This window comes from Eumetopias jubatus, unplaced genomic scaffold, assembly GCF_037043125.1.
Source record: "Eumetopias jubatus isolate StellerSeaLion01/CBP00866 unplaced genomic scaffold, mEumJub1_p1.0 scaffold_14, whole genome shotgun sequence".
NCBI lineage: Eukaryota > Metazoa > Chordata > Mammalia > Carnivora > Otariidae > Eumetopias > Eumetopias jubatus.
In genome coordinates this window covers 101,990,439-102,099,051 of record NW_028274820.1, presented here as the reverse complement: position 1 = coordinate 102,099,051, position 108,613 = coordinate 101,990,439, and the positions used below count along the sequence as shown (strand labels likewise).

General features: G+C 53.3%; 6 protein-coding genes across 27 annotated transcripts; 1 reads left to right on the top strand and 5 right to left on the bottom strand.

The window, feature by feature from the left end:
- Nucleotides 1-1,424: 1,424 nt before the first annotated feature.
- On the bottom strand, nucleotides 1,425-20,265 carry ZNF775 (zinc finger protein 775). Its single transcript, XM_028106176.2, has 3 exons — nucleotides 20,184-20,265; nucleotides 9,466-9,534; nucleotides 1,425-3,833 (listed from the first exon to the last, which is right to left on the bottom strand). Exons 2-3 carry the CDS (start codon nucleotides 9,494-9,496, stop codon nucleotides 2,248-2,250), a joined length of 1,617 nt encoding a protein of 538 aa, XP_027961977.2. The 5' UTR covers nucleotides 9,497-9,534; nucleotides 20,184-20,265; the 3' UTR covers nucleotides 1,425-2,247.
- A 3,216-nt stretch (nucleotides 20,266-23,481) lies between these two features.
- On the bottom strand, nucleotides 23,482-29,449 carry REPIN1 (replication initiator 1). 12 transcript variants are annotated; one of them, XM_028106313.2, is made up of 3 exons: nucleotides 29,259-29,449; nucleotides 27,691-27,817; nucleotides 23,482-26,266 (listed from the first exon to the last, which is right to left on the bottom strand). In XM_028106313.2, the coding sequence occupies exons 1-3, from the start codon at nucleotides 29,331-29,333 to the stop codon at nucleotides 24,540-24,542; spliced, it is 1,929 nt and encodes a 642-aa protein (XP_027962114.2). In that variant the 5' UTR covers nucleotides 29,334-29,449; the 3' UTR covers nucleotides 23,482-24,539. The 12 variants fall into 12 exon arrangements, with proteins under 12 accessions (XP_027962114.2, XP_027962126.2, XP_027962115.2 ...); XM_028106325.2 differs by having other exon boundaries at nucleotides 27,691-27,888; nucleotides 29,259-29,335; XM_028106314.2 differs by lacking the exon at nucleotides 29,259-29,449 and adding an exon at nucleotides 28,574-28,683.
- Nucleotides 29,450-40,202: 10,753 nt separating this feature from the next.
- Nucleotides 40,203-42,607, top strand: RARRES2 (retinoic acid receptor responder 2). The gene is made up of 5 exons (XM_088018266.1): nucleotides 40,203-40,376; nucleotides 40,615-40,719; nucleotides 41,687-41,782; nucleotides 42,218-42,343; nucleotides 42,522-42,607. Exons 1-4 carry the CDS (start codon nucleotides 40,203-40,205, stop codon nucleotides 42,332-42,334), a joined length of 492 nt encoding a protein of 163 aa, XP_087874392.1. The 3' UTR covers nucleotides 42,335-42,343; nucleotides 42,522-42,607.
- Nucleotides 42,608-43,121: 514 nt separating this feature from the next.
- On the bottom strand, nucleotides 43,122-58,075 carry LRRC61 (leucine rich repeat containing 61). Of its 8 annotated transcripts, XM_088018258.1 has the most exons (5): nucleotides 56,933-57,185; nucleotides 56,688-56,810; nucleotides 55,011-55,392; nucleotides 54,671-54,845; nucleotides 48,085-52,726 (listed from the first exon to the last, which is right to left on the bottom strand). In XM_088018258.1, the coding sequence occupies exon 5, from the start codon at nucleotides 52,685-52,687 to the stop codon at nucleotides 49,487-49,489; it is 3,201 nt and encodes a 1,066-aa protein (XP_087874384.1). In that variant the 5' UTR covers nucleotides 52,688-52,726; nucleotides 54,671-54,845; nucleotides 55,011-55,392; nucleotides 56,688-56,810; nucleotides 56,933-57,185; the 3' UTR covers nucleotides 48,085-49,486. The 8 variants fall into 8 exon arrangements, with proteins under 8 accessions (XP_027962139.1, XP_027962140.1, XP_087874384.1 ...); XM_028106338.2 differs by lacking the exons at nucleotides 48,085-52,726; nucleotides 56,688-56,810 and adding an exon at nucleotides 43,122-44,432; XM_088018261.1 differs by lacking the exons at nucleotides 56,688-56,810; nucleotides 56,933-57,185 and adding an exon at nucleotides 57,985-58,075.
- A 6,467-nt stretch (nucleotides 58,076-64,542) lies between these two features.
- On the bottom strand, nucleotides 64,543-70,016 carry ATP6V0E2 (ATPase H+ transporting V0 subunit e2). Of its 2 annotated transcripts, none has more exons than XM_028106343.2 (4): nucleotides 69,824-70,016; nucleotides 68,362-68,409; nucleotides 65,741-65,855; nucleotides 64,543-65,113 (listed from the first exon to the last, which is right to left on the bottom strand). In XM_028106343.2, exons 1-3 carry the CDS (start codon nucleotides 69,925-69,927, stop codon nucleotides 65,762-65,764), a joined length of 246 nt encoding a protein of 81 aa, XP_027962144.1. In that variant the 5' UTR covers nucleotides 69,928-70,016; the 3' UTR covers nucleotides 64,543-65,113; nucleotides 65,741-65,761. The 2 variants fall into 2 exon arrangements, with proteins under 2 accessions (XP_027962144.1, XP_087874393.1); XM_088018267.1 differs by having other exon boundaries at nucleotides 65,787-65,855.
- Nucleotides 70,017-70,202: 186 nt separating this feature from the next.
- ZNF862 (zinc finger protein 862) lies at nucleotides 70,203-106,016 on the bottom strand. 3 transcript variants are annotated; one of them, XM_028106301.2, is made up of 9 exons: nucleotides 105,812-106,016; nucleotides 103,233-103,428; nucleotides 95,595-95,706; nucleotides 93,684-93,788; nucleotides 91,289-91,980; nucleotides 89,408-89,585; nucleotides 77,862-77,966; nucleotides 74,898-77,012; nucleotides 70,203-73,301 (listed from the first exon to the last, which is right to left on the bottom strand). In XM_028106301.2, exons 3-9 carry the CDS (start codon nucleotides 95,653-95,655, stop codon nucleotides 73,126-73,128), a joined length of 3,432 nt encoding a protein of 1,143 aa, XP_027962102.1. In that variant the 5' UTR covers nucleotides 95,656-95,706; nucleotides 103,233-103,428; nucleotides 105,812-106,016; the 3' UTR covers nucleotides 70,203-73,125. The 3 variants fall into 3 exon arrangements, with proteins under 3 accessions (XP_027962102.1, XP_027962101.1, XP_027962103.1); XM_028106300.2 differs by lacking the exon at nucleotides 103,233-103,428; XM_028106302.2 differs by lacking the exons at nucleotides 103,233-103,428; nucleotides 105,812-106,016 and adding an exon at nucleotides 95,321-95,394 and having other exon boundaries at nucleotides 95,595-95,676.
- Nucleotides 106,017-108,613: the final 2,597 nt, after the last annotated feature.

The following is a 108,613-nucleotide window of genomic DNA, read 5'->3' as shown; positions in this document are numbered from 1 at the left end:
GTCTGTTGCCCCAGCCCCCAGTCTGTGGTACTTTGTTATGGCTGCCCAAGTGCCTGGCACACAGTAAGCTTGTTACTGAATCAGTGAATGCCATCCCCTGATCTAGCCAATGGGGTGTACATCTCAACAATTCTTCGCTCTAATGGATGTGGCCCTGTCCCCCCCCCCCCCCGTGACCCAAAGCACCCATCTGTGAGGATCAGTCACCTTGGGTTAGTGAACAAATCTCATGAATTTGCATGGGTAAGAAAGCTGTGCTTAGGCCTCATTAACCCCAAGTCCTACCAACACAGCTGTTGGATTGGCCTGATCATTAAACAGAGGCCATGTGTGGATGAGGACACCTTGGATCGTACAGAAAGTCCCACCTGACTGAGATCTTCAGTGGCTGCCTGCACTGCCCCTCAGGCGCCTGATTCCATGGGGCTCCAGGGTCTGGCAGGTCCAGCCTTGCAGACAGCAGCTTTCCAACGCAGGAGTGGTACTCTGGGATGCCTTCCTGGAGGAAGCGGGCTTGCTTGACTGGGTCTCAGGATTTGCTAAGTGGCAAAGTGGAAGAAGCAAATGGTCCATGTGTAAAGTAGGTTTTGCTGAGATCCAGGGCACTGGGCCTCCCTGAGCAGGGCAGGCTGGGAGAGGAGTTGCATGAGGGGGCGGGCATTCCGGGAAGGTAGGAGAGCACCTAGGGCCTAGAAAAACCCTGCTGGGCTGAAAGCCCAGCTCTCACATGGGCGGCAACCACCAGGCACAGCTCGCCCAGTGGGAGAGTTCACACAGCAGGGTTTGTGATGCAAGCAAGACCTGGCCCAGGAGTGGGCGGCCCAGCTGAGCGCTGACCATATTCCTGGCTCTGTGTTCCCTGGGCACACTGGATCACCTCCCCAGGTCTTTCTGTGATGCTACAATTACAGCCCCTGCCAGATGAAAGAAATTCAACAGAATCTGAGAAAGTGGTGACGGACCAACCGGAAGCCAGGTGAAATCCAGCATTTCCCTGAGTTCAGAGAAGCTGGCAGGCCCCTGGGACGCAGGCAGACAAGGTCCCCCCTTTTACCTCCCACCTCCCGGCCATCCAACCCTACAGCTCTCTCTCTGCAATTCCCTCCCCTCCTACAGGAGGACACCATCCAAGGCCACAGGCCCAGACTGGAGCCCTGGGTCCTCCTGTCAGTGCCAGGGCCCCAGCACCTTACTTTGGAAGGGACCTCTGGGGAGCAGAGGTTGAGGAGGGTATGTGGGAAGATACCAGATTGGTTTGGAGAGGGCAAAAGAATACTGCCCTCCACCCCCAGCAAGAACCTGACATGGGGAATTGCTAGGCTCATGGCCAAAGGTCCCCGTCCTGGTCCTGGGGGCAAATGGATACCCCAGAGCACACACAGACTTAGAGTTCCAAAAGGGAGGCTTACAAAGGACAAGACCACTTGAGACAGTCAATCCTTCATTTTTCTCTTCGGCAACACTGGCATTGATAAAGACCCAAGTCAATGACAGCCATCGGGAGCACCCCTGGGCTGCTAAGTAGGGGCAGCACACGCGGTTCTTTCCTGCTGCAGGTCCCTCCCCAAGCTACCAAACCGCAGCTGCCACCACCCCTCTTACACCCCGGTCTGACCACCACACACATACCAGGCCTAAGGTCCCGCCCACCACGACAGCACCTTGTGCTTTGGGGCACTCATGGTTGAGAAGGACCAGGGAACCATTCACTCCTTCCAAAGATATGCACTGAATGGCCATTAAGTGCCAGGCACTGCCTTAGCACTGGGACCATGCTTGCCCCTCCTCAGCCACCACAGCTGGCTTCCATCCTTGCTATCAGTAAGTCTGTTGAAACTCCCCCAATAGACTGGCCTCTGGCCATCCGGCAGCCTGCATGTGACAGGCTGCTGCTACAGCTCATCAGTCCAGCCCTGGGCCATTTCACACTGGGGAGCCTCTCCCAGAGCCCTGACACCCCCTCACTGGGGCCTGAGGCCTGCGGTCCCCCGTCTGAGGCACCAACAGACACATCCAGGCTCTGGAGTGAGATCTGTTTCATCCTACCTCCTCCCTCAGCCCACCCTGGGACTGTCCCCTTTGGGATGCTTCTGGAATTCTGTTCTCTAGCCTTCGGAGCCTTGAGGAAATCACCCTTTCACAGGGTTCTACCCCCAGGGGTCGTAAAAACCACCATTCCTGGCCGCGCACCCCCCCTACAAACATCCCCTCCCACCCCCACCACGCGTCTGCTTGGGTCCGGGCGCACTAAAGAGCCTGGTCCTTGGCGCTGGAGGTGGGCGCCAGGGCCCCCCGGTGCACACGCTGGTGCTTAAGCAGGTGCTGCTTCTGGCTGAAGCCACGGCCACACGCGGAGCACAGGTAGGGCCGCTCGCCCGTGTGGTTGCGCCGGTGCCGCGTCAGGTTGGGCTTCTGGCTGAAGCGGCGGCCGCACTCGGGGCACGGGTAGGGCCGCTCGCCGGTGTGGATGCGCTGGTGGATGGTGAGCGCCGACCACCACGAGAAGCTCTTGCCGCACTCGTTGCAGATGAACTGGCGGGACTCGGCCGGCGCGCTCAGGCCGGCCCGCGCCCGGCCCCACGGCACGCCCCCCAGGCCCCGGGCTGGCTGGGGGTCGCGCCCCGGCGGCGGCAGCGCCGACAGGCCCGGGGGCGCCTCGGCCTGCGGCTCGGAGCGCGGCGCCGCGTCCCGCACGGCGGGCCCGGGGCGCGGCGGCTCGGCGGCGGGGACGGCGTGCGCGCGCTGGTGGGCCCGCAGCGCCGCGCGGCTCGGGCAGCTCTGGCCGCAGCTAGGGCAGCGCGCCGCCTGGGCGCCTGGCAGGTGCGTGCGCTGGTGCTTGAGCAGGTGCTGCTTCTGGCGGAAGCTGCGGCCGCAGTGCAGGCAGGGGTGCGGCCGCTCGCCCGTGTGGTTGCGCAGGTGCCGCGTCAGGTTGGGCTTCTGGCTGAAGCGGCGGCCGCACTCGGGACACGGGTAGGGCCGCTCGCCCGTGTGGATGCGCTGGTGGATGTTCAGGGACGACCACCACGTGAAGCTCTTGCCGCACTCGTTGCAGATGAACTGGCGCTGCTCACCCGGCCCCGCGGCGGCGGCGACTGCGGCCCGGGCCCCCGCCTGGCGCCACCAGCCCTGGCAGAGCCCCAGCCAGGCCCACTCGGGGCGGCCCCGCGGCGGCCCGGGCCGCAGGCGACAGCCCCGGCGGGCGGCGGCGTCCCGCAGCAACTCCTGCAGCCCGGCGCGGGCGCCCTGGCGGTCCCGGGCGTGCGCGCGCTGGTGGATGCGGAGGCCCACCTGGTGGCGGAAGCAGCGCGCGCACTCGGGGCACGAGTGGGTGGCGGGCCGCGAGTGGGTCTTCTGGTGCTTGAGCAGGTGCTGCTTCTGGCTAAAGCGCCTCGCGCACTCGGGGCAGCAGAAGGGCCGCTCGCCCGTGTGGTGCCGCTGGTGGCGCGCCAGGTTGGGCTTCTGGCTGAAGCTCTTGCCGCACTTGCCGCACAGGTACGGCTTCTCCCCGGTGTGGGTGCGCTGGTGGATCTTCAAGGATGACCACCAGCTGAACCTCTTCCCGCAGTCCAGGCACACAAAGTGACCCTCGCCGGCAGAAAGAGCCCGGCCTGCCAGCCCCGCCGCCTGCTCAGTGGGAGGGGCCCACCTTGGACCCCCTGTCTCCTCCTGTCCCCCCAAGGCCCGAGGCTTCCCCATGGTCTGGCATGGCGGGAGGCTCCGATGCTGCTGGAAGATGTTTTCCTTATCCTTCTCGGAAAGCTCGGCCTGCGGCACCAGCGTCTGCAGCATCCACTCTGGCTTCTCTGGCTTGATCTTCATCACCAGCCCATCTCCTGCCAGAGGCAAAGGGAGAGAGAGGACGGGGAGAGTCATTCACTGCCCGGTGGGCAGGCGGGAAGGAAGTGCCGGGTGGGCGGAGCACAGAAAACGCGGCGGGAGGAAAGGATGCTGAAGAGAGCACGCAAGAGGACACGAGGGGAGAAGGGAGCGAGGACAGTCAGAGAAAGGCAGCTTGGGATGTGCAGAAGGAAAAGTACAAGAAAGGAAGAGACGCTGCAGTTCCAAGTCCACACCCACTGCCCCGCCTTCTCCACCCGGAGGCCCCAGGAGGCAAGGAAGATCTGGGTTCCCACCCAGGGAAGCAAGCAGAAAATGGCCACGCTTCAAAGCTTCTCACTCTTTTGCTAAGAGGACCCATGCGCTGGGAGCTTGCTAAGTGAGTGCATGCCCAGTCCCCCAGTAGTGGGGTGACCAAGCTCCATTTCACAGGCAGGCTCTCCATGGCAGGAGCCACGCGGCCAGAGTGCCTCACCTTCTTCCACCTTGGCTGTTTGGCAACTTCCCTTTCTTCAACAAAACCAAGAACGAGAAAGGAGGCTGGAAAGGTCTGAGCACCCAGAAGAGGTGTTGTCCTGCCCTTCCTAGGCCCCTCTCTACTTCAGTCTCAGGAGTCCCCCCCCCACACACACACACAGCAAGCTCAGGTCTTCAGGGCTGCCTTGTCCCCCTCGCTCATGGACCCACGCCGCGATGGAAGAGGCCTGCCACAGACACTACATACAGCCTGTGGGATTCCACTTACAGGAAGGTCAAAGGCTGGCAAAACTAACTTACAAGTTCGAAGTCAGCAAAACTGCCACCTAGGGACGGTGCGCTGTGGCTGGAAAGGGGGCCTGAGGGGGCCTGGCAATGTTTTGGTTTTGTTTTTGTTTTTGTTTTTGTTTTTGTTTTAAGCAAGAGAGCCCAAGCAGGGGAGAGTGGGGGCCGAGGGAGAGGGAGAGAACCTTAAGCAGGCTCCATGGAGCTGGACACAGGGCTCGCTCTCATGACCCTGAGATCAGGACCTGAGCCGAAATCGAGAGTCAGAAGCTTAATGGACGGAGCCACCCAGGGGCCCCATTGTTCCCTCTCTCGATCTAGGTGCTGGTTTCATGCACACGTTCACTTTATAAGAGAATGTATAGAGCTTGTGATCGGTACACTTTTCTGTGTTACACTTCAACAAAAAGTTTACATTTAGTAAAAAGTAGGTGAAATAAAAGAGTTGGCAACAAAAAAAGAGAAACTCTAAATAAGTTCTGATATTTAAAAAACAACAAAATAAACCCGAGGGAAGTAGGAGGAAGGAATTAGTAGATAAAAGCAGAAACTACAGGGTAAGGGAACACAGAGATATAAAAACGATTCTGAAAATCCTAAAATACTAAGGCAGAAATGTTGTATCAATTTGAAAAAAATCTATATAAAAGGGATGATTCTGTGAGACCATATAAATTAACAAAAATAACTCAAGAAGAGGGGGGAAAAAGAAAAAAAAAAAAACATGTCCTAAAAGAGACAGAAAAGACAGCTAACATTCTACCTCAAAAATGGCAAAGAGGCCCCTTAACTGTAAAAACAGTTTCTACTAAAATTTCAAGGGAAGGGTTATCCAAAGCTTATATAAATGCTGACAGTGACAAGGGGGGTAGGGAGCCCACAGGCTAGCATGATCCAGTGTCAACAAGACAAGGGCAGAGCAGGCAAGAAATTATAGGGTTAGCATTTGAAAGCAGACACCAAAAACAAACAAGCAAAACCATTGGCAAAGCAAGTTCAGCAGCATTAAAAAAAACAACATATCATGACCTTGCTGGATCTTCCCTGGGAAAGCAAAGATGGCTCAATATAGTTCGTGACACTGACTTTCTAAACAGGCAAAACCTGACAATCTCAATCCATGTAAAAATGTCATATGATCAAGTCCAATTATCATTTCTGGAGGGAGAGAAGGAAGAAGGGATGGAGGGAGGAGGCAGGAAGCTCTCAGCAAACCAGGCCTATGAGGAAACTTTCCTAGGCTGACAAAGAAGCTGTACTAGAAACTGCAGCAAATGTTATAACCAAAGGCAAGGGATTAGAAGCCCATTCAGGTGAGGAACAAGATGATGCTCAGGGTCACTGCCACTCTTCAACATTGTCCTTGAGGAACTAGCCAAAGCATGGGGGAGAAAAGAAAAATATGTGTAAATATTGGAAGGGAAAAGAGAAGTGTCATTTGCAGATAATTATTAATATAGAATGTACAAGAGAATCTACTGACAATATATTAGAAATAAGAGTTTCAGCGGGGTGGTGCCTGGGTGGCTCAGTGGGTTAAGCGGCGGACTCTTGATTTTGGCTCAGGTCGTGATCTCAGGGTCCTGGGATCAAGCACTGTGTCGGGCTCCACACTCAGCCGGGAGTCTGCTTCAGGATTCTCTCTCTCCCTCTGCTGCTCCCCCCTGCCCTCTCTTTCTCTCTCTAAAATAAATAAATCTTAAAAAAAAAAAAAAAAAAAAGAGTTTCACGGGATGCCTGAGTGGCTGAGTCGGTTAAGCGTCTGCCTTTGGCTCAGGTCATGATCCCAAAGTCCTGGGATCAAGTCCCGCATCAGGCTCCTTGCTCAGCAGGGAGCCTGCCTTTTCCCTCTGCCTCTGCCTGCCGCTCCCCCTGCTTGTGCTTCCTCTGTCTCTCCCTGACAAATAAATAAGAGTTTCGGCAAGCTTGCCAGACACAAAAACATATAAAAATTCATAAATTTTAAAAATGGCAATAAAAGCTATAAAATAACTGGGATGAGATCTAACATACATACACTTATATCAAGGAAGCTATTAAATGTTACTGAAAGGATAAAGAAAATGTAACTAAAAGGACAGATACATCATATTCCTAGATGAGAAGGAAGTTCTTCACTCCAAAACCATGTTTAAATTCAGTGTAACCCTAATTAAGTGAATTACAAAATTTCTGATGTACACAAACCATGCAGAAAACTCTAAAAATGAGCAAGGAAGAATTTGGCTTATACAACTTCGAAAGCTAAAATACTACCAACCACACACCCATGGGGATGGGCAAAACCCAGAACATTGCCAACACCGGATGCTGGCGGGGATGTGGAGACACAGGGACCGTCATTCTCTGCTGCTGGGGATGCTGCACAATGCAGCCACTTTGGAAAACAGTTTGGCAGTTTCTGACAAAACAAAACATACTCTTTCCACATAAGCAATCCCTCCCCTGGTTATTTTCCCCAAGGAGCTGAAAACTTCTGTCTACACAGAAACCTGCACACAGATGTTTCTAGCACCCAGAAACTACTGAGGAGAACGAGTGTATATCTTTAAAAAAAAAAAGAAAAAAAGAATCTGGGGTTTCCAGGGCCAAAGAGCCTGGCCCCCCTCCACAGCCTCACTGGCCACCATGAGGACAAGGAAGCAGATGTGGTGACTGTGGGGATGGGGTGGGAGGGTGGGGGCCCAGATAGTACCTGTGAGGGGCCACTTTCCCTCCTGGCAACATGACCCTGGAAGGCCTCCCCAGGTGCTTGGTTGTGAGAAATCATTTTAGCAGGAGTCATACTTTGAAGATGAAAGTGGTGATTTAAGCTGCACACGGGCAGGAATTGAATACCCGACTCTAGTAAGTTTACTTGACTATAAGAGGATTTCTTTAGATGTCCTGAAATGTTGGCCAGCAGAAGTATTTAAGGCGATAGGTGTCCAAATTGGTGGTCGGGTAGTGAATCCAAAATATACTCAGGTGAGCGGGGCATTGCTGTCCCCAAGTAACGGGGTCCCAATTAATGCCCCAGAGCCCCACAGAAGTCACTGCCTTGCTCTGATTAAACCTGGCCTTGATGTTATCATGGCGGCTGATGGCTGGGGAGGCAAGCCCTCTCCGGCCAAAAAGATGGGCCTGGCCTGGAAGCCCAGAGAACATTCCTGACCGCTGCTTTCAGGCCCAGAGCAGACACAAGTGAGTGGGCTGTGCGAGCATAGGCCCCTCTGAAGTGTGTGCACAGGGACTTCGGTCATCAGGCACACCTTCCCTCGGGGCTCAGGTATTAACACAAAGAAAACAGGCCCTGGCCTGTCTGTGGAAGGAGTCCTAAAACAAAGGTTCAGCTCCTCTGTCATCATAAAAAGGATAATTAAAAAAAAAAAAAATTCTAAATGGTTCAGATAAAATACAAAGGTGCTATATGGGGAGCTGTTGCTCAATGGGGACAGAGTTTCTGGGGCGATGAAAATGTTCTGGAGATGGTGGTGCTTGCACAACCATGTGAGTGTACCTAATACCATGGGCTCGGATGCTTAAACATGGTTGAAACGGTAAATTTCACATTGTGTATATTTGATCACAATAAGAAAAAAACACAGAAAATAAATAGAAAAAAAAAATTTAAAAAAAGAGGTAAGCTCGTAATTAACTGAAAACTTTGGCCATCCAGAAAGAGTCCCTCCCTCCCTAAGCCTGGCCAGCAGGTGACCAACCCCCCAGTGCCTCCAACCTCCAGGGTCAAAGCTGGTGTTCTCCCACCTCTTCCCTAAGACCCCAGGGCACCTCAGAAGCAGCCAGAGGTGAGGGAGAGGGCCCTGGCCGACACATCTCTCATGCCTGAACTAGGAGTTACTTGTAAGTTTCCCTGGGAAAAGGTTCCTTCTGCTAAAACGTCTGGAACCACCTGTCCTCGGTTTTACCGTAATTATGATAACATCAGCATCTCTCATGCTCTCACACATGCACACCCCGGGGGCTCCCAGCCTTCGAAGTGACATGGGAGTGGTGGGGAGCTGGCCTGGGAAGTGGGGTGACTGTGCTCCTGAAGTCTGCGTCAGGAGCCAGCCCCAGGATGTGCGGTATCCGTGTAGACACCCCGCCCCCTCTGAGCTGGAAGCTTCATTCCTTCATTGCCCTACTGCCTGATTTTTGTCTCCATCTTAGGTTCATTGTGATGATTATCCTGGAAGGCTGGGGCTCTGGGGACTGTGGGGCAAGGCCCTGGAGGGGAGGGGAGGTAAAGAAACCAGAGTCACTGAGCCAAGGGGCGGCGTTCCCAGGGACGGCCCCTGCCCCCTCCCCCAGGACCAGAGCCATTGGGCAGCAGGGTGGTGAGGAGGCCAGGGATGCTGGGGGCTTGGGGGCCTTGTGCCCAGAGCGCAGGACTCTCCGCTCACAGCAGCACCTGCCTGGCAGACACCAAAACTGCCTGCCTGTTTTCCTCTCCGCAGCCCGTGAACTCTGAGCAACCCCAGGAAGCTTTCATGGACCAAACCAAAGGCACTTTTCTGATCAAATCCCAACAGGGATCATCTTAACCCAGAGCGCTGGTTTTCAATGTTAGATCAGCGTGACCACCAGCAGTTAGCAAACGCCTCACTCGCCCTCCCACCCGGCTTTCTGCACGGGTGTGTGCGCGTCCCCTTGCCTAGCGAGGAAGGGTGGCCTTTTGTCATTTTCTTAGCTCCCGAAGTCGGTCTTCTTTGCCTTCTTTGATGTGACCTTCCACCTCCTGGTCCCGCTCTGCAATTCTACAGCCCACAGGCTCCTAGTGAGGGCAGCACCTCACACACAGGGGCAGGACAGGGGCCAGGGCGGGGAAGCTGGGCCTGGCGGAGGAGGCCGCAGGGGGCTCCCACGGGCCCTGCGCTCCCTTACCTGTGCTCACGCCAGCCAGGCCACACTCCATCGGCGGAGGCTCCCGGGCACCAGCGCTTGCCCTGCCGTCTGTGGGTGAGAAGGGGGCAGAGGAAGGAGAGCTGGCCAGTGGGACAAGGACCAAATGGGCCCCCCCCGCCCTCCTGCCACCTCACAGAATGTGTTCCCTCTTTTTCAAGAGCTTCTCTGTCCCTGACCTCAGTCATAAGTGCAGGGCTTTTGTAAAATTGCACACATACCTGCTAGGCAGGTAAAACAGGCATTATTCCCATTTTATGAGGAGGAAACTGAGGCCAGGGAGGGCCCCTGACATGCCCCGAGTCACAGAACCAGCTGAATGGTGGCACTGGGGGAGGCCCCAGCTCTTCTAACTCCCAGACCAGAGCCTCACACCCATGGGCTCAATATCAGCAGGGTGGGGGGGTGAGAGATGCCACCCTAGGAAACTCAGCAAAGCCCGGAGACCCACCTGAGTGGTCGTGGAGTCACCCTGGAACACACCCTCATCGGCCCCTCTCCTTCAAAGTCCCCTCCCGTCCCTATTGCATGCAAGATCACACCCAAGCCATCTGGGAGGGGAGACCCGTGAAAGAGTTCACCCATCTGGGGCTCATGTTTTTTCCTTGTTTTAATGCTCAAGGTTTTGGGCACGTCCTGACTGGCTCATTGTCAGGGACAGGTCAGCTGGGGGGCCCCAAGCTCCACTGGCCGCCCCTGTACGTGGGGCGTTCTCCCCCAGATCCCTGCATGCCACTCGCCTTTCAGTCTCTGCCTCAATGCCCCCTCCTCCAAGTAGCCTTCCCTATCACAACCCTAACCCCACTTCACATTCCTCCTTGACACTTTTCGCCACCTGACCTGGTATTTACTTGTCTGCATATACCGTCATCTTTCAAGAAGATGGGACTTTTCCGTGCTCACTGCTGAACGCCTGGCCTGGGAGAGAGCCCCAAGCCCGAGGGCACTTCCGGTGGTGTGTGGCCTGACCGGATGGCCGGCTGACCTGCACTCAGCGGGGGGTGGTTCATTTTCTGCACACAGTGCCATGCGCGGCCTCTCCTAAGGTTGTTTCACACACCTGTACCCGCCTTGCGCTCACACTTGCCAAGGCCCGAGTGAGGATCTGTGGCACCTGCCCCACACAGCCCAGGTGCCCTGCTCCCCCTGCTGCTACAAAGGGCCTTCTCCAGGTCCCGGTCAGGGCTTTCTTCCCGGCACCTCACCTCAGCCACCTCACAAAAAGCCATCTCCTCTTGCTCTCCACCTTGGGCCCTCAAGAAACCTCATCCCAAGGGAGTCCCCCCTCCCCTCTGCCAGGTCCCCTTCCAACAGCCACTGGGGGGGGGGGGGTAGGCGGGCAGGGACCCCTGGGCCCTGCCAAGAGAGGTGGGGGCAGGGGCATAAGGGCAAATATGAATTTAAAAAAGAAATCATTTTCCTTAGGGCAAAAGGGGAAAAAAACTCTGGCCCTTTCTTTTAGAGCATTTACTTAAGAAAAGTTGTCATTGTGAATGTCTCTCTGCCCCTTTGAGAGGCATGTAAATCTTTCCAAAAGTTACACAAGCCTCTTGTGAGCTTTACAAACCCCCGCCCCCACCTCCCTCCAAGCCCTGGGAGCCAACTCCTTGAAATGTAAACACCAAGGGAGACGGTGACCCACAGGAGGGTGGGTGGGGGCCTGACTTCCGGGGGTGCCCGGCTCCAGGCTGCAGAACTACCCCCTTCATAAAGATAGGAGACACACCCTGTTCCTTGGGAGAAAGGCAGTTAGCAAACACAGGTGGCCACCCCAATGGCCAGCTGAATTTAGGATGAACTCTGGGTGACAAACGGCGCCATTGGGGAAGTCCTCTTGCTGAGGACGAGTTACACTTTTATCTGGAGACCGTGTGCAGCAGGCTGCGTCAGCTGGGCTGTGTAAGGGGGGGGAATCTCCTTCAGTTTCCTAATCTCTTAGCGGATTGCCTGTGATGTGCATCTCTTTCTGCTTTCATGCTTATTCGATTAAAAAAAAAAAAAACTTCTCTTTTTCTCCTCCTTCTGTGGGGAGCTTTTCTGAGTTGGCTGGAGATTTTGTTTTTAATTCTCTTTCCCCAACAGGGGTATGCTATGCACCCCTACTGTGGTTTCTTACAGATGCTAAAACTGTCTGTGGTGCAGAGAAAAAGCAGGCAGGGAGAAGACGGTAGGGAAAGGCCTAGCGGGAAGCCCCAATGGACGGATGGATGGGTGGATGGATGGACGCATGGATGGATGCATGGATGGGTGGGTGGGTGGGTGGATGGATGGATGGATGGATGGGTGGGTGGGTGGATGGATGGATGGATGGATGGGTGGATGGATGGACGCATGGATGGGTGGATGGGTGGGTGGGTGGGTGGATGGATGGATGGATGGATGGGTGGGTGGATGGATGGATGGGTGGGTGGATGGATGGATGGATGGACGCATGGATGGATGCATGGATGGGTGGATGGGTGGGTGGATGGATGGATGCATGGATGGGTGGATGGGTGGATGGGTGGGTGGATGGATGCATGGATGGGTGGATGGGTGGATGGGTGGGTGGATGGATGCGTGGATGGGTGGATGGGTGGATGGGTGGATGGGTGGGTGGATGGATGGATGGATGGATGGGTGGATGGGTGGGTGGGTGGATGGATGGATGGGTGGGTGGGTGGATGGATGGATGGATGGATGGATGGATGGATGGATGGATGGATGGGTGGATGGGTGGGTGGGTGGGTGGATGGATGGATGGGTGGGTGGATGGATGGATGGATGGATGGATGGATGGGTGGATGGGTGGATGGGTGGGTGGATGGATGGACACGGATGCTCCTGCCTTGGCGCCACCTCTTTCCTCCAGGTTACTGTGTGTCCCAAGCCTTGGGGAAGCCTCTCACGCACCGCAGATAAGCCTCCTAAAGAGGCTCAGAGGACTGGTGAAGGCGGAGGCACCTTAATTCAGGAAAACTCAGACAGAGGGGCCAAAGGCCAGGGCAATTCAAGACAGAGGGTAGGACCTTGGCCTTATTCACAGAACCCCTACATGACACAACGACGGGCCTCTTGAGCCCAATCAAATAGGTCCTACTTGATCCATTCTGTCTTCCAAGGAGTATTGGGACCTACAGATCAGCTCAGGTGGCAGAAAGGCTTCAATTCTTGATGAATAATTCACAGCAAGCTACAGAGCAGCTCCCTGCGTCCCTGGGTATTCGGTCCCAGCCACACCAGGGCTCGGAGTGGTCCCAGTAAGCACAGGAGGGAAGGGGACCCCCGTGGACCCAAGGGGAAGAAGTAAGAAATGAGAGGGCAGGGGACAGGAGAGGCACAGAGGACAGGAATGGGGGGCAGGCCCCCGTGTCTTGAGGACCCGCCTCCAACTGTGTGCTCAGGTGGGATGTGTCTAGAAAACAGGCCAGCAGGTGATCTGCAGGTAAAACCCTGAGAAAGCCAAACAGAGGGAAGTGTCTGCGTGTAGCCACGTGTCTGCAGGTCAGCCAGGCCCCCCCCCAAGCTGCATCTTTTCTAACCTTCCCTCTTCTTCTGCTTCCACCCTGCTACGCTGCCCTACAGGCCCCTTCTTAGCCGCCACCCACCCACCCTCCCTGACCCATGGCTCCCCTCACCTGGCCTGGCATGCAGGCTGCCCAGCAAAATGCCCCTGCCAGACACAGAAGGCAACAGGGCCGATCCAACACCGCTGCCAGTGCCCGCACTGAGTCTCCAAAGGCCGCTTGGCCTATCACACAGGGCCCTCACCCCAGTCTCCAGTGACCTCTCCCCTCCTGGCCGAGCAAGTTCTGTGGAGTGTGGGACACATGCAGGGATGGGTCTCGGGACAAGGCCCTGGCCACTTCCGCCTTCCCAGCACCTGGCTCTGGGCCTGGCCCTCCCACACTGGGTCAGGCTGCCTTGGGATGGGAGCCCCCTCCATGAGAAGCCTCCAGGGGGGGCAGCTGCACGACAACTGCCAGACCACACAAAGCGAGGATTGTGCCCAGCAGCAGGTGGTGAGGTCTGGGGGCAGGGGAAGGGCTTTGCTCTCAGCAGAATCCTGGGGGCAGGGAGGGGAGTAGACAGCAGCTGGGGGAAGAGAAAGGCCACAGATGGGAGGGGCAGTTCAGGGACATGGCCACGGCTCCCCACATCCTCCCAACCTCAGGCCCCTGGAACTTTTCCACCAGACAAGCACAGCCTTCTTCACAGATCAGGCCTCAGGCGGGGCAGGGGAAGTGGATGGCAACTCAGGTGTCCTTGGTCAGTGGTGGCGCGGGGATTGGCCGCATGCACCCACCAGGAGCTGAGGCTTGGAGGGGTGGCATTTCCCCAAACCATGGCCAAAAGGCCCAGCTTCCAGGTCCTTCTCAGCCATGAGCTCCCACCGGGCTCACACCCAGGTCCTCCACCAGCCACCACTGCTCCCCTACACCAACAGCCCCTTGCCCCCACAGGAAAACCCGGGCAGGGGGTCCTCTTCCCAAAGTGCCCCCTCCACATCAAGCTGACCCCCTTTGCCACACCAGCAAGGTTGCCGTGCTTCCCAAATGGCCTCCCTTTCCGTTAACCACATCTTTCCCACCCCTCAGCTGGTCTGAGCCCACATGGTCCACCGGGCATGGCCCACCCCCCCAGTCTCCCACCCTCACCCCCCCATGCTCCAATCTGCCAGGCCCGCTCCCTGCTTTCTTTCCTAGGGAGTTCCTGGTTCCCTGCAGGCAGGCCCCACTTTCTGTCTCCTTGCCCTGACCCACCATGCTTGCTCACAGGGAACCAGACTCAAGACTGTGGCTCAGGACAGCATTTGTAAGGGGGTGGCCCCACTCAGGCTCCAGCCAGCCTTCACCCTGGAGGGATGCTCTCAGAGTGCTCCCTAGGGGCCGACGTTCTGCCTCTCCTAACCTCATTTATTGAGGGGCATGGAGGACATCCCTGAAATCCTGATATTGATCTGGCCGTGGAAAGAAGGGGTGCTCAGCCAAGACTCCGGTATGGACCGGGAGAGAGCCACTGGCTGTTGAGCACCACTGCGCACCGAACGCTGAGCAGGCATCGCCCATGTCATCCTTCACGACCAATTACGGCTGAGGACCCATGGCTCCAAGAAGTTAAGTCATTTCCTCAAGGTCACAGAGCTAGTAAGAAATAGAGCCAGAACCAAACTGGGGTCAACCTGCCTCCCCCAAAGCTCCTACTCGGGGGCCATGTCACCTCCTAGAAGAAAGTCCAGGACTTAGCAAACCTTAAACGACCCATCCCTCCTTTTCAGGAGTCTGGCTTCTATACCAACATATGATTATTCAAGTTTACATAAATTAAATTTTAAATTCAGTTTCTCAATCACACTGGCCACATTTCAAGCGCTCAAGAGCCTCATGGAGCCCGAGCTCCTGTAAGGACAGCAGAGGACATTCCTATGTTCCCGAAGCTCCACCAGATGGCGCTGCACTAGGACTGGAAGCTCCTGGAGGGCAGCGGCCTTGCTCTGTTTACAGGCACACCTCGCTTTCTTGTACTTCGCACATGTTGCATTGTTTTACAAACTGAAGGTTTTTGGCCAATCTGCGCTGAGCAAGTCTACTGGCACAATTTTTCCCGACAGCATTTGCTTACTTCCTGTCTCTGTGTCACATTTTGGTAATTCTCATAATATTTCAAACTTGTTCATTATTACTGTATTTGTGAGGGGGAATCTGTGATCAGTGATTATGACCTGCGGAAAGCCCAGACGATGGTCAGCACGTTTTGGCAATAAAGTATTTTTTAATGAAGGTGTGCACGTTGTCACTGTAGACATAAGGCTGTTGCATACGTAGCAGATACTGTATTGTGTAAACATAACACGTATGCATTGAGAAACCAAAAAATTCACTTGATTTGCTTTATCACAATATTTGCTTTACTGCAGGGGTCTGGAAACGAGCCTGCAATATCTCTGAGGTGTGCCTGTATACTGAATGAATGAATAAATGAGTGGAGGAGTGAAGAGGGGGCTCCTCTGGCCCCAGTCCTTGGTCACTGATGACAATCATCTAGGGACAAGGTGATGGGGTTTTCTGCCTGGGAATCCACTTGCAATTACTGTCAGTGGATGTTTTCATCTACAATATGCAATTACAGGCACCTGAGAAGAAACTGATGTACACGCTAACTGCACACACCATCACATCCAGAAACCACCGTATCTAACATTGAACACAGCTAAGTAAACCGGATGCAAACATACAGAGGTGCAAACATACGGAGACGCTTGTACATAAGAGAACAGCTGCAAAACTGTATGTAAAGCACGAAGAAACTGAGAAACCCACAGATACACCTGCAGACGCACAGAAAGCAGGGCGCGGGCGCGAACCACAGCAGCACCAACACTACACAGCGCGCTCGTGAGCGCAGACATGTGCGCCTCTGCGTCACACAGTTACACTCCCAGCTGCCCACTGCTCCAAGAAAGGGAACTCAGGGAGACGGAAGCGAGGCAGTATGATGGGGGACGGTCACCTGTTAGGTCCCCTGTGCTGGGGGTGGGGGATGGCACGGGGCAGCCAGGGCTGCGGCTGGCTGGGCAGAAGCTGGCCCAGCACAGAAAGCCATAGACAGAGAACTGGGCTCTGCTGGGCAAGCCCAGGGCAGCAAGAGACCCCTCCCGGGGCCGGCCTGCAGGGGGTCTAGCCCCAGAGGAAGCAGCAGACCCTTTCCCCTGGGAAAGGGTCTGCTGACCTTTGCTGACCCTGACTCAGCCGAGTCTGCTCCCAAAGGCTGCCCTCTCCTCAGGACCCTCACATCAGGCCCCTGTCAGGCCTAGACTGGGAATCAGGGCCCTGAGTTCTAAGCCACCAGTGGTTGACAAGTCACTTTACCTCTGGGCCTTGGGCTCCTAAGGTGAAGGTGACTGAAAAGGCCTGCCCACAGGTTTGTCTCAAGCACTGGACAGGACCAATCTGCAGCACACTGCGCTCCCCACAGCCTACAAACCAGCCGTGTCTCTCTCACCCACTCCCCATTTCCTAAGCCCCCCCGCAAAGGACCACTGCTGCTCACTCTTCCTAAACTTTCACTCCTCCAGCTGCTTCAGAATCTTCAGAGGCCCCCAGCACCCACCCAGTCACCCCAAACTCTGCTCCCCAATGTGAGCAGGCCTGGCAGGAGGAAGAGGTGTGCACAGATTTTCCTGTCGGGACCATTTCAAGGCCGTGCACAGCTCCTTGTATAGGTCACTGGACCCTCAACAGCCCTGGGGTAGGCTCTGGGCTGGGTGCGGGTACCTCACGGGGTAGGAGCGGAGGCGGCTATGTGGACGGTGGTAAGGAAAGCAGGGCTGGAGGCTGGGGGGCCTGAGCGCCAGGCAGGGGGGCTGGGCTACAAGCTTTGGATGCTTCTGCTGGCCTATGGCTCAAAGCCTCAGCTTCACTGAGGGGAAGGAGGCAGTGTCTCCTGTCTCCCAGGACCTGTTCCAAAGCCACCAGGCCCTCCCCCAAGGACGTCCTACAAATGCCACTCCTGTACAAGGCCTGTCCCCTGGGGTTGTGTCCTGGCTGTCCTCTGGACAGTCCACTGGACATATCAGACCTCCCACCTTCCTCTCATCCAGAGTTCATGACCAACGAGGACACACAAACCAGTGGCTTTAAAATGCTATCAGAAACACAGCGCAGCTGCTGCCAGAGCCCCAGGAGACCTGCTTCCCATCTTATATGGCCCCCGGGCCCACAGACAGACAAGCAGGCCCAGAGGTCCTGGCTCAGCCCAGGCAAGTGTCACGGCCACCGCCTAAAGGCCCACCTCCATCCCTCACCCCAGCATGAGCACGCCCAAGGTCCTTCTATGACTCCAAGAGTCCCCAGCCCCTCCAGGGCCTCCACCCCACCTTCTTCTCCCCTCCCCCGCCCTGCTCCTCCAGAAGGCCTCCCTCCTCTCCAGCTTCCCCAGACCCGCACTCAGCACTGGATCAAGTGTCCCGTGCACCTCCCACGGCTGCCCTTCTTCCAAGCCCTGCCCCTTCCCCCTCTTCTGCTCCAGCACCTCCAGACCTCGATCTCCCAAACACTGTGGTCCTCAGTCCTAAGAGAGGGGTCAGAGGAGCAAAGGGAAAGGGCGGGCCATCCTTCCACAGAAATTATCAAATGATTATTTGGAAAATAATAACACTTACTCCTATGGATAGACTTGTCCTATCAAGCAAGGGGGGGAGGGGAACAGTGGGAAACATTCACAAAGTGCAAGACAAATTATTTTTAGGTCACCACATTGCCGTCACCCCCTCTTTGCCTCCCACATTATAATAACTGTAACTCAGGGTTGCCCTGGTAAGAAGAGCCCAGTTTAATGACCTCAGCCTGCTTCCACCAGCGTCCCCTGGGAACCTAGTCCATGGAGAGCGGGGGCAGCTGCCTTATCCTATCATGCCTGCCCCCACTCCCGGAGGTCCAAGATGTAACCCCAGGCCAGTCTCAGAGGTACCTCCTTCCAGGACTTCTGCCTCCACCTACCCAGCATTCACCCCTTTGCTGGGACTGCCCCACCCCACCTCCCTGCCTCTATGCCTGTCCCTCACCTGTGGCCTCCACATCCCCAGGCTCTGCTAACCCGTCTCCCTTTAGAGGAGAGAGCAGCACCCACATTCCTCGCCCAAGGTCCAAGACTCAGGAGCCCGCCAAGGCCTGCCGACCCCCATGACCCGATCTGAAGGCAAGACATGAAACTGACTGCCAACAACACTTTGAACAGATGTCACATTTTCATTTATAAACACTTTCCAACCCCTTGCTTCATTCAAAAGAGCTTGGAAAGGGTAAGAGTAAGGAGTGTTTCTCCCCCCGACCCCCCGCTTGCCAGATGAGGAAAGTAAAGCCCAGAGGTGACATCCATTGCCTCATAGACAGTAAGACCTAAGGTCTCCTGCACGCTCTGAACACATTCTTCCCTCCCAGCCAACACTGCACTAGGAAATCTGGGATTCCTCAGCTTAACCCTCACCAAGGGGGCAGGTGCATGGGTCACCCCACCTCCACCAAGCTCTGCACTTTGTCCCGGGTAGCCCTTGCCTCTTCAGGGGAGACAGTGGTCTTCATCAGGCCTCTCAAAACCACCACCACCCTTCACTACCCCAGAGTACAACTGTCACAACACATACATCGTTAAGTTGTACCAGTGCTGTTTTTAATACCTCCAAGATCTCCTACTGCCCCACCTCAGGTCAGGCCTGTTTCTTGCCCAAAGACTGTACTAGTTTTATAGCTTATCTTGCCCCTCCAATCCATTCATCACCCAGAACTCAAAGCAATTTCCCTAAAATTAAAATGAGGACATGTTACTACTTTGCTCAAAATACTTCCCAATGGGTCCCCAGCACTTTCAGGTTCAGCTACAAATTTCTCGGCAAGACCATTTAGAACCTGGCCTCTGCTTGCTTCTCCTGCCTCCCAGCTCCCCACTGTCCCAACATGTGACTCCCTGACCTTGCAGCATCTTGGCTGGCCTGTGACCAGTCTTGGAACACTCTTGCCCAGCTCTTCTCTGCCCAGCTAGATCAGGGATCACTCTGAGCGGGAAACCTTTTTGGATATGCCAGGCTCAGTTAGGGGCCCTTCTGTTTGACCTGTGTACCCACGCAGCCCGCTACCATATAGATGGTATAATAATTTATCTGTCTCCACAACAAAACTACAAACATCTTAACATGAAGTATTTCTCTGTCCCCAACATCCAGCCCAAGGTCCCATGTGCTGTAAACCATCAACAAAAATTTTAATAAAGAAACACTTACAATACAGAAATTTAAATCCAACACGGATTAGAAGCACAGACTCATGGAACCTTAGGGTTGAAAGGAGACTAATATCCTCTAATCTCTTCATTTTACAGATGAATACAGGGACCCAAAAAGAACAGTGGAGGCTGGACATCAGCCAGTGTCAAGCTCCTGGGCTCTGACCACACCCAACCCCAGGTCCAGCTGACCAGGCCACGCTCCAGGCTCCACCCGCCCAAAGGACGGATTCTCCTCCGCCCTTACAGGGGAAAGGAGCCCCCAGCTCCTACCCCCACCCCCACTGAGGTCTTGACTCCTGTGCCCATTTTCCTGGAATGGAGCCCCACCCCCCAACACACACACACACACGCGCGCGCACACGCGCGCACACACGCACACACACGCACGCACGCACTTCCAATTTCTGTGGTGCTTCCCTGTCATTGTTCGCACTCCCAATCTTTATGCCCGCTCATTTAATCATTTATTAAGCACCTACTCTGTGTCACTGTGCGGCAAGCACTGGGGTTCCTGCCCTCCAAAAGCTCGGTCTTTCCGACACAGCTGACACAGCCCCGAACACAGGGCCAGCGCTTGGGCAGAACGCGCCCGGAGGGACCGGGGGTCAGCAACGCCCCCCCCCCCCCGGCCCCGCTCACCATCCCGTCCCTCCCGCTCTCACGGCCCCCCTCCTGCTCTCTGCCCCGGCCTGCAGCCCCCTCCCACGCACGACCCGGGCCCCTTTCCCCAGGGGCTGTGTGGGGGCGGGGAAAGTTCGGAGCCGCAGCGCCGGGGGCTCAGGGGGCCCCGAGACCCCCGAGGCCGCCGCCAGCCCGAGGCTGGGTGGAGGCAGCGCGCGAGGAGCGGGCCGGGCGCTGGCCCCACAGCACGGTCCGTTCCTCCGCACGCCCCTCCCGCCCGGATTCGGAGGGACTCGGAGGGAGGGGACGGGAATAAATACCTTGACTTTGTGGTTAAGGTTAACGGGAACTGCCACCCCGGGGCGACTTGGGCACTGGGCTCCCCGGCCCCGCCAGTCCCGGGACAGGCGGGGGCGGGCGCCTCCCCCTGATTGGCTAACGGGCCGGCCATCCCCGGGGCCGTCCCGCCGCCTGATTGGCTGCGCCGCTCAGATGACCAGCTTCTCCCTATCGGAGAAGCCCGCGGGGCGGCCCCTTTGTTCTCCCGAGCCAATAGCCCTGGTGGGCGGGCTGACCTCGCCGCCCGCTGGGCCTCGCGGGCCCCCGCGCGGCTTTAACGCTTTGGCCGCTGGCTCGGGACCCTTGTTCAGGGCTCCGAGGGGAGGAGGAGCGGGGGCGAGGCCGGGTGCTGGTGACCGGACGGCGCCGCGGCACCATGTTCTTCCCCTCCGCCGGGCTCTCCCTCCGGCTCTGGCCCCGCGGACGCGCTCTCAAATCGATCCCGTCATTCCGCAGCTCTCCGTCCGACTTAGGGACGAGCCCGCACCGCTCTTAGTGCCGGGGCCCGGGAGCACAGGACGCACGAGCCCCACCCTGACGCGCACACTCGAGTGTGCACGTGACATGGTGGCACCTGGCACAACAGTACGCCAAGTGTTAGGCTGAGAAGCTGTACTTGCCTCGCGCGACCCGAGAGAAACCGCCATCCGCACCCCGCGCGGCGCTAGGCACGTCGTGGGCGCCCGGTAAACGATCCTGGGGTCTCCACGAGAGAGAGAGACCTCATTAAATGCACCCCCTCGCTTTCTCGTCAGGAAACAGCGGTCTGAAGAGGTCACGTTCCTAGGTGGAGTGTCACTGCTGATTTAGAGGCAGGGTTCAGGCGGCCTGGAAATCTTCAGAAAAGAGAATTTTCTCTTCTACCCACACTAATTGGAAGGAATGCTCCTTTATGCCAATAAGATTCCACACACTGCTACCTCAAGCTAGCTAGGTCAACTCCCACTGGCCGTATTCTCTCCGGAGCTGCTTAGAAACTGCCTTTAGGACTCGAGGTTGATAAAAACAGAAGCTGGCCTCTGTCTCTCTCTCAGACTTCCTACAAACCTACCGTGAGGCTGGTGGACCTCATTCTAACGAATCAGTAGCCACCTACTAAGCATTTGCTGTGGGCCCAGCTATTGTTTGGCCTCAGGACAATAGACACTGGCCGACTGAGATTCTATCGGTCTTGCCACTAACTTCTGTGCAGCTTTTCTGTCTCTGGACTTTGACTTATCTGTAAAAGAGTAATTTCCTAGTTACATACCTACCTTTCCAGACTTTTGCAGGACCCAAATTGGTTCTGTTGTCTATAGAAACATTTGTAAAGTATGAAACCCTACACAGAGGCCAGATAGGACTAGACCATCAACTTTTAAAAGAATCCCATTCATCTCTTTATTTTCTGGAGTACCTTCTGGAGGGGGTTTACCAAAAGCTTGTGGAATTCCCAGTATTCTAGGTCCAGATCTGCCACTGGTTATGAGTGAGAAAACCCACTTCTCTCTGGGGCATGTTTCCTCCTCTACAGAGTGAAAGTCTTCCTCCAGATTGGCGTTTCATGACCAAGTGTATTTCAAGGGCGGAAAGAATGAAGCACATCTGGGATCCTATTTACATTAAGAGAAAAGAGAGAAAAGACAGAACGGGGGGAGGGGAGAATGAAAGACTTCCATATTTAGAAAATATATGTCTGCATTATTAAATGTTGACAAGCTAATTGAGTACTTTTATAATTGTAGAAGAAAAGGGGGGGGAACCCTGGCCACCTCAGAACAGCAGAGTAGCTCCTGTCAGCAGAACTGTGACCCCTCCAACCTGAGCAGTTCCTCCCTTGAGACTGCTGTCTGCATGTGCCATGCTGAGCAATGACGTGGGAACCACCAGGTCCTCTGAGGGACCCAGGAAGGACCCATGGACAAGTTCACTCTGTCCCAGCTTGACCAGCACCCTCAAGGCCACTTCTGTGGCTTTCCCTGAACTTCGGACCTCTCCTCAACCATCTCTACCCCGAAGTAGGTGCAGCACAGCATTAGTGGACACCCAGTGCCGGCCTTCCCCACCCCCAAGCATTTCCTTTAAAGGTGCTCTTTCAAAGTCAGGAGCCCTGGTCGGATTCCCTCGCCCTCATCCTTTTCCCCAACCCCCAAGTACAAACCTGAGGTGCCTGAGGACCTGGTTCCTGCTCCCTGCCCATCATCCCTAGACGACCTAATTTCCTGCCCCCCAAAAAGCATTGCTCCCCTTCCCTTGAAGCCCTGGGGTCCCTTAAAGAGACATGTTGAAGGGTGGCATTCTTGAGTCAATGCTTCTAGTCTCTGAAAGATAATTTGCCATTAACTATACAGGTTTTTAAGGGGCTCCATGAAGGCATGAAGTGGCTTCAGCCAGTACGAGACTTGGAAGCTATCTGCTTCCATCCTGCACACTTGGGAGTCTCACTCATCGCCATCCATCTCCCTCTGCTCATTATGTGTGTACACATATACGTCCTCCCCAGACTTGGGCCTCTCAGAGGTAAGGACAAGGTCTTACCTTGGTAAAACCCCCGGTTGCCACCACAACCTCAAGCATGGTAGGCACTGGATAACCATCTTCACCAAAGCAGCAGCATACGCCATTCACCCAACAAATATGTGGCAGTAGTCAAGAGCACATGTTCCAGGAGTCAGAGACCTGGGTTTAAATCGCCTCTGGTGACTGCCAGTTATGTGACCTTGAGCAAATGGTTTCATCTGTAAAAGAAGAGTACCTACCACCCGGGGATTATGTTGAGATCATTTAGGTAAACTTCTTTGCGAGGTGCCACTCCCATTAACAAATTGTGGTGGTTATTATGCACGGTGTGCCTGGTGCTGGATCTATGCAGAAATTACTCAAACTGGCAGGAAAAGGGCCTACTGACACCTGACAAGAATAGGCACTCAAATGTGTATGAAACGGCCAGTACAGGGAAGCATCAGGGGGCCAGCCAGGAAGGCATTGCAGAACATTCAAATCAGACCTTGTCCTCCTAATTACTGGCCCCTGACAGGTCTCACTTGACCCCACAGAAAGCTAAGTCCCTGCAGAACTAGCCCCACCTGCTGGGTGTGCCTGGCCTCCCCTGGGGAAGAACTGGGAGCAAGGTGCAAAGGAGCTCAGGTGGGGGCACTTGCCCTGTTACCAACACCCCTCCTGCCCCGAGGCCCCCTGCCTCGCCCCCTCCCCCCGCCGTCCCCCAGCCCAGAGCAGAGCATGCTGCTCCTCTTTCAAACTACACAGCTCACCGGGAGAAAGGAACACTCGGCCACCAGCTCTAAAACCAAATCTTTATTCTCTAGTTTGAAAAGGAGGGTAAGTGGTTGTTCTGTTTCATTCCAGAGAATAGAACAAGGCCCAATAGGTAGAAATCACAGGAAAGCAGATTCCATTCATCATAAGGAAGAATTTCTAACAATTAGAATTATCCTACAATAGAACCAGGGCCTCAGGAGGTGGGGAGACTCCCTGTCACCTAAGTGTTCAAGCAGAGGCTGGGCATCCATAACCTAGAAATGTAGAAGAGGAGACTCGCCCCTTTCTGCCTGTCAGCCGACCCTCCGTGATCAGTGGGGCAGTCCTTTCCACCATGCTGAGTTCTGGAATGAGTGGAGGGTTGGGGTGTTCAGACAAAAGCCTGGACACGGGGCTGCTGACAGCCAGGGGATGCTCTAAGCGCTGGGAGGGTGGTGCACTGATCTCGGGGAGGGGGAGTGGGGCTGAGCGCTGACAGTAGATGGGCCTGAGTCCCGGCGCCTACGCAGGGGCAGGAGGAAGGGGACGGGGTAGGACAGGTTAGAGCAACGCGGCCTCACCTCTCGGTGCTGGAAAAGGCCCAGGCGCGCGCTAACAAGGCCAGCAGGTTCTCCCAGGTGTATCCAGCTGGTCCACTTTTCCTCCCAAGTGCTCATTTACTAAGGACTGTACCACACCTACTTCCAAAAACTGAGCTGAAGAAACTCATAATAAAAGACAGGGACATTAAGGCGTTAACACCAGAGGGGAAGGGTCTTCCTGGCCCCTGGTGGCCCCTCCAGCAGGAGGGCTCTAAGGGGTAGGTGGAGCTGCTATTGCTACTTTTCCGGGGCCCAGGGCAGTCGGGGCAGAACCTTAGCAAACACCAGCTGGAGGCCAGAGTCCCATGCTCTGCGAGTGGTTTCCCTGGCGCCCGGGGCCGGCCCTCCCTCCCTAACAGGGCCCAGCTCCCCGGCCGCTCTCCCATCCCTTGCCTACACCAGCAGCAACACAGGCCCCCCACAGCCTAGGCCCACAGCAACACTCTCGTGTAAATGACGCCTAGCCCTGCCCCCTCGGCCTCCGCAGCCCCTGCCCGCTCAGACGTCATGCTTCTTCTGATGGGCCAGGAGCTTCTCCTCGTCGTCAAAGGTCTGGCCACAGATGGCGCAGCAGAAGGCGCCGTCCCGGATGTGGCTCTTCCGGTGGGTGATGAGATTGGACTTCTGGCTGAAGCTCCGGTCGCAATCGGGGCAGGCATAGGGGCGCTCGCCCGTGTGGATGCGCCGATGGGACACCAGGTTGGACTTCTGGCTGAAGGCTTTGCCGCAGTCTGGGCAGACGTAGGGCTTCTCGCCGGTGTGGATGCGCCGATGGGCCGCCAGGTAGGGCTTGTGGCGGAAAGCCTTGCCGCAGTCCGGGCAGACGAAGGGCCGCTCGGGGGCGTGGTCGCGCCGGTGGGCCGCCAGGTGGCTGCCCTGGGAGAAGCGGCGCCCACACTCCTCGCAGGCAAAGGGCCGCTCGCCCGAGTGCACCCGGGAGTGCGCCACCAGGTGGGTCTTCTTGCCGAAGTTCTTCCCGCACTCGGCGCAGGTGAAGGGCCGCTCCCCCGTGTGCTGCCGCTGGTGGGCCCGCAGGAAGCGCTCCAGCCGGAAGCTCCGGCCACAGTCCTCGCAGCTGAAGAGGGAGGGGGGCGCGGCGGCCGGCTCGGGCGGGGGCGCTCCCGGGGCCTCCAGCGGAGGCTCGGGCGCCCGCTCCCGGGCAGGTTTCAGCGGGGCCTCGGCGCGGGGCTCGGACGAGGCCTCCAGGGAGCCGGCCGGAAGCTGGGGGCTCCCCGAGCCGGGGACGCCCTGTGCAGACCCTTCGGACCGCTTGTGGATCTTGCTGTGGGACAGCAGGTTGGGTTTGTGGCGGAAGCGGCGCCCGCACTCCGTGCACGGGTAGGGCTTCTCGCCGGTGTGGATGCGCCGGTGTGAGGTCAGGTAGGGCTTATTGGTGAAGCGCTTCCCGCATTCGGGGCACTGGTGGGGCCGCTCGCCCGTGTGCACACGGCGGTGGGCGATCAAGTTGGGCTTGTGCCGAAAGCGCTTGCCGCAGCAGGCACACTGGAACGGGCGGTCGACCGCGTCTCCACCAGGCCGGGGGGCGGTCACAGCCGGGCGGCCCCTAGGCCGAGGCCCGAGAGCCTTGGCTGCTGCCTCCTCCAGGGCCTCGGCTACGTGAACCCGCTTGTGAGCGACTAGCTGGTCCCACTGGGCAAAGCTCCGGCCACAGTTGCCACATATAAAGGGCCGGGCCTCCGGGGCCGGGGGGTGGCACCTCCGCACATGAGCTTGAAGCTGCTTTCGTCGCCAGAAGCGTCTCTCACATTCAGGACAGGCGATGGGCCGCTTTGCAGCCGAGTGGGCCCGTAGATGCAGAACCAGGGGAACCCAGCCTCGGAAGGTCTGCCTGCAGAGGTGGCAGGCAAAGCCCAGATCTGGGGTGGCAGCGGCATGGACCTGGCAGTGCAGTGCCAAGAAGGGGGCGTGTCGGAAGCGACGGCCGCATTCAGGACAGGGCAGGGGCAGCCGGGCCTGGCAGTGCCGGGTGTGAAGCCACAGGGCCACCCAGCCCGGGAAATGCCTTCGACAGTGGGCACAGCGATGGGCCCTACTGGGGGCTTGGCTGCCCGACTGGGCCACGGAAGTGCCTTGTAACCTCAGCCCGTGGGGCTCCTTCTCCAGGGTCTGGGGCAACTTCTGGGAGGGCCCAGAGACCTTGGGCTGGGCCGGGCCCATGGCCAGGGGGCCCTTGCAGCGACGTTCCAGCATGGGTTCCTCCTCTGCTGAGGGTGGAAAAGCAGTGTCACTTCTGGAGATCAATTCATCCTGCCCCAGTTCCTCCCTGGCCGACCCCTCCTCTCCAGGCCTGAGAGGAGCTCGTCCCTCTGAACTCCTAGAGCCCTCGAATCTGGCCTATTCTTCTATTTCCTTGTCTGTCCTACATCATTTCAATCTTGCGCTTCTAGATACCATTTCAAGTGTATTTAAGTATTTACTCAGTATTTACTAACCCTGGAAACTACCAGAAGGGAGGAACTCTGACACTTCTTGGAATCCCCCCTCATGCTAGTCACCCTGTGTCTGGCATGTAGTAAACACTCCAGCGTTGGCTGCACAAACATTCCTGCCTTCAGACTCACCAGAGAACGTGGTCACCTCTCCCTATGGTGCTTTAGGCTTTTTACAGGCGCTTCCCTGCTGCCCCCTGCTCGTTTCTATTATTTCCTGCCGCTACATTTGAGCTTCACAGCAACAGTGAGGTGGGACAAGCAGACATGAAGCTCCCAGCTTGACAGATGAAGCAACTCTGAGGCATAAAAAGGAGAGGGGGGGTTTGCCCGAGGGGACACAATAAACCAAGAGCAGAACCAAGACCGGGCGACAGGTCTTCTAAACTCCCAGGCCAGTGTTCTTGCTTCTAAAACGCCTGGGTTTGTGAAGTTCCCACAGAAAGAAACTCCCACAGCCTTTACCCTATTTATCCTCTCCTGGGTTCTAATCACATCACAGGGGAGCGTTTTTGGCCTCCCCAACCTCAGTCGCTCAGGGTAGAAGCCTGGAGAGCAGGAGACAGCGCTTCTGGGGAACAGGAGGGGAGTGCTAGATGCTACTTGCAGCGCTCTGTAAGGCCAGGCCACTGCCTGTCCAGACTGCCCACACTCTGCCTGCCGGCCCTCCTCTACCCACACACACGATTAGCACATCGCAGGAAGGAGAGCTCTCCTGAATCCAAGGAACACCCACAGCCGGCTACCCTCCCCAGGGGTGGTCGGAATTACTACCGGGGCAAGAGAAGGGGAGGAAAGACAAGACTGTAATCCCTGTCCTCTGCCAGGTCATGCCCCAACCCCACCAGGAACTGCCCCACATTGCACTCCTCACTCCTCCACGGTGCCGAGGAGCCCAGATTCCTCAAGGACAGCTTCCTGCAGCCACTGAGGGGTGGGTGGTGGTTAGCCTCCTAATAGACCTCCACTGCCGGCTTGCAAGCTCCAGACACATCCTCCTAAATTCCCTAGAGCCAAACTCCTCTCGAAGAGCTCAGACATGACTCATTCCCCATGGCCAGACTGAGCACAGGGAAGACGCTGGTATGGGAAGGTCATCCTTCCCCCCTACAGGTGACCGCCTTCCTCCAGGATGAGGAGATCTGAGCACTGGGGCTGTGGAACGATTTGGGAACCCAACAAAGAAGGCCAGACTCTACCCTGGAGACCGTGGAGCTGGAGATGAGGCTTTTTCCAGCTCCTCCCGGGGATGTTCCTGGGGATACTTCTGTGGCTGTAGCGCCTGCTTCGGCCCACACTCTGGTAGCCCCCAGATGTCAGAGAAAACTGCAGCAGTAAAGACACCCCTACCCCCATGGCAGAGCTCAGACCTCTGAGTGCAGAGAGGCCAGCCTTACCTGCGGGGAGGGGAGAGAAAACACGCATGAGGCTCTGAGCTCCTCCAGGGCAGTCATCTTTGTGTCCTCGCCAGCCACAACCCCCTCCCCCCACCCAAGCCCCACACCCCGAGCGGCCGAGGAACCTTAACGGATACTGAATTAATAGATGAATGTGCCCCCTTCACCAAGGAAGTACTCGACAGCGTCTGGGGGTCATTTCCTCCACGGGTAAGGTCACAGCATGAATTCTCCATGCTGATGGCCAAAGGCCGGGCCGATGGCAGAAACTCTGGAATCCCTGCTGGCTCCCCTTCCCCCACCCTCCTCCCAAACAGGAATTCCAGGCTCGGTTCCCAAGGGGCTGCGTAGGGCGAGCTAGTGTGGCCAGGTCTCGGTCACAATCCCCTTGCACCTCTGGATGGCAAAAGGTCGTGGAGATTCCCACACCCCCCCTTTTGTTTTCGCGAGTGTCCCCCGTCCACGTCGCGGACACACGGCTGCGCGCACCCCGAGTGGGCCCTTTCGGGTGCCCACGCAGAGCGCACCTCGCGGAGCCTGTGCGCAGGTGCGCGGGCTCGCCCCCCCCCCCCATTCGGTCCAGCACTGTCCCCCCCACACAGCGCACACACAGTCACGCGCCCCCGGCAGGTAGGGCCGCCCGCCTCGGGCCCGCGTGGAACCCCGCGCCCTGCCCGGGACGAACCTCTCCGGCGGGGTGCGCGGAGGCGCGTCGCGCGTCCATGAGGCCGGAACGCCGGCGCCGGCGGCCGCGCTCCTTAGCCCGCGCGGCGACAGCGGCAGGTTCGAGTTCACAACTGCCAGGCCCGGGCCCAGCCCCCCCGCCGGTTCCCAGCGCCACGTGACTACAGGAGCTGCCGAGGGTCAGTCGCGGGCTGGGGCCGGCGGCCGCGGCCGGAGGGCGGGGCGGCCGGGGGCGGGCGGCCGGGGCCCGTCCCCTCCGCGCCCCCCTCCCAGCGCCCCCTCGCGGGCTGGGCCGGGGGCGGCAGCCCGGAGCTCGGCTCCGTAGCCATGGCGACCGGAGCCCGGATTTTCCGGGACAGGCCCGGCTCAAGTTTCCCGACCCTTTGTCCCTACGGAGGACACGCGTCCCTGCGCGACCGCGTGGCCGGACCGCGGTCCCTCGGCTAGACCCGGCCTCGGCTGGCTTCCTCCGAGAGGGCGCTCGCCGCCCCCGGGCCACCCCTTCACTGCTTCGGCCGCCGCCGGCCACCTCGACCTCTGGCCGCGCTGCAGCCCCGAAGTGCCCCTGGCTGGGGGCGGCGCGGCTGACCCGAAAGTCTGGCTTCTGGTTTGTTCACAGTGGAGAAAGGAAAGGCCCGACCGCGTGAACTTTAAAGAAGGAGAATACCACCTATTTCAGAAATTACCACGAGCAGGCGTTCCCGGCTTCCCGTGGCCGAGGGCGCGGGGCCTGGCCCAGTGGTCGCTCTGGCCCCGGGCATTTCGCTTGGAACCGCGCAGCAGCCGGTCGGCGAGCCGGGGAGGCAGGCGCGAGCCTGCGCCCGTGACTCACCGCCGAGCAGGTGGCCGTGGCTTTACGAACCAAACACTTCCTGGGTTTTCCAGGCTAGTACAGTGTCATGTACTTTTACGCTTTTCAACAAAGTCGATGTTAATTGCGCAATCATTTTTAAAACACTTAAATCTGTTGCATCAGTTCTATCGGAAATAGAATATATAAAAATCTCTCATACTTTTAGCTCTTAGAGTCAATTACATTTCAAATTTTGGTATGTCTCCTCCGGTGTTTTTTTCTATACTTAACCTATGCACGTTTGACGTAATAGGGATAATGCGTTGCAAAAATGTATTCTGCCCTTTTCACTAACAATATTGTGAGTTTTCTCCCATTTTATTAGATACTCTCTTATGGCGTGATTCTTAATGGCAGCATAAATGTACAAGTAAACTTTCTTGGTTTTCTATATCATTAGAGATTGATCTTTTATCACACATGGCTGATTTTTAAAATTCAAGGAGTGGGGAACTGACGGATCAAAGGCAAAGTATATTTTTAAAATGCTTTCTAAAATGTCTTCCAGGAACATCTATTAGCTTTCCCTTGAGAAATGCCCATTTTTTCCATATCCTTGAAGACGCTGGCTATTTTTTCAAATTTAAAGTCATTATTTCTCATTGTTTTGAATTTCATTTCCTAGATTACTAGTGAGCTGGTTTGTTTTTTCACATATTTATTGCCTGTTTGTATTTTCTTTTTTGCGAATTTGCTTATGTCCCTTTGCTCACTTTATTTGTCCATTTTTTAAAGTTGGGAAATTGGTTTTATTTCACATTGTTTGGGGGTTCATATCTTATAAAGTAAAAGGCTTTTATAGTTTCTGCCTTTGGTGCACATAAAGAGCAGCCACCGCACCCGAAATTAAATTTTATGTGTGTATTTTTATCACAGAAAATAAGTTTTAATATCTAATAGTGTAAGTACTCCCCCTACACACAGATTCCTTTTTTCCCCCAAAAAATATTTCTTGGCTACAATCACTCATTTATTCTTCCAAATAAACTTTAGAGTTTGTCAAATATTTAAAAATTTTTCTTGTCAATATTTTAAAATCCATTTGAAGAGATTTAAGATTCATGTCCCCCCCCCCCATTTGTTCAGGGCTTATTTTATCTCTCACAGTCAAGGTTTCTATTTATAGGTTCGATGTATAAGTTTATACTTTTTATGTAATAAAAATTCACAAACATGAAAAGAAAAACTTGTCAGAGCATGAGTTTTGGAGTTCAGAAAATATGTTCATAGCTTAAAGCATACTGTACAATGTATGTTAAGTTTGATGATTACAGAAGAATGGATTTGTCTATCAGCGCATTCAGATGATACTCTTGTTTGTTTGTTTGTTTGTTTAAGTAGCTTCCACCCAGCATGGAGCCCAGTCAGGGGGCCTGAACTCAGGACGCTGAGATCAAGACCTGAGCTGAGATCAAGAGTCACACACTTAACCAACTGAGGCACACAGGTGCCCCTAAGATATTCTAGTTTTTACCTAAGTACTTATTAAGGATAGTTAATATGTAGGGAGTCCTTATGTTGTGTCAGACATGGTGATAAACTCCTCACATACACATTTCAATTAATCCTCTCAACAACCCAGAAAACATACTCTTCTAGTCTTCATTCTACAAATGAGTCTCAGAGAGGTGGAGGAATTTGCCCAGGGCCACACAGCTAGATAGGGGTTGATAGGAAACCAGCCCTACTCCTCACCCCTAAAATTTTATGTGTGGGAAAAGCACGAAGTGTTGGGCCCAGTACAGAATAATTGTGAGTTACCTATCAGTTCATGAGTAAATGTGGCACATCCAACACTTACTTCCCGCAAGCACCCTCAAAAGGAAATTCCTTCATGGACCCCCAGAGTATCTTCACCTCTGGGTAACCAGTCTCTCTTAGCCAAAAGGCCCTTCACTTAGGTCCGTAAACTATTCCCTCACTCCCTGGCCCCCACTAGAAGAAGTGTCTTCCTACCCAGTCAGGAGTTAGCCATCTGCTGTACCTTCCTCTTTTGGCATAGCCAGAGGAAACGGCGGGGCCTTCACTCTGCAGAAGGGTAAGGAACACAGGAGTTGTGAGGGATTCCCAAGCCTTCTGCCAGCCAGGAATTCCAGGCCTTGGTATTTGGGACTCTGCCCCTCAATATGCCTTAGAGGAGGATGTAGGGGGGGATGGTACAGCAACAAGCCAAACGGCCTAACCCAATGGAGACTGTCTCAGCTCTGACATGCTTGCCAGAGAATGATAGGGCGGTACAGGGTAGAGGACCCAACAGACAGCAAAAATTGACAGGAGCTCTGGGAGGATCCTCTCTCCCTCTAACAGAGCCTGGCCCCCACTACTGGATTAGATGGCAAAGGAGGCGGGCATGCCAGGGGATGAGGGGAGCAATGTCTCCAGAATCCTCTATGAAGAGGACCGAGTATAGCTTAGAGGCAGTCCCGTAACTGCAAGAGGGCAAACTGCATGCGCCCCCGGCAGATACACTGCCCCAGTGCCCCCCACGGGACTCGCTGCACATCCAACAGACACTGCGTCAGGGCCCGCCCTCGGCCACCGGCCCACGCGCTGGGCCTCCTCATGAGCCACACAGAAATGGTCCGGCTGTTTCCCCACAACGGTAAAGGATATCGAGAGGACTTCTCAGCCCAGTTTAGCGATGGAAATCTTTCTTGGGGTAGTACTTAATATGAAATAAAACCAAGTGCTTGGTGGGTTGTTTGTTTGTTTGTTTAAGATTTTGTTTATTTATTGGACAGAGAGAGCACAAGCAGCAGGAGTGAGAGAGGGAGAAACAGACTCCCGCTGAGCAGGGAGCCCAACATGGGGCTCGATCCCAGGACCCTGGAATCATGACCTGAGCCGAAGGCAGACGCTCAACCAACTGAGCCACCCAGGCACCCCCAAACCAAGTAGTTGTTGATAAACTTCGAATGGATGACTGTTGAAAAGCTGGAGGAGAGTAGGAAGCCAGAGAGAAGAGAGAACTTGACTCTATTGCAGCTAACAATTTTTAAGTCCAGCTTCAGACAGCATCCAGAAGGTGGATGGGAAACCTCACAGAGCTCCTTCTGGGAGCTCGTGGACAGTGTGGGAGGAGGCAGAAAGGTCCCACGTTGAGCTGGGTGGAGGCCACGCCTGCTGACCCCTTGCAGGTGCTCAGGCAGCCCTCCATGGGGCGGGGGAAGCAGCCACCGCCCGCCGCCCCCCTCACCGCTGAGGAAGGCCCTGAGTGTCCCAGGCCAGCACCTCCGGCGAAGGGATCTTGCTAGGTGGCATGGAAACTCCCCAGGAAAAGATCACAGCGTTCCTCCTTATGCATGGCAAGGACCCCCCTGTAAGAGCAGGGCCAGAGGGAATGTCACCCCGAGCTGGCTGCACCTCTGCTATTGCATACTAGTTCCAGGAGTCTGTTTCTCTTTTTCTTTTCTTTCTTTTTTTAAGATTTTATTTATTTATTTGACAGAGAGACACAGCGCGAGAGGGAACACAAGCAGGGAGAGTGGGAGAGGGAGAAGCAGGCTTCCCGCTGAGCAGGGAGCCCAATGCGGGGCTCGATCCCAGGACCCCGGGGATCATGACCTGAGCCGAAGGCAGACGCTTAACGACTGAGCCACCCAGGTGCCCCAGGGAGTCTGTTTTTCTAGAAGGAAAAGCACAGGGTTGGTTAAAAGGAAGCCAGGTAGCGATCTGATTTGCTGCGGTGAGGCCCGCGCCTGGGCGCCTCCCAGCTGCGCGCCCCTGCCCACCCCACCCCACCCCCGCCCTGTGCAGCCCCTCCGGCCGCCCCCAGGCCCGTGTGTACCCCCCCACCCCACCACCCTGGTCAGCGTGGCCCTCTGAAACACAGCATAGTTCGAGAACCTCGCAGACGAGACGGCTGCCGGGGCCTCTAAGGTTCCACCTGGTCTGAGCGCACCCGTCTCTGTACTGGGAGTATCCGAGGTCTGGCCGGTCGCTGCGCGGCCCCAGTAGCCGACCCCCCCCCCCCCCCCCGCCCCGCGCCGAGGCCTTTGCGCTGGCTGTTCTCTCTGCCTAGAAAGGTCTTCCTGCAGATCTTTACAGGGTTCACTCAACACTTTCTTCAGATTCGGGCTCAGGTATCCTCTCCTCAAAACACGCTTCCCAGCGCGCCTCTCTCCTCTCCGCACCCCCCACCTGTAGGAGTTTCCTGTGGCTGCTGTGACAAACGACCACAAATCCAGTGGCTTAAGACTACACGCATCCGTGCTCTTCCTGATCTGGAGGCCGGAAGTCCAAAATCAGTTTGGGCAGAAACAGAGGTGTTGGCCAGGCTTCTGTTCCCTCTGGAGGCTCTAAGGGAAAATCTGGTCCCTTCACATTTTACAGTTTTAGAGCTATATTCTGTGCACCCGGGCTCACGGCCCCTTCCTCCGTCTTCGAGGCCAGCATGTCCCTTCAGTCGTTTCCTCTGTCCCAGCTGGAGTCAGAGCTACCCCCCCCCCCCACCTCCCTCTCGTGAGGACACTTGTGATCGCATGTCGGGGAGCCCAGACAATCCAGGCTAACTCTGAGGGCCAACATAAATTAAAACTAAGACAAATGTTTTCATTCTCCCTAGGGCAAAAAGGGAGTCTCTCTCTCTCTCTCTCCCACCTCTTCCTTAGAGCATTTACTTGAGAAAAGTTGTCATTGTGAATGTCTCTGCCCCTTTGAGAGGCATGTAAATCTTCCCAAAAGTTACACAAGCCTCTTGTGAGCTTTACAACCGCCCCCCCCCACCTCCCTCCAAGCCCTGGGAGCCACCTCCTTGAAATGTAAACACCAAGGGAGATGGTGACCCACAGGAGGGTGGGTGGGGGCCTGACTTCCGGGGGTGCCCGGCTCCAGGCTGCAGAACTATCCCGTCATAAAGATAGGAGACGCGCCCTGTTCCTTGGGAGAAAGGCAGTTAGCAAACAGGTGGCCACCCCAATGGCCAGCTGAATTTAGGATGAACTCTGGGTGACAAACGGCGCCATTGGGGAAGTCCTCTTGCTGAGGACGAGTTACACTTTTATCTGGAGACCGTGTGCAGCAGGCTGCGTCAGCTGGGCTGTGTAAGGGGGGGGATCTCCTTCAGTTTCCTAATCTCTTAGCGGATTGCCTGTGATGTGCATCTCTTTCTGCTTTCGTGCTTTTTGGATAATAAAACTTTTCTTCCTCTTCTGCCTCTGCAGAGAGGTTTTCTGAGTTGGTAGGAGATTTTGTTTTTAATTATAGTTCCCCAACATGATCTCCCCATCTCAAAGTTCTTAGCCAACTCACATCTGCAGTCCCCTCTGCCACGTAAGGTAACATTCACGACTCCAACCATTCGGACCTGAGCAGGGATTAGGATCCTCATCAGCCCACCACCCACTCCGACGCCATCCCTTCCCAGCTCCCCTACTCGGCTTTACTGTTGTGCGAAGCTCATGTCGCCGGAAAGCAGGGATCTGGCCTTTTCTCCTACAGCCAGCCTCTAGAAGGGCCTCAGGTCCACGGCTAAGCACCTGGGGGCCAAATGAATGAGGAAATGGGAGAGCTCGAGCCCACGGGGAGCGAACTGGATTAGACCACACAGGTCTGGACCATCATTAACCTGCAAACTTCAAACCCTCTTCCCTGCTTGTTAAGCAGATGATGGGAGTCTGACAGAACTTCAGGTGAGAGAAAAATACTTTTCCTCATAGGAACATTCCAGTCCGTATGTGAGTGAGGCAAAGAAGACGACATTTAGAAGAAAACTTGAGTCTGTAACTCTCTCCCTTGAAGGACTCTGATTGTAGGGAGCAGTGCCTTCGACATATTCTTTTATCTGGAACATTATTCTAGAATGACAGGAATGCAAGAACCTTTGAGGAACCTCTGGCTCTGAGGGGGACCGTTGCTCGGGGGAGGAGGGCGCCCGACGCTCCGGAGACCAGGTTTACCACTGCTTGGTGGTTTGCTCTCGGGACCATACACCGCCAGGAAGCCCGGCAAGGAACCATTGCGGTGTCTCAGCCAAGACAGAAGGTAATTGACTTTACCTAGAGATCTCCATTTTTACCTTTTCGAGGTCCAATCTCATCTGTTATTTTTTTTAAAGATTTTATTTATTTTTTCGACGGAGAGAGACACAGCGAGAGGAGGAACACAAGCAGGGGGAGTGGGAGAGGGAGAAGCAGGCTTCCCGCGGAGCAGGGAGCCCGATGCAGGGCTCGATCCCAGGACCCTGGGATCATGACCTGAGCCAAAGGCAGACGCCTAACAACTGAGCCACCCAGGCGCCCCGCAATCTCATCTATTATTATGATGCTATGTCTTTTTCTACTCCAGACTGGCTTCAGGTTGTGTCTTCTTCAACTGAATTCAAAAGATGGATTTAGAAGCCTTGTGTGTATCCATTCTTGGTTTAAAATCTACTAAAAGCCAAGCTTGATTTGGAAACGCCAAGGAAATTCTCAACAGAATCTCCGTGACGTCTTCACAGTTTCGCAGAAGCGGGTGTGTTTGCTCGTGTTCTGTTCCTGCTGGTGGCACGAGCTGTTGTGCACAGACACGTGTGCGCCAGATAACAGACGCACTACCTCCAGCCATAGCTCATTCCTACCCAGACCCTTCTCAGATAACCTCAGGCGGTGAGTCAGAATAGAAACTTGGTTTCAACTCAGAGCCTCCTCATGGGCTCCAAGACCAAATCTGGGTCACGGTTAAATTTGGTGCCTTCCGAGTTGGCCGGTGAGGTCTCAGATGTTCTCAGAAGTGGTTTGCCTCAGCTGTCTTAAAAACACGAGAAGAGAGTTTCCTCTTAACATGATTTAAGAAGGCTTATTTGGGGGACGTTATTAGACATGACAACAATAGAGCATGTTTGACTACTACACGGTAACATTCTATTAAATTACTACATCTGACAAATAACATACAAAATAAAATTAATTCTGAAAAGAACATTTGGAAAGTATTTAATTTCAGAGCGTCTACACTGCTCTAAGTGCCTTCCACTAGCGGAGATTGCTTAACTATCCGTGCCTGCCCTGGTGTGCAGTTCTAATAAATGTGGGTATGGTAGATAAAATCATTGCAACAAGTTAGCATGATTTATGGGTCAGATGGAGTTAAAACAAGTTCTTACGGTTAAACCAGGAACCAAAAAGCGACCACAGGCTACCACAAGTATGTAAGAAAAATAATTCCTGAGGTGTCTGGGTGGCTTAGTCAGTTAAAGCCCCCGACTCTGATTTCAGCTCAGGTCATGAACTCAGGGGTGTGAGACTGAGTCCTGCACCGGGCTCTGTGCTGGGTGTGGAGCCTGCTTAGGATTCTCTCTCTCCCCCTCCCTTTGTCCCTCCCTGCTTGCTCTCTCTCTCTCTCTCTCTCTTTCTCCCACAATAATAATTCCACAGCCTGTTACTTGAAAAAACGGGCTGAGAACGGGCAGCGTGAAGGACCTCGCTTGTGCTCACCATCTCCATCTAGTGGTGGATCCCGGAGGGAGGCTGAATGGACTCCATGAGATTTCATGAACCTTCAGCCTGGGATATTATCTATCTGCCTTCCCACCACTTTGAGTTAGGAAAACATTTTTGCACCCGTGAAGCTGACTCTTTAAGTGTACTTCATAAAGATGCAAATTCCTTTTATAAGTCTGCTGAATTTTCTTGAAAGAGTTATTATAAATTTCCAAACGTTAATGGTATGGGGCGCCTGGGTGGCTCAGTTGGTTAAACGACTGCCTTCGGCTCGGGTCATGATCCCAGGGTCCTGGGATCGAGCCCCGCATTGGGGTCCCTGCTCGGCGGAGCCTGCTTCTCCCTCTCCCTCTGTCTGCCACTCTGCCTACTTAAGCTCTCTCTCTATCTCTGTTAAATAAACAAATAAAATCTTAAAAAAAAAAGTTAATGGTATGTTAAGATACCTCCACTGATTAAAATCCAAGTTTCATTTCCTGCCACGTTAAAACATCCTGATTTCTTATATATTTTTTTTCCAGATAAAATACAGGATTCGTATGTTTGGATTTTTTTCAGCTTAGTATTAGCCATTCTAGCTTCGTTCTTTTGATCACAAAACACCTGATTAGTCTTAGGAAAGGATTTCCTCTGTGTGTGTGTGTGTGTGTAGGTTTGCTAGGACTGTCCACACACTGGGTAGTTTAGACAATAAAAACTCATTCTCCCAATTCCTGAGACCAAAAGCCCACGATCAAGGCGTCTGCAGGGCTGGTTCTTCTGAAGATTCTCTCCTTGGCTTGTAGGTGGCTGTCTTTTCTCTGTGTCTTCACATGGTCCTCCCTCTGTGTCCTAATCTCTTCTTAAAAGGACACTAGTCATATTGGATCGGTCCTGCCTCCCTCCCCCACCATATGACTTCATTTTCCCTTAATTACCTCTTTAAAGTTCAAACCTCCAAATACACATTCTGGAGGTACTTGGGGTTATGACCTCAACATATGAATTTTAGGGGCACAAAATATATATATATATATAGTAGTGAGATAGTGATTTTTCTTCTTTAGTAACTCATAGACTCTGACTAAACATGGCGGATCACACACATGTGTTTATCCCTACTCCCTCCCAAAACTCCATCAGAACAATGGTAAATGAATAAGAAGGTATAAATTCACAAGGAGAAGCAAAATGGGAGAGCAGACAACCACGGACGAGACACAGGACGCGTTCCACAAGACGGCAGGGAAGGAACATCATAGCTACCTGAGCTAACTACAGCCAAGGGTCTTTCTGGGGCCCCCAGAGCACATTGCAAAGGAAGCTGTCAGCTCCATGTGGAGATCCATGGCAGGGGTGAATAGGGACGGGGAGAAAAATCTGTGCCAAACACTGGGCCATCAGTCACTAGGGATTTGGGAAGGTAAATGAGACCCTGTTTGGGGCAATTAGCTTAGGGCCTGGAGCCAGAGAAATGGCGGGGCTGGTTCCTGGCCCACCGAGTCCCTGAGCTTGTTCATATTTGCTCAGGATGCATGGGAGTTGAGCAATATTTGGACAGTTTTTCCCCCATCCCACACTAGCCTTGTGAATTCCATCACCCCCTTCTGCCGTGCCTGCAGGCTCCCAAGAGCCCACGTGAGACCCCTGAATTTCTCACCACCAAGGACGGGACCCGCAGGATCAAGACCGAACAGGTGTGCTGGTTATAGAGGCTGGTGGACCCCAGACTCATCTCTGACAGAGATGCCTTCCTTCTCGGTGTGGCTTTAGGGCTTGGGAGGCAGGGGAAAGGGTCAAATGACTCCTCAAGGTCTCATTGGGTTTGAAGATGTCTGTATTTCTGGGAAGAATTTCCTGAAATGTGTGTCTGAGGTTGCTGGGGACTGGTCACCCAGGAGGGGCCAAAGAAGAGGGCAGCCCTACATGAGGCAGGACTGGGCGGGGCGGGGGGCAGGCAGGGCAGCCCCATATCCCATGGAGGAGAGGCTGCGCCAAGACCAGACAGATGCTTGGGCTCCTTGGCCAGCGGACCGGGAGGGGAGGGCGGCTCGGCCAGGGTTGGCCAGGGTTGGGGTCAAGGTCTGGCAGCAAGATCCTGGCCGGGAGGCCTGTGGGTGGACGGGAGGGAGGTCTCAGAGGGCTGGCTGCCAGGAGGCCAGTCCTAATGGGATGGGGAGGAGCCTTGGGCAGGCTGGGAGCTGGAGGGGCCCAGGGGGTGTGAGTGGGAGGAGATGGGGGCCGTCCGGGGGGGGGGGGGAGGAGGAGGCTGACAGCCTGGCCTAGAGTCAGCCACGGGAAGCAGAGACCCCAAGGCACAGGAGAGGAGGTGAGGAGGGGAGAGTGGGCCAGGGAGGCAGCTGGGTGGAAGAAGACGAGCCAAAAGGAGCAGCTCCAAGGGTGAGATCTGTCAATCCCTCCGTAAACCCTTGTTGTAAGGCAACACTCCAGTGTCTCTCCCTGAGGAGAGGCCTCGGTTTGCACATCCGTAGCTTTCTGGTCCTAAGACCACCAGGACACACAGAGTTCTTGGGGTGAGTGCGTGCCTCGGGCAACCCCAGTCACCGGTTAGGGGACAGGATCAGAAGGGCTGGGAGAGGGGTGGTGGGGAAGGCCCCAGAAAAGAAGTTAAGGGAGGGAGGAGCTGCCTAAGAAGAAGGCCGTGTGGGGCTGAGGTGAGACGCCGGTGTCTGGGGTCACGGGTAGGGCCAGTGATCAGGAGCAGCCCCAGCACAGGGAGGGTTAAGCATCCTCCCGGTTCCCACCCCGCTCTGGGCCCCTCCCATGTGTTTACGTCCTCCCAAAAATATTCGGCCTCCAGCTGGCCTCCATTCTCTATCCTGCCCCTCCCCCTTGAGTTCGCCTTGGGGGACGAAGGGGGTTCCCAGGGCCCGGAGGGAGCCCGCAGGCTCAGAGTGCTGGGGGAGAAGCAGACCTGGAGAGGCTGAGGTGGGGGAAGCCGAGGGGGGCTCTGAGGGCAGAGGGCAGGAAAGGGGATCAGAGACGCAGTGGGAGAGAAAGAACGGGCCAGAAAAGGGTGAGGGGGAAGGGTGAGCGTGGGCAACAGGAGGGCTTCCCGGGCTGTTGGCCTGAGGACAACAGCCAACTCAGCACCTACCCGGGACAAGGCCGAACATGGGCTGAGCTGGGCCCAGGGAGCAGTGGGGGGCAGGGTAGGGAGGAATGCAAGGACCAGGGGAATGCCAGGGGGGTCTCCGACTGCAGGGCCACTTCCTGTCCCTCCAACCTCAGCCCAGAGCTCTGTCAGGCACCCGCCCCCCCAGCTGCAGGGCCAGGGAGTTGGTGGCTCCACTGGCTGGCATGAAGAGCTGAGGCCTGAACACTCTCGGCAGGGCCCGGGTGACCGAGGTGACGCCATGTGGCAGCTGCTGATGTCTCTGGCCCTGTGGCTGGGCGCGGTGGGCTTGGGCAGAGCCGAGCTCACGGTGGCGCAGCAGCGGGGCCTGCAGGTGGCCCTGGAAGAATTTCACAAGCACCCGCCCGTTCAGTGGGCCTTCAAGAAGACCAGCATGGACAATGCCACGGAAACGGTTAGCGGCGTCGCCTGGGGAAGGAAGGGCGTTAGGGCCACAAGCACATTCCCAGGAAGCAGGTGCAATAGCGCTTGGGCTCGAAGAGCACCCAGTTCTCCAGGGAGAGGCCAACACCGCAGCCCCCTTTTCAGATGTGCTGTTTCATGGGTGGGGGGGTGGGGAGGAGGGACAGGTCACATCCAGGAATTGCTCTGCCCACTCAGCTGGCTGCTGGCCTTTCGCTGTCCGTGTGCAGCCCTTCCCTGCAGGGACCTTTGTGAGGCTGGAATTTAAGCTCCAGCAGACGAGCTGCCGGAAGAAGGACTGGAAAAAAGCGGAGTGCAAAATCAAGCCCAACGGGGTGAGTGAAGGCCTGTGTGTGTGTGTGTGAGAGAGAGAGAGAGAGAGAGAGAAAGAGATGGGGCATTTATTTGCTCAGTGCGAGGGTATGTAGTTGGGGTTCAGGAAAAGAGCCAGCAAGAAGCCCCGAGGTTGGGCCACCGGTCCCACTGTGGAGCAGCCTCTCTGGAAGCGGACCTGGCTCAGTCTGAGCCTGGGCTTGTGATGCTGTGGGCAGCCAGGGCTGGGACAGGCGACAGCGGGGAGCGCTGGGCTACTCTGAGGATGTATGTTCTTCAGAGAGAGTCGTTTTCCCACCCGGACCCCTCTCCCAGGCTTCAGGTCAGTGGTGGAGGAAGCCCACGGCATGGGGTTTGGCTGGCTCCCGCCCCAGGCCTGGTGAATTGCCCCCTTTCTGTGAGTCTTCGAGTACAGATGGCCCAGCCTGGGCTGACTCATAACAGGGCTTGACTGTAATCGGCCCCCTTGGGGGCATAACCGCGGCTGTGGGGGAGCCCCCAGTCCCAGCTGTTCCAAGCACCAACCTGTGACTCAATAGGTTCTTTGAAGGCCTGTTCCCTCCATCTGCTAAGGGAGGGACTGGATCATAGCAGTGATTTTCCAGACTTTTATGTCAGGACCCTTGTGTTCATACCATATCTTTTAAGGACATGCAAATAAATATAACAGACCAGCAGAGTGACTCGAGGTGAAAGTCAGGTGGGGAGAACCCATCTGGGGAAGGAGTCCTGCCTACACACTCGTTCTATAGTTTGAGAACTGCAGGACGGGCTGACGTCTGAAGCGTCCCAGTCCCCGGGTGGGCTGCGCCAGAAGCCAGTTGGCCCACACGACCCCTCGCCTCTCTGCTCTAGGGCCTGCCAGGGGAGCCGGTCCCCATTGCAGGCAGCCCCCAGCTTCCACCCTGCTGGGGCCGCATGCCTGCCCTGACCTCTCTCCTCCCCCGGGCCCCGTGCTCCCCTCCCCAGAGGAAGCGGAAATGCCTGGCCTGCATCAAACTGAACGCTGCAGATAAGGTCCTCGGCCGGATGGTCCACTGCCCCATACACACACAGGCTCACCGGGTAAGAGCGGGCACAGGAGGAGGCGGGGAGGCTGGGGGAGAGGCTGGGAAGGTGGAGAAGCTGGGCCTGGAGGAGAGGTCAGAGGTGGAGCATGGACTGAGGTGTGCAGAGGCTGAGGAGGGGCAAGGGGGTATGAGAAAAGAGGGGAGGAAAGAGGAGGAGGTGAGGGGTGAGGAGGGGTGAGGAGGGGTGAGGAGGGGTGAGGAGGGGTGAGGAGGGGTGAGGAGGGGTGAGGAGGGGTGAGGAGCGGCAAGGAAGCTGGGAGGGCCGAGGAGGGGTGAGGACGGGTTCTGGGCCCGGCCCCGCTGTTCCCTAAGGGGTGCGGAGGTGCGTGCCAAAGAGAATGCAGGCACCCTCCCCGGGGACACCCTCCCGGGGGACCCCCTCCCCGGGCCCTGCTGGCCCCTGGGCCTGAGCAGCCGCTGGCTCTGGCAGGAGGCTGAGGAGCAGGAGGAGACTCAGTGTGACAGGGTGGCGCGTGCCGGCGAGGACCCCCACAGCTACTACTTCCCAGGACAGTTTGCCTTCTTCAAGGCCCTGCCCCCCAGCTGAGGCCTGATGGTAGGCACCCCGGCCAGGGGCGGGGGACGGAGCTGGCGCGTTTGGGGAGGGAAGCTGGGCCAGTGTGGGGCTGAGGGCGGCGGTGGGGGAAGGATTCAGAGCCTGGGAAAAGAGTCCGGACTGACCCAAACAGCCTCCCTCACACCCAAATCTTAGGTTTCTTTTTCCTTTCCTCCAGAATTTTGTCCCGCTTCCCGGACAGCTGCAGGAGGTAACCAGTGACAGACCGACCTGCCGTCCCTGAGCCCAGGGAGGACAATCCCATTATCCCCGAGCTAATAAACCGCTCTCCCAGACTCGCTCTCTCCCCCTCTTGCGTGCCCCCCTCTCCTCAGCCCCGCTGCAGGAGTGCAGTCTGGCAGGAGGCGCGGGAGGCTTCCTGCCCACCGCCCAGGAAGCAGGAGACCAGGCACCGCAGAGACCTCGTCTTGCCTTCAGGCGCTCATGCTTGGGAAAACAAAGCTCACCCACGGAAAATGATAGGCAATGATGCTTATTAGAACAGAAAGATTTAATAGGGATCAGCATGCGTGAGAATGGGCAGCGAGGGCTCCAGGGTGACACAGGACGAGGCCACCAGAGCAGAGGGTTACTGGGACAGGCAACTTTGGAAGGTGGGCGAACACCAGCTTCCGGGCTCCACCCCCTCTTCTCCCAGGACCGCTGGGCCAGCGCCCACCCCATCCCTGCCTTTCTCACCTCTAGCCTTAGGAAGAAGCAACTCTCTTCCCCCTGAGCCTTGGACCCAGCGGCTGGGGCGGCTGGGGGGGGGGGGCGGGGCGGGCAGGGCAGCGGCTGTGGACTTGGCTGCACACAGGGCCTCCCTCCCAGGCTCACAGCGGAGGTGGCGGGCCGGCCTCACGCTCTGACGCTCTGCCTGCTGCTTGAGCAGGGCCTTTACCCCTGCTAGAGGCCACTGGGGAGGCATGTCCTTGAACCATGTGCAGGGAGATGTGGAATTTTCCCGAAGGAGCGGCGGGGGTAAGGGGGGGCGCACTGCTCTTAGCAACACGGAGAAAACAAAGCCGGGTCTGCAGGCCCCGTGGCCAGCATGATGAAACCGAAGATACGCACCAAAGCCCGGCAGCAGATGCGGGCAGCCAGGCCACAGTGTGCCCGGCTGTCACAGGCCACGGGCATACTCAAAACACAAAGGACGAGGTGGTGCCGGCAGGGCTGAGTGCTCGCTCAGCCTGGGCCAGGCTGTCGTTGGCCTGGCGGTCCAGGTCGTGGCACTCCTGCAGGGTGTGCTCGAACTGCCGGCAGGCCTCCTCCAGGATGGAGCTGCTCCGGGTGGGCCACGACTCCCAGTAGCCCGGCTCTACCCAGGGCTGGGCCTCCGTGGCGCCGGGGCCGGGGCTGGAGCCGGGGCGCAGGGAGCTGTCCAGGTCGCGGCACAGCTGGTAGAACTCACTGCCCCGCCCGCTCACGCGCTCACCGTCGATGACCTTCAGGCCGGGGAGCAGCTCTCGGACGGCTGCCCAGTAGGAGGGGCTGGCGCACAGTGGGTTGCTGAGCCGGGCCAAGGGGTCCCGGAGCCGCAGGTACTCGAGGCCGGGCAGGCCGGCCAGACACTGCAGCTGGCCAGGGGTGGCCAGCAGGTTGCCCGCGGCGTTGAGGCTCTGCAGGCTCTCGCAGGCGCCCAGCGGCTCCAGCCCCGTGAGCCGGTTGTCGGCCACGTTGAGCACCGCCAGCTGGCGCAAGCAGGCCAGTGGGCCCAGCTGGGTGAGCGCGTTGCCCGACAGGTCCAGCCACTCGAGCCCCAGGCACTCCCCCAGGCAGCCCAGGTCCACCAGCCCCAGGCCCCGGAGCTTCAGCAGCAGGATGGACTCCAGGGCAAACTCACCCGAGCGCGACTTGAGCAACTGGGGCGTGACACGCACCCCGTCTGCCTCTGCCGGCTTCTCACCCTGGGGCTCCATCGGATGAAGTCCGTCCGGGAGGCCGGGGCCCTGGCGGTTCTGGCTCGGGGATGCGGGCACCACTGGGGGTCGGCTGACGGCTCGCCCCGAAAAAGGCACCATCCCCTCTGCCTGGGCCGGCGCCGGAGGCCCGTTTCCGACACCCCTGCTCGCGGGCCAGTGGGCTCCTACGGAGAGAAAATCACCCAGTAAGCGGGCCTCTCCTGAGCCCCGCCTGAGCCCACAGCAGATGACAGCACGAGGTGTCTCCCAGCCTCTCCCACCGGGCCAGCCCGGCCAGACCTGAGGACACAGAGCCCTCCTGAGGGAGGGGGACCAGGCCCCGGCCCCCACCTAAAGGAACCCCTGACAGGCTCCAGCAGTTACGCTGTACTGAATGGAATTCGGGTGCCATGGGACTGATCCTTCCCATTTTCCGTATCAGCACCCGGAGGCAAAATCTCTTCATTTTCCTTTTTTGGCACCCGCTCATGATCTCTCATTAATTCTGAGGTGTTTCTTTTTAACCATTTCAATTAATTCCTGAGTAACTAACAGGTCACCACCATGAACCACCTCTTCTGTTTCCTTCCACAAGCAGACACAGAAGACAGCATGCTGGGCCTCACTTCGTTCTCTCAAAAATGTCCTCGGCTCAGTGCTTTCTTTTAACATGAGCAATGAATTCAAAATGGTTTCCAGATTGCGTGGGCCAACTTGTAACCTCTGCTTGTGGTCGTGGGGCCTGGAGGCTCAGCTCTCCGCCCAAGATGGGGAGACTGAGGTCAAGGGAAGGAAGGGCCAGCGAAGGCCCCCAGAGGAGGTGGCAGCACGGGCAGTCCCGAGGCCGCCACCGCCTGCCCTCAGCCCCAGCGCCTGCTGCACACTAGCTCTTTATTCTGGTGCCGACATAAGGGCATCAATCCCTGTCTGCCAGGCAGCACGGGCGAGGGTTGGCCAGAGAAGGTGAGCGGGGCAGAAGGCCAGGCAAAGAAGCCATGCCGGAGGGAAGGACCTGGCTAGCACCTGGGTTCCAGAAAGGCAGGGGAGGGAGGGCCTTTCCAGGCGCCAGTGGCTGTGGGGCGGCATGAGGCCAGGTGCGAGCGCGAGGGAGGAGGTCTGGGGGAAGGATAGCAGCAATGCCGCCCACAGAGGGGTCAAGGTTTCAGCAGAGAGGAAAACAAGAAGGGATCTCTGCTCCAAGTGGCAGCCTCCCAACCCTGCAGCCTCGGGCCAGGCCTGGGCCAGGCAGGGTGACGCCTGCAAAGAAGCATAGGATTATTCACTCCTGCTATTTATAAAGCCTGGGCTCCAGGGTAACAAGGAGTCCCAAGTCTGTGTTTACATAATCCACACCACTTTTTATTTCCCTCTCCGAGGGAGATTTCCCTCACCGGGCCTCCTCCCAGAGCTCCTCCCCCCATCTCTGAGCAGGGGGTCCCCTCATCTTAACCTAGCTCCCCTCTATTCTGCAACACTCCTTCATTTCTACTTCATTTCTTTCCAAAAGCGATTCATTCGAGGCATCCACTAAGAAGTCCAGGTCACTATTCGAACGGGACCTGCTAGAGCTTGTAAGCAGCGAGAGGGGGTTAAAACTGCTGCCCGTGGCGGGGAGGGGTGCAGGGGCACCAGGTACTAGAAGGCTGCCGTAAACACCAGGGAGACAAGGCCTTCGCCGAAGGTAGTGAGCGCTGGAAAGGAGCGCTCTCCGGAGTCCAGGACAACTTCCAAGGGTCTAGCCCGTTACTGGATGCCTGTGGGCACACAGGACAGGCGGGGAGGCAAGAAGCTGTCCAGTCACCTGTGTGCGTCGGGCCTAGGAGGCAGCTGGAGCTCTAGGCTGAAGGGATCCAAGCATTACCTGCAGAGGTGCCCAGTGGGAATGTGCAGCTCCCTGGGCCAGCCTTTCCGGGGGACACAGCCCTCTTTAGGTATTTGCAGGCCTCTCTCCAGGATGACGCAGAGCCTCCCTAGCCACACACTATTTTGGGGGTGAAAGTGGTCAGGAGGCCCTGGCGTCTAGTGAAAAGGAGCAGTCATGGGCCGCCGTCGAGAGAACACCAGGTTTATGAGGCTGAATGGAGGGCACTGACAAGCAGCCAGAGGGAGGCGGGTAACGACACAGCAAGGGACACTGTGTGAAAATGCCCACTGGACTGAGGAGGCTGCTGGGTAGAGCAGGGTCAGGCGGAGGCAAGCCCACAGCCCAAGCATGATGGTCAGGGAGTGATGCCCCGAGGAACGAACGGGCTCAGTGACCCCAGGGACCGTATGGATGGAGGTGGCTGCTGTGGCAGGAAAGGACAAGGGGACCAGAACGGGGGGAGGGACACTACGTGCCCCCACATTAAAGCTGGGAGGAACACTTTTGCAGAAGAGGAAACAGAGGAGCCAAGAGCACATTCACTGGAAATCAGGACTTCCGTGCCCCCAAAGCCCTGCCTGGCAGGTGACCACAGCCCTCCGGCCCACGGCTCTGTGCCTCCCACCCTGGGCCCCAGGCCCTCGCCAGTGACAACAATGCACAGTCACCAAGGTAAAACACGGGTTCTCCAGCCGATGGACCTCTGCTCTGCTCCCGGTCCCACCTTACCTGACATCTGCACACCTCAACCAGGCAGATGTGGGCACGACTGAGCCCCACCCCTCCCCGCCCCGAGCCGTGCAAACCCAGCTCCCACAGAGGCTGGCAGCACAGAGCAGGCCCCGCAGGATGGAATGGCTCCTCCACACCCAGCTGCTTCAGCGTTCCTCTCTAAAGAACCAGAGTCCTCCTATCCTGGCCCTGCCGTGGAAAGGAGCGCACAGAAACTCCCGGGCCCACGTGTGTCTGCCAACAGGGCTTGGTTACGTGGATGAGACTGTGACGAAGGCACAGCCACTGCTCGGCTTTCCTGCGGGACGCCTGTCTTTCCTTGTTCAGAACTGCCTTTGCCGAGTCTCAGTTACCTACCTAGGGAGCGGGCCGGAAAAGAACGCCCACGAGCCGGCCAGGGCAGGCCAGAGCTCTGTCCCGGGGAGAGGTGGTCAACGCAGAGCAGCCTCAAGTGCGGTCACCTCCTGCTGCAGGGAGCCTGGAGACCCTTCCTCAGGCCCGTCCCTCCCGCCCCCATTCACAGTGCAGATCTGGGCTCTTTACCTCCATACTACCACCACTCAAAGCAGGTACGTTATCCTGTGCCTTGGAGGATGTTCGGCAGCATCCCTGTTTGCCACCCACGAGAGGAGAGGAGCAATCCCACCAACAAGCCGTGACAAATGTCTCCAAACATTGACAAATGTCCCCTGAGGGACAAAACTGCATCCCCCACCCCCACCCCAAGCGCTACTGCTTGGGACCAGCAAGCTTCTCTGTCACCCTCTTCCACTCCCCGACTCCCACATGCTCCCGCCCCTGCTGCCTAGCCCTTCTCGCCTGCCAACACTGCAAAGCCAGCTCAGTGACACCACACAGCAGGGACAGCTCAGGGGACCGCAGTGCAGGGCAACATGACCCCCCCCCCCCACGGAGACTTTAGGGCACCTCACATTCCTGTCTCCCACCCCACGTACTGAGTCATTAATCTGGGAGGGAGGTACAGGACGCCGCATAGCTGAGAGCAGCAGGGAGAGGCCCAGGGCCACGCTCTGACCTTACCACCCAACCGCACTTGATTTGGAGTTAGGGACGTCAGACGTGCAGCCATCATCCAGGCCCCTCCCCCAGACAAGCCTCCCCTCCAGTCCCAGGGGAGCCTAGAACAGCTTGGGGTGGGGCGGGGGGGGGGTGGGCAGGGAGATGTGACCTAAGCAATCTGGAGGCCAGACTTTAAATCATGCCACTCCGACCATTAAATATGATCTTTACAAACCTTTATTTAAGAAAGGAGATAATTATGAAAATACAACATACTCAACAGGACAGAGAATATGATCCCAAGGTTAAAAAAACGAAGTATGTCCAAGTATTAACAAGGCTATCTGAGTGCAAGGATTATAGTTAATTTTTCCTGCTTCCTTTCATCATCAGTAACTTCCAGATGTCCTACAGTGAATTACTCATAGCAACACATGACTGCCAACCCTTCCAAGGGGGGCCAGGGGACAAGCGTCCCAGGCTCACCCCCACAGCCAGGGCCCAAGCCCAAGTTAGACCTCGAGTGCCTTGCCCCACCTCCGCCTACCAGCCTTCGCTCTCAGAGCCACCCTTCAGGCACCCAAGCACCTCAGGAGAGCCGGGTGTGCGTCGTACGCGGGGTGACAGGCCTGCCGCCGATCCTCCGGGCTCTCCCTTTCCTTCTTTCCTCACCCGATCCCACCAGCTCCTGGGGCTTGCGCGCTCAGCTCTGGATCCTGCCCTGAAGGCACTCTGGGCAGTCTGGCACCAGTGGGCCTGATACACATCCTTTCGTGCTTCCAGGGAGGGGATTTGCACTTTGCAAGTGACCAGGGAGAAGGGGAGGTGTGGGCGTTGCAGGTGGGATATACATGTAGCTACCTAGAGCTTGGATAGCCATGAAGTGCTTTCGGAGACTGCTTCCACTGTAGAAAGGAAGGAACCCCAGGGTCTCCAGCAGTCTGGAAACAAACCACAGGTAAGAAGGCCGTTCGGAGGACCGGGTCCATCGGCGGTCCGTAACTCACACCTCCTCACCGGCTGGGCAGTCCCATCAACTGGGGTGCTCTGGCCACTCTGGAATCCATAAGAAAGTACCGACCCCAAGAAGACTGGCGTGTGCGTGTGTGCACACACTTCCCTCTTAACACGGCTACTCTACCTCAGCGCTTCTTTCTTCTACAGTGAAAGCAACTGGGGCAAAAGCTTCCATAGCTTACCAGGCCCTAGCTGGCTGAGCAGATTTCCCACCTGCCAACACCCACGCCTCTTCTTGTCCCTGGTCACTTTTTGAGAAAGCAGAGCTCTTAAGGGCGTGAGACGTACACGGACAAGTTGCACGGGCCCTTACTACCCACCAACACTGCGAAAGGGCGCTGCAGCTTAGAGAAGTGTGTAGTACAACTTCCAGTCACTTCTGGACAGTTACCCTTTCCTATGCACAAACTGCTAGAAATAAATGAAGCAATGGGTGGATGGAAAAACAACATCTCCCTGGGGGGAAAAGGCAACCTGTCAAGAATTGAGAAACTGTCCTAATTCCTTCCAAACGGTTTTAGGACTCCGGCCGTCCCTGTCTAACGCCCTAGAGTGCACATTCTGCTCTCCCCTCTGAGCCCGGGCAGAGTTCCCACAGGCAGACTTTCAGGGAGTCAGAGGGAGGTCCGCCTCGCTGGTCTGCTCCCCCTCGGCCAGGTCTCCACAGGGGAAGAGGAGGGGAGGGGCAGTGTAGTTGGGGAAATTCTCCAGGTTGGTCTTCAAGAAGAGGAGACGCTCAACGGTCTCCACTGGGAGAGGGGCGCTGGGCTGCACAAAGGCAGGGCTGTCCAGGGAGGCACAGACACGTCCAGAGAAGGCCCCTGTCGGGGGACAGGACAGATAGACAGTGGCCAGTCTTGCCAGAGCTGGCCAGACCTCCTGCCTCTTCTCCCAGTAAACCAGCGGGTCCTCCTGGGCACCGACTGTCTCATTCTCACGCAGGTACTTCTTGACGATGATGCTGGCCAGGTGGCTCTCAGTGGACAGGGAGGCCCCGCTTCTCTCGGACGCCAGCAGCCCCACACTTTCCAGCTGCTCCAGCAAGCTCCTCTCCCTCTGGCCGAGCAGCAGAGACCCAGAGCCGTTTCTGTGTGCGGGCTCTTTCTGGCCCTTTCCCTCGGCCCCAAGGCTCCTGGCGCCTGCATGCATGCTCTTCGGGCTGTGCGGGGAGGGGGAGGGAGGCAAGGAGTATTCAGACACCATGATCTCCTTCACCTTGTACACGAGAACTTGCTTCCAGTGGTCAATGTCGGCCCCCGTGGGCAGGATGGCCTCGATCTTGCCCTTGAAGCGGGGGTCAAGCAGCGTTGCCAGCACGAACTCCTTGCGGTGGAAGAGCTCGTTGAGCTGGCAGTCTGTGGCGAGCTGCAGGGCCAAGCCCTTGGCCAGCCGGACGGCGGCACCCACCTCCGCACCGCCCTGCTCCTCAAAGTGCCGGTGCACCTGCTCCAGGAAGATATGCAGGTAGCGGAGCTGCGGCAGCACCTGGCTCAAGGACGCCTGCGCGGCGCTCGCCTCCCGGACCACCATCTGGAAGGGCTGCAGGAGCGTGACCAGACTGTCCGTCAGGCTCCAGAACACCGCCGACAGGGCCGCGCCGGCCTTGCCCAGCTGGTGCTTCTCTTCGTACTCCCGCAGCGGCCGCTGCTGCACCACCAGCCACTCCATCAAGCGGTAGGCGGACCCCCAGTGGTCTGAGAGCTCCCAAAAAGGCTGGTGGGCCGGGAGGCCGCACTGCCGCTGCAGCTGGGTCAGGAGCCGCCGGGCCCCTGCAGAGCCTTGGAAATGGCTGCAGATGGCCCTGACCGTACCCAGGATGACCTGGACGCTCTGATGGTGACACAGGAAGTTTGTCACCAGGGAGTCGAGGCAGTGGGCAAAGCAGGGGAGGTGGGTGTAGCCCTCCGTCCTCACTGCCTGCTCCAGGCTGAGGCAGCTGCCCGATACCAGGAAGCCTGGTCGCAGGGAGCTTCGGCTGAGCCACAGGCTGACCTGCTGCCGCAGCTCCCGCTGCCTCTCCTCTGCAGTGCTCTCCTGGGGCAGGCCTCGAACCCAGAGCACGGCGTGCTTTCTCGGGCTCTCTGCCGCCGCCAGCCGACCGCCCGGCCGTATCGCTGCCCAGTGGGCTGTGACGGCCACATAGTCCACATCTGCGTCCTGGGCAGCAGTGGACACGGTGAGGTGGACACAGCTGCCCTCGGCCCACCGCATCTCCTGACACACCTGCTCCCCGACCGCTTCACGGAGCAGAGGCAAAGCTTTATCGGAGAAGAAGGCCGGAGGTGGCACGCGGTAGCAAGGGTCGGCCTGGGCCATAAACCTCCTGAAAGGCAGGGACGAAACAAAGGAGAGCGGCAACGCCAGGCCACAGAGCAACTCCGCGATGCCGTGGTTCCAGGCCTGCGCTCGGGGCGGGCAGGGGGCGGCGGCGCCACCTTGGCCCTCCGTGACCGCCAGCGGGAGCGCGGCAGGTTCATCTTTGGTGGAAGCGGGCAAGAGTGGTGGAGCCGGGAACAGCTGCTCGGGGGAGGCACTGGGGCAGCATCCTGGCGAGCGGAACCCCTTGGGGGCAAGGCTAGCAGCGCTGGCGGGCAGGCCCTTGTGCTTTTTGTCCCCGGTCCCTCCCCTCTTCTCCCCTGGGCGGGCTGCAGTCGGCCTTCTCTCTCTCTCCAGCCCGTGCTTACTCACCAAGTGGTGGACCAGGCCTGAGGCCTGGAAATGCCCCTTCAATTTGCCGTACCTGACACTGGCATGACACAGAGTGCAAGTGACATGGCAGACGTTCTTGCAGTCAGTGGTAAAGAGCTGTCTGATATCGGATGCGGGCTTCGGACCCACGGCGTCCAGAGCGCCGGGGCAATGCCTGGGGAAGGCCCAGCCCTTGGTCTCTGCCTTCAGAGTTCGGACCAGCTTCTTCAGGCAGGGCGGCTTCTGGAGGCTCACCAGGGATGATGTCTCCCCGACAGCAGCAAGCAAATGCCTCTTCTTCCACTTCTTGAGGCGCCGCACCTCCCTGGCCAGATGGGCTATGAGGATGTCAGCCTGCTTTACCTTCTCGCTCTCACTGGGCTGGCCCACCTTGGACCTGTCCGGACTGGCCGCCTGGACCGGTGCTGGGGTCGAGGGGGACTGGCCAGAGCTGAGCGCTGGGTCTCTCGACTTCTTCAGTGTCGGCTCTCCCTCCTCTCTCTGTCCACGTGCCTTCTGTTTGGACACCTTCTTCTCGGGCTGCCCAGGGGGCTCCGGCCCAAGCACAGATTTGAGGCTACAGCCGCCAGAGTCTCCCTTTGGCTTATTCTGCCCAGGGCTGGCCAGGCACTTTGTATGGGAGGCAGCCGGGTGAAGATCAGGGCTCCCCAGGGAGCAGGCTTTTCTCTTCTTGCTGTAGACAGGGAGGTCCAGGGTGCCTTCTTCCTGCTCCTCCAGGAAAACTTGGCCAGGTGAAGGGACCGACGAGGAACTGGGGAGGGGGTAAGGTCTCTTCCTCGGTAGGGGCAGATCCCTCTCACTCCCCTTTGGGGATACAGAGGATCTGATTTTCCTGTGACCACTGACAGCCCTCTCTTCTATGTCTACAAACTCTAGTTTAACCTCAGTCTCCAGCAGGCGCCCCCCAGCACCCCAGCCAAGTCCGTGAGAGGTATTGGTAGCTCTGGTGTGAAACTTGGAGCTAGGAGTAGCCAGGGGAGCAGCCGGGCTCCTGGGTCTGGTCACGGAGGAGTCAGCACACACAGGCGGCTCCAGGGCCACTGACCCTGAAGGTGTATGTCTCTTGGGGGGCTTCCTGAGTGTTTCTACTTCCAACATGCTTGGGAACTTTGGGGGAAATGAGAAGATGGACCCAGGCTGCAAAGCAAGATGAAAAGAATGGCTCTCAGCTGCCCTACTCAACTTTGGGGACCATGAGGGGGAAGGCAAGGCTGGAGGGGAGGGGAGAGGAGCGAGCAGAAGATGCAGGCATAGTGAGATCCTAGGAAATCAGCCCCAGGACAAAACTCTCAAGACCACAACCTCCTTGGTGAGGGCTGGCATTCACTCCTGCAGACTGGATGGAGCGGCCCTCAAGAGGAATCCCCACAGCCCTCTGTACCTTAGCGGGCTCAACATCCCTCTGTGCCAAGCTAACTGGGGAGATTTCTCTCTTTCCTTTCCATGTTTACTGAGAATCTAGCAGGCACGTGGCAAGTTTCCTTTGTTGCGGATCCACCAGAAGATAGGCAAAGCCCCCGTGTGACCATGGCTTCCAGGCTGCCCGGCGAGACAGACATGCATAAAAGACTCGTGCTCACATCATGGAAAGCTAGAGCCGCCGCACAGGTGTGAAGGAGCGACACTTGCAGTTGTGAGACCCCAGGAGGGGACCGACCTCGCCAAGATGTCAGGCAGGTTTCCCTGGAAGAGGTGCAGGTGCCGGGTGCTGTAAGCTCAGGCCAGGAGGGAGTGGAGCCTGGGTCTCTGCAGCCCGCACACCTGGGCTGTACCTGTCACCCAGCAGGGCACCAGAAATAGGTCATGATACTAGGTACTAGGCAGCGATGCCACAGTGGCCTCGCTAGATCTTTTGAAGTTTTTTCTCAAAGTCAGCCTGCACTCGGAAACACAGGGCAGGCGCACAGAACAGGACAGCCCCTAATGCCAGAGACTCGTGCCCCCTGGTGTCCTGCCACTCCCTCTCCCTGTCCCAGAGAGACTCCCGAGGGCTGCTTACAATTCCTCACCTCCCGCTCCCCTCGAAGCCTGCTCCTCTGAGTCTGGCCCCCGCCACTCCCTGACACTGCTTTTGCCAAGGTCACCAGCGTCCCCCTTGGCACCTCCTCCAATGGACGTCTCTGCAAGCGCTGAGCTGCCGGCCCACATCCTCCGTTTGGAACGCCACCTTCCTGTGGCCCTGGGGCACCCCACGTTCTTGGTTTTCCTCTCACCTGCAACTCCTTTGCAGTCTCTGGTCTGGTCCCTCTTTCTCCCGCCTGTTCCTTCCTGCTGTTGCCCATGGTTCCTGCCCAAGCCCCGTATCTCATTCTCACACCCTCTCCAACCGGGGCTGCGTTCACACACTGACACATGGGCCTCTGTCTGGCTCAGAGACCTCTCTTCAGCTTCCCCTCTTCCGCCTGCTCTTCCTACGGTCACCGCAATCTCGTCAGCGGGAAAGCTGTTCGCCCAGATGCTCCGACCCCAAGCCGAGGCACAATCCTGAACTCCCTTCCCTTGCTCGTTCTCCTAGAGATTAGGTCACATTCAGATTCAGGCACAACAGAAAAAAGACACGAAGAAGTCAGAAAAAAAGTATGCGGAAAGGGAAGGAAAGGAAAGGAAAAGCCCAGCACTAGAATGCGTTTCTCTGGACAAAGGGAGAGTCATAGGAAGGTGACCTACCAGCCCCACCACACACACCGATAAGCAAATGGGCTTTGTCTTCTCACATCAGAATGACATACAGGCTCAATGAGATTTAAAACGAGTACATTCTGACACTGAGTGATGTTAAACATTAAGAAGAATCACCAGCGATGGCAGGGATGGACCGCCTTTACAGGTGACAAGCCCACTGAGGCAGCTCCAGGAAGATTCTGCCCATGGAGGGTGGGCAATGTGATGCTCGTGCTGAGCCCCCATCTCAGAAGGACCAGAGCACCACCCTGGGCCCACTGCCCAGGAACTCAGCCACCACACCAAATGTCTGACCTCCACGGGGCACTGTGGATGGGCTGGACGAGGTCTCCGATGAGATGGGAGACACCGTCCTGGTCCCAGAAGTGCCCTGAGATGTCAGAACTGGAGCGGGCTTACCTCAGCTCTGATTTTATGATTGAAGAACTGGAAATCCAGAGTGGGAGCGTGATGATCAGTGGCAGAGTGGAAGAGCAGAGCTGGCTGCGGGCCTCCAGAAGCAGTTTGTAGGCATCATCCCCACTGAGAACTCAGAGCAGGCTACTGAAACCAGGCCCGTGCCAGACCTGCCTCACTGGTGACGGCCAAGGAAAGGGAAAAACCTGTGTGTTAGGACTGCAGCCGGGGCCACACCAATCCCGTTCTGTTCTCCAATTAGCCTTGTCCCATCCGCACATCTGTTTTCTATAGATACTCTCCACCCACTCGACTATGTAACAAGAATTCATCAGATACCTACCATCAGCCAGCACTGTGCCCTAAAGACACAAATACAGGAGAGGAAGCGCCCGGCTGGTGCTCAGGGCTCAGGACAAGAAGACAACTTGGAAGTGGGTCCATGGCGCCAGAGCGAGGCAAGGGGTATGTGTGCCGAGGCCAGGCCTCAGGCTGACCTAAGGATAAAATGAACTTATGACATTTGACTTTAGATTCTGTCTTATGACAGAATCACTTACCTTAGGCTATGCTTCGGGATCCTCAACTCCTAACGGGCTCCCTGGGTAGATCTGGGGTCTTGTGTGATCACTGGAAGCGACAGTCATACCACTGCTCTCCCTTCCACTGAAGCACAGCGGGATGATGACTACGAGGCTGATGCCATGGAGAGCCTCTACGTGAATCTAAAATGTAAAATTTGAAAAGGGAATCATTCCAAGACTCCAATACTTTGATTATTAGTAAGAAGCTACTGGTGATGTTTCTCGCCATAGATGACATACGCACATCTGAGGACAGCTACAAGATGGAGACCCCTGGGGTACCCAGCAGGCGGCAGTCAGGAGAGCCGCTGGGGGACAGTTTGGAGAGCTAATTTGGAGGCAGACTACGCTTGAGTTCAGACGCAGAGGAGAACCAGGGGATAGAGAAGGACTCCCTCGTGATCCCATTTACTAACGCAGTTCACTTTTGAATATATCAACTTGAGGTTCTTCTGGAACAAGCCTTTACAAGGACATGTGACAGATACAGGGTCAGGGATGCAGGGCAAAGGCGGTGAGCGGGTTTATCTCTGGAAACGAGAAAGAATCTATTTTTTCTGAGAGCAAAAAAGGCAGGCAGGCTGTGGTGCCAGGCAAGCCCCTGAGTGCGGGTGGGGGAAGAAGTGCGGCAGTTCATGCCCGGAGCCTACAGATTTCCAAGGGGAAGGTATGCATCTCCAGAGGGAGCAGCCTGCTGGCTTAGCCCGAGATGGGAGGTGCCTCAGCACTTACATGTGTGCCGGCTGCATGGATCAGGGGCTTCCTTCCAACCACTCTTAGCAGCCCTTTTCCCATGTGCGCGCCCAGAAGGAAAGGAGCCACTTCTCTAGTGCTCTCGTGCCTGCCTCACCCCAGGGGCTTGTGCAGAGCTCTGCCCACCCAGGGCATCCCGTAACTATGCCACACCTTTCCCTGAGTTTCCACTGCCCAGTCCCCCTCCTGTCTCAGCTCCTGCACTGTCTATCCATCCCAGACCCCAGGAGATCGCCAAGCGCTTGCTGGGCCCTCAAGTCCTGGGCTTCTCATCCCCCCACCCACTCACCTGTGAGGAGAGGAAAGGTGGTGAGGAGAATGGGAGGAAAGGCACATGTGGAAGGAAAAGAGTAGAGCAAACTACTATATATTTTTGGGGTTTGGCTCCCGCGCAAACTCTTGACATGTAAATAATCGTGCATCACTGGATTTCACATTATGCGAAAGTGACAAAATGAGACCTGCTTTAAAGTACACACCAGGAGACCCTTTGCTCTTTTCTGTGAGGCTGCTTTCCAAAACGGACTGAGAGCATGAAGTCCACGGCCGGTGTACGTGGGCTGAAGTCCTGGCTGCCACCCAACAGCTCTGGTCCTGCACTAGCCGGCCTCGGCTTTTTCATCTACACCACAGGGATCACAGCACCCACCCCCTGCGCTTGTTAAGTGAGCTAAAACACGTACAGGAGTGTTCCGCGGCAGTCCTTGGCACAGAGCGCGGTGCTGGACACGAACCCCTGTCCAGTACAGGCCACCTCACTGGGCGTGTTTTAGGCGCGGGGCACTGGGAACCGGCGGGCGGCTAGCCTGGAAAGGGACCCAGCCGGGCCGTCCGAGGGGCGGGGCGGGACAGGCCGGGGCGCCCCGACCCCTGAGCCTCGGCGTCCCGGTCCGTCAAGCGGCACCGAAACGCCCCCTCCGCGGCTTACCTTGGCCCGCTGAGAGCACGCACGCGAAGCCGCGAAGCCAGGTGCGACTCCCGCCACAGCGGACAGCCCCGAGGCAGCCGGCAGTGCCCAGCCACCACCCCGCCGGCCACCGCGTTTCCCCCGCTAGCCACCGCGGGAGCCTCCGGAGCCCGGGGACGGGGGGCGCGGGTTCCGGAAGCGCAAGGGCTACTTCCGGGAGCGACCCTCACCCACCCCCGGCCTTCGGATGGTACGCTCCTCCCGCCGGCAGCCAGCCCCCAGTGCGCAGGCGCGGGCGGCCACGGCCGGAAGCGATGGGGTTGCACCGACTGCCCGCCGGAAGTCGCGCGTTATCTTCCACCGTCCCTGGGACTCCTCTATACTAATTTTTTTTTAACTTTATTTTGTTAGTCACCATTCATTACATCATTAGTTTTTTTGATGTAGTGTTCCACGATTCATTGTTTGCATATAACACCCAGTGCTCCATTCAATACGTGCCCTCCTTAATACCCATCACCGGGCTAACCCATCCCCCCACCCCCCTCCCCTCTAGAACGCTCAGTTTGTTTCTCGCAGTCCATAGTCGCTCATGGTTCGTCCCTCCGTACTAAGTTAATAGCGCTGGTTAAGCGGCGTCAGTCTTTCTCCACTAACCGGTCTCCAGGGTCCCGACCCACCGGCTCCCTGCGCCAGAGCCCAGGGAATCTGTCGGAGTGCGACCAGCGTCTGGCGTGCACGCGCAGACAGAAGACCCCCGCCCCCGCCCAACAACGGTAATGGTCCTCCCGTCAGAGTCTCTTCCAGCCAGGAAGGCTCACCCGGCCTTTCAGGAAGCCCTCCCAAGGTGTCTCCCGGGGCAGTTTCCCGCTGCTTGCCGATGCCGCGAAGGCCTCGCCCACGAGCCAGGGGACGTCCCTGCCCGCGTCCCCTGGGGCGCTGTCACCTCCCCAAACTGAACTGTTCAGGGGCCACAAAGGCCGCGTTCCCTGCGCTGAGCAGAGACGGACCCTTCCCCACCCCCGACCCCCCACGCCCACACCAACGTGCCCACGTCTTGTCTCGCAGGTTACCTTGCGCTTCTTTCCACCTCTGGCGTCAGACGCATGGAAGGACCGAGCCTGGGGTCACTATCGGCCCCGGGCGGTCCTACCTATTCATCTTCCCAGGGGTGGTCTCGTTTTCTCCCTCTCCTTCCGGCGCCCCTCCCCTGGCCGCAAGCAAATCAACTCCAGGCTGGGTCAGTCCTCCATTTGGGGCTAAAACCAGGACCTCTGCGTCAAGAACATACATCTTTTTCGAGTCATTTTTAAATCTTTCTTGATTCTCTCCATGCCTCAGAGATGTCTCTGTGCCAGCACCGTTGTTTTCTTTTCTGGGGCTTTGCAAATCGTGACTATCATACTTCCAAATTCCTGGGAGTATCCCTCTTAATACTATTTTTTTCAGTAATTTTCCTGGTTATTTCTTGCCATGTTTATTTTTTCCTGAGAACTTGCGAATAAGCATGTGTATTCTAGTAACCTCCTCCCCTCCCCCAAATCTTTAGTGTTTTCATTGGTACTGCATGTGTAAGTTATGTCATGGACATTTGACAGGAAACATAGAAACACAGATACATAAACAGGCCCCGGGTATCTTTCATGGCCCTCAATCCCAGGTCCTATCGGAATGCGCACAGTGCTTGCCGCTTCCTTTTCCACAAAGTGGATCCGCATGCTGTCCGTGATGGGAACAAAAACAGGCAAAGGCAGCTGAGATCCTGGCAGAGTAAAGAGTGGCATGGAACTAACATATATAAAAATTAATGTGATTAAGGGCTCCCACTTATTGGTGAGCCAGTCACTTTCATCCATTCTCTTGGCTCATATTCACAATCTCTGTGAGGCAGGCACTATTAGGACTGCACCAACTGAGCAATAAAACCGAAGATCATAAAGATTCAGTAACTTTCACTCAACCAACAGTCGGTGGAATAAGCATTTGAACCCAGGCAGCCCAGTTCTTGCTTGTGCACTCTCAACCTTGACACTGAGCTGAGCTGCTCAGGCAAGGTAAAGGGCTTCTGGGAGGCTGGGCAGAAAGAACAGAGAGAAAAATATGCTTGCTGAATCAAATTCTGCAGACCAAGGACACAGTTGTTGCACCTGGTATCACAACTGATCAAGGTCACAGCACCTGCATTTATCTTTTCCAGGCCCACTGTTCTTGCTGTGTGAGCCACAGAATGTGCCGGTACAGAGATTGACCACCGCAGTGTCTCCCAAGTCTTTGTCAGGGCTGACCTCGACCTGAAAGACTGACCTTTTCAGATGAAGGGAAGAGCCTTGCTGCCATCACAACCCTTAAAGCCGAGGTTAGGGGGCCAAGGTGGTAGCTCCCGTGAGCTTCCGGTAATACCCATTCTAACCATCCCACCTACGATTTTCGGCGGAAGATGGTGACAGGGTGAGCCCAAGGTTCCACTGGACTCAGTGCAACACCAGAGCTCCCTCCCTCACTCGGCCTCCTATGAGCCCCCAGCCTGTTGCTGGACTGCATAGCACTGGGACTAGGGTCTGCTCAGATTCCCAATAATCCCCTAAAGCTTGGGTGCTTCCTTCTCCCCAGGGTGTGGTCTGCAGGTCAGGAGCTCCGGATCCTGCTGGGAAAGGCACACAGGGCACCTGAGGCTCAGGGCATCAGCTGCACTCAAGCTTTCCAACCCCCTTTCGCAGGAGCTCTGGGTTGATAAACTGATTAAAATGTATCAGTCACCTGAGTGGTTGATTCTAGAGCAGGGGTTCCCAATATAGGAGTGGGGAGGGCTTTGCCCCCATTTCAAAATGGCTAGAGACATAGATGGTTGTCAACCAGGAGCTGGGAGAAGGGATCTACTGGCATCTGGTGAGTAGAGGTCTGGGGTGCTGCTAAACATCCTCAACACAGGGCAGTAGCCCTGGCCCCCAACAAAGAGTTATCTAGCCCAAACTATGGATAGGGCCGAGGTTGGGAAACCCTCTCTAGAGGGTTTCAGCTAGCACAAGAACCCTTGGGAGGCTTGTTTAAAATGCAAAACCCTGAGTCTCATCTGTGACATTCGAATCCAGCAGGCTTTGGAAGGGGACCCAGGAATCCGCATTTTCAAGCACAGCAGGTAATTCTCCTATTACGTGGACCGTATCCCATCCTGATTCCAAAACTCTGGTCCCTAGACCTGTGTGGGCCTGACTAAGAACCACCCGGAGTGCACATTACAAGTCTGGGATCTTCACTCCATCCCTGGAGATTCTGTTGTACGCTACGTAATTGGGTCCTAGCATTCAATGGGCTTGTTTTGTTCTGAGTGATGCCTACACAGGTTCATTAACACAGGAAGTGGTCTGAGTTAGGCTAGACTTGGGTCATCTGCCCTCACTTTTCTGGTGCTACATGTGAAGCAAAACTCTGGTGGCTGCCAATTGACTTTGTTCCGGGAAACCCCAAGGTTTATAAACAAAGGTCACTTCCAAGCACACAGACGTGGAGCTTATAACCCCTCCCACTGGCTTTCACCTCTGCTCCTCACATTCCCATTGTTACTAACTAACCTAATTCTGTTCCAAGCAACTGAAACTCACCGAGGGGCATTAGGGTCTTCAGCAAGGAGGGGTAACTCTGTGGCCTGCAGTAAGGGTACCCTTCTGTTTGTATCTCCTCTCCCGCGTTCCGAATCTGGGCTGATGGTGTTCCTTCTATAGACTGGAATATGCCACATCCCGAAGGGATGCTGAGGTGGGAAAAAGGCACACAAGATGGCCTGCAAGGTTGGCATCAGAACAGCAAGTTGGCAAGTTTCCTTAGCTCCTTGCCCTTTGGTTTTCCCAAGCAGTGCCTGGCACCTACAACTGCTCAGTAAACATTAGCCATGGGCATTCGTACATATCCTTGAAGGACATTTCACCCAGGCTGTGGTCTCTTCTGGAGAATTGTCCCTGCCCCCCCCCCGCCCCCCCGCAACAGCCATGTTCTAAGGCCACCACCTCTAACATCGCTGGAGGCATGGGGAGGGGGGGTGGCATAAATGGGTCTCTGGAGGTGTAGATCCTTCGTTGGAGCACTGCCCTCTGTCGGCCACCCTCTGTGTGTGCAGCTTAGATTACCTTGGCTGCCTTAGGTCTTCTCTCTGGGCTTGTGGGATCCCAGGGTGGTCTCCGAGGCTGTTTCCCCGCTAGGTATGGTGCAGGGGTATCCTACTCTGCCACCGCCCATCCGTACCGATCGTTGGCCTCCCACGTGGCGGGCGGTGGATGCTTGAAACTAACTGCAAAAGAACTGATATCAGCACCTAATGCTTCAATCCAGACCCCCCACCAAGAGACTCAACCAACCTAGCGAGGCTTCAGACAGCCTAAGGCTGGATCCCTGCGACAGCCTAGCCCCGTTGAGTTCTCGTCTGAAAAAGTTCTAGAATGTCAGAACTTACCGTCTGTTCTAGCCAATACCTGACCACAGACCTCTGACCTTCTGCCCTCTGCCTTTTCTTAGAGCATTTACTAAAAAGAACTGCTTCCAATCATGAATCCTTCCTCTGTCCCTGTGAGACATATGTGTATGGATCTCCTGCAACCCAGTAATGTCTTTCTCAAGGACCTGAGCCCCGTTCCTCCAAAAGGAAATCAGGAAGGATCGGGCCTCAGTCCCAGTCCCTGTGGGGAGACACAGCCGGCCTAGTGGCACTTCCACTGACCAACCTTTTGTGATTTCTCACTTCCCTGACTCTACCTGAGCCCCCGCGTGCCCCCTCTCCCTCCTCACCTCAGCACAGATGGGATGGAGCTCAGATTTCCCTTGCCGTCAGTACTTACAGAATAAAACCTGCTTTCACCGCTTTAACTGATGCCCAGCTGTGTTTATGTTGGACAAATCCCGCTCACCTTGCGCTTTCCGCCTGGGGTGTGGGCGTGAGAGCTTTGATAGGAACGCAATCCTCACCGAGTGGTGGTGGTGGGGCAGCATGGGATCCTGGGAGGGAGCGTGCGCCCATGCTGTCGGCTGCTCTCCTCTGTCCCTGAACGGCCGTGCAGGCAGAACGGTGGGAATCGGTGGGAAAGTCACTGAGCCGGGGAAGGAGCTGCCGGCCCTGAGCTGCTCAGAGGTGGCCAGGAGAGCAGGGGACGCTCCCCAGGACTCCACCTGACCAGAGGGACACACACACATCCTGGGAGAGTCTGAGAGGAGCTGCAGCAGTCCAACACCAGGGAAACTGAGAAGCCAGGGTAAGCAACCATATGTCACCCCCCTCACCCCCAACCCTGGGCCCGGGCCCATGATCTTCAGCATCCCTGAGCCGCTGCGGGAGCAGGGGTCCCAGGGCGATGGGCCTAGCTTAAGTTACAACAGCAGGGATGGAGATGCCGCGCAGCCTTACGGGGCATGTCCCCAGGCCCAGGGCCTGACCCGCAGGGACCCAGGAGAAGCGAGCCAAGGTACCCTCCTCGTAGCATTCCCTTTATCTCCCAAGGTCTTTCAGAGGGTCCCACTGTCACTTGTCTTTCTCCCCTCCCCCTTGACTTCTTGGGAGGGGCCCTCTGGCATGCTGGACCTTCCCTCCTCTTGAATCACTTGCAGGAACTCGGTGACAGTTACGGGCACCCAGCTCCCCTCCTGCCTCCTTGAGAACCTCTTGTATCTGTATCTGCCCACCCCGCGATCACTGGCATTCCTGAACGTTCTTTCCCAGCCTTACCTCACACTGCAATCCACCCCATGGCCTCAGGGACCATCCGTTATCTTATGCCGAAGGCCCTCAACTCTTCAAACCCCTGATCTAACCGCTCACCGGACATCTCCGTGCGGATGCCCTGGACGCACCCGACTCGCCAGGAAACAGAGGAAACCACGGGCCACCCTTTCCCCTCTGAGACCTGCTCCTCTGTGGCCTCTCACGGAGCCCGGCTAGCCACCGGGACCAGCGGCCTCCTGATTATTGCTCACCACAGGGTCCCCCGCCCAGAGCAGCCCACACCCATCCCTGCCTCCCCCCCTCCCACAGCCCACAGGCTGGTCACCTTCAGCCCTAACTGGACCTTCCGTCGGCCCACTCGCCTCCGCCCTCACCACCTCTCTCATCCGGTGCCCTATCGACAGGCTCCTGTCCGTGAAACACCCTACAGAAATCATTCTAGAAATCAAATAGGGTCATGTCACTCCCCTTTCGTGCCTTGCACTGCCCTTTGGATCGATGCAAGCTCCTCAGATGGTGTCCAGGCCCCTGATGGTCTGGTCCCTCATTTGTCCCAGCGCCTCCTCCAGGTGCCTCCCCACCCCTAAACCTCTTAAACTGCCACCCATGACCTTCACTGCCTGGCCCTGGAGGGCCAGTCCCTTCTGCTCATTCTGTTCCAGCCCCCTGCAGGAAGCTGGTCACTGACCCGGGGCCGGGGAGCAGGCAGACGGGCGTGCTCAGGTATTTAGGAATGAGGCAGGCCACGCTCTGGAGATCTGGGGGACCTGCTTTATTGCTCAGCCTCAGGAGCCCTGCACCCTGTATCCGGGGTACAGACGAGTGGTGGTCAGAGTTCCGCTTGAACAATCCCATGTCTTCCTTCTGCCAGGACTGCTTCTGGGCAGAACCCGGGACGGCTGTACCTTCTCCTTCAGGTCTCAGGAGAATATCATTTTCAGTGTCCACGATCCAGAGCTGCAGCTCCAAGCCTCCATCCCCACGCCCCTCTCCTGTGCCCCCCAACCCACCCACTGAGCATGTGGGAATTGGGTGGACAGAGGACCGGCAGCCAGCGAACTCGGCCTCAGCCAGGACTTGGCCACCACTCATGAGCCACTGGACGTGGATCAGGTTTTCAGGACAACCCATACTTGACATCCCAAGGAAAGGAGTCTGAAAGGGGGGGTGAGGTGGGATGTCAAAGGGAGGCCCAAATCAGAGCTCTGACCGACAGGCCAAGCCCAGAACCAAGAAATCTACATGGTAAGTATCGCAATTGACCACTGTTCCAAAGATAATGCCCACTAAATGGAATGTGAATCACATAAATACACTCAATAAATATTCAGGATTGGCGTCTTACCCCGGGGAGGCAATGTGGTGGGGGTGGGAGGGCCGGGGGGGGGGGGGGGCGGTGCCTGAGGTCTCAGCCTCAACTCCTCTGGGAGGAGGGCACGGGTGGGGGTCCTAGGTTCCTTCTGGTCTGGTGCCTGCACATTCTGCCTTCCAGGCCTTGTCAGGCTAGGTGCTCCTCTACCCTCACCATCCGAGCGCAGAGCCCAGGCCACTCCAGGGCAGGCGGGTCTGGTACTGGCCTCAGGGGCCAGGATGGGCCCAGAGGGCCACAGTGCCACCCAAACCTCACCCACACCTGTCTCTCTTCATCCTAACTCCAGGCGACCTAGCGGCTGCTACTGGGGGGGGGGCGGGGGGGGGGGACTCTGAAATCCACCCCACTGCTGTCAAATGAAGGAATCCAGGCCTGGGGCTGTGCTCACCTTGAGCCTCCAGGCAGCAGGGAGCTCACCCACAGAGGAGGGACCAAGACAGGGGAGGAAGCTGGCACAGCATATTCTAAGGAGACACAGTTTTCTGAGCAAGCCCATTTAAGTGACTATAAAGAATCCTAAATGTACTGGCTTCAATCCCGACCCAGATCACTATGTTGCTTTTTGTGGGTGAATGTTTTTCCATTACTTCGACTTTTACAGAAATTTCACATCTATATGCGTCCAAAAATTAAAGAATCCCAGGAGAGGACTTTGTGACACCCCGATCGGGTCTCTCCATCTCACAGATGAGGAGGCCCACGGAGGCAGGGATGCTCCCCAGGGCCGCACAGCAGGACAGTGGCAGGGCTGGTGGGAACCAGCGGACTCCCCATCCAGGGCTTTTCTCCCTGGTCCAGCCCGCCCCAGGCTTGGAGCATCCCAGGCTGGACACCCCTTGTCCCCAGGACACGCTGCCTCATTTGTAAAAGGCAAGTCCCACCCGTGTCAGCTCCCGGCCGGGGTCTACCTGGGAGAGGCAGGGGGAGTTTGAGGGCTGGTATCTCCTGTTCCAGCCTGACTCAGCTGCAGGCTTCCCGAGGCCCGGACCGGATGGAGAAGGCAGGAGCTGCCAGAGCCAGGCAGATCCTGGGGAAGCCATGCAGGGACCCAGATACAGCTGTGAGGGTGGGAACAAAGGGCTCATCAGGGAAAGGACAGCCAAAGTCACCCAGAGAGCTGGGGCACCTGAAAAACACATCACACGAAAGGGTCACCTCCTTGCTGTGGAGCCCCCCCCCACCACCCCTTCTCACACCCTCCCTGGGGAACTTCCTCGTCCCTGTCTCTACCCTGGCCTCTCAGCTCACGTCCGCTGTCTCACGGCCCCGTGCCCCAGTGCCCCCTCCCTCAGAAAAGATGCTGCACCCCCGGCCACCGCCTCTGCAGCCCGCGAACCCGCCGCCGTGGCTCGGCCTGACCTGCTTCCCCTGAGCACCCGGGTCTTCCCTCAATCCCTGCTGCCTTGCATGGCACCAGGCAGGAAGAATATTAGGAGCTCTGCAACTTTTTCTTTTTTCCTTTTTTTGCCAAATAAATGAGTGCCTGAACCTAAACATGAACTCTTGGGGCGCCTGGGTGGCTCAGTCAGTCAAGCATTGGCCTTCCCAGAGTCCTGGGGTCGAGTCCCACATTGGGTTCCCTGCTTCTTCTCCCTCTGCCTCTTCCCCACCCCCTGCCCCCCAGCTTGTGCTCTCTCTCTCAAATAAAAAACAGGATGAAATAAAATAAACATGAACTCCCATGACTGCCCTGCCTGGTCTCTTGCTACACAGCAGTCCCCTTTCCCACCCGCAGGGCCTGGGCCCTCAGTACCTGGGGCCGAAGTGCCAGTGGTTACTCCCACAGGAAGCGCACGTACCAGATGGTCTCGTTCTTCAGCTGCGGCCCGAAAAGGGGGTTCAGCTGAGCCAGGATCGTGATGAGCCAGCTGCCAGGGACAGCACAGTTGAGGGTGAGCCAGGACACATGAGGAACCCCACCCTCCACACCCCCGCACACTACCTCTGATCACACGGCCAACCCAGCAGATGGAGGGCCTGTGTGTGGGAGCAAAAGGCCCCGGGAAGCCACCCACACCCTAGCCAGCGCGCGAGCTTGGCCTGGGGGCTTGTGGGTTTGGGCTTATGTTTCGTTTGATGTTTTGTCGACAGATAAGACCCGAGTTGGGGCTGGGCTCTGAGATGAGAGAAGTAAGACAGCCTCCAGAGGTTATGCTGAAAGCGACTCCTGGCGGTGCCCTAGTACGTCTCTGGTCTAGGCCTCCCCCAGCCTGCACCTGGGAGCAGACAGGACAGATCCGACGGGAAGCACGTCAGAATCACCTACGTTTAGGAGCAAGATGAAGGAACCACCTCCTGTGGAAGGCTGACGACCAGAGAGCCCCACTCTGAGGCCTGCTGGGGCCAGGACAGGAGCTGGTCAGGTCCGTGAGCTTTCCAGGGACCGTCGGCGGGCTGCACATCTGGGGGTGGGGGGTCGGGCCCCACTGGCATGACTGTGGGTGCCCACGGGAGCAGGCCCCCAAAGACTCTAGAGGGGCACGGCTTCACATGCCTGACAGGTCCCAGAGGTGCTCTACCTGGTGCCCTATCAGGAAGGCTCTAGCTGTTTCCCCTGCGTGCCCCCAAGGAGGCTGTCAGAAACCACAGCCTGCTTACCATCCGCATGGTCCCCGAGCTGATATTTTGTAAACATAATTTCTAGGCCTAGCATTCTCTTAAGCTGCCCCGCCTTGCCGCCTGCGTGCACCTGCTCTGCAGCCAGCCTCCCTTTCCCAGATGTCCAGACAGGTGTCTGCAATTACGCACAGGCTGAGCATATGCCTGTTCCCAGCCACCACCCGCTCTGTCCCAGTCTCTGAGCCAGCAAACCCCGGCCCCTCCACGGCCCTCCCTGGGACCGATGAGGACATTCTACCAAGCCCTGAAGGACCAAGAAACAGCCTAACAGGCCTTAGAGACGCTCTGTGTGGGGAGAATTCTGAAAAACCATACACACTCATATATGTAAGCGGACATCTAAGAGTCATCATTATTTTTAACAAGTTTTATTTTTTTGTTGTTAATAGGAGGTAGAAAATCTTTAACATTAGATAAAGTGAAAGGAGAGAACCGGCTAACAGGAATAAATAGTTGGTGATCCAATTAGATAAAACAGGTTTTAACTACAAAACATACCCCAAATCTGAAAGCGATCACGTAAAAAATTCTTTAAGTGCGGGCCTTATGCTATGTATTTTGAAAAATTTGAGTCTTGAGAAATATTCCAGTCACTGTTATTTCTCAATTTATTATTCCAGTTACTTTTAAAACAACCCATTACCTTTTAAAGAATCAGTAGCTCATCACCGTTACCTGTCCTATTTTTCTTTTTAATTTTCCTGGATTATCGGTCTTCTCTTTTGTTTTTTTTAAAGATTTTATTTATTTATTTGTCAGAGAGAAAGAGAGAGAGGGAACACAAGCAGGGGGAGCGGGAGAGGGAGAAGCCGGCTTCCCGCCGAGCAGGGAGCCCGACGCGGGGCTCGATCCCGGGACCCTGGGATCACGGCCTGAGCCGAAGGCAGACGCCCAACGACTGAGCCACCCAGGCGCCCCTCACCTGTCCTATTTTGACTGTTCTGAATTCAGAACACCCCAACTGTGCCAAGCCTACCTCATAAAAAGAGTGTATGGGACCCAGGATGATGGGAAGCCATACAGGCTTCCCGAGGCTTGACTGATCACCAGAGAGCCTTCCCTAAGAACCAGAACTTGGGACTTATTCCCTGGTTTGGCAGGTAGGATGATTTAAACATGGAGCAAGGTGACATAAAAGGACTCGGGGTGGAAGGAGGGGTGTCTTTTTCCCTAACGGGGGAGGTGCTATGGTGAATGGCCGTTTTAGGAAGAGAACATCTGGGCATTCGGGACCTGGAGGCTGACTCCCTCACCCGGCCCAGGTCCTTGGATCCCTTGGAACTCCTCTTCGCTATCCCCAGGGCCCCCTTCCCAAGTCTGAAGACTCCCGCCCATCTGGTGGTTCAAAACCGGCTGCATCACAGATGCCCGGGGCATGTATTAAAAAGATGAACTCCTAAGTGCAGACTTGAAAACTGTGATTGAGTGGGCCTAGGGCGTGGCCCTGAAAGCTGTGTTTTGCAGTCTCTCCAGGAGAGCCTGACGCCCAGACTGAGCTGGCTCACTGCATTCACTTCACTGCAGCCTATGGACGGGACAAAGCCCGTTCAGGTGGCACATTTGGAAGCAGACCCCAAAGTCCAGGATTTCCAGCCCACGGCTTTCTCTGCCGTCTGAAACTGCAGACTAGGCTGCAAACTCTCCTAGGCTTTAGAGACTCAGCCTTTCAAAAGTGGAATCTGTCACCACCAGGACAGAGGGGAGAGCAGGGCTGGGGAGAGGAGGGAAGATCTTGAGCCGGGGAGCAGTACTTACAAGAGGTAACAGCAGACTGCGGTGGCTACCAGCATGGTGATGATCACTCTGCAATGGAAGAGGCTGTCAGATCAGGATGGGTGGAACCAGCACCCTCGGAAGGCCTGGCCAGGGCCAGAGCTAAAGAGCTCCCGGTGTCGGCCCCTTTCCTGCTGGCCTTCCTGATGCCACCTGAACACAGGAGGCTGAGTTCTATTCAGGGTGAGAATTGTAAGATGGAAGATAAAAACTCTAAGGGTCACCTTAGGGGGAAGCCCACCTTGTCCACATCCAAGTTGTGTTACGAACTCCCTTCATCTCCCTTGTCCACACCCACTCTTTCCCCATCTTAATGCAGCACCACCACCAGCCCCAGCAGCATCTGCAGCAACCCACCATGGAGTGGTCTCTGGAATGCAAACTTCACTGGGCAAAGGGATGGAAAACAGAAGCTGGCAAGAGGCAAGGAGACCGTGAGCCACTTCTGAGGTGCGTGAGTCGTTAAAAAGGGAGCAAGGACTAGCTACCTGTGTCCACACGAAGTGGACTGGAGACAGAAGCTTAAAATGCAGCAGGAGAGACTTCAGTTAGACAGAACTCACCAGGGTTTGCAGAAGAGGTGAGACACTAAAATGGTTCACAAAGTAATGCCGTGGGACCCCCGCCCTACAGATCTTGAAGAGCAGAGACCGCACCATCCATCCAAGCAGCCTCCAGCCAAAGCTAAACCTAATCCAAACCAGGCCCCCCAGGGCCCCTGGCCTAAAGCACCTGAAAGTCAGTGCCAGAAAAATTACACTTGATCCATTCTTTGAACATTACTAAGCTTCCTGGGCTAGTCCCGTGCTGGGCACTGGGGTCTACAGTGGTGAAGGAGACAATCTTCCACCCAGAGGAACTTGTAATCAAGAGGAGAGAGCACTTCGTAACTGAGGATAATAAGATGCAGACACTGCTAAATGGTGCAACAGATACAGAAATCTGCTAGGGGCCCTTCAAAGAACAGTAACACCGGCTAAAAATTATTCAATACATAATACGTGCCATGCGCTATAAGAGTCTTACAAGCATAAACCTCGGGTAGCCCTCACAGCAGCCTTAAAAGGCAGGTATCAGCCTCATCCACATTTTACCTATGAAGAAAGTGAGGCCTGAAGGGGTAGCATTCGCTCAAGGTCACTGCTGGTGAGGGGTGGACAAACCGCATCAGGCGCGGCTCACGGCCTCTAGCTTCACTGGCTGGAGGGGGAAAAGGGGAAGGCCCCTTAACTGCCTCCGGTGTCAGTCGGCTCTCCCACCTTTCCAAAGCACCACCGGCTCTGCCCTTTGGCCCCGACCGCCTGCCTGTTGGCGAGCTGAACGCGGCGGGTGCAGAGAGGCAGGAGTGCGGCGCCGGGCGCGCCTCGGCCCAGGGCTCACTGCACTGCTCGCCGCCGCCCGGGGAGGGGTCCGCAGGGAGGCCAGGCCCGCGCGCCATCCTTACCCGCGGTTGGGTCCTTTCGGCACGAACCAGGGCCCGGCGATGCCGATGAGGCCCCAGAACGTGGTGAAGATAATGACCGGGAGGGCGAAGGAATGAGCCGTCATGGCCGAGAGCGGGGTGCCCAGGCTGGGGCGCAGGGCCGAACAGCAGACGCCCGGGCGCGCGGGGTCCCGGCCGGGCAGTGGGCGCCGAGCATGCGCAGCAGGACCGGGAGGCCCCCCGGGAGCGCGCACAGTCGCCCCTGCGCAGGCGCGAGCGCGTCACTCCGGCGGGGGCGGGCTTGCCGAGCCGCCCGATTTAGTTAGCTTCGATCAGCTTTTGATAAGCTTTGACCCGCGGGACTTAACAGGACCGAGGCATGTGCCGAAATAAACTCTGCTTTATTCAGGTAGCAAAAGGTTGAGAATCAAACATGGTTTTTTAAACCTCATTTGCACCTCTTTGAAACCAGAAGAGGAGAGGACATCCCCTTGCCAATCACCCTGAGTATCCTTGGCTGACAGACACCTGCACGCGGCAATTGGCCAATCTTCACACCGTCTTGCCAAATACTTAGCACCCTAGGAACTCCACGTGGCCTTGAGAGAGAAGCAAAGGTCTAGAGTAGGTTATACTGTCGAAGACGTCTGGCGAGGACAGGGGGATGAGGTCGCTCCCTCCCGCCTGGTCTCTATGGCTACTGGAATCAAACCATCGGTTATAATGCCGGTTAAAACTCAGAACGTCAGACCCTGTGGGCAGCAGTTATGGGGTGTGGGTAGAGATGGGCGGAGTGCCAGGATCAGAACGTGGAGATGCTACGAAGACTACAGGAAGGAAAGGGGAGTGGAGGCGTAGCTAGGACTCTGGCCAAAGGCTTGCTCCTTCTATTCCCCGTGCCCTTCAGCTTTCTTCCTTGTGAGGCAAAAATAGGACGGCTCTCCAACACGGGTATCTCCAGGCCCTGGATTTGAAGCGCAGCGCGTGTCTTGAAACAAAACAAAGAGCTCGGGTTGGGTAACAGTCTCCGGTAAGGGTGCTCACCACGTGTCAGCCCTGGGTCCTGCACAGAAAGGTGGGTAGTTGTCTTTGCCATTAGCTAGCATGCCTGCGCCCCCATGAGAAATGTGGATAGTGCAAACCTCTACGATAAACAGCATTTTCGGTCACCCCCTCCAAGGGGCCCAACCTTCCCAAAAGCTGGCAATGGAGGCTTCCTCAGTACATGGATGTGGCGGCCGGGTGCTTCCCTACCTGGCCTCCACCTCCATGCCGAGAGCAACACAGGGAATTGTGTGTGTGGAACTCACACACAACACTGCTTAAGGGACTGGCCTCATGCTTTGAGGATTCTTAAAGAATGGGAGAGGCCATGGGGAGGAGGCTTGCCAGAAAGTCACCTCAATTTGGAATCTAGGAATAGGGTGGGGCTGACAGCCCCCCACTTTGAAGGGTCTTACTCTCTTCCATCCCACCAATTCACACCCACAACACCTAGCTTCAGGCAGACTCCTAACTCCCACAGAATCTTCTATGAATGGGGGAGGGAGGCCCGGGCTCCCATCTCCACGGTATGGCCAGAGCTGTAGCTGCAAGGGCCCACGGTATACCTCAGACCCTAGACCATGGGGCTGGGAGAGAGACATTTCCACAGGCTAAATACAAGGCAGAGAGTGAGAGCGAATTCCTGGCCCACAGCTAAAGAAAACAGGAAGGCGATGGCGTTAAGGCTAAGTGCTAAGGGTGGGTGGTGGGAAGGGAGAGTCAGAAACATCAGGAACCAGGGGGACAGTGGATCCCAGCACCACCCTAGGACTGGGAGGAGAACAGACTGCTGGTTAAGGGCCAGACAACTTGTACTTACAGCACAGGGCAGGGACCCCAGATGTGAGGCCGGGACGCACCATTTCCTGCCTGTCTAAAACTCGAAAGGCAGAGGGCAAACAATCCGTGGTTAGGAAGGCAGGACGTAGGCCCCACATCATCCCCACCAGATAAGCAGCCTAGGAACCTGCCAAAATGAAACTGCCCTGGAGGGGAAAGTGCTTTACTTCCGGAAGGCCGGAGAGATGGGGTGGGGGTCCTAAAGTTTGAGTGGGCCCTCAAAGCTCCTGGAGGATCCTGCGGACAATGGCCCATCCTTAAGCCCTGGTCCCGCGGATCTGATCAGCACGTATGGGGGGAGCATATTTAACAAGCACCCCTAGTGATTCCCAGGCTGGGTCCCAGAGCAAAATCGAGAAGAGGGGCACTTTGGGAGCACCTCTTCCCATAGTAAGGACGTTGGTAGCAAGAGACAAGGACAAGGGCTGAAGGCAGCTGAGCCCACTCTGTGCCGCCCGAGGTCTGTCTTTCAGGGAGCTGGAGACGCTGTCCATCCTGTGGCAGACCAGGAGCCAGCAGGCACTTGAATTCTCTGCTGCCATGTCATGGGGAGGGAAATCGAGGCACCGAAAAGAGGAAGGGATTAATTATGGTTGAACCTCTGCCTGCAGCAGAGCTGGGGCTGGATCACAAGCCTCCCCAGGGCAAGCTTGGACGTGTCCACTCCTCAGGAAGCCAGGCTCACGTCCAACACTGGTGCAGGTCACACAGAAGGGCTGCCACTGGTGAGAAGCAGCAGGCTCCCTCCCGTAAAGCCTTTCCTCCATGGTCCTGGGGCTATAGGAGGATGACCTCTTGAGTGCTTTGTGCAGAGGGTTTTGCTTGCCTCATCCTAAGGGAGGCCCTGGGAGGAGGTAGAGAAATTCTCTGCTGTGAGTCTCCCGTTTGGAGGAGAGGCTTCCCTGCATCTGCCATGGAGCCAGGACGACCGATCCCAGAGCCAGGCCAGTTGTCCCCAGAGCCTGGTCACCCTCCGCCCCTCCCCAGGTGCCTCCTCTATGCCACTGCAGCTCCCCAACCATCCGCGGGGGCTGGGATGCCCCCTTAAGCCCTTCCCCCCAACAGTCTCTCCCACTTCAGAGAAGTCCTCTTGCTCCCAGAACATGGGGTGAAATCTTTCCTGATAGGATCATTTCCTGAAGCACCTTAAAGATGAATTTGACATCGGAACCTTTCGGCCTATTTCAGTGCTGTGAGGTCACCGCTACTTAGAGAGGGGCCTTGGTGAACAGGCTTGTGCTCCTGATTACCCTGCCTCTCCGGGAGGTGGGCTTAACTATCTTGTCACTGCCCCCTTCTGGTGTTTAGAGTCCCCCCAAACGAAGATTCTAGGGTAGCCTAGATTCTGCAGAGAGCCTGTCACCATGATTCCAAGGGGCAGGGCAGCAGGGGGTCTCCAAGGTGATCCCTAGGAATCCTGCTCCTACGGGAGCTCTCTGTCAGGACAGCTCAGGGGCCTCTTGGCTGGTATGGGGGTACAGGAGTCTGTCGGGAGGGTCCATGATGCAGTCCTTCAGGATCTCCACTGGCTCCCTGTAGGATGGAATGGGTGGCTTTCGGGTCACAGCCTCCTCCATATAGAGCGCCCCCATCTTCTCCTTCCTGAGCCCTGCTCCTTGTGTGAGAGGAAAGAGAACCCACAATTACACTGAGGGGAAAACAGATTGGATGATGATCCCCTTCCCAAGTCCAACTGCACCCCAAGGTATGCTCGGTGAGGAAGGCATGCAGAACAGGCTGGAGACGGGACAGGGGCTGCTCTGGGCAGGCCAGATCTAGTATTGCTCTGGTCATCTCTCGCCCTCGGGCGCAGGTTTCACCTGGGAACCTTCTGTGAATGGGGGAGGGAGGCCCGGGCTCCCATCTCCATGGTATGGCCAGAGCTCTGCCCTCCAGGGGACACATGGCAATGCCTGGAGACACTTTTGATAGCGACAGCTGGGTGAGTCCTATGGGGACCCAGTGAGTACGTAAGGGGTGCCGGTCGGGGATGCTCAAGATCCTACCACATATAGGCCAGCCCTCACAGTGAGGAATGATCCGACCTTCAGTGTCAACGGTGCTGAGGTTGAGAACCCTGCCTGGGAAAGAGGACCTTATCATATCAAATTGGGTAGTGTCCTCTATTTGCTTCAGATGTACCCGCCCCACTGTCCCAATGAGAACATACCTGAGAGTGTCTTTCTCCTTCACCCCCACAGGGCTGGATGTGGGGAGCAGCTCACGCAGCAAATGCGTGGGTGAAGGATGCACTGCCTGGCTCCCCACCTCGGCCCTCCCTGTCTCTTCTCTCCACTTCGACCCCAGGCCCCTCCCCTTGCCCAGCAACAGGATAGGGGCCACTCTACTTCCTATGGAGCCTCTGTCAATCCTGAGACCCAGTCCACTGCTGACCACAGACCAGGCGGTAACCGACGAGAGCACAAGTGCTGGAAGGAGACCAGCAATAAGAAGGTGTCAAGGAAGAAGCTTCACTGCTGTCACTGGGAAGTAAAACATGACCAGCCTGGAGAACTTCTTTGGTTTTCAGTGACTACTTGAAAAGAGGAAAATGTCTTGCCTAAGACTCGGTAACGCACCTGCCATGTAACATAACTTCCCCTCCAGCCCGGTCCCCACTCCAGCCCTCCAGCCTAGTGCTCCGAGGGGACTGTGAGGCTGTGCTTCTCACAGACGCCTCCCCACCCGGCATGCCCCAACCCTCTCCTCCACCTAGCACCTTCTTCATGGCTACTCTGACCTGCACTGACTTCTTCCCTCCCGAAAGAGTCTACCCAGCCCCTCAGAGAATGTGCTGTCACTGCCCTAGCTTGTCCGGTGCTCTGGTTACTTCCAGTAGTGGGCTGGACCTTTCCAGAATGCCACTGGCATCACGTGCCAGATGCTGTGCCCTCTTCTGAAGAAAAACCAAAGCACAATGAAGTGAACTGGCCCGAGGTCAGCAGAGCCAGAATTTGAGCCTGGGGCAGACTGGCTCTGAAAATCCGTGCTCTAGCACTATGCCCCGCTGCCTGCAGTGTGTGTGTGTGTCCCGCCTGCCTCACTGGATCAGAAGCTCTTTGAGGGTACGTGTCACATCTCGAGGACCCACTGGGGATACCTGAGACCAAGCCTCTGGTGATGGCTGCCATTGCCAGGCTCTCCCAGACTTCAAGGCCAGCATGGGATCGGGAAGGTAAGACTGCCCGGGGACTCCGTCACGTGTACTTACGTGCCTGGGCACGGGGCGGCCCTTGGGCACACGCGTAGACGTGGCTGAACCGCCGGCCCGAGGAGGTCAGGTACCAGTGCTGGATGGCAGGCTGGGGGTCGTACTCCGTGACTGCCACCCCGTTCACCGCTGTCATCATGAGCATGTTGATCACCTCGTTGGAGAGTTTGGTCCTCTCATCAGTCCTGATCCGGTTCATGGCACTGAAGCCCCGCTCACAGCAGGAGGCGGAGACGGGCACGCACACCACTACCGCCACGAGCCTGCTCAGCAGCGGGAAGCGGTAGTGCTGGGCCAGGGTGTTCTTACACAGCATGGAGAACGGGAGGTTCCTGCCCATGGCTTTCAGGCCCAGCCACTCCTCCAGGAGCGCCTCCTCGCTGTATCCTGCAGGGAGGGAGAGCTCAAAGTATCTGGCCAGGGCAAGAATATCCTCATTCCCAAAACTGGCCAGTTCCATCCCACTTGGCCAGGCCGTGGTGTCAAACACCTCCATGTTCTTGAGCTGTGGGGGCCGCGCCATGTCAAACCTCTGCTGGAGGTACTCGATCCCAGTCAGGATCATCCTTTCCCGGTCCACCTGGAAGCGCTGTTCCGCCATCTCCATTCTGTCCAGGAAGATGCCGTGGAGCCGCCCATCCCGGAAGCCGGCATTGAACTCTTCCTCTTTGGGCCCCGCCTGGTGACGGAGGGTCTCCAGGGCTACGTAGGCCCGTCCCAGCGTGGAGTTCACCTCTGTAATCAGCACGATCTCCTTCTGGCACACCTCGGACAGAGGCCTGTAGATGCTCAGGAAGTCCAAAAGGAAGTGGCAGAACTTGACGAAATGGAAGCTCTTCATCAGCTTCAGCATGCCTTTGGCCCTGTGCCCAGTCTGGCCCCCAGCCTCCGCCACGCCCTGGAGGTGCCGGGCCAGGGCAGGCCAGCTCACGATGAGCGCATTCAGTGTGCGCCTCTTGCTGGCCACCCACCTGATGGCATTCAGGTCCTTGAGGCGGATGATCTCCTGCTCCAGGGGAGCTGCGCCTTCCTGCAGCTCATTCAGCCTTTTGTTTGAGGACTGATAAAACTTGAAGACCGTTCGAATGTGCCGGTCACACTTCTTCACCAGATCGATGCCCCCACATGCGTCTACCACAGCTAGGTGCAGCCGGTGAGCAACACAGTGGACGGGCAGCAGCTGGGGGATGACCTCTTGGAACTTTTCCACGAGGCCGCCTCTGCAGCTCAGCGTGGTGGAGCCATCGGTTCCCAGGCCCACCACCCAACCGGGCTTCCGGAAGGGGATGTCCAGTTCATCCAGGGCAGAGATGATTGTCTCAAAGTAGCCATCCACCGTCTCACTGTAGAGAGGGGCCAAGGTGATGTAGGACTCTTTCACATCTATCCCCTTAAAGTAGCGGAGGTAAATCCCCACACAGGACTGGTCCGAGGCGTCTGTGGAGCTGTCCAGCAACACGCTCACGCAAGGGGAGTTCCGGACATCCTCGAGGATCTCCTTCTTCAGGGTCTCAGAGATGTACTTGATGAACTGAGTGCATGCGGTGCGATTTCGGTACTTGCCCAAAATCATGGTCCCAGTGCTTTGGAGGAGTTGCAAGATCTTCTCAAAGTCATTCAGAGGCCTCGAGTGGTACGCAATGGAGTAGGCGGCGTTGAAGAAGTGTTCCATGTTCGCCATCAGGTCGCTGGAGATCTCTGGGACCAGGGCAGCCGGAGGGGCATCTTCCTTGATTTCAACAGTGTTGACACAGAGCTTGTGTGCTTTGCTAACCTCATGGTATTTTAAAGTCTCCACTTTAAAAGGCCCCGTGTAACCTCGGACTAACCGGGACGATTTGTCGTGGAGATTCGGTCTTTCTTTGCAAGCTGAGCAGAAGAGCTTGGTCTCCTTTGGGTCAACTACTAACCATGGGAACTGCCCAAACCATGACCTCTGAATGGAACGGGGTCTGTAAGTCCTCTTGATTTTCCTAGGGCCATCTATTTCGACTTCCCAAAGGCTGGAATTGCAGTAGGAGCTACAGGTCTCCAGAGAAGTTGCTGGAGGCACTGCAGATTCTACAGCCAAGGCTTGTGTGTCTGCCTCTCTTATGGCCACCATCTTCTTCTTCCCTTTGGAGCAAATAAAAATGAGCTCGGTTTTGCTGCCTAGAACTCTGCAGTCTCCCATCAGTTAAGACATCCCAATTTACTGAGTATCCCATATGAAAAGCAGAGTTGACTGTGATCCACCTTTCTAGAGATCATTAGTGACTTCTCTTTAAACCCTTTCCCATTATTATCTATGCAAGTTAGCTTGCTCCCGAAGAGATGTGTGCTAATCCTTGTGGGCTCTTTAGCCAGCCGCCCGGTCGCTAGCCACACAGCTACCCCGAGATCATTGGACATCAGCCGCTAACAAGCTTAACCAGCCACCTTGGCTATAGATGCTATTGGATAAACAGGTGACTTCAATCCTCTTTCGAGGCAGCACAAAGAAATGAGGTTAAACATCTGCAAGTCTTCCTATGAGCCTTAGAAAGAAGGGGAGGTCGAGCAGTCTACACAGTAGCCTTGAGCCAGTAAGCCCCTGAGATACACAAAACAGCGAGCTCGCCCGGACCAGTGGTGCTGCCGCTGGAAACCGGAAGAGGAGGGGAGAAGGGCGGCTCACAGGCCCTTGGGTCACACGGCTCCTCACAACCAGGGCCTCCCGCACGCACCCCCGTCAGCTCCGCCACGGGTCCCGCTAGCACTTCTGCTCATCAAAGGGCCTCCTTTGTCCCATACTGTCCCTGTTTCCCTCTTTGACACTCAGAGGGCAGAGTTCGTTTCTTACTCCTCTTTGTCCAGCAGAGCCTGACACGAGGCCCAGTGCGCAACAGCAGCAGGACAGGGGCGGCCAAACGGACACCAGATGACTTGCCATGGCCACACGGGCCCCGGGATGTGCCCTTCAGAACTCGGTAGGGCAAGACTCACCTGGAGGACGACCTTTCCCCCACTTTGGCCCGTTTGGGTCCTTGATCCAGGGTGCAGCTCGACGTTCCAGTTTTGAGATCAAGTCTGGTTTGGCAGCAGCAGGCCCTATTGCAGGGACGGAGAGTCAAACTGAGGTCACTGCTATGGAATCAAGTCAGGTAGCCTGCCCGAAGCTATCTGTGGAAACTGCAGTGTTCAGTTCAGCCTCTGAGTCTATGTCTCTATATAAAGTCTACGCAGCCAGGGCCACGACGAAAACATTCCCATCTTGTGTGCCAGTCTATTCCTAAAACCCAAGAGGCAGTCAGAGTCAGGTGCACCCCTTAGCCAGGATAAATCACGCCCTTGGCTCCGTGGGCCAGCCACGGGAGCCAGGGGTCAGCTGAGCGCGTCTGGAGGGAGGTGGACGTTGCGGGGGCGGGCACGGGGTGCAGTAGGAGCAGAGGGCAGGGATGATGAAGAGGGCCACGCGAGACGGGGAAGACCGCCGCCGGCCAGCACTCTGCTGTGCCCGTGCTCCCAGAGCCACCACGGCTAGCCGCGGGGCAGGTGCCTTACTGCATGGGTTGTTTTCAGGGGCACTTGAAAGTCCCCTTAAAAATGTCCACCACCTGCCGTGAAACCTGAAATCCGACTAGAAGAGATTCGTGCCTTTGGGTTAAGCACTGACCTTTATTTAAAATATGAATATTCTCAGGGGTATGAAAAGAAATTGCTTTCTTGATTTAAAATAAAACCCATTAATATCTACTTACATGCCTTGGTATGTGTGTGAATGTGTGCATAAACTTTCTGTGGAGGGACACAGGAACAGCTTCTCGGGCCATAGTCATTACGGTCGCCCTGCATCTCTTGGATCACTTGAATACATGTATATATTTATATTTGTTATATGTGTGTGTGTGCATCCGTATATCTACTACTAATAAAAATATAATTAAATACATTGTTAAAGTGTGGTAGACTGAACCCACACCCTTCTTAAAACATCTCTAAGATGAGGACAAAGGAGTAACAGTAGTAACATTAATAATACAAAGAAATGTTAATACACTTTTGGAAGAAGGAAAGGAGATAAGAGAGCAGAACAAACAGAGCCGAACAGCAAATGCTGACAAAGGGGGCAGGAAGGAGAAAGCAGTGCGTTTGACTGCAGAATCCCCCAAAGACCCCGGGACTGGAGGCGGCAGAAGGTGGTGGGTAAGGAACAGGTGGGAAGGGTGAGCACCTGGTCTGCAGAGACCACTCCAGCCCGGGGCCTCCCACCCATTCCAGGAAACCCGAGAACGCTGCCACCCTCGCCCACCCTCACCCGAGGAGGAGAATGGAGATTTAGTTCTCGGAAAAACTGAACTGAAAGGTTCCAGACCCGGGGAGAGTGGGGGATACCGGAAGAAGAAGGCAAAGGGCCGCAGTGATGAAGAGTCTGTGTTCTGAAAGGTGCGCTACTCAGCTCCAAGGACACAGGCTGGGCTGCTGGGGTGAGTCTTCTGTGGAGAAACAGAATTGCCCCTCCCCATCCCCTCCTGCCCCAAAGGCCCACGGGACACTGACTTCTGCAGCTCTTCAGTGAGACCGGCAGAGAAAGCTTGACAAGCCCCAGCCACCGTGCAGGGCTGCCTGCCAGGTTTCTCAAGGCTTTACTCTTAAACCTGAATGAACCGCAGGATATTTATTTAAGACAAGCCTCTAACATGAAACCAGTAGGAAAAGGGATTGGAGGAACTACAGAAACTGCAGGGAACAAAGCAGAACTTAAAAAAAGTGTTATTCATGTTCCCAGAGAGAAAAGTCGTGAGAGTCATCTGCAAAAGGAGCAACAGGGGCTTTGAGAGTAAAAATAAGAGAGAAGAGGGGTATCTGGGTAGCTCAATCGGTTAGGCTTCTGCCTCTTTGTTTTGGCTCAGGTTGTGATCTCGGGGTCATGGGATCGAGTCCCCTGTGGGGCTCGGCGCTCAGCACAGAGTCTGCTGGAGGTTATTTCCCTCTCCCTCTTCCTCTGCTCCTCCCCCAGCATGCACTCTCTCTGTCAAATAAATAAATAAAATCTTTTTGAAAAATATGATAGAAATGAAAACATGCAACAGACTTGTTAGAAAATAAACCTGAGAAAATCTCCAAGAAAGTAGAACAAAAAAGACGCAGAAAATTGAAGAAGAAGAAGAAAATAAAATAGAACCAGAGGCTCAATTTAGGAAGTCCAATATATAACTAACAGGACTTTCTTGAAGAAAGAAAATAGAAAATCGATAGGAAGAAATTGTACAAGAACATTTCCCCAAACTGGAAAACGTTGAGTTTTCGCATGGAAGGGAACAGTGTCCAGACACCCAGGATGAGAAGTGAAAAATCACTGATACTATTAAACACTTCAGAACACTGCACTAGATCTTAAAACCTTTCAGAGTAGGAAAAATGGGCTGTGTTCAAAGATTTAGTTTTAAAAAGGCATTTAGACTTCTCCTCAGCACCAGTAATACCTAAAGGCAATGCTTTCAAAATACTGAGGAAAACTCTTTCCAACCTAGAACTCTATGCCCAACCAAGCTTCTGATTCTAAGGACCGAGTAAGGCATGTTCTCCCATGTGCCCTTTCTTGGGAAGTTCCTGGAAGATGAGCTCCAACGAAATGAAGATATAAACCTGGAAGAAGAGATAGAGCCAGGGAACAGGAGTGGGACAAAGGAAAGTGTGAGACCACTAAGTAACAGCCGAAATAACAGCCAGTCTAGACAGAGCAGGAGGATGGAAGGCCTGATAATGGACGTCCCCAGAAAAAGAGTGAAATTGGTCTGTCATGGGATGCCTGATCATGGGGAAAAGACTCTTCAGAGATGGGCGCCTGGGTGGCTCAGTCGTTAAGCATCTGCCTTCGGCTCAGGTCATGATCCCGGGGTCCTGGGATCGAGACCCACATCGGGCTCCCTGCTCCGCCGGGAGCCTGCTTCTCCCTCTCCCACTCCCCCTGCTTGTGTTCCCTCTCTCGCTGGGTCTCTCTCTGTCAAATAAATAAATAAAATCTTTAAAAAAAAAAAAAAAAAAAAAGACTCTTCAGAGGAGTTTTATAATTCCCCGGGGGAGTTAGAGAAGAATCAATGAGAGGACAGAAAACTAGCAAAATAAAAAATAAGAAAATATTTCAGTTCCAGGGAGGAAATATCCTACAACAAAGGAAAATCATCATAATATGCCACTTTGATCAGAAATAAGTAATACATAATCATAAGTAGGCAAACAATTTACATTGAATTAATCAAGAAAGTGTGATGTACTTGTTCTGAGAGGGTGGAGGGACGGAGTAGGGGCCCGGGGTGACGGAAGAGGGCTGGATCTTCATCTTCCACGGTAGGAATCAAGAGAGAAGATCCATGTAAAATCGACAGATCAGGAATAGCAATAGAAATATGCAACAGGATATTAAAGTGTGAGTCTGCCTGCCTGTTTTGGCGCAAGGTCCAAAAAGATAGGAGCCAACTGTCCCCCATCCCAAAACTAGACCGAGGCCTGACTTGGAAAACAGGGTGGCCGAAACACGGGGCTGTGACCCTAGCCCTCGGCAAGAAGAAGGAGTCACAGTGCTGGAAGTGAAGAGGTCAGGAAGCTGGATATTACAGATGTTTCTGCAAAGAGATGTCAAGTGTACTGTGAGCCCCCCCACTACCATTGGGGGGCGGTGCTGTGGGCGCTTCCCCCTGACCTTAAGCCTAATAGGAATGACATCCTGACCTTTATCCTCTGGGATATGGGGCTCCTCATGAACCCAGGCCTGCAGAAGACTAAAGGCAGAATCTGACAGATGGGCTCCTTCGTGGCGGCCATGTCGGGGACAGCCGACATTCCCAGGGTCTGTTGGAGCAAAGGACATGTTTTCCGTGGTCCAGACATGGCCCCCGAGGGAAAGAGAAGCCTGGGGCCACTTCGAGGGACTCTGCCCCTGGCTGTTGGCAGCCCGAGAACGAGCGCAGGCGGGGCTGACTGCCACAGCAGACGGTCACTGGTGTAGAGGGACCTGCGGCGAGTGACGGCAGGGGCGCAGAGAACCCACAAACTCACCCAGAGAGTCAGCTTGCCGCGATCGCAGCCACAGATGGACGCCAGGTCGGACCGCGGTCGTAACTGCCCCCCCACTCACCCGCCACGGTTCCCACCCAGGCCACAGCAGAAGTCGTGGGCCTAGCTGGGGGGCGGAGGAGGAGGAGAAGCCCCTCCTTCCTACCATGACATTCCAGATTCCACACCCGGGCCAGGCCGAGCTAGGAGAGGTGAGAAACTTTAGCTTTAGCTGAAGTCTGGATTTTTGACTACTACACAAAGACTACACTTTTCTTTCCTAATTTAGGGGGAGGGTGTACATTTTTGTAGCATTTAAAACTTATTAAAAAGTTCCAATAATGATACAAAGAACTCCAATCATTTACATTTTGTCCCATTTGCTGCATCATGCTCATGCTTTCCTGTGCCCTCCCCCTCCTCCCTTTGTCTCCTCTATGTATGTGTATGAATAATATATAAATAATAGAGATGCAACATTTTTCTGAACCGTTGAGAGGAAAATGTTTTCATACCCCCTTCATCCCTAAATATTTCTGCATGTATCACTCAAGGAAAAGGGCATTCTCAGGGCGCCTGGGTGGCTCAGTTAGTTGGGTGTCTGACTTTGGCTCAGGTCATGATCTCCAGGTCCTAGGATCGAGCTCCACGTCGGGTTCCCAGCTCAGCGGGGAGCCTGCTTCTCCCTTTCCCTCTGCTGCTCCCCCTGAATGTGCCCTCTCTGTCTGTCTCTCTCTGTCTCAAATGAATAAAAAATCAATAAGAAAGAAAAGAAAAAGAAAAAAGACATTCTTTCTCTCCTGGGGTAGGCAGAACTCTAACATGAGCTCCCATGACCCCGGCCCCTCCTCATCCCTGCTCCTTGCAGTCTGGGTAAAACCTGTGACCTGACACCACACCCATGATTATGTGACGTTACGTGGCTATCTGGGTGACTTCACCTGACCACATCAGCCCTTTAAAAGCAGAGCCAGTCGGATCTTCAAAGCGCCAGCAGGATTCGACACACGGCTGCTGGCCGGAGAATGGAGAAGGCCGTGTGGAGGGGACGTGAGAGCAGCCTGTAGGAGCTGAGAATGATGCCTGGTGGGAAGCCAGCAAGCAAACGGGGACCTCAGTCCTACAACCGAAAGGAACTGAATTCTGCCAATGACTTGAATGCGGCTGGCAGCGATTCTTCCCAGAGCCTCCCGGCAAGAGGCCAGTCTGATGGACACCCTGACTTTGGCCACGTGAGACCCTAAGCAGAGAACCCAGCTGAGCCCATCTGGACTTCTGACCTCTAGAACTACAAGATAAGAAAAAAGTTAAAATTTTAGCCACTGGATTTGTGAGAATTTATTGTGTGACAACTGATTTCACCTGCTAAAGAGAAACCAGAATGGAGGCCACAGTTTGAATAGAGCCCCAGACCAGACACTCATAAACACGCCATCAAATCTTAAACTGCCCTCATTTCACCTTCATGGGATGCTGGCCTTAAACAAAACTTAAACTTTCTTCATGACAGTGTAACCTTACCACAGTTCCAAGCCAATTGGCTACACGCACGAAAACTTACACAGGGCTACTACCCTAAAAAGAATCTAAATTTCTAGTAACCAACCACAATTAAAAAAAGAAAAAAAACCCAAAGTACTCCCTCCTTCTTATTTTATAAACTGAGCTTTAAATGCCGAGAGCCAAGCTCTTAACCACCTTGGGTTTGAAGTCTCCCTATTCGTGAACAGCCACTTTCTTGCTCAATACAGTATTCGTACCAAGTAAAGCTCCCTGAATTTTCTCTTGACAACCCAAAGGGTGAGGGGAAAAAAGCTGCACAGAACTGATCCAAACAGGTAGTGATGGGAAAGAATAAAGCTGTCTTCTGATTGCATCCTATGAGGTTCGCTCTTTTGGAAAATAATGTCTGTGCGTATTTCTTAGAAATCATGAGGCACATTACTAGAGGAAGCAGTTAAGAGCTTCTGGGGAGGGGGACCCAGCAACAGAGAAAGGTGGGACAGGGTACTGTCATTTTTGGTTTAAGTCTTGTTAGAACGACGTAGATAAAAAAAAAGTAATTATGAAGAAATATTTGTAAATAACTGGAAACACACAGGAGACTGAATATCCCCAAATCTGTGCACCTCATTTATATCTTCCTTGGGGCTCGGCCACCCCTGCCTGCCCCACCACCACCACACTGGCCCCAGGAATTGTGCACCCCAACTGGACTTCCTGGAAGCTGTGGCTAAAATGTTGCCCCAAACCTTTTCTTTTTGTCCCCTTCAGAACGAGTGAGACAGAGGGAAATTTCAAACAGATTTTTCTAAGTCTTAGTAATGGAAAAATGGCAAAGGGGACCTAACTGTAGCAAGTGCATGCACGCGCGCGCGCACGCACACACACACACACACGCATTCCATAAAGTCCATAAAAATGGTTTGGCTTACAAACACAGACTTCCAGCCCTTCCAGGTTAATGCCATTCCAAGGCTGGCAGGCCATACCCGTGAACCACTGGGAGACAGCTGGCACTCTGCCTTGGTTCTCTCCTAGCTCCTGCAGCGCCCCCACTTGGGGGCCATCACATCCGGCCCACCATGCAGCAGTGGCCTCCTACACAGCATTTGAACTCCTGCTCATCTCTCACTGAGGGCCCACCCACTCAGTTTTGGTTTCTACCTAGAGGCGTGACTTCTGGCCCCAGCTCTGTGACGTCTAGCTGTAGTTAATGACCTCACCTGTAGAAAAGGCACTGCCCACCTGAAGTGCATGACCTGCCACTTAGCATGTAATGACACTTTTACTAATAAAAACAAGGGATTCCACAAAGTCCTTATACTGGCATGTCTACTTTTGTTACTGACAAATATTAGTTTCTTAACAATGGAATCTAATTGAGTCTTCTTTCTGGGGGAAAGCAAGAGATGTCATCAAATATGACCAAAGTCTGAAACCAGAATTTAAAGTATGGAAAGAGTGGCGTCTGGATGGCTCAGTCGGTTAAGCGTCTGCCTTCAGCTCCGGTCATAATCCCCGAATCCTGGGATCAAGTCCCTGCTGAGCAGGGAGCCTGCTTCTCCCTCTGCCCCTCACCCTGTCTCTCTCTCTCTCTCTCTCTCTCTCACTCTCTCAAATAAATAAATAAAATTACTAAAAAAAATAAAGTACAGAATTAAAAGAATGGTCAGAAACTCTGTAGAATGATAAAGTAAATAGCTCTAAATAAACAAGTCTACATAAGAAAAGGCTGAAATAGGAAAGTGTTAAAAACATCCTGCTGTAAATTCTGCTGCTTTCCAGTTCTCCGTTGCTCCTAAGAGGCGAATGATTAGAGACTATGAGGCCAGAGCAGCTGGCCCCGGGCAGCCGAGCTTGTCCATCTCCTTTGAGTGAGAGCCCAGGCTCTCCCACCACCCGTCCTTCTGCCCCCCCACAGGGCAGTGGGGAGGTGAAGGCACTATGAGGAGAGCTGCCAAAGATGGCTGGACATGGGGAAGAATACTTCAGGAAGTCTCTCAGCCCTGTGCTGAAGTTCGAGACTTAGAAACAAACCCCTCTGTCCAGAGGGATGTGTAGTGAGCAAGAATCAAAGCAAAGGTGTGCTATGAATGGGAGAGACTGACTCTGGAAGCCCCTTGAACAGTTCTTGGAAGCTGGGGGCTCTCATTGGCTTATATGCTACTCCTTGCTGCAGGGCACTGTCCTACCTGGATCCAGCGGCAAAGTGTATTGGGAAAGTTGAAGGCTTCTCTTGGATCTACTGGATTCTCAGGGAGCCTTCCGTGGCCTTTTGCTTTGAGTGCTGTGTTCCCCTTTTACCAGAGTGCAGCACTGCACAAATTCCTGTTTCCCCCATGGCACGTTCTGTCGGATTGCATTTACTGGCGAACGAAGGACAGGTCACGTACCGGGCAGAAGTCACCATTCAAGGCTAGAGTGGGCTTCCGGTTGCCTTAAGAGAAGTACTCAAGTCTCTTGGGTAGTGAGCTGGAATGCCTACAGGGGAAGTGGGGTTCCTGTTTTCATTTGAAAACTTTATGATTAAGAGAACCTTTAAAAACTGATTTCACGTAAGTTTTTGGTGCCCATAAAAAATGTGGCTGCAGTTGTTGACTACTTTCCTAGGTGGACGAGACTCTTACTATTGTAACTTAACAGTGTTCCTTTACCCCCTAGCTGAGGCCATCCTTCCCCAGAGGAATGGCTTTGGGATCAGAAGATAGGACTCTGGCTTCTGTGCAGTGTAAATGTACACACCTGTTTCAAGCAACTTTAATGTTTTTTGATTGGTTTGTATCTCATAGCTCAGTAGCTGATAACAAAGTTAAAAATTCTGTGCAAAAAAAAAAAAAAGGAAAGTGTTAAAAACAAAACACACACCTCTTTTTTTCTCCATAAACCAAGTGACTGTCCTCTACATGTTCAGTCCTATTGATAAGACAGGCAATGAGGCCAAGGAGGGTGTGACAGGTGAGTGGACCTACCCTGGGAACACTCCATCTGTTGCAGAGCTCCAGTCCATGCAATTTAACTGCCAAATACCTGACAGAAATTAATACTACGTCTGATCACATCAAATTGAGACTGTCTTTTCAAGAACAGGTAAAACAATTATAAAATCTGAAAGAACAAATCTACTAGTTGTAAACCCTAAGAAGAGCAATGGAAGAATTAGCTGGGTTCCCTCAAAGGATCTGAGCAACAGGAAATCAACAGCACGATGACCTGCAGACCCGACGTCCCACCACCTAAGCTGAGCTGGGCTGCAGCAACATGAGCTGATCACCGGGGGCACCCAGTCCCCTTTCTCCAGCCAGTTCTCGTGGAGGGAAGGAGCTAACAGCGACCTGCACAGAAGGTCTGAAAGAGCTGGGAAAACTGGCAACCTCCTGCAAGGGGGACTGGGGATGGGAGTGAAGACTTCTAGAAAATTCTTACACTGTTTGAAGTCTTAAATAATCTCATCTTATACCTGGTGTATAATAACAATAATATTATTGTTGTTATTATATATTAACAACATGATTAGCACAAATCTCAAAACAGAAAGAGATGGAGTCCAGTTGGCAGTAAACATCCACAAGCAGGAAGTATAAGGAGCGTAAAGGCACACGCAATGCACAGAATAGAAAGAATTTCAGTTTCTCTGTTTTCTAGCTACTTAGCTGGGATTCCCTGGTCTGTTTTCTCATCTGAAAAGACTACTACTACCTGCCTGAGAGGTTTGGTTTAAGGATTAGAGAGGATATATATATGAGACTCAACACAGGACCTGCACACAGTAGATACTCAGTGACCAGCAGAAGCCACTGTTATGATTTCCAGACATAAGAATAAAAGAAAGACACAGAAGCTTCCTGAAACACCCAGTATAAGCAGATCACACACAGTCTTTTAAGACAAAATATAAGAAACATTAAAAAGGGATGGGAGATTTTGTTCAAAGGCCAACAGAACTTTTCTTGGCTGTGAAAACTATGATGGGATTTTCTTTTTCAAAATTTAAGGTCACTCCAAGGAGAAGTCCTATTTGTAAAAAAAAAAAAAATACTAATAATTGAAAGATAGCACCAAATACTATTTGATTCTCAACTCTTAAAGTGGTTGTCACAGGAGGATGAAATGTGGGAGGAAAAACACTCACCAAAGCAATATAGCACCTGCACTGTATTTCAACACTGTTTTATATCCCAGTGATCAGCTCAATGCCCTTTAAAAGTTCATATTTAAACATATAAATCATTTTTGTTTGGCCCCAGTTATATTCTGAAGTCTCCTTAAAGTTTTATACTTCACACATGAAAACTGTCTAAATCAGACAGCAATTAAAGGATAATCACTGAAGACCTAATTAAAGTCACAAAAAGGGATCACACATGCAACTCTGTTTCCAGACTTCTGTACCCGTTTTAGTCCCACAGATGACTGACGAGGACAGCCCCGTTCTCTATAAAGCCTTCCCTGACTCCTGCTGCAACCCTCAAGCAAACTTAATTACCCTTCCTCTGATTATACTTATTGTTCATCCAAACAAAACATAACCCAGACTGAACTGCCCCTTATTTCCCCCAGGGAGCGAAGATTTCCCCCTTTCCTCACTTACATAAGTTAAAAAGAAACTGACCAAGTGCTTACATGGAGCTCGGCCAGCCCCAGTGTCAGGAGACACCCCATGCTCAATACCAGTCACCCGCTGCTTTCCACAGGAGTCCCCAGGGCAAAGCACATCACTAGTGTGCATTCCTTTCAAGCAAAAGCCAACTTCTTGTAAGTGGGTGTGTACTTCTTAAAAATGAATTTCCCTTCATTCTCACTGCTTTTAAACAGTGCCAGGGCTAGTGATGCTCTTTGAAGGCGTACTTTGTACAAGTGCCCTGGGCCGAGGGCATGAGGACAACACCTCTATTGTCACAAAAGAAACCAGTTTTTACATCATTTCTGAAAGTTTGAGGAGCCATTTAGAAATTACGAACAATGATAAAAACAAGCATATGGGTCAGGAATGTGCAGAAAATAATCCATATTTTAGCTGCGCATGAAAGGGTGGTATAAACCAAGGGCTAGGACATCAGTGAAATCACAGATATTCTTAGCTCTTATCCTGTAGAAGTCACGATGCAGATTGCTGCTGTATTCCTAGGTCATGCACAGCAGCCCCTTCTGGAAGGTTGCTGTTACCAGATATGCTAGTAAGTAAATAAGAGCTTTCTAAGATGAAAAGTTGTCTTCCTTTTTTGACGCCCCCTGCCTTCCCTTTTTGATGAAAACCCTGGGTATCTGACAGAAACAGAAGGTAAAGAGACCAAGAGGCAGATGCAAGAGAGAGCACTCTTCTGAGAAGGTAACAAGCACTATTATGTTCATCTTTCTCCAGTACCCCCACTAGTGACACCTCGGCCAAGCCCACCAACGCTTGTCGGCCCCCTGGGCACGAGGAAACAGCCCTGGCATAGGAGGAGAGGCACCTCCACGCCTCTGCCCATGCCGTCCCTCCCTCTGTCATGTCCAGATGCCCTTCCTTCTCCCTGTCCACCTGTCCTGTCGCCCCACTCAGTTAAAACATATCATACCCTGTAAAGACTTTCCCGATCCCTCCCTCCAACAGCCAGCAAAATGAAATCGTCCTTCCTCAGCAGCCTCAGGGCACTTTTCCTGAACTTCTCTTATGGAGCTTGTGTTATTTTAGAGTTTCTCATTCAAGTGTCTGTCTCTCCCGAAAACCTGCTAGCCCCCTGAAAGCAGAGACCTTGCTTCATTTGTGTCCATCTGGCACATGGGAGGTAGTCAATAAATGTTTGGTGGAGGATGGAGGATGGATGGAGAGATGGATGAAGAGTGGATAAAGTACTGTATCCCAAAGCAGGGAGAGTTCTGGGGTGCAAAAAATATAATCTCTCTCTATGTACAGGGAGAGGGCAGAAATGGGAAGATGACCACAAGCCACAGCTGCCCTGTGGGTTTCCCATGTCAGATGATGGTGGCGAACAAAGGTCTACGTGAATCTTTACCCAGGGAAGCCAACAGCTCATAATTCATCCGCATCACGTCTCTGTACAGCTCCTTCTGCCGCTTGACTAGCATGCCCCACTCCTCCCGGGTGAAATACACCGCCACATCCTCAAACACCACCGGGAGCTCCTCAAACACCACAGGAACCTCCTCAAACAGCCCCTCTTCAGAAGGATCCTGCAACAAAGAGCAGTAGTCACTCAATACGCCTCTTACGCCAGACACCCAGCGTGATACTTTTAGGGTCCTTCTCAAGGCCTATTTCCCTTGGGAGGCTTGCCAAGAGGCCCAGATGTAACTCCGAGGAATTAATGTATCCATCGAAAGTTAGAGAAGCAAATTTGTGAGGCCCAGAGTTAGTAGGTAAAAAAAAAAAAAATGAGCCTCAGTCTGATCCTAGGGTCTCTTAGGAGGTAATAAAAAAGCGCTGAAGAACAGGGGTCCTGGCAGAGCCTTATGACTGTATCTTGCCCTATACAGTCCTAAGGGGGTGCCTTCTACTCAACCATGACTACAATGGTGACCATCTGCCTCTAGCACCTGCTAAGATTTCCCACTGGGAGAGGAAGAAAAAAGACGTAGTACAGAAGAACGAAAGATGCTTATATTCAGTGACTCGGTTGACACATGCCTTATTGCTAAAGGAATTCAAATATAAATGGTTAGACCTATTTATTAGCTTCTAATACTAAAAAGTAGAATGAACATGAACATGAAGAGAAATGAGCTTCGTCACTTTTCTAGATTCTGGAAAAATTCAAGCTTACTAACTTTGGCTGGGCCCTTATGATGTGAGGTCTGAGGAACAGCTGAGCTATTCTCATGGGAATACCCGAGGGGTACTCAAAATGGTTTCTAGTAAAATCTTGCTTATATGAAATAGTTGAGAAATGGTGAAGGATCTCGTTACTCAAAATTCCAGTTCACACAGGTTCCTTACAGCCACCTTTGCAAAGAACTAGGAACTTACAAGGTACCCACGAGGTGAGCGCTGGAGCTTCCGGGCCCACGTGCGCGTGCGCAGGGAGTGGAGGGGGGGCGCCGCCGGCTGGTGGCCATGCTCCGGCGTAGGTGCACCATGAGCCCTCGGGCTCTGGCCAGGTCAGTCCCCCCACGCTGTGTGTCCTCCCAACAAGACAAGTTAATAGGACTTGCTCCACCAGCCTCAGAGCAGCATCAAAAACATTACATAAAACAACGCGTGTGAGGAAATTCTGCAGTGTTTAATGCTGCTGCATAATTCTGAAGTTAAAGTTAAAAACATTTTAGAAATTAATTATTTAAGAGCTCTGTGGTTGTTCTGTGGTCACGTATTATTTACTGAGTTCTGTGACTGTTTTCGATTCTGGATAAAGGTTATCATCCTGAACTTAAGAAGTTTTCTTTGTATCAGAGGTTGGAACGTTCTGTCCCACTAATTGTGTTCTGTTATTTGCGAAAGGAGATGAAAATAATAGGGCTGTTGTCTTAAATAAATAACACAGGGTGCCTGGGTGGCTCAGTTGGTTAATGGCTGACTCTTGTTTTTGGCTCAGGTCATGATCTCAGAGTGGTAAGATCAAGCCCCGCATCAGGCTCCATGCTCAGCAGGGAGTCTGCTTGAGATTCTCTCTCCCTCTCCCTCTGCTCCTCCCCCCAGGCATGCTCTCTCTTTCTAAAATAAAGAAAGAAAATCTTTAAATAAATTAATTAATGAGGTAACATTAGTAAAGCACATAAAACAATGCCTAGTGCACCGTAAGCATGTTAGGGTCTAGAACATTATAATGTTTGCAGCAGGTATGGCTATTATAATTTTCCCATCATCGTCATGCGACACGTGTTGTTGCTAGGATGGAATCCTTCCCCTTGAGACACAGCAATCATTACAAACACATTACCTGGCCACCGGGTTCAGCAGCATCACCCAAAATGTTGACATCTGATGACCTGTGGGTATCATCAGTTTCTTTTTCCCTCAACTCAGAAATGCAGTCTAGATACAATGTAGGAAATGCTCCATTCCCCCCAGGGTCCTCCAGGTCAGCTCTTGGGCTGGGCAGGAGCTGGGCCATGTTATCGTAGGCTCCCAGAGGCCCCGGGGGGTACAATATGGGATAGTCTGCCGTAAAGAGGTGCTCAGGGCTGGCCAGGACATCTCCAGATTCCTCTCGGACGCTTTGGAAACGGTCCGCCCAGATGGGGTCCCGTGCTGCCAAGGCATTGACGCAGAACAGGTGAGCTTTGCTCTTGGCGTGGTATTTGAGAGTCTCCACCTTGAATGGTCCTGTATAACCTTCTATTAATCTTGACCGTTTGTCCCTGACAGATGGGTATTCGCGGCAAGCAGAGCAAAAGAGAGCCGTCTGCTCCTCATTCATGACCAGCCATGGGAACTGCGCAAACCAAGACTTCTGGATAGAGCGGGGCTTCAAGGGTTTTTTGCTTTTCCCTGTACAGTCTACCTCAATGTTGCCATGCTCTGTGCTGAAGTGGGAAAGACAGGCTTTCTTCTGTGGGGGCAGATCTAGTCCGGCTTCTCTGGCAGGACTTCGTGAGTCCCTTTCTTCCATGCAGCCCATCTTGTTTTTCCCTTTAGAGAAAAGAGACCAATGGAATTTGCTCAGAAATCCTATAGTTAGAGCCACTGCACCTCATGGGCCTCTCGGTGTAGCAAATATGAGAGCTGGAAATCACACACAAGAGTGGCCCAGGCTCTACTTGGAATTCTCTTCGTTCAGACCCCCAGCTCCCCAGGCCCACCTCACCTGACCCAGAAGACAATCAAGTGAGCTTTAAGCATCTCCCCCTTTTTGAAGTTTAAAGGGCAGATACGCCTGGCCAAAAAGATCTCTACAGTTTCATCTCTGCAACCTAAGATAGTGGAACCATCTTCAGGAGTTCCAACTTATTTATGGATAAGAACGCTGAACTTAATAAAATGTCGGTTAAAGAAGATAATTAAAGCCAAATCCTGCAACTCCATCCTCAGCAGGAATCCCCTTCTCCGGTGCCCCTGCCAGACAGGCATTTGCACTTTGCTCACGTATCTTTCGGGCAAGGGTACGGCCTACCACCTCCTGGGCAGATGGTTTTGGTCCCCAGAGTTTGCCTTAAGCTGTGCTCCACTTTTAAGTGACTTCCACCCAGGGTCTCTACTTCAGCCCTTCAGAGAAACACAAGTCCACTCTCACACCACAGCCCTTCCAAAGAGGCAACAACTCTCATGAACTAAGATTTTCCTCCTCAAGTTAAACTAGAAATTTCTTTATTCACTCCTAAGTTGAAATGCAGCTTAGACGCTCTAAACTCCTCCACAGCCATTTCTTGTGCATCAACGTAAGTGCACATGCCCAGTGGCCAAGGACTCAATGGTATTTGCTCTAATTGTAGCCAACTCAGGAGCACAAAATGGCTAATAAAGAGAAAGCCGGGTCAAAATTAAGAGCCAAGCATTGGGGGTGCCTGGGTGGCTCAGTCGGTCTGCCTTCGGCTCAGGTCATGATCCCAGGGTCCTGGGATGGAGCCCCACACTGGGCTCCCTGCTCAGCAGGGAGCCTGCTTCTCCCTCTCTTCTGCCTGCCATTCCCCCTGCTTGTGCATGTGCGTTCTCTCTGTCAAATAAATAAATAAAACATTTTTTTAAAAGAGCCAAGCATTGGAAAACAAAATAAATTAGTATCTCTGAAGTCTTGGGCTCCATGTGGTCCCTCTGAGACAGATCACGGGGAAGAGCAGATGCCTGTGAGTCAGCTCCCGTAAGAGCTGTCCTCCCTTTTCTCCTACAGTGGGGGCTGCTCCACTCAACCATCTCATCCAATGACAAGATGTCACCTGGCCTGACTCTAGCCAAGCCAGTCCCTCAACAGGACAGGCTTCTCAGAGGAGAAAAGCCAAGATAAATCCCTAGAACTTAACAAACATCTGTCCATTCATTCAGTGATTATTTATCATGCAACTGCCGTACGCCAGACATTGGTCTCAGCAATGAGACCAATGGGACTATAGGAGTCAACAAGACAAAGTCATGTCTCCATGGAACTTAGCATATAGAATTAAAAATCAACATATACTCTCAGGAAGAAATAAAATAAAGGGAGATGGAGAAGTTGGAGGACGATGTTGAGGGAGATGTGCATATTTCAGATAAGGTGGTGGCTGGGGAAGGACAGCATGCGTGTGAGTGAGTTGGCAGAGAACAGGGAGAGGCCAAGGATGAGACAGGAGCTCTGGTGCCCATCTTTCTGCTCCCTCTCTCCAGCTAGCACCCCTCCTCCCGTGCGGATCCACACTTACCTGGGTGGTGGCTCAGAACATTCCTCTGGCCCTGGACATTTCCTAGCCATGGCTCTGGCCCTTGCTCAAACTTATAGAACAGCTCTGGGTTGGCAATAGTCGGTCCTGAGTCAGGAACAGAGAGAGGCACTTATGAAGTCTTGGATCCAGGTCACATCACAACATTAAGGAAGGGTCTACCTGGGACATCCTCCCCGCACTGTAAAATAATTGGTCAAGGACACAGGTAGGAATCTCGATGCTTTAGCACGGTGGTTTGGAAACTCAGACAGAAACTCAGATATCCATGAGGTCCCCAAAAGAATGGGGGTCTGAGTGAATGCAAGGAGAGGCACAAACAAGGCTCTGTGCCCCTTTTGAGGCTGAAAAGGTATGAAAACTAGTGGTTCAGAACAGAGGCTCATAAACTCAAATGCTGAGAGGGGTCAGACCAATAACATAACTGAGGAAACCAGGCCAGATGAGGAGGCTGTGGTGACCTGTGTGTGGGGGCAGCCGCTGCTCCCCCCCCCCCAGGGGGAGGCCACCATGTGGAACTCAGAACTCAGGGTCAGCATAGCCAGACTGTCCTGCTTTTCAAGAAAAACCGGAAATCATAATTCCATGTGAAAGTTCCCAGGGGTTAAATATTGACAACTTATTAAATACTGTAAAGAAACTGAGGCACCTGGCTGGCTCAGTCAGAAGAGCATGTGGCTCTTGATCTCAGGGTCGTGAGTTCAAGCCCCACGTTAGATGTAGAGATTACTTAAATGAACTTAAAAAAAATTTTTTTTAATTGTAAAGAAACCAAGCAAAAGTGATGAAAGCCAAAAAAAAAAAAAAAAGTGATGAAAGCCAAAAAAAAAAAAAAAGGCCCATGAGCTGCTACTCTGCAACTCCTGGTTTAAAAGAACCAGAAGTTTTCAAACTGGTTTTGGCAGGCATGGGAGAAGACCCAACCCAGCTGCAATCCCTCCACCCACAGAGAGCTGAGACTGTTGCTCCCATTAGCCTTGGACAGGGGCCAACATGACAAGAAGAGAAAGGCACAGCAGGTGGTCATCAAGGTGAACTGAGAAAATAGTACATATGCTGTACCCACAGCGGAATGACGATCACTTCTGTCCATGGTACTGAAAGTCTACCCACAGAAGCAGAGAAAAGACCCTCAGAAAACGGAAAAGATGAAAAATACCTACATGGGCACCAAGTTTGAAGTTGTTTTACCTCATTACGCCTCTACGACAGCCCTCTGAAGGAAACCAAGGCTTAAAAAGTGAGAGGGTTTGGGGCACCTGGGTGGCTCAGTTCGTTAAGCATCTGACTCTGTTTTGGCTCAGGTCATGATCTCAGGGTTGTGGGATCAAGCCTGGCGTTGGGCTCTGCGCTCAGCATGGAGTCAGCCGGAGGTTCTCTCTCTCCCTCTCCTTGCACACGCACACTCTCTCTCTCTAAATAAAGTCTTAAAAAAAAAAAAGTGAAAGGGTTTGGTCGAAGGCACCCCAGTGTCACGTGGTGGAGGCTGGGACTGAGAGCAGATTCCCACATACCAGATGATCCTGTTTCTACCACCACTCACTACCTCCCAGGGCCCTATGGGCACCTGAAACAAAATCCATCCTGCAGCTCCACAGACCACAGGTGGGGCTTCCCACCTGGCACCCTGTGATATGGTGAGGCATCAAGGTCCAGTCTTGACATGCCCGACTTCCCCACTTCTCTTGGTCAACTGAAGGGGAGAAGAGAAAGGGTGGGATGTGAATCCACGTGCAGTTAAGTTACATATGGGACTGAGCAGATGAATAATGTAAACAGATCTGAAAAAAAAAATGGTAGGAGTCCAGAAAATTCTCAAGTGTGTCATAGTTGAATACAATCTGGAATGCTGATCTAGATTCAGGTGGCAGGAAAGTGAAAAGGAACCCATACCTAGTGGTGCCACCAGCTTGTCAGAACCACAGATCTCCCTCTGTTGCTGACTCAGCAGCATCCATTCTTCCTGAAGCAAGTATACGGTGATGTCATCAAACGTCACAGGAGCCTGGAGGGAAAAATGACACCAGCTAAGCACCAACTTCCTCCTTAGATTAGCCTTCCACTCCTGTGTTCATGACCACTTGAGGGCACCTATACTCTGGGAACCTATCAGGTTGGGGGAGGGGCATTGTCCATCTCCATATAAGACCTACACCCCACCTCTCTCACCTCCTGGGTCCAAATCACAGTGGGAATGACTCTCTTCTAGGAAGGGTCACACACCGAAATGGGAGTCATCAAGAAGGCTGACTCAGGAATTCCATTATCCTTTCCCTAACATGCTCTTTGCCTGCCCCAGTACGCAGCACTTCTCAGCCGGGGCCTCAGCAACAACTTATGGCAATTCTTGTACAAAATCTTGAACCTGGTAAGGAGGATGTATCTGATTCCTAGAAACAGCTGAAAGTCATTCAGAACTATGTCTGTCAATGAAATCAGTGATCAAGATAGACGAAGCTTTAGAGTGGAGAACTATATCCCATGGGGCTTGTAAAGTGGCTCTGTTCTGCCAAAAAACGGTATGGGGTTCAGGAAATATTTTGAGGAGCACTGGAATAAGATGGCAGATTGAACAAGTACACTGAATTTTGTATCCTTCCTGTGAATTTAGAAGATACCCTCCCCACCAAAACACTTCAAAGCAAAATCCCCGCCAGGGTGGGAAACAAAACAAGAGGACAAAAGTAACGATTTGGGGAACTGAAAAGCACGTGAAAAATAACTTAGCAGATCCAAGAAAATCAAATCCTCACCCAGCAGCAGACAAATTAAGAAACAACCCAATTTATGCCAGAAAATCCCAAAAAGGCTCAGGGTCTGCAGCACCAAGAACCCCCACCCTGGGAGTGAAGGCAGTAAGGCTGAGACCATAAGAAGGGGTTGGGTGGGACGCTGTTCTCCAACAAAAGACTGTCCAGACTCCCCTGCACGGCTCTGCACTGACAAGCCCCCCTTCCATGGGCTCAGAGCTTCCAGTTAGAATTTGGGTTTCTGACTATTAAGTGTTAGCTAACAGCTTGACTACCAGACATCTGAGGAAAGTCTCTCACAGGGCTGAAGAGACCAAAACAGACAGTTGCAGGGGAAAGAAGCAGGCAGGAACGGAGGAAATGAACGTGAGGCATGGAGAAGAAAACTTTACAAAAATAGAACTATCATCATAGCCTCAGAGAGGTAAGCTACTGTGGCCATGCAACAAACCCTTATAAAAGAAATAACCAGAAAAGGAAATAGAAACCATTGCTCTGTTTATCCTTTTAATTTCATACCATGAACATTTATCACCTAGTCTAATAAATAAAATTATTAACAAAAAATAAATTCCCCACCGCCAAAGCAAAACAACATCTTTGGGAAACAGTATCTTGGGGTAAGTAGAAGTCCTTCCAGAGTGACAACTGTGAAAGGGACACTTTCTTTTCCATCTATGACAAGTTCTAGTATATTTGTCTAAAATCACCTTGTAACTTTATGGTCAGATTTCAAGCACATGAAATATCTATTTTAACTTCAACAGTAGAAACTTCTTGAGAAAAACAATACAGATAATTCTTACCAGTCACTGTTGAGTTGTATACTTAAAATAATAATTCCAGTACTCTTCTTATGAGTCAATACATGTTCACTGCAGAAAATTTAGACAGTGAGCAGAAAAAAAGTGTTAAGATCACCCACAACCCCCTTACCAAAACAAGAAGTACTATTGACATTTGGTATGTAACCTTCCAGTCTTTTGTCTATGAGTATGTATGAATGAACAGTTTTAAAATAAAAATGGTTTGGAAACACAATGATCCAAAATCTTTGGGACATAGCAAAAGCAGTGTAAGAGGAAGTTTATAGCGATACAGGCCTACCTCAAGAAACAAGAAAAATCTCAAACAATCTAAACTTACGCCTAAAGGGACTAGAAAAAGAAATAGAAACAAAGCCCAAAGAAATGAAATTATTAAGACTGGAGTGAAAATAAATGAAACAGAGACAAAAAAAATAGAAAAGATCGATGAAACCAAGAGCTGGTTCTTTGAAAAGATAAACAAAATTGATAAACCTTCAGCCAAACTCATCAGGAAAAAAAGAGAGAAGACTCAAATAAATAAAATCAGAAATGAGAGAGGAGAAATAACAATGGATACCACAGAAATAGAAAGAATTATAAGAGAATACAATGAAAAATTATATGTCAACAATTGAACAACCTAGAAGAAATGGATAAATTCCTAGAAACATACAATCTTCCAAAACTGAATCAGGAAGAAATAGAAAATTTGAACAGACTGAGTACTAGGAATGAAATTTATTCAGTAATCAAAAAACTCCCAATAAACAAAAGTCCAGGACCCGATGGCTTCACAGGTGAATTCTACCAAACATTTAAAGAAGAGTTAATACCTATTCTTCTCAAAATTCTAAAAAATAGAAAAGGAAGGAAAACCTCCCAATTCATTCTATGAGGCCAGCATTAACCAAAACCAGACAAAGACACCACAAACAAAGAGAACTACAGGCCAATATGCCTGATCAACATAGGCAAAAATCCTCAACAAATATTAGCAAACCAAATTCAACAATACATTAAAAAACATCACTCACCACAATCAAGTGGGATCTATTCCAGAGATGCAAGGATGGTTATATAGTCACAAATCAATCAGTGTGATACATCACAATAACAAAAGGAGGGCTGAAAGTCATATCATCTGAATAGATGCATAAAAAGCGTTTGATAAAATAAACATCCATTCGTGATAAAAACTCTCAACAAAGTAGGTTTAGAGGGAACATACCTCAACATAATAAAGGCCTTATATGAAAAACCCACAGTTAACATCATATTCAGTGATGAAAAACTGAAAGCTTTTCCTCTAAGATCAGAAACAAGTCAAGGATGTCCACTTTTACCACTGTTGTTCAATGTAGTACCAGAAGTCCTAGCTGCAGCAATCAGACAAGAAAAAGAAATAAAGGCATCCAAGTTGGTAAGGAGGAAGTAAAGCTGTCACTATTTGCAGATGACATGATACTACACATAGAAAACCCTAAAGATTCCACCAAAAAGCTATTAGAACTAATAAATGAATTCTGTGAAGTTGCAGGATACAAAATTAATATACAGAAATCTGTTGCATTTCTCTACACTAATAACAAAGTAGAAGAGAAATTATGAAAACAATTCCATTTACAATTGAACCAAAAAAATAAAATAAAATACTTAGGAATAGAAAACTATAAGGCATTGATGAAAGAAATGAAGACAACACACACACACACACACACACACACACAAACGGAAAGATAATACCATGCTCATGGATTGAAAGAATCAATATTGTTAAAATGTCCATAATACCCAAAGCAATCTACAGATTCAGTGTAATCCATATCAAGAAACCACCAGCACTGCAGCCACTCTGGAAAACAGTATGGAGGTTCCTCAAAAAGTTGAAAACAGAGCTACCCTATGACCCAGCAACTGCACTACTGGATATTTACCCCAAAGATACAAATGTAGTGATCTGAAGGGGTACGTGCACCCAAATGTTTATAACAGCAATGTCCACAATAGCCAAACTATGGAAAGAGCCAAGATGTCCATCAACAGACGAATGGATAAAGAAGATGTGGAATATATATACAATGGAATATTATGCAGCCATCAAAAAAACCTGAAATCTTGTCATTTGCAATGACGTGGCTGGAACTAGAGGGTATTATGCTAAGCTAAATAAGTCAATCAGAGAAAGACAAGTATCATATGGTCTCACTGATACGAGGAATTCTTAATCTCAGGAAACAAACTGAGGGTTGCTGGAGTGGTGGGGGTGGGAGGGATGGGGTGGCTGGGTGACGGACATTGGGGACGGTATGTGCTATGGTGAGCGCTGTGAATTGTGTAAGACTGATGAATCACAGACCTGTACCTCTGAAACAAATAATACATTATATGTTTAAAAAAAAAAGAAAAAGAAGATAGTAGGAAGGGGAAAATGAAGGGGGAGAAATCGGAGGGAGAGACGAACTATGAGAGACTATGGACTCTGAGAAACAAACTGAGGGTTTTAGAGGGGAGAGGGTTGGGGGATGGGTTAGCCCGGTGATGGCTATTAAGGAGGGCACGTATTGAATGGAGCACTGGGTGTTATATGCAAATAATGAATCACGGAACACTACATCAAAAACTAATGATGTAATGTATGGTGACTAACGTAACGTAAGAAAAGAAAAGAAAAGAAAAAAAAAGAAAGAAACCACCAGCACTTTTCATAGAACTAGAACAAATAATGCTAAAATTTGTATGGAATCACAAAAGACCTCGAAGACCTCAAATAACCAAAGCAATCTTGAGAAAAAAGATGAAAGTTGGAGGTATCACAATCCCAGATTTCAAGATAAAGATATATTACAAAGCTATAGTAATCTAAACAGTATGGTACTGGCACAAAAATAGACACATAGATCAACAGAACAGGACAGACAGCCCAGAAGCAAACCTTCTCATATATGGTCAATTAACTTATGACAAAGGAGGCAAGTATATATAATGGGGAAAAGACAGACTTTTCAATAAATGGTGCTGGGAAAACTGGACAACTACATGCAAAAGAATGAAACTGGACCACTTTCTTACACAATACACAAAAAACTTCAAAATGGATAAAAGACCTAAACATGAGAACTGAAATCATAATAAAACTCCTAAGACAAAACATAGGCAGTAATCTCTTGGACATCAACCTTAGCAACATATTTACAGATGTCTCCTCAGGCAAGGGAAGTAAAAGCAAAAATAAACTATTGGGACCATACCAAAATAAAAAGCTTTTGCACACCGAGGAAACCATCAACAAAACAAAAAGGCAACCTACTGAATGGGAGAAGATATTTGTAAATGATATATCTGGTTAATATCCAAAATACATAAAGAACTTACACAAGTAAACACCAAAAAAAATCTGATCAAAAAATGCACAGAGGATTTGGATAGACATTTTTCCAAAGAAGACATATAGATGGCCAACAGGCACATGAAAATATGTTCAACATCACTCATCATCAGGGAAATACAAATCAAACCATAATGAAATATCACCTCACACCAGTCAGAATGGCTAATACCAAAAAGACAAGAAATAACACGGGCACCTGGCTGGCTCAGTCAGTAGAGCATATGACTCTTGATCCCGGGGTTGTGGGTTCGAGCCCCACACTGGGTGTAGAGACTACTTAAAAATTTAAAAATCTTAAAAAAAAAAAGACAAGAAATAACAAGTACTGGTGAGGATATAAAGAAAAGAGAACACTCATGCACTGTTGGTAGGAATGTAAATCGGTGCAGCCACTGTGGAAAACAGTATGGGTGGGGTCCTCAAAAAATTGGGGAAATACTATATGATCCATAATTCCACTATTGGGTATTAACCCAAAGAAAGCAAAAGTACTAATTCAAAAAGATATATGCACCCCCATGCTTATTAAAGCATTATTTACAATAGCCAAGATATGGAAGCAACCCGTATCCATTGATAGATGAATGGATGAAGATGTTTTATATATATATTGCTCAGCCATAAAGAAGAATGAGATCTTGCCATTGTGACAACACGGATGGACCTAGAAGGTATTATGCTAAGTGAAATAAGTCAGACAAAAAAGACGAATAGAATATGACTTAATTTATATGTGGAATCTAAGAAACAAAACAAATTAACAAAAAAACTGAAACAGGCTCATAAACACAGAGAACAAACTGATAGTTGCCAGAGGGATGGTGGTGGGAGAAATAAGTGAAAGGGATTAAGAGGTACAAACTTCCAGTAATAAAATAAGTAAGACATGGGGATGAACAATACAGAATGGGGAATATAGTCAATAATATTTAACGATGTTGTGTGGTGGCAGATGGTAACCTCACTTGCAGTGAGCACTGAGTAACGTATAGAATTTTCCAATCACTATGTTTGTACACCTGAAACAAATATAACATTGTATAGCAACTATATTTCAATAATAAAATTTAAAAAAATAGAATTGTCCCTGCCAAATATGTATGTTTTAAATAACTATTTGCTCTTAGAGTGTCTTCCAAAGCAAAATGTGATTATATTTCCAAAATCCTGCTGGAAGATGGGCTCCACTAAACGAGGCAGTCAGACAGGAAAGGGGTACACATAAGAAATGGGCTACGGAGGGGCGCCTGGGTGGCTCAGTCGTTAGGCATCTGCCTTCAGCTCAGGGTCCTGGGATGGAGCCCCGCATCAGGCTCTCTGCTCAGCGGGAAGCCTGCTTCTCCCTTTCCCACTCTTCCTGCTTGTGTTCCCACTCTCGCTGTCTCTCTCTCTGTCAAATAAATAAATTTAAAAAAAAAATCTGAAAGAAAAAAAAAGAAATGGGCTAAGGAGAGCAAACATGGGGGAGGGGAAGAGAACATTTGAGATTACACTGAAGGCAGATCCCAGGATGATTACTGTACACCAGGACTAGCAAGCAAGCTGTTCCGACTGGGGCAGGTTAAACTTGTGACCAAGGACAAGCAGGACTCCCTATTCATGCCCACCCCCCTCTTCTTCCTGAGGGAACAGGTGGGCTTATAATGAAAGCCAAGAGATCCATCACTTTAGCTTTAGCATCCACAAGGATGAAGAGTATGGGCAGGACTGAATGCTTAGATAATAAAGAAGTGTCTTCCCAACAAGAGTGACTGTCCTAACTGGTATTTCCCTTTTAACCAATATGTGGCAAGAGCCTGATTCCAATGTAAAGAAAACACAAATCTTGAATTAAGAGCAATTTCTTATCTATATATAAAGCAAAGAATATCTCTGGATGTTCTATTTTAGTGGTTCCCACTGTCTATAGGGCAGAACTCTGACAAAGGCCAGAACCAAGTTCCCTCGATCTGAACCTAACCCACCTTCCTAACTTTAGCTCTACGTAATGCCCCACCTGGAATCTCTATTGCAGATAGATTAGTGTAATTGCAATCACTTAACATATCTTGCACCTTTCTTCCCTCTACACACCCAACCTTTAGATTCCCTGACTCTGCCTATTTCCCCCTACCTACTTAGTCTACCCACTCATCAGGGTCTTATTCACCTTCCATCTCTTTCACGAGGGATTTCCTAACCACCTGATCTATGCATTTCTCCTTCCCCTGAGCAAGGAAGCCTTTGCATCCCTCACGGAGCTGGAGGTACTCGGGAAGCCAATGCTGATTGGCTTATTTTATAACCTCTTCACCATCACCTACCCCTACCACATTATGCAGAAAGTTTTTCATAGGCACTTAATTACTTCATGCAACATACATTTATTATTGTTTCTCACGTGCTTGGTGCATGGTGATCCTAAGACATGGAAAACAAAACCACTATTGTTAAGGAGATTAAAATCTATCAGGAGGTGACAGGCATCAATGATATAAGTGCAATAATGGAACTGGGCCCAGAGAAAAATGAGATCAGAATGACCACTTCCATGGAAAAGCCAGAGGGGGTAGGAACCAGAAATGCGGAGGCAGTAAATACATACACAATAAATACTCCTATTTGGCAGCACCAAAAATCAAATGTCTCCCAGAGGGCACAGGAGGTGTCAGACTGCAGTGTTCTTCAGAGCATTCACACCCTGTAGCAGAAGGGCTCCTGGAATGATGCTATTTTATGAGTCATTCATTCCAAAAATACTGAGAACTTAGGAAATGCCAGATGCGGCTCCATTGTCCTAGCTGGGGATATAGCAGAGAGCAAAGTCAGCACACATGTAAATAAATAAATAAATGTGAGAATCTTACATAGTAATAAGGGCTGGGAAGAAAATAAAACAGGATAATGGGATAGAGTGATGGGGGCAAGTCTTTGACTTCTATCCATTATTCTGCCAATGGCAAGCAAGATACCCCACACCCAATCCAACAGGCCAAGACTGCTTTTAGTTAATAAATATCACAAAATAGCACCAAAGGAAGATACTAATAATAGACCAAGCCACTACCTCAAGTGGACCCCCAGTCTCCCAGGCTTGAGCCAAACATGTGTGTATATATATACACACACACACACACACACACACACACACACTCACACGCACACACACACACTCACAAGGGGACTTTAGAATAGCACAGACATTCTACCCAGTCTAGTTGCTGCCACTCATTTGCAAGAGATCTAACACTGCCAGTTTGTTTTTCAATCAGTTTATTTCATCTTTGGATAACCTTCTAATTTCCCAGGTTAGGAAACTGACACACTGTGGAAGGGTGAGCATCTTTTTGAGACACCCCGAAATCAAGATTAGAATCTAGAGTGAAAGTTCCAGTCTCCAGGGTTTTCAATTAGTGGTTGGGCCTAAAGATGACATCAAATCTCTCCCCTACCTCCCAAAATGTTTACATTTCTCTCTTCTCCCATTAAAAGCCAAGAAAGCCTAGGGGTACCTGGATGGCTCAGACAATTAAACAACTGACTCTTGATTTCAGCTTAAGTCATGATCTGAGGGTCATCAAGCCCTGCATGGGGCTATGCACATGGAGCCTGCTTAAGATTCTTTCTCCCTCTGCCTTTGCCCCTCTCCCACATAATTCTCTCTCTCTCTCTCTCTCTCTCCCAAAAACAAAAAATAAAATGTGATAACAAAAGCTAAGAAAGCCTGCAACTAAACGGAATAGCTTGAAATCAACCTCAAATTACTAATTCCAATTTTCAATGCCAATTGCTTATGATCCTTCTTCCCCATTACATTTTGCTCCCAAAACTTGGTTCAGTCGAAACGAATCCGGGGATATTACCTGAGAGCAAGGGCCATTTCCTTTACTTCTTTGATATCCCCTGTAGTGCTTAACATGAGGCTGGCACACAGTTCACCTTTTAGTTAGGTTCCGTTGAGCTTTATTTGTCTTAGACTGTTTACTTTGGTTGTTTCAACTGTTAAATGCATCCCTGTAGCTTGTGAAGGGAAGGGAGTGTGGAAGAGAGGCTTAAGTAAGGGGTAACTCTCTTGTTAACTCAGTCCTTCCCAGCCTTTTCAGGAGAAGCTACAGCGTGAATAATAATCTCATTATCCTTTCTCTCTTTTGTCTATGGGACAACCCTTCCAGGCTTGTCCTAGTTATTGAAGTCAGATCTGTGGGAAGAACTCGGGGAATGTGGTCACTTCATGTTTATCCTGTATTCCACCATCTCCCTCACACTAAACCACTGATCACATGTTTATTAACTTTTTTTTCTTCTTTTTTTTTGAGAGACTCAATACACACTTGAAAATAGGTGGAAGGAATTCCCTTCGCGCCAAAGAAGCAATCCTCAAGAACTGGAAGCAGGCAGCAAAGAACATCCAGAAAGATCTTGGCCCCAAGAGGCTGCCACTGTCTCCAGATCAAATGCCTACAACCAAAATGGTCTTTTGACACTGCCTCTGAGCTCTGGCAATCTTGTCAAACCCACTTCACTCTACCGTCAAGCACTTTCTCCCACCTTTTCTTCCAGCTCACAGCCTCCTGCCCCAAGCCTGAAGGAAGTTTATGGAATATGCTTCCAGGCGATTCCACTACTACACGAAGTAGATAAGCTAGCAACTCTAAGTGGGCAGGAAATACGCCAGATGCCTTCTCTTTTTCTTCTCAGCCCTTTCTTGGGAAGGGGGATCTATGCAGTCAGGGCCAAACCCTTACCCTGCCTCTCCGTAACCCCTACCCCTTGGCTTCCACTTCGGTCTTAACCAGCCTTAAAACACGCTGGGCCTCTTCGAAACTCCCGACGGAGGTGTGGGAAAACAGGAAGCACCTTTACATCATTACACTGAGCGGGGTCACCCACCCCAGCATCAACCGAGCGGGCCACTGGGCAGAGGACGGCTCGGCCAGCGGGAGGGGCGGGGGGGACAAGGAGGCCGCGCGGGGCGTCGGGGCCGGTGCGTTCGCTCCTCCCTGCGACACCCGCGGGGAGAAGGCCGCCCGAGTGGAGGAAAGAGGTGGCGGGCGAGCGGGCGAGTCCTTCCCTGCAAGGCTGGCTCATCAGTGGGGACTCCGCCCGTACCGCCCGCCTCGCCGGAGCCCAGGTCAGGGATCTACCGGAGGGGAGAGGGCGGCCCCAGGGCCCTTCCAGGCCTACCTTCCCCGACTCCCTGGGCTCCATGGCCCCGCTTGCGGTGGCCGGTGCTGACCCCGCCACTGCCTCCAGTCCGCCCCCTCCCCCCGCGGCCTGGCCTGAAGATGCCGCCGCCGCGACCACCTTGGGGACCGGGGCCCCCAGGGGGCAGGGCGCCCGGACGGGGAGCGCGCACCGCCAGGAGCTCGCTCTCTCTCGTCGGGAGAGCGGCAGCGCTCCCTGGGCCGGGAGAGGCGAGCGGCTGGGACTAGCGCCGTACCGAGCGAACCGCTTTACGGCAGCCGCCTGGCCCTAGACGGCGGGGCATCACGGGAAGCGTAGTCCCGCCTAGTTAAGCGGTTCTCAAACCGCTATTGGCTCCCGAAATGCGGGGCCTTGATTGGACGCCGAGCAGCTCGCTCTCCGCCCTTCCCGCCTAGCTGGAGGACCGTGGTTGTTAGGTCGCTCCCGCACCACGCTCTCCCAGACCCTGCATTGATGGCAAATCGTTTTCTTTGGGCTATGAGAATGCCTGATCTTGTGTCTGTTCCCTCTCACTTTTAGGGCCAGCGTCAGCCTTGAAGGTTTCAGATTTTATTTAATCTAGAAGGGATTTTTTTTTTTTTTAACATTCATTCAAAAAGCGTCGTTGGTTGCCTGCCCCGTGCCAGGCACTGTGCAAGGTTTGGGAATGCACAGCTGAATGAAACAAATCTTTGCCTTCGAGGAGCTTATAGTCTATTGGGGAAACTGACCAGAAACAGATAACTATAAAATAAAGACATAAGTGCAAGGAAAGAGGTAAGCACAAGACCCCACTAACGCACACTTTGTCTGTCTAGAGTATGGTTGTGGGAATCTACGGGATGGTTAGTCAAGGATTTCCTGAGGAAGTGGCACCTGAACTGAATTAAGGGGTAGGCGGTAGCGAGGTGAAGTGCTATGGATGGAATTGTGTACCCCCAAATTTGTATGTAACCCCTATGTGACGATATTTAGATGTGGGGCCTCTGGGAGGTAGTTAAGTTTAGACGAGATCATGAGGATGGGGTTCTCATGATGGGATTAGTGTCTTTACAAGAAGAGACACAGGAGAGCATGCTGTCTCTCTCTGCCATATGAGGAAACAGTGAGAAGGCAGCTGTCTGTAAGCCAGGAAGAGAGTCCCCACCAGAACCCAGCCATGTTGGCATCTTGGTCTTGAACTCCCATTCTCCAGAACAGTGAGAAAATAAATGTCTGTTGTTTAAGCCACCCGGTCTCTGGTATTTTGTTATGGTAGCCTGAGTTAACTAAAACGGGGGTGGGCGGGGGGAGGGAGAGAAATGTGTTGCAAAGAGGGCAGTTGGCCATAAGAAATAGCATAAGCAAAGCCAGACAGCTGAGCAAATGGTGTGTGCAGGGATGGTGTGAGACAGGAAATTATGGGAAATGGCACTGGAGAGATACTTGGGGGCTGGATGTGGAAGGCAGTGTATGCTCCCTTAGGGAGTTTGAAATGAGTTTTAAGCCAGTGAATGGTGTGGGCAAATTTGCACTTTAGTTGGATCAGTCCTACTGCAGAGTAGAGGGTGAATTTTTTTTTAAAGATTTTATTTATTTATTTGAGACAGAGAGAGAGCACATGAGAGGGGGGAGGGTCAGAGGGAGAAGCAGACTCCCTGCCGAGCAGGGAGCCGAATGTGGGACTCGATCCAGGGACTCCAGGATCATGACCTGAGCCGAAGGCAGTTGCTTAACCAACTGAGCCACCCAGGCGCCCTAGAGGGTGAATTTAAGGAGGAAAGAAAGAAGACCAAACTCCATAAAAATATACTTGCTCTTTCTTCTCTAATCTTCTTTAAAAGACATGAAAGAAGACTTCACCTGCCTCCATTTTGACCTGTCTGTACTTCCTAACTGATTTCTTTCCAGCTCACGTCTTAACTCAGGCAAAGCATTCTGTGATGGGAACAAAGACTGTCCCCTCGAGCAGTAACCGCTGCCCTGAGCCAGCAAGACCCCATGTGACCGACCTCAAGACACTGATCAACCTGACCTTTCCTGCCCACCTGCATGTGCCCATCAACTTTTGTCCCACATTTGCCTTCTATAAACTTAGAAGTATTTTCAGCACTTTGGAGATAGTCTTTGAGACATTAGTCTGCTGTCTTCCTGGTGCTGGCCTCACTGAAATAAATTCCTTTCTCTTTTCACCACTGCTCATCTCTGTCTCTGGATTTTGTCTGCAGTGAGTGGCTGAACCTGGTCTGCTTGGGACCCCCGGAGCCAGATGCCCTTGAACCCCTGTGCCCTGGTTACAGACATAAAAAACTATTTGAAGTTATTATAATAATATATTGTTTAGTTTGTAATATATATGGGTGTAATATGTATAATAATCATAGTACAAATAATAAATAGTAAAGTGCAGAAATCTTAAGGGTATAACTTGATGTGTTTTTGCATGCGTACCAGGTAGCCACCACTCAGATCAGATACAGAAGATTTCCAGCACTCCAGAAAGCTCCCTCATGGCCTTCCCTTTATGTATACATGGAGGGAAAAATGACAGAAAATAAGGAAGTGATTATTATAAAGGTGTTGGTAAAATTAACTATAAAAATGTTTGATGTACTTTTACATGTATGCGTTTTAAGTCACAATTCAAAGTTTTAAATAAAAAAATCAAGCATAGTTTATGTTTAAAATTTTTATTAATACATATTGCCACACTGATTGTTAAATATTTTGAGTATCACCCCTGAGCAGGTCCCAAGTAACCATTTTCCATTATACTATACGACTCTGCTCTTCCAGCCAGGGTTGAATAGAGCTAAACTCAGC

What these genes read in the sequence shown, in the direction of transcription:
- ZNF775 (XM_028106176.2), bottom strand. Translation starts at nt 9,496, where the DNA reads ATGGAGTGTGGCCTGGCTGGCGTGAGCACAG. An exon ending in CCTGGCTGGCGTGAGCACAG is followed by an intron (nt 3,834 to 9,465) that starts GTAAGGGAGCGC and finishes TGCCTCTGGCAG; the next exon opens with GAGATGGGCTGGTGATGAAG.
- RARRES2 (XM_088018266.1), top strand. Translation starts at nt 40,203, where the DNA reads ATGTGGCAGCTGCTGATGTCTCTGGCCCTGTGGCTGGGCGCGGTGGGC. An exon ending in TGGACAATGCCACGGAAACG is followed by an intron (nt 40,377 to 40,614) that starts GTTAGCGGCGTC and finishes GTCCGTGTGCAG; the next exon opens with CCCTTCCCTGCAGGGACCTT. An exon ending in TACACACACAGGCTCACCGG is followed by an intron (nt 41,783 to 42,217) that starts GTAAGAGCGGGC and finishes TGGCTCTGGCAG; the next exon opens with GAGGCTGAGGAGCAGGAGGA.
- ATP6V0E2 (XM_088018267.1), bottom strand. Translation starts at nt 69,927, where the DNA reads ATGACGGCTCATTCCTTCGCCCTCCCGGTCATTATCTTCACCACGTTC. An exon ending in CCGAAAGGACCCAACCGCGG is followed by an intron (nt 68,410 to 69,823) that starts GTAAGGATGGCG and finishes CTTCCATTGCAG; the next exon opens with AGTGATCATCACCATGCTGG. An exon ending in GCAGTCTGCTGTTACCTCTT is followed by an intron (nt 65,856 to 68,361) that starts GTAAGTACTGCT and finishes TGTCCCTGGCAG; the next exon opens with CTGGCTCATCACGATCCTGG.
- REPIN1 (XM_028106311.2), bottom strand. Translation starts at nt 27,916, where the DNA reads ATGCGTGTTTTCTCTCCCCTCCCCGCAGGTAAGGCTGGCCTCTCTGCA. An exon ending in CCAGCTCCACGGTCTCCAGG is followed by an intron (nt 26,267 to 27,690) that starts GTAGAGTCTGGC and finishes TTCCACCCTCAG; the next exon opens with CAGAGGAGGAACCCATGCTG.
- LRRC61 (XM_088018261.1), bottom strand. Translation starts at nt 52,687, where the DNA reads ATGTTGGAAGTAGAAACACTCAGGAAGCCCCCCAAGAGACATACACCT.
- ZNF862 (XM_028106300.2), bottom strand. Translation starts at nt 105,835, where the DNA reads ATGGAGCCCAGGGAGTCGGGGAAG. An exon ending in CTGCTGAACCCGGTGGCCAG is followed by an intron (nt 89,586 to 91,288) that starts GTAATGTGTTTG and finishes TCTTTGTTGCAG; the next exon opens with GATCCTTCTGAAGAGGGGCT. An exon ending in GGGGAAAGGTCGTCCTCCAG is followed by an intron (nt 77,013 to 77,861) that starts GTGAGTCTTGCC and finishes TTTGCTCCAAAG; the next exon opens with GGAAGAAGAAGATGGTGGCC.